Below are 144,179 nucleotides of genomic sequence, written 5' to 3'. Positions count from 1 at the left end.
ATCCATGTTTTAAATCCATTCAACAAAATACCCCTTTTTGTCAAAAAAAATATAGTGGCTTGAAAATGTATACTTAGAAAAATTATGACTCAAAAAAAAAAGTTTCAAGAGAGTAAAAATACTTTGTTTTTTGTATGGGAAAAAGAATTGTTACCTTCTTGGCAACAGAGAATCTAAAAGATTCCCTAAATATCCTTTTTGCTTTATTGAATGTTATATTTAAAATGAAAAAAAACAATAATAAAGTAAATATCAAAAAAAAAAATTATAACTAAACTAAATATCGTTTTCTTACCTATTTAACTTTGGCATTAACTCCTCCTTGATGGGCGTCAGTTTTGGATATGTTTAAAAAAAGTTTCTTTTTAACCAAAGTCAAGTGTCATCATGATGTGATGACGTCACCTTCCAAGTCTTTTTTTTTTGGATGTTGGTTTTGGTTTGAGTGAAGGATTGTATAAAATTTTACTTTTATTTAACCCATCTCCTCCACCAATCACCTTGGAAGGGAGTTTATGTTATGTGGACTTGTTGTCCCACGTACTTGGGCCAGGTCTTCTTGGGGCTGTGTGTTGCAGACCCTCAGTTTGCATAAGGATGTGGGGATTCGCCCAAGCCCTCTTTTGGGTGAGTGGAGTGTAGGGTGGAGTGTAGGGTAGAGTGTAGGTGGTGAGGAGTGGTTAGAAAGTAGGATAGTCCTAGGTTAGTGTAGGATATTTTAGGTTTAGTTTATGTTAGTAATATGTTATGTTTATTAGTGTTAAATTTAACTAAGTTCTTAAAATTGTGTTAGTTTAGGTTAGTTTGTTGTGTTATTTTAAAGTTTTTGTTTTAGAGTTAGTTGTAAATTAAGTTAGTTTAGTATTAAATTATTTTTTTAATGTAATATAGTTTAGATTTTAATTAGTTTGTGTGTGTGTGTGTGTGTGTGTGTGTGTGTGTGTGTGTGTGTGTAGTTTAGTTGCAAATATAGTTTTAATTTAGTGAAAATTGAATTTGATATTTGATTTATGATTTTATTAGAATTATAATAAAAAGTTTAGTTTTGTTATGAATTAAGTATCATGTTAAATTAATATTAATTTATAGGTTCTATCATCATTTAAATTAGTGTAACTTTAGTTCTATACTAATATGATTTTTTTTACTAGTTTAAATGTATTATTGAGTTAATTTTAGTTAGGTTAAATGTTAGATTTATTAATTTTATTAAAGTAATTTTTTAAAAAATGGATTGATTGATTTATTAGTTTAAATGTTACAAATTAATATTAGTGGTAAATTTACGTGAGACCCATAAGAAAGATTAAAATTGTTTTGCTTTAATATTCGAGGGAATTTTTTTTTTTTAATTTATTCAATTAGAAATGTAAACAAAAAATGTATTCATGGATCTAATTAAGACTCGTGATTTGAATAAAGTGGAAAAAGTGATTTAAGTAAAAATCATGTTGTAACTTTCGTCTAAATTAGTTCTTGATTTAATAATTCAATTTAATTAATCACGTATTCATTTAAATGGATATTCAATGGTTCTAATTATCAAGTTGTATAAGAAATGAAATAACAAAACAAAGATCGATATCAAGCTAATAACCATTGAGTTCAAGTGTAGCGATTGATTCCTCCACAAGTTTATGAACTTAAGATGAATGTAGAGAACCTTTACTTTAACTGTGATCACAACCATATCGAACTTAGAGCATTTTTATTATAATTAATTTTTTTTAAAAAAATGTGTGTTTTTGCCCTCGTAGTTTGGGCATGACAGAATCTACTCAAGCTTAACTAAAAATTGAAATCATTAATCACAACAAATAATAATAATTAACCTTGGCTTCAACCTCTTACCGATAGAAAAAGTACATGTCACTATGTGGCACTTATTTATTATCGATGTCCATCCACCTCTCTTTATAATTGTGAGTTGATAATTAGTTTTTTCTCACATTCATTTTTTATTTTTTTGGCTGTCATATATGGTGTCCATGGGGCTTGTTCATGAAAACAAGGAAAAATCTAGAGTTTTCTACCGTTGTAGTCTACACATCATGGAAAACAAGCCATACAATTAAAAGGTTCTCATTCTTCCCTTGCATGGTCAATGTGTCATTACAGGTAAAGTTATTTATGAAGTTTTTAATCATACGTTTAATATGGATTGTGAGGAATGTAACCAACATTAGGTTTGTTATTGGGGATGAGGTTCTTTGGCCATTGATTCGCAAGTTGATTTACCCATATCAACTTCTTTCTATTTTCTTGTCTAATGCTCTTGATTTTCTCCAATTTGAGGATGAGTTGAATGATCTTGTGCACAAAGCAGTTTGAGTGAGGGTTCTTTCTAATAATGACTTATATGTATTCTTGTTTACACTACAATATATGGTCGATGATGGTCTCATTGGGGACATTTTTTCCAAATATTCTATCTTAGAAGGTTCTCCATATGATGTTATTTTTGACACTGTCAAGCATGTACTTCATGTTAGGGATTTTCGTTATGTTACCCATAATCTAAGTCATCACAGAGATGCAGTTGATGTTGGTTTAACCAGGAGGATCTATACTCAAGTTAGTGCTCTTTTCAAATTGATGCAACACTCACACATTGCTCCTTATGCTCCTCCTCCAAAATATTTCTCAGGTCTTCACATGGTCATAGAGGTGGGAATCATCATTCTTGTCATGATTAGCCTTTGGCAAGAAATCCCTTAATATTGCTAGATGCTTAACTTGAATTTATTGTTACTTTTGGATATTTTGGCTCTAGTTTATGATCTTCAAATGCTCATAACCTTTCAGATTTTTTTTTCCTTTGATCTTCAAAATATGTGTATTTCATCTACATAGTATAATCTTCTCTGTCTTAGGTTTTTTTATGGAGGGTTCAGACCTATGAGGCAACCCAGTGAGGCACGAGGCTTGCGAGCTACCAACTAGTGAAGGCCACCACTAAAATGATTTAGGAACCCAGTACGGGCCCACTCGTGCCTAAAACCTCTTCGGCTTAGAGCCAAGAGTCAGTGGGCCCTTGGTCTGCTGGTGAAGTTGAATGGCTCGCAAAGAGCCCACTAGGAATCAAGACTTAGGTTATATTTTAGTTCTATAGGTTATGAGTTCTAGTACATGTTCTATATATGTAGCTTCTCTAGCCTTTCATGCTTTATTCTCCTTTTTCTATTATAAACTCACGTGTTCATGATATATATGTTATATATATATATATATATAGTTGATTATTATAGTACAAGGACATGTGTATATTTTCCTAAGAGTAATATATATGTTATAGTCAATTTAAAGAATTGGAAGCAATAGTTAAATTGTAGATTAAAAAGAAAATAAAATGTTCAAAGATTAATGATGGTAGTAAAGTTTGATCTAACATTTTTGAGAAATTTTCTAAAGATTGTGATTTTCATATACAAAGGATAAGTTTTTATCATCCATAATAGGAAGGATGAATATGATATTGATAAAGAAGGCTAGGGGTATGTTGATTAGTGTTGTTCTAGAAAAAATATTTATTATCAAATTTGTTATCATTGCTTGTTACCTAATTAACAGGTCTCTTACATCAACTCTTGTTGATAAAGCACTTGCAAAGACATGGTCAAGTTGTGAGCATTCATTGAGATATCTCAGAGTTTTTAGTTATGAGGTATATGTGTGTGTGTCAAATGAGAATCAAAGAGAGTTGGAGAACTGATGTATCATAACAGACAGAATTATGGTGTACAAAGATGCAAATTTTGAGACCTATTGAATAGAAGGTGATATGTGGTAGAAGTGTTATTAAAAAAAACTAGCCCTCCTCTCGCTACATTACAAACATCACAATATAAAAAGAAATATGTGATTCAAGTATCTTCTACACTTGAGAATGTTGATTTGAGACCCCTAGACAAATGAGAATTAAAGAAGAGACCATCTAGCATTGGATCTTTGGAGAAGGGGAGAAACCTCTACCTCAATTTTTTCAAAGACATATAAGAAACATAAAATTATCTGAGGAGTATCCACCTTTTGATTGGAGATTTAATGTTTCTTGGAATACTAGTCCAATGAGCCTAGATATGTAGAAGAGGTATTATGTATGAATAATGTAGAACCATGAAAAACTACTATGGATGAATAAATGCTAACTTTGAAAAATAATGATACATGAGATCATGTTCCATTAACTAAAGGAAAAAAGCCCATTGGTCTCAAATAAGTGCTCAAGAAAAAGATATGTTTAGACGAAGGCAATGAGAAGTATAAAGTAAGGTTGGTTCCAAAAGGTTACACTCAGGTTGGTGGTATTGACTACAGTGACATATTTTCACTTCTCATAAAAATAACATTCATTAGACTTTTCTTTATATTCCTACTACTTGTGATTTAAAGGTCAAGCAAATTGATATGAAAATTATTTGCTTATAGTGATACAAAAGAGAATATTACATGATACAACTACAACATTGCATGGTAAAATATGAAAGTAACTTGGTTTCTTTTTGTATGGCCTCAAGAAGAGTCCTAGGATGTGGTACTACAAATTTGATACATATTTGTTGAGTTTGATATTTGAGCATTCTAAATAAGATCATTGTGTTTATTGTAAATTTGATAGTGATCATTCTTGTACATTGCATTATATGTCGATGATATGTTATTTATTGGTAAAGGGAAATGCATGACATAAAAATTGAAGGATTAGTTTGCTTATAAAATTTAAAGGAAAGATCTCGGTGTACATGAGCACATTATTAGGGTGAAAATTAAAAGAGATAGAGTAAACTAGAAGCTTTTGACTAGGCTAGAGTAAGTTTGTCAACTTAGCTTTACAAAGGTTCAACATGCATGATTATAGAAGATTATGTGTTCCTTTTATAATTGGAATAAATTTGTTTATCTTTTATTGTCCTACACCCCCATTAAAGATGAAATAAATGAGTGGATAACCTTTCCAAAGAGCACTTAAAAGTTTAATGTATAGTATGATCTATGCTAGACAAGACATTTCTCAAGAAGTGACGTTTCTTTCCTATTAGATTTCATTGTAATACTATTAAACTATTCTTTAGATATTTGAAGGGTACATCATATTATCCTCTATGCTATCATTGTAATATTGTCGGAAATAAGATTTTTCAATATTCATAGTTATGTGGGTTCAAATTGGGCAAGTGATATCGATGATATTCAATCCACCATTGCTTATATATTTACAATATTTGTTTTGCACAATTAGTTGGATAAGAAAGTGATAGGTTTTGGTTTCTCTATCCAAGTTGCTAAAGTTGAGTACATGGAAACTACTCATGATTGTAAAGACTTCATTTGGCTTAGGAGACTATGTTTAGTTTTTGGAATAAAATAAGGAGAAATGACATTTTATTTTGATAGTAGAGTGTGATCTACTTATCTAAGAACATAAATTTTCACGCGAGGATAAAATGCATTAATGTTCAATCTTGTTTTATGGAAGATATGGTCAAGGATGTTGTTGGTTTCTGATTTAACAAATTTAGCAATATTGTAAAAATAATAAATAAGATGATACCTAGGGGTTAGCTACTTCTCATACTTGGTACATCTTATTTGAGTCTAGACCAACTAATAAAGTAATGAAGTTGTCTACTCTTCTGGTTATGTTAAACCAAGGTGGGTCAACCTAAGGATTTGACAATTCATGAATAATACATTATCTCACAAATCCCCTACAACAGATTTGGTCTTGAAACTCCTTGTAGTTACAATTTAATGACAATTTTATAATAGCCAATAATAAACTAATTTGATAAGTAGCTCAAATTTTGACAACTAGCATCTTCATATTTAAGTACAACCTTTGTTTGTAGTGCAGGTGTATCCCTAGCAAGTTAATGAAAAGGTAAGATACCTTGATATGATTCCTGTCCTTCCTCTATTTTGTCTTTCATTTGTCCTCATCAACTATCCTCTAACTACTTCTTGTGGGTAAAGCCTTGATCTCACCAATCGCTTCCCACACATAAATCTCTCTCTTGGTTGGCATTTTAGTGCCTCTAACTGTTTCCAAATCATTAACAAATTTGCTCCACCTGGCCTTTGATTTTGTAACAAACTTGTTTGTATCAACTTTCACTTTGAATATGGTATTAATCATATCATAAAATGAGTCCTCATCAACATCCCCATAAAAAAGTGTTGTAACTTTCTCTAAAGTCAAAATGTGATCAAAGGATGTCAACCATTCTTGCCAGTCTTTCAACTTATTTACTTCATCAATGACGGAAGGAAAAAATTTATATCAATAACCTCATTCATTATCTTCATCTTCCCTTGGATTATCTATAACTTACTTGTAAATAAACCAATCAATTCTCTCACCATCTCTAAAGCCTCCTTTACTATGAAAATCTTATCAAGCAATTATGGTTTCTTGGCCATCAAAATAACTAACCTATGAAAGAATTGAATGCATGGGCCCCATTGATTAAAAATAGGAGAAAGCCATGTCAGAGCTTCATTGCACACATGTTCTACACTTTATAAGGAAATGAAAACATTGTGGGCTTGTTGGGATATATTTTTTAATACCTCCAATTTGTAAGATGGCATTCCTTTCTGTACATCCACTTTCAGTTGGTTTATTTGACTTTGAGCTTCAATCTCCATCATTAAAATTGTTTGTTCAATCTCAACTAACCTTTCTTCAGGCATAGGTGCAATTAATTCATCAGTCTTTTTAGGTTCCTCAACCCTCACTTCAAATCTATTCTTTTCTTGAGCCTTGAGTTGCTCCTTCAAAGAAACAACCTCATTTTCTAGTTCTTGTATTTTATTTTCTAGTTCCTGCATCCTCTATTCTAACACATAGCTTTTCTTGAGCTCTTCTTCATATAGCTTCATGGTGTCTATGTATTCTCTAAATGTTTGAGCAATTCGGTTCTCAATCTAATCAACCTTGACCTCATTCATAAAAGAGAAATGCTTCAAAGTATTTGAGATCTCGCTACCAGTAGTTGAGTCCAATGTCCATATTATTGCACTGCCCTGAGCTATATCTTGTACATCCATCAATCTGGGCTTATATGATTCAAGAGCAATGCTCCACACGACTAACGTCTTAGTATTAATACTGAAACCAAAGCCTCTTTGTAGACCCTGTACACCAAATGCTTCATATGAAAATGAATTTTCTTGTCTTCTAATTTGGTGTAGCACAAATGTTGTTCCCAAGTACTAGGCATTAGTAGCATCCCACTACTTTGCATGAGGTCTCTTACCTCATTCACTATCATTGTTTCACTATCAAGGTCATATGCCAGTAGTTTTTCAATAAGTTCTTTAGTTTTTTCCTCTGACTCCCTTGGCTTCAATGTCAATGTCAATTCACTTTGCTTAACCTTATACAAGAAACTTTTAAATTCTTATGATTTGATGAATTCATCATCTTCTAATAATTTCTCTGCCTCAATGATCCTATCATCCAATCTTGCAATAGTCAATTGCAAGTCTGTCAAGGAACTTTCAGCTGTCTTAACCCTTTCTTGCAATAAATTTTGCCTCATATTAGCAAAATATTGGCTTTTGCCAGGCATTAGTTGCAATGTCATCTCCTTAATTTTCTCAAGCATACGAACAATCTTGTGTCATTTGTTTCCTTTCCCTACCCAAGTAGATGTCTCAAGTTGATCATCTATCTCTTCCATACCTACATTTGGCTCAACAGAGTCTGGGCTTACTCTATCTTCTTCCCCTATAGGGTCCTGTAGCATATGAGACATTATTTGATAATAGTTCTCTAAGAGTTTCTCTAATATGAAAGGATAGGAAACTTTGAAGGAAAAGCCCTTGAAATCAAGGTCACTCTTCTTCAATTCCTTCTCTAGCCTTTGAACGTCCTCATATTTTCTTAACCTCTCTTCTACATCACTTTCAATCAAATTATTTCTAATTATGTATTCTTGGGGAAACTCTTTGTTGTTTGGGAGAGTATAGTTTCTTATTTCTTTCAAAGCAATCTTGACTACATTCTTAGCGTCGTATATTCTATAAGGAGCAGATGACAAATTATAATGTCTCAAAAATTCATGAATCTCAACAATGACTTCTCTGCCAATTGTGAGGTCTTACTTAGTCTGGGGTTTGAGTCCTTTTGAGGTTTTATCTAGTCTCCTAGTTCGCATCCGAGTCCCAACTGGAAAGCCCATTTTTCAAAAAAATTAGAATTCTCACAAGAAAGTCAAATAACTTTCTTGCAAAATTTAAAAGGTGCACCAACACACCTAATCTAGTGTGCTAGTGCACCAATAATGGGGACAGATCACCTTTGGTGATGTGCAGTTGTGCAGTCATGCAGTTGTGCAGCACTAAAGGTGGGTGAGGTTTATATAAACCCCCACCCCCCTTTTGTGTCCTCACTTTGCTTTCACTTTTCTCTCTAAACTTCTCCCAGCTGCAGCTCCGCATTTCCAAGGTCCACACCACCGTCACCTTCCCCTGCAAAAAAACACACAAGTTAAAAACAATTATGGTACGTAGCAGCGCACCTCCCTGGGTGCACTAATGCACACCATTTCACATCAAGAAATTTGAAAATAAAGCAAGACAAAGTTAAACCTTACCTTAAATTGGGTGCGCATCAGTGCACCTACCTTGGTGTGTTGATGCGCACCCAATTTCAACTTTTAAAACAAGAAAAAACCTTTAAAAAACTTAACAATTAACTAATTAGGATGTGTAGTAGCACACCTAATTAGGTGTGTTGTTGTGCACCCACTAAAACTTAACAAAATATTTTGCAGTGATGAAAAGGTCATTGATGTGCACCCTACCTTTTGAAGTTTTCTATAAAAAATGTGCAGCAAACACACCTCTGAGGTGTGTTGTTGCACCTTTTTATCATTATAAGAGTAAATTTAGGGTTTTAATGATTTTCTAAGTAATTAGGTTTTAGGGGTTTTATGCGAGTCAGCTCTAGGGCATCATTAATTCATTTTTTCTCCAATTCTAGACTAATGGGCATACTTTTGCAAATACAATGGCATCTTCTTCATCCTCCCTCGACGAGAAAATGGCACAAAAACTAGTAGTGTTCAAATTCTAGGGCGTTCCAACAAAATCACACTTTCAAGATGGCAACTCGGAAATTTGAGATACAGATTTGGGTCACATGAATTTGGGAGAGTTCTTAAAGATATGCAACAAACTGATTGAGAGGTCCCAAATGATCTCCGCACTAATGTGATCAGGGCTCGTCAATGCAGCATTACACCTAGTGTCAATGTAGTCTTCAAAGTTGATCGTGACACTTGCATAACATTTTGTTCCTAAAGAGAGGGTTGTCGAGAGCATAACAGGAGAGATCATTCTTGATCCCTGACCCAAGAACATTGAAAAGGTGTTCCATCTCCCACGGGTAGACCAATTCATTAGGCTAACCTATGAGCAAGTAGAAAGCTGGTATCAAGAACATATTGACGAGGCTTCTTAAATAATCTAGTGTTCTTACCTTATAGGGAAGACTCCTCCGGGAAAGAAAACTGGCAAAGTGGACATGAGAAAAGGATACATGAAAGAGGATATTGGATATTCAATTATTCTCTTGAGTAGGTTTATTAGTTTGCCAGTTGCCAAACACTTGAACATTTTCATGGTGCATTTTATTGTAATGATAAAGAGAGCAGAGATGCCGTTGGATTGGGCTTCTACTCTCAGTCAGAATTTAGGTGAATAGTTGGTGGCAGCAAAGAACAATAGGAAATTACACATGACATCATACTTGGTGTACTTATTAGCTACAAGAGCCACATATTATCTAGGGCTCTACAAGAGGGGTAGTATGCAGGATGCCAATGCATGGCCATATATTGTATAACCTCAATTGGTGAAGAAAAGGATTTCAAAGCAAAGCAAAGCAAAGAATATAGAATTGTGAATGATGCTTTCATATTTGCCATAATTTGGTTTATAGAAGGAGATTATGCAAAAAGAATATCAAAGTAGGCATCTACACATATATCCCTAGTCAGAGCATATTATATCCAATTCTCTATATTTACATATCTAAGGGTAGCAAGAACAACTCTCAACCCTAAGAAGCTCCCTATGTATCCCAACGATAGGCTTATTCTCCTGGAGATCTCCCAACAACTCTTGTCTACATATGAAAGAGTTAGAAAACAACATAAAACATGTTGGACCTGGCCTATGGCTATAGGACCTTTCCAAGTAGACCATAGGCAAGATATCCCCTCTTTCGAAGGTAAATGGGATCAATATCCCTTGGAAGAGTATAATTTTTTGCGGCCATATTTTGACAATATTGGGAGAGTGCAGTACTTGGCAAGCAAAACATTTCAACATGAAGAAGCTATTAAAGATCATTGGATGAATGCAACAAATGACTACGATGTCTGTATAAGGGATTATTGTAGGATGACTTTGTATGAGAAGGCCTTGAAGATAAAGATTCTATTGAAGATTGTGCAACAAGACACGGAGGAGTTGCTTGATCCTTTGTTTAATAGGGATAAGATTGGTGAATGACCTATTATGAATGTCGAGGTTGATAGGGAAGAAAACTCAAACATCAACCATAGGGCAAGGCATGTCATCAAATTGATGCAGGATTGGATCAAGAAAGCATTCAAACTTGATCCAATTCCACAGACTATAATCTTCCATGCACAAGCCTGTCCAACCAAAGGGAGAGGGAAAAAGGTCATCATCCCTACATTTATACCTCAGTCACCAGTAAGACCAGAAATGGTGCACCAACTTGATAGGCCAGTTGGTTATTATCGAGCTCAAAAGGGGAAGGGTGAGGGTAATAGAAATAGGAATTCTCTGCAATGAGTTGAATCAGAAGAGGGAGAAATTCTGGAAAACCTCCACAACAAGGAGAAGAAAACATAGAAAGGACGAAAAATGTAGAATTCACACAAGCCCAAGGTGATCCTCAAGTTCTGCCAGTTGCATAAGGCCAAACAAAAACATAAGTACAAGAGGTTTCCTCACCTCGATAAGTAGAAAAAGCCTTCCCCTCAGCACTTAAAAGAAGAAAAATTAAGACTCTAGTGAAGAGGAGACAAAAGGTGATCAAGAAAGTGATTCCTTTTCCATCTTTCCCTGAACCCATTTTGGAAGAGGCGGAAGAAGAGGGTGATGAGGATGAAGAGGATGATGTACCTTTAAGTTAGAGGACTCAGCTAGCCCAAGCTATAGAGTAGGAACGAAGGAGAAGTTCCATGATCACACTGCCATTTATCCCTAATGAACCCATGGAGACCACTACATCAAATGATTAAATGCAACAATGGATAGATGAGGAAGATGTGGAGGGTATTGATGTCTTTCAGATGTTAAATTTTGAACTTTATGCCTGTGGGTACTGAATTGATCGAGGACAAGATTAGAGACACACCAACCAATCAACCTCAATAGGAGGATTGGAATCAGATGCCCCCCGAATCACAAGGACCTAAGATAGTTTTAGAATCCCAGTTGCAAGTCACATTTTTTGTAGATAAGGGATTGGTTACCCCTCTTCCTCTAGGTATAGAAGTTGAACAGGTCCAAGTAGGACATGAACAAGAGCCACAACAAGTATCCACCAATGAAGTGTTAGAAGAGGGACATATAGGTGAACAACCTCAACAAACTTCCTAGGACACAGAGGTGAGAATTGTGGGCTCCACAAATACAGAGAATGCCAACACAAATCTCTCACAAAGGGAGAAGACTAGAGAAAGGAGTGATAAGGGGAAGAGTATAGCTGAGGAAACTTCTTCACCCTCTAACAGTATGTCCCCAGTACAACATGTTCCAAGGTGGCTCAGAAAAATAAGCAATCATGAACAAGAAGCAACCGTTCACCACTAAAGAGGAGTATAGAATGGAATTGATGGAAGTTATAAGGAAACCTAATTCACTGCCAAAGGATGCACATGCATTGCCCATTATTATGAGTGATCACAATCATGACCTTTTTGCTCATGTAGCTCTTCCTCCTCTGCAATCAAATGTTGAAGAATTGACTCCTACGGATTATCAGATTTGGGAAGTTATGCATGGAAAGCCAACCTTGGAAACTACAAAGCTGATGGTTACAACAGGGATGAAGGAAGCTTTTAGGAGCCTAAAACAGGATGGGGTAGAATTGATAACACTTCGAGGTCATAATGAAATCCTAAAGGGATATTTGAGCGAAGTTGTTGGTCCCTTGGATCTTGCTAACCTCGAAGAAACTCTAAATGTCACAATTTAGAGAAGGGATAGGGGAGCAGTTCAATTGGACACATTTTTGAATGCCTGTTAGCAATGGTGGGAAAGTTTTGACAAAAAAGGTGTATTAATCATTGAAGGGAATATAAAGTTGTTACATCTCATGCAAGAGAATGCAAATAAGTAACTGGAAATTTTGAATCAAGATTTTGGTTTAATGGATGAAGTACATACCTAGGGAAAAGACTTATAGGCATTATGGGCAATCAAAGGCCAAAGGTATCGGATGCTCAAGGATGTATATATAGTGGAGGAACTAGATTTAATAGATGATTGGATCGAGAAGATTGCAAATGGCAATAAAGTAATGGAGTCATTACACGCAGAGATTCATAAGCTCAAGGATGAAGCCCAAGAGCAAAATTTGGAAGTTGGGAGACATTGTAGTGATGCATTTCTGGACATTTTTGAGGATGATGTATAGGAAAAGCTAATACCTATAGAGGTAGTGGTTGATAAATTTTGGAAAACTTTTGATGAAGTTTCTAATGATTAGGATATCTAGCAGGCATTCAAAATAGAAGAAGCTTTGTTAGAGCTTGATACAAAACTTGGGGATTTTGCAAAAACCTGTATAGAAGTAGATAACTATAGGCATAAATTAAAGGATAAATATAATGTCTTAGATTTATCGGATGTGGTTCAGGTCACTAAGATAATAGATAAATTCAAGGGAAAATACCCAGACATAGCTCTAGTATAATGGGGAACAAAACCTAGAAGCCAAAATTTTAATTTCGATACTTGGTGAAATTTTGCATTTTTTACCTCTAAGGTGTGCTAGTGTGCTTTTTAAGAAGTGTTTTGGAAGATTTTGGAGAAGTTAGAGATGCATTGAAAGTTAACTGCCAGTTCCAAATTTAGAGCTTTCCATGCATCAAAAACACATTCTGATAGTAGTTTAACTCTGACAAATGCCTAGCAAAGATGAAGCTTCTATTTTTGACACTTCCAGAGACTCCTACATCAACTAAAGGCTTTCTTCTTCTTATTTTCTCATGTTTTCTTTGTTTTATGACATGTAAAGGCTCATGCATCCAATTAATGGATGGAGTCCTACTTAGCACTAGTTAGATAGATAGTTTGTACATAAATAGATTTATTTTATTAGTTTAAAGCATATGATTGTGTAAAGATATCTCTCACTCTCAACACGAATTGAGGAGAAGATTTCTTATAAATACTGGATTGTAATATGTAATCAGTGCTACTATTATCTTGCAATAATATATGTTTTTGGTCCTTGCATTTGGCGTCTACTGATTCTTGTCTGAGTGTGTTATATTTTGTGGATGTATGTTCATGGAATGTAATTGAGCTAAAGGTTTATTGCATTATTTTTGGTTGTGCGATCTTTTAATTTTGGTGTTTGCTATGGTATTTAAAAATTCCATTGATGTATCTAGTTCGAGAAGAGATCACCCATTTTGTTCCTTCATAGCTTTTTGTCTCACATGAGTGCACTTTTCATGGCCTTGTGATTTGATGAAAAGTGAAACATCACACAGTTACTAAATTCCCCATGTATGATTGCATTAGTGGAATTGAGGAAGCACTGCTCCTATTTTCATTGGTTACCCACTGATTTCTTCGAAGGCTTAACTTGAAGATGCATTGTTTTTGTAGCTTATGTCCATTAGGATTTTACTTTCATGTTATTTTTTTAAACTTCTTGTTACCTTATCTTTTTAATTTGCTTTACTAACCCCTTGGTTAAATTAGGCATTCATATAGTTGCATTATCAGACTGCATTCATTGAAAAAACAAAAAAAATAGAAAAACATAGTTCTTTTTTTGTGTGCTTACTATTTTGAAGCGGCAAACAAATTCTACATCTTATTTGAAGTTATTAGAACCTGAAAAGGCCTCCTTGTGAACATTTACATTTATGTTCAACTGAGTGGATTCTAGTAAGATTGCAAGATCACCCGAAACCTTGGAGTTGATCCTCGAATTTACTTTTCAAGAGAGGAGTTCGAAAGGATTCCTGTCATTTAGCATCATGCAACAAGACATAGAGGAGTTGCTTGATCCTTTGTTTAACAGGGATAAGACTAGTGAATGACCTATTATGAATGTCGAGGTTGACAGGGAAGAAAACTCGAACATCAACCATAGGGTGAGGCACATCATCAAATTAACGTAGGATTGGATCAAGAACCCATTCAAACTTGATCCAATTCCTCATACTGTGATCTTCCATGCACAAGCTCGTCTAGCCAAAGGGAGACGAAAAAAGGTCACCATTCCTACATTTATAGTTTAGTCACCAGTGAGGCCAGAAATGGTGCACCAACTTGATAGGCTGGTTGGTTATTATCGAGCTCAAAAGGGGAAGGGTGAGGGCAAGAGAAAGAGGAATTCTTTGCAATGAGCTTAATCAGAAGAGGGAGAAATTCTGGAACCTCCACAACAAGGAGAAGAAAGCATACAAAGGATGGAAAATGTAGAAGCCACACAAGCCTAAGGTGATCCTCAAGTGCTGCCAGTTGCACAAGGCCAAATAGAAATAGAAGTACAAGAGGTTTTCCTACCTCAATAGGTAGAACAAGCCTCCCCCTCAACACCTAAAAGAAGAAAAATTAAGGTTCTGGTGAAGAGGACACAAAAGGTGATCAAGAAAGTGATTTCTTTTCCATCTATCCCCGAACCCATTCTGGAAGAGGTGGAAGAAGAAGGTGATGAGGATGAAGAGGATGATCTACCTTTAAGTTAGAGGACTCGGCTAGCCAGAGCCATAAACCAGGAATGAAGGAGAAGTTCCATGATCACACTTTCATTTATCCTTGATGAACCCATGCAAACCACTAAATCAGAGGATGAAATGCAATAATGGATAGATGAGCACGATGTGGAGTGTACTGATGTCTTTCAGATGTTAGATTTTGACTTTATACCTATGGGTACTGAGTTGGTTGAGGACAAGATTAGAGACACAACAACCAATCAACCTCAACAAGAGGATTGGAATCAGATGCCTCTTGAATCACAAGGACCTAAGATAGTTTCAGAATCCCAGTTACAAGCCACATTTTCTGTAGATAAGGGATCGACTACCCCTCTTCCTCCAAGTATAGAAGTTGAACAGGTCCAAGCAGAACATGAAGAAGAGCCACAACAAGTATCCACCAATGAAGTGTTAGAAGATGGATAGATAGGTGAACAACCTCAACAAACTTCCTAGGACGCATAAGTGAGAACTGTGGGCTCCACAAATACAAAGAATGCTAGTGCAAACCTCTCACAAAGGGAGAAGACTCCAGAAAGGAGTGATAAGGAGAAGAGTATAGCTAAGGAAAGCCCTTCATCCTCTAAAGGTAAGTCCCCAGTACAACATGTTCCAAGGTGGCTCAAAAAAGAAATAATCAGGAACAAGAAGCAACAATTCACCATTGAAGAGGAGGATAGAATGGAATTGATAGAAGTTATGAGGAAGCCTGATTCACTGCCAAAGGATGTGCAAGCATTGGCCATTGTTATGAGTGATCAGAATCAAGACCTTTTTGCTCATGTAGCTCTTCCTCCTTTGCAATCAAATGTTGAAGAATTGACTCGTAGGGATTATCAAATCTGGGAAGTTATGCTCAGAAAGCCAACCTTGGAAACTGCAAAGCTGATGGTTATGACATGGATGAAGGAAGTTTTTAGGAGCCTAAAATAGGATGGGGCAGAGTTGATAACACTTCGACGTCAGAATGAAATCCTAAAGGGATATTTGAGCAAAGTTGTTGGCCCCTTGGATCTCGCTAACCTCGAAGAAACTCTAAATATGGCAATTCCGAGAAGGGATAGGGGAGCAGTTTAGTTGGACCCGTTTTTGAATGCCCGTCAACAATGACAGGTAATTTTTGAGCAAAAAGGTGTATTAATCATTCAAGGGAATTTAAAATTGTTACATGTCATGCAGGAGAATGCCAATAAATTAGTGGCAATTTTGAATCAAGATTTAGGTTTAATGGATGAAGTGCATACTTGGGGAAAAGACTTACAAGCATTATGGGAAATCAAAGGCTAAAGGTATTGGATGCTCATGGATGTATACACAGCGAAGGAACTAGATTTAATAGATGATTGGATTGAGAAGATTGCATATGGCAATAAAGTAATGGAGTCATTACATGCGGAGATTCATAGGCTCAAGGACCAAGCCCAAGAGCGAATTTTGGAAGCTGAGAGACATTATAGTGATGCATGTTTGGACATTTTTGAGGTTGATGCATAGGAAAAGCTAATACCTGTAGAGGTAGTGGTTGAGAAATTTTGGAAATTTTTTTATGAAGTTTCTAATGATGAGGATATCTGGTAGGCATTTAGAATGGAAGAAGCTTTGTTAGAGCTTGATACAAAACATGGGGATTTTGGAAAAACTTGTATAGAAGTAGATAACTACAGGCAGAAAGTAAAGGATAAATATAATGCCTTAGATTTATCAGATGTGGCTTGAGTCACTAAGATAATAGATAAATTCAAGGGCAAATACCCAGACATAGCTCTGGTATAATGAGGAACAAAACCTAGAAGCCAGAATTTCAATTTTGACACTTGGTGAAATTTTGCAGTTTTTACCTTTGAGGTACGCTGGTGCACTTTTTCAAAAGTGTTTTGAAAGATTTTTAAGAAGTTAGAGGTGCGCCAACATTTAACTGCTAGTTCCGAAATTAGAGCTTTCCATGCATCAAAAACACATTCTAATAGTAGTTTAACTCTGACAAACACTTAGTAAAGATGAAGCTTCTATTTTTGACACTTTCCGAGACTCCTACATCAACTAAAGGCTTTCTTCTTCTTATTTTCTCATGTTTTATTTGTTTTATGACATGTAAGGGCTCATGCATCCAATTAATGGATGGAGTCCTACTTAGCACTAGTTAGATAGATAGTTTGTACATAAATAGATTTTTTTTATTAGATTAAAGCATTTGATTGCATAAAGATATCTCTCACTCTCAACACAAACTGAGGAGAAGATTTCTTATAAATACTGGATTGTAATATGTAATCAAGGTTTTTATTATTTTGCAATAAAAGATGCTTTTGGTGCTCGCATTTGGAGTCTAGTGATTCTTGCCTAAGTGTGTTATATTTTGTGCTTGCATGTTCATGGAATTTAATTGAGCTAAAGGTTTATTGCGTTATTTTTTGTTGTGCGATCTTTTAATTATGGTGTTTGCTATGGTATTTACAAATTTTGCTGACATATCCAGTTTGAGAAGAGATCACCCATTTTGTTTCTTCATAGCTTTTTGTCTCACATGAGTGCACTTTCTGTGGCCTTGCAATTTGATGGAAAGTGAAACATTATATAGTTATTTAATTCCCCATCAACGATTTTGCATCAATGGAATTGAGGAAGTGCTACTCCTATTTTCATTGGTTACCCACTGATTTCTTTGAAGGCTTAACTCGCAGATGTGTCATTTCAGTAGCTTATGTTCGTTAGGATTTTACTTTCATGTTTTTTTTAAAACTTCTTGTTACCTTATCTTTGTTATTTTCTTTACTAACCCCTTGGTTAAATTAGGCATTCATACAGTCACATTGTTAGACTGCATTCATTGAAAAAACAAAAAATACAAAAACATAGTTCTTTTTTTGTGTGTTTACTATTTTGAAGTGGCAAACATATTCTACATCTTATCTGAAGTTATTAGAACTAGCAAAAGACTCCTTGTGAACATTCATATTTATCTTCAACTGAGTGGATTCTAGTAAGATTGGAAGATCACCCAGAACCTTAGAGTTGATCATCGGATTAACTTTTTAAGAGATTAGTTGAAAGGATTCCTATCATTTAGCATCGTGCAACAAGACACAGAGCAGTTGCTTGATCCTTTTTTTAACAGGGATAAAATTGGTGAATGACCTATTATGAATTTCGAGGTTGACAGGGAAGAAAACTCAAACATCAACCATAGGGCGAGGCACGTCATCAAATTGATGCAAGATTGGATCAAGAAACCATTCAAACTTGATCCAATTCCTTGGACTATGATCTTCCATGCACAAGCCCGTCCAGCCAAAGGGAGAGAGAAAAAGGTCACCATCCCTATGTTTATAGCTCAGTCACTAGTAAGGCCATAAACAATGCACCAAATTGATAGGTCGGTCGGTTATTATCAAGCTCAAAAGGGGAAGGGTGAGGGCAAGAGAAAGAGGAATTCTCCGAAATGAGCTGAATCAGAAGAGGGAGAAATTTTGGCACCTCCATAACAAGGAGAAGAAAACATACAAAGGATGGAAAATGTAGAAGCCACACAAGCCTAAGGTGATCCTCAAGTGTTGCCAGTTGCACAAGGCCAAACAAAAACAAAAGTACAAGAGGTTTCCCTACCTTGACAGGAAGAACAAGCCTTCCCCTCAGTGCCTAAAAGAAGAAAAATTAAGGCTCTAGTGAAGAGGAGACAAAAGGTGATCAGGAAAGTGATTCTTTTTCCATCTATCCTTGAACCCATTGTAGAAGAGGCAGATGAAGAGGATGATCTACCTTTAAGTTAGAGGACTTGCCTAGCCAGATCCATAGAGCAGGAATGAAGGAGAAGTTCCATGATCACATTGCCATTTATCCCTGATGAACCCATGCAGACCAGTACACCAGAGGATGAAATGCAACAATGGTAGATGAGCAAGATGTGGAGGGTACTAATTTCTTCCAAATGTTAGATTTTAACTTTATGGCCATGAATACTGAGTTGGTCGAGGACAAGATTAGAGACACACCAACCAATCAACCTCAATAGAAGGACTGGAATTAGATGCCCCTCAAATCACAAGGACCTGAGATAGTTTCCAAATTCCAGTTACAAGTCACATTTTATGTAGATAAGGGATCGACTACCCCTCTTCCTCCAGGAACATAAGTTAAATAGGTCTAGGTAGAACATGAAGAAGAGCCACAACAAGTATCCACCAATGAAGTGTCAGAAGAGGGATAGATAGGTGAACAACCTCAACAAACTTCCTAGGACACAAAGGTGAGAACTGTGGGCTCCACAGATATAGAGAATGCCATCACAAACCTCTCACAAAGGGAGAAGACTACAGAAAGGAGTGATAAGGGGAAGAGTATAGCTGAGGAAACTCCTTCATCCTCTAAAGGTAAGTCCCCAATACAACATGTTCCAAGGTGGCTCAGAAAAGAAGTAATCAGGAACAAGAAGCAACAGTTCACCATTGAAGAAGAGGATAGAATGGAATTGATAGAAGTTCTGAGGAAGCTTAATTCACCGCCAGAGGATGCGCAAGCATTGGCCATTGTTATGAGTGCTCAGAATTAGGACCTTTTTGCTCATGTAGCTCTTCCTCCTCCACAATCAAATGTTGAAGAATTGACCCCTAGGGATTATTAGATCCAGGAAGATGATGGTTACAATAGGGATGAAGGAATTTTTTAGGAGCCTAGAACAAGATGGGGCAGAATTGATAACACTTCAGCATTTGAATGAAATCCTAAAGGGATATTTGAGAAAAGTTATTGGCCCCTTGGATCTCACTAACCTCGAAGAAACTCTAAATGTTGTAATTCAGAGAAGGGATAGGGGAGCAGTTCAATTAGACCCATTGATGAATGCTTGTCAGCAATGGCAGGAAAGTTTTGAGAAAAAGGTGTATTAATCATTGAAGGGAATTTAAACTTGTTACATGTCATGCAGGAGAATGCAAATAAGTTAGTGGTAATTTTGAATCAAGATTTTGGTTTGATGGATGAAGTGGATACCTGGGGAAAAGACTTGCAGGCATTATGGGCAATCAAAGGCCAGAGGTATCAGATGCTCGTGGATCTATATACACTGGAGGAACTAGATTTAATAGATGATTGGATTGAGAAGATTGCAAATGGAAATAAAGTAGTGGAGTCATTACATGCAAAGATTCACAGGCTCAAGGACCAAGTCCAAGAGCAAATTTTGGAAGCTAAGAGACATTATAGTGATGCATGTCTGGACTTTTTTGAGGATGATGCATAGGAAAAGCTAATACCTATAGAGGTAGTAGTTGAGAAATTTCAGAATACTTTTGATGATGTTTTTAATGATGAGGATATTTGGTAGCCATTTAGAATGGAAGAAGCTTTGTTGGAGCTTGATAGAAAACTTGGGGATTTTGTTGAAACCTGTATAGAAGTAGATAACTATAGGCAGAAAGTAGAGGATAAATATAATGCCTTAGATTTACCAAATGTAGCTTAGGTCAGTGAGATAATAGAGAAATTCAAGGGAAAATACCCAAACATAGCTCTGGTATAAAGGGGAACAAAACCTAGAAGCCAGAATTTCAATTTTGACACTTGGTGAAATTTTGCATTTTTTACCTCTAAGGTGCATAGGTGCACTAGGTGTGCTAGTGCACTTTTTGAAAAGTGTTTTATAAGATTTAGAATAAGTTAGAGGTGCGTCAACAATTAACTGCAAGTCCCAAAATTAGAGCTTTCCATGCATCAGAAACGCATTCTGACAGTAGTTTAACTCTGACAGACGCCTAGTAAAGATGAAGCTTCTACTTTTGACACTTCCAGAGACTCCTACATCAACGAAAGGGTTTCTTCTTCTTATTTTCTCATGTTTTCTTTGTTTTATGACATGTAAAGGCTCATGCATCCAATTAATGGATGGAGTCCCACTTAGCACTAGTTGGATAGATAGTTTGTACATAAATAGATTTATTTTATTAGTTTAAAGCATATGATTGTGTAAATATATCTCTCACTCTCAACACAAATCGAGGAGAAGATTTCTTATAAATACTGGATTGTAATATGTAATCAGGTCCATTGTTATTTTGCAACAATATATGTTTTTGGTGCTCGCATTTGGCGTCTAGTGATTCTTGCCTAATTGTGTCATATTTTGTGGATGTATGTTCATGGAATGTAATTGAGCTAAAGGTTTATTGTGTTATTTATGGTTGTGTGATCTTTTAATTCTGGTGTTTGCTAAGGTATTTACAAATTCTACTGACATATCTAGTTCGAGAAGAGATCAACCATTTTGTTCCTTCATAGCTTTTTGTCTCGCATTAGTGCACTTTTTGTGGCCTTGCAATTTGATGAAAAGTGAAACATCACAGAGTTACTGAATTCCCCATCGATGATTGCATCAGTGGAATTGAGGAAGTGCTACTCCTATTTTCATTAGTTACCCACCGATTTCTTTGAAGGCTTAACTTGCAGATGTGTTGTTTTTGTAGCTTATGTCTGTTAGGATTTTACTTTCATGTTATTTGTTTAAACTTCTTGTTACCTTGTCTTTGTTATCTGCTTTACTAACCCCTTTGTTAAATTAGGCATTCATATAGTTGCATTGTTAGACTACATTCATTGAAAACACAAAAAAAACAAAAAACAAAAACATAGTTCTTTTTTTGTGTGTTTACTATTTTGAAGTGACAAACAGATTCTACATCTTATCTAAAGTTATCAAAACCAACAAAGGCTTCCTTGCGAACATTAACATTTATGTTCAACTGAGTGGATTCCAGTAAGATTGCAAGATCACCCGGAACCTTGGAGTTGATCCTCGGATTAACTTTTCAAGGGAGGAGTTCAAAAGGATTCATGTCATTTAGCATCATGCAAAATGACAACTCAACAAGGGCCTAAATACTCCCTATCCATCATGATGAGTTGCCACATGTATTTAATTTTCCCTAGCATAGTAGGTATATATCTTAGCAATATGTGTAGGGTTTGAGGACAAGCATACACTCTCATAACTAAATCTTTTGAAACAAAAACACATCTCCCCAGTTATGATCTAACTTGGTGTCATCTCTCAATAGGGAAGGCCTCAACAATCTCTTCTTTTTTTCTGGAATCCTAGCTTGTTGGGCACCAAACATCCTCATAACAATAGAACTGAAATTATTAAAAAATGACACAAAACTAGAATAAGGGTAATGCATATCCCATACCTAGGTCCAAAGTTGAACTGAAAAATCACCATTGAGGTCTGAAGTTTGATCAATGAAAATTGTATTAAAGTAGCCAATGTTCTTGTAAAAAATCAAATGTATCAACAATGAATAATGGTAGAATTTGAAATGTCCAAATTCTCCTCTTTGGGTAGCTTCAATTTGTTCTTGCATTTTTCCAATAATATATTTCACATAATCATACTCAATATTTGTGAATAGGTCTTGAATATTTAAGCCCATGAGGTAAAGTCTTCTATACACCACATCTAAACCATCAGTGCCCAATGCCTTATGCAAGTCATAGATTGTATTCTAAAGATAATTATAGAACTTATTCGCTAGAAGCATCTTATCCACCTTCTTTGGTATATCTCCAACTGATTTGAGCTCATATGGAATATGATGGAGCATCACTTGCCTAGTATAAAACTTGGCATTTCTTTCAAATTTCTCTTGAAAATCCTGGACATCAATCTCTACACTCATCTAGCCTTCAAACGCAAAAGTTTCAATGGAGGCATGGTGTAGTGTACACAGTATGGTTCTATCCTTCTTATGAAATGATTTTGTTACAAGATTGTGAGTTTCTATAGGAGCCTTCAATAAATCTACTTCCACATACACTTTTGGGAATATAAGCTTTGCCAGATTTCTCTACCATGGATTTGAGGCTAGTGGCTTCTTGAATTTATTAATATAAAAGAACATAAAAAATCTCATACCCATTTGTCCCTAAAATCACGGTCATTCCTTGGAATCCCATTGATGATCCTGGTAAGAGTCAAGCCTATTCTTCTAAATATTTGTTTGGCTTCCTTTGTCTAGTTTTGCCCGCCTTTGATGTTTTTGATGACTGGACAACCTTTGTGTCCTTGGATTGACCTTCATCACTTCCAATCTCCCATATTTTTACTAATAATAAACTTCCAACCTTGAAACTCACAAGAAATAATTTAACAATTTGGTATCTTGAACACTTTGTAATTCAATGATTTCTCTAGCCTTGGCAACTAGTATTTTTCCTTATCATAGAGAATGTCTCTATGTATGGGTGTGCCTCATTAACTTACTTTACTCCATTAAATGTCTACATGCACGAGGATTCAAAATTTGCAGTATGAGTATCACTTCAAAATTTCATGATGTTAACAACCAACAAAGCCTTTTTTATTTTATATAAAAAATTATGATTGGATGGAAATATTTTATCTTTTTATCTTTTCCCTTTTTAGTGAAATTATACTTTAAATTTTGTCCTATTAGGGTTTTGATCTTGCATTCCATTGAATTCTAACCTTTTTGTAACCCTGTGAACCTAAAAACCAAAGTCTTTTGATCTTACACCTTGCACTTTGTTGTGTAGTCAAAGACCCTAACTGTTATATCCTCTTCAAAGCCATGAACATACGCTGGTGGTTAATATCATCTCATTGTAGCATCAAAGTTGTTAATGCTTCCTTTGAAAAAATCCTTCTGGTCTTACATTCCTCCTTAATCATAGCATTGAACAACCTTTGTAACACACCCTACGATTCTATGCTTTCCTTTGGATCGTACCATCAGAAGACTTGATGCCCTATGGGAGTTACCATTTATGCATTTATGCTCAAGCCCTAGCCATATCATTGGAGCTCATTTCTAGGCTCGAGGACTAATCAACTCTATGCTCAACCCTTGGAATGTAAAATTGGAAGACATTTTCACCTCTAGAAAGATAAACTTATGATCATGTGCTTGAGGCTTAGGCATAAGGTCAGGACACTTCATTTGTAATGTGTAAAATCTTTTACAACTTTATGCTTAACACTTAGCCGAGAGTTTGGGGAAGAATAAAAAATATTCCAATTATGACTTGCGACTTCCCGCTCATGAATAAGACCAATAAATAAGGTCAAGTGTAGACCATAGTATAAAACATTTTCCACTAGGTAAACAATATGCTAAAAAACTCAACCCAATCTTAAGTTATAAAAGATACTTAGAATTTTAACATAATGTAGGGCACAAGCTAATTAACCTAGGGTTTCACTTTTTTTTTGGTAATAGAATATATGAAACCCTACCTGCACATAACTTCCTAATTTTCACAATATTTTGAAAATTTTGGCATGGTGAAAATACAGGCCATCAGTTGGTAGAGTGAAGTTGGTCAAGGTAGAGACTTTGATGAGTGTTGCAAATTTATTAAGCAATGTTGCAAGCACTCAAAAGTTTAAACGGTGTTTGGAGTTTGTGGTAATTAAACTATGGTGTAGACACTCCTTTGCTCTTGCAAGGTGTTCGACGAGCAAGAGATTTTTTAGAAGATGGTCTCTCAACCTTGCATTTACACAAGCTTACCATTTATAATAATTTTACACTGCAGTATATTTTCTTTAGAAACTTTCTCCAAAGTTTCAAATGGGCTGCATAAGAATGCCAATAAATTTACATTACAAGATCATGTCCAAATTTAACAATATTAAATTTCCAATTTTTTAAAGTTGCCAACGAATTTTTATGAAGTTAATGAAAAATGCCTTAAAGTTTCCTAAATGACTCAAAAGTGCTTGTAACTAGTGTAGCAAGTTATAACTTAAAAGAGCATGTTAGGAGCTTTCCAACACTTCAAATCGTTTGTATTTCAAACACTTGGTCGAAAAGTTATGGTCTCTCAAAATAGGAAATGTGAAAACTTTTTCAACACATAAATGAGTTGTAAAAGGGAGTTACACGTGTTGATCTCTGTTTTGATACATCATAGGCCATCTTAGGTTGGAGATGAGATGGGCACCACCTTTAAGTGGTTTTTGCCTTATACTTTTATAGCATAGTTTGATGGTTTCATGTACTATATGTTGCATATATTAGGTGCATGAGATAGAGGTTTTGTGTAAGAGTTTGATAGCTACCAAGTTACCTCTAGATATACACTTGCTGATTATCTTGTGAGAAGTTTAACTCCATAAGTATATCATAATCTATTGTTAATTTTTGAATAATATATTAGGTGACTTTTAGAATGTGGAAACTTTCTCCAAATGGATGTTCCCTCTAAAAACCATCATGCTATTTATGTTTATTTTTGTTAAGTTTTAGTAAATGTTGTTAAGATTTGAAAACTTGTATAGATAACCCTCTTTTCAAAATTAGTATAGGATTTTGTAATCCCACCTTAATTGATTCTAAGAATATTTCTAAACACATTGACAACATTTTTTTAATTTCAAAAAAAATGCAAAGAAAAAATATAATGCTAAAATAATACGATACAATAATATAATTATATCTTAATAATAATTTAATAATAATATAACATAATAGTATTAATTTTTCTCATACAATATAATAATCATTCCTTTCAAATACTATACACTCATTTCTTTTCATTTTTGTCCTTTCCTTTTCTTTGTTTATATGAATAAATGAAGGTATTTTACCAATGAAAATTTGATTGACATTTTTTTTAAATCATTTTTTAATGAGAAATATTATTGAATTATATATATTTTTGGTTGGAATAGTTTTTATTTATTAAAATAATATTTTTTACATCATCAAGATTAGCCTTTCATTTACGTATACACATTCCTTCAAAAGTCTCTTATCTAAGTTTTCTAGAGCTTTATACATCTATACCCCTAACTCCTTACTTTCAAATACATAGTTTTCTAATTCATCTTTGCTTTACTAAAAAAAAAAAAAAAAAAAATTCCACCATTTATCCATTTGTTCTTTCTTTGTTTCTTCCACTTGCAGCTCACACACATATCCTTCTCTTCCATGAGGCTTCTCTGCATTTCACCAAATCTTCACTTTTTTCTGCCTCTGGAAAAAAAAACTAGCCAAAAAGAGTCACCATGTTTCTTCCTAAACTTTCTCTCCAATAATCTACACAAAATGGTACAATCCTAGAGTTGAGTTTCAAAAAATATTGTTGATTGCTTTCCCTTAATTAGGTTCCTTGTTGTCATTTACGGGTTGGTGAAAACCAAAAACAAACCAGTCAAAATTCAACACCTTTTACTCCCTCTTAACTCATCATTCCTCCACCCTTACTGGAAATTTGGCCTGCACCACCCTCTATTTCCTCCTCCCCCCCACACTCCTCCACTGCTTCAGATGGGCAATAAGGAAGCCTAAAACCTTCCTTCCCTTCTTTTCATTAAATTTACCAATTTCCTCCACCAACTTGGCCTAGGCCATTTTGATGTTGGCTTTATAGGCATCTTTGTCAACCCTTGTTGGCTACCAAAGAAACCCAAACTTTCCTAGTTTCCTACCCTCCTCTATATTTTCATAGCATTCACTATAGTGAAAACCCTTCCTTGGCCATGCCCACTCTAGCAAGAGTTAATTCCTACAATCAAGTCCGCTGGAAACAACCTCTTCATTACCCATTCAACCTCATCCATAGGAAATGCTAGCCCCAAGCCCCACGCCTTTACTATCACCACTATATCAGCATTGATCTTCTAGTGGTCAGAAGAGTTTTGAAATAGCTCCCCCATCATCACCTTCATGACATCTACCACACATGGCGATGGGCACTTAAGTAGCAATTTTAACCTCTTATTTTGCACCAGGCCAAACAAAGCTCTCTATTGCCCTTCGGTTTAAAGGTAAAGGTCACTTCCATTATTCCTATCAATTCAATCACTCTCAGCTCTATATGATTTACTATTCAGACTGTTAGAAATTCCTTTTTTACTCCATTGTATAAAGCCTATCAGTAGTTTCCTATCTTGTAAAACATCCCATCGTCAAAAGTATGTTTTTTTATGCTTTTGCACCCTCTCATGATGAAAACATTTATTACAGGTCTTCCAAATTTGTTCATCTTGCTTTTAGTAATAGTCTTTTATGATGTCAGTCACCTTATGTTCACATCTATGCTAAAAACACAAAAAACTAATAAATGCCTTAATCATATTTGCCAATTCCATTCCAACGGCTACACATTTAGAAAACTAACCTTCCATCCTCCATTAAACCTAGCGCTCATTTTAAAAGGGTATCTGCTTCTCTGTTAGCTTCTCTATAGACATGACATATTTGAAATTCCTCAAAGGCATTTAAATCTTCATTTATAGACACCAACAAATTTCCTAAGTGCCATGTAGAAATTGAGTTGTTTCTTGTTGAGATAATGGGTGTTGCACACATTGCATAATATTTTTATTTTATTATTTTATTTTATTATGTAATGTTGTACCTAGATGGACGCGCAACATGTAAAGATTCCCATGGAATATTCTTGATGAGTTGTATTGTAACATTGTGATAATATTTGATGTAATTATTTAATATTGGGGAAAAGAATTAAATGCCCAATATTAAATGTGGGGTCAGTGGGTTAGGTAGTACATGGTTTATGTAATACCACTTAGTGGTTTTGTGGGACTTGCTACTATATAAGCAGCCACAAGGGTAGTTGTTGTAGAGAGAGAGAGAGAGTGACAAGGAGAAGACAAAAGGCAAGAGTCGAGCGGGACAAGGCTTGCCAGGTTAGCCAAGGGAGCATTTGTGAAGGTTGAAAGCATGGCATGGGATGTGTGGATTCATGCTTGTTCACAAGTTTGCTCGGTTGTGGCTATGGCCATGAAGGCTTCCATGGTTGTATGGCAATGGTATTTTTGTTGAATAATACATGGTGATGGATGCTTTTGGAGGCTGGGTTTTTCCCTCAATGAGGGTTTCCCAGGGTATATCTTGTGTCACAATTTTGTGGGTATGTTGTCTATTCTCTTGCATGTGGATTTTAATTCCGTGTTTATTTTAGATCTATTATGGGTTATGTGGAAACGGTTATATTCTTTGTTGCCAAGTTTCCAACAAGTGGTATCAGAGCTATGGTTTTATTATTGCAACCCTAGATTGAATCCATGGGAATGCATGAGAGGATAAAAGAAAAGGGGCAAGATATATGAATGATTTATTGCAGATCTGAGGGTTTTGGATTTGTTGTTATGATGGGATGGTAAAATATTTGGGCATGTGAAATTGTTGGACAAAAAAGATTTTTTTTTTCGGATGTTTCATTTAAATGAGGGTTTTGGGGGTAGCTTGCAGAAATGACCTCCTGGGTAAATAAAAAGACCTCGCCATTGGATCCGGGTTGACATTTCCATAAATTTTGATAGATAATATGCCCTAGTTTGGCCATGTTCAAAGGAAATGAAAGAGTTTTTTGGTTTCAGCCTGTGATGGCCGTCAAATTTAATCCTGTCGGAATTTTCGTCACTGAAAAAATAAAAATAAAAATAAAATCGCACTGAAAATGGTAAAAAGACTGTCTTAGTAAAATGGCCATAACTTTCTCTCAGAATATCGGATTTCAGAGTTCTTATAGGCGTTGGAAAGCTAATTCAGAGCACTACAAGATGGTGTAGGTTTGGTTCTATGATTTTGAAATTTTGTCAGGTTTTAAGAGCCCTAAAGTCATATGTTATTTATTTTGAGCACGGATTAGGGCATAACTTGGGCATACGGAGTTGGATTTTGGACTTTGAGTAGTCAACGGAAAGCTCTTGGAGAGCTCTACACATTGGTTCAGATTTGGTGCAGGTTTGACATGATTTATTTGTTGATATATTGATCTGAACAGTTTATTGATATATTTTGACTATGGTAACATTGTGAGTTTATGGCATTGGAAATTTATGTTTTGATGTCATTGTATACTCAAGTTTGGTCTCATGATGATATGGTTATCAGTGTTTTGGTTTGGATATGCATGATGACTTGTTGGATTTACAAGTTGTGCAGTGTTGTAAGCGGTCTATACTTACAGGTTGCATTTATAGCTTGGTTATGGGTTGTCTTTGCCCATTGATCTTTCATTATTGATGCATATTCAGATTGGTGGCTTGGATTTGGGTTGTCTATGCCCTAAGTCACATGATTTTATCTTCATGTAGAAGGGATGAGACATTGTTACCAGGTACAGTCATGGTGGAGGATTGTGGTTGACTATGTTGACAGGTTGGACATATTGAGAGCCAGATGCTCGGTTCATGGATGTGATTATGGTGTCATGGATTTTGGCATGACATGATTGGTTATACAGGTACATACTTGATGTTCATTAGCTTGGATTTTTCTGATTTAGTTATGGTGGTATATCTTCTTGGTTGAGGATCATGGTTATTTGGTTTCTTTTGAGGAGCTCATGATGTGCACTTTGAGTTCTTTGATAGTTTGATGCCTTGGTTGATTCTCATGGTTAGAGGATGGATTTTTTTTTTTCATCATGATGTCATGGATAGCTTGGATACACGGTTTAGTGGGAGCTTGTGACAGTGATGGGGTGACAGTGCAGGATTAGTTCCTGGTTTGGTTTATATCTTCTTGGTTTGGAGAGGATGGATTTCATGATGCCATAGGTGACTTGGTACCACGGTTGAGTGGGAGTTTTTTTTGGCATTGATATATTTATTGAGTGTTTGCAGATGTTGGAGGTTTGTCTTAGATCCTGTTGCTGCAGAAGCGTCTTTGACATTTGCATGGTGCACGTGTTATCTTCATGGTGTGTGAAGATGGTTAGATCTTGAGGACTCATGGAGTTCTTGGTTATCTTCATGGTATATGGAGATGGTTCTTCCTGGTATGTGGAGATGGTTTTCTTCATAGTGTGTCGAGATGGTTGCATCTTGAGGACTCACAGGGTTCTTGGCAAAGGTGTGGTTTATGCTTTTATTTGGCATGTTATCCTTGGTATGAGGATGGTTTCATTATTATGTCATGGTATACTCTTGATACACGTTTAGAGTTGTGACATGTTATGGTGTGTTCATGTGGAGCATGTTATCTCTTTAGTTGAGATGGTAAGATCATGTTGTCATGTTTATGTTCCTGAGGCCATGGTTGGAACTTTGACATTGATCTTGGTTTAGTTTCTTGGTATTGAGTACACTGATCATAAGCTGGATACTTCATGATATTGCTATGTTGCATTTGAAGTTGGCATGGATTGATTGGTTACAGGTGCTCATGGAAACTTAGAGACGGTGGTGACGCTGATTTCTCTTGGATTAGAGAAGTATTTGTTGGGACGGTTGATGGTTTTAGCAGGAAGTCTGAGGGGCAGTCACCTGATATAGACTTGAGAGGAGATTGTTCTTAGATGAGTCTTGGTTGGAGACTTGGGTATCTTGATGAGCATTCTCATTCCCCACTCTTGGTCTACTCGGCGGTTTGCTACTTGAGAGGTATAGCCCATTGTTTATCTCAGTTGCATTATATCTATGCTTGTCTTTCATGGATATGGATCTTGAGCTATGGTACATGAGTTAGTTTTAAAGGGTTCATTTGAGAGATGGTTTAGCATTGGTTATCTCCATGTGCATATGTTATTATGATGGTTGAGTTTGGGAGATGGTTTTATATTGGGCATATTCCTTGGATTAGGAATGGTTATTCCTTGGTTTAGGAATGGTTTTATTGAGTTTGATCTTCTTGTGAGAGGCTTACATCCATGATTAGCTATATGGTATGGTTTGGGTGTTGTTGAGGCTTCTTGTTGGGGTTTTATGGAGGAGATCATACTTGCACAGTTTACATCTAGAGGTGTGTGTAGAAGGACATGATACAGGTTATGATTTGCATGGTTTCTCTTGGTCTTGGTTATCTTCCTGGATGTTCAGTTTTGCTTACACTGGATTTGAGATTGGTTGGAGATTGTGATGACTGGTTTGTGTTCATGTATGTCATGTGAGAGATGACATGGTTATTCCTTTATCTCTTTCCTTTGTTGGTTGTGGAGAACTTGGGAGAGCATTGGAGACTTGTTATGAGAATTGTTCTTGCAGGATATCAGTTTATGTATTGTGGATGTCCTTGATACTACATGGATTCACTTCTTTGAGATGTGTTGAGTGGATTGGTTATAGATTTGACATTATCTTTTGCAGCAGGAGCTTCTTGGTATATATGTGGCAGGTATTGCTCTTGAGGCTTGTGATTGCAAGTTATAGATTGGATATGTCGGTGATATAAGATTCACTTGTTATACCTTTGAGGTATGGATAGTTGGATGGGTTTGGCACTTTGTTGTGGGTGCTATTTCAGCTATGGATATTTTGACAACTACAGATAGATGTGATTACCTTTGGATCAGGTTTTTTTGTGCTTGAAATTTTAGTTGGTACAGGATTTTATGATCTTATAATGTGACAGGTTGGGTGGCTTTCTCTTTGGATGGCTTCTACGTATGTCCAGTGGGAGTGGCATAATAGGAGGTGAGATCATTCGTGTTCGAGATGCTGGATACTTTGATTTTGTTGCGGGTACCACGATGGAGCACTTGGTGTATTTTGATCCATGATGGTGGATGTGCTGGGAGGGATTGTTCCCTTGTTCATTTATGTGGCTACAGATTGACCCTATGCAATGTATACAACAAGTGGAAGATTGTTGAGATAATGGGTGTTGCACACATTGCATAATATTTTTATTTTATTATGTAATGTTGTACCTAGATGGACATGCAACATGTAAAGATTCCCGTGGAATATTCTTGATGAGTTGTATTGTAACATTGTGATAATATTTGATGTAATTATTTAATATTGGGGAAAAGAATTAAATGTGGGGTCAGTGGGTTAGGTAGCACATGGTATTAGCACATGGTTTATGTAATACCACTTAGTGGTTTTGTGGGACTTGCTACTATATAAGCAGCCACAAGGGTAGTTGTTGTAGAGAGAGAGAGAGAGAGAGAGAGAGAGAGAGAGAGAGAGAGAGAGAGAGAGAGAGAGAGAGAGAGAGAGAGAGAGAGAGAGAGAGAGAGTGACAAGGAGAAGACAAAAGGCAAGAGTTGAGCGGGACAAGGCTTGACAGGTTAGCTAAGGGAGCATTTGTGAAGGTTGAAAGCATGGCATGGGATGTGTGGATTCATGCTTGTTCACATAGTTTGCTCGGTTGTGGCTATGGCCATGAAGGCTTCCATGGTTGTATGGCAATGGTATTTTTGCTGAATAATACATGGTGATGGATGCTTTTGGAGGCTGGGTTTTTCCCTCAATGAGGGTTTCCTAGGGTATATCTTGTGTCACAATTTTGTGGGTATGTTGTCTATCCTCTTGCATGTGGATTTTAATTCCGTGTTTATTTTAGATCTATTATGGGTTATGTGGAAATGGTTATATTATTTGTTGCCAAGTTTCCAACATTTCTAATAGCTTGCACTACAACCATTAAATCCCCTTCTAAACTCACTTTACCTCCTCCTACCCTTTTTGCACATTTTATTGCCAAGAGTGCAGCCTGAAACTCTGCTTCATTATTTGTTCCATCTGATAATCTTAAAGCACAAAAGGCCAAAGTCACCCCTAAATGATCCATAATGATGCATCCTGCACTTGATTTTTTGGGGTTTCCCTTCGATGCCCCATCAAAATTTACTTTTATCCAACCTTTTGCTGGAGCTTCCCACTTTGCATAATCCCTCTTATTTGCCTTAGAAGTAGATTTCCCCTCCACTCCTACCACCCCAATTCTTATCCCAGGCCACATTTTCTGAATTGCTTTGTGATAACTCAAACACACATTTTGACATATTTTTCTTAAACACTACAGCATTTAAAACTTCTTCAATTGAATGATCTATCCCTTTCAATAGTTGGTCAATTGTCTCTGTCAATTCTTGAAAATCCTTCTATTCTTTTCCTTCCACACTTCCCATATGACAATTGAGGGGCTCACCCACCATATTCATTCAAATAAGTTTCTCCTTCTCATTCTTGGCCATGAAATAAAGAAAGCCTTAAGAGAGGGACTCCAAGGTCCAAACCACCCTAATTTTCTGTTAGTGAACAGATTGTCCTTCGAGAAAATGTATGCAATTCTGACCCTGAACGCCCAAGTGAAAGGACAAACTAACACCAACAGTTGGATAGGTTATTATTAGATTAATAACCCTCCTCTGAATTTTATCGGGTACAGCTCCTTGTGTGAAATGTTCAATGAATTTAAATATCCTGCACTTTTACCTGAAAGTACGAAAGGATCTCTCACAGATTCTTAGATCGTGAGGTATAGATTATTTCTAACAACAAAGAGATGCTTTAACTAATCTACAAAAATGAATAATAACACTAATCTGCAGTAAAGACAGTAACCAGATATCTAGAACTGATAAATCAAGATTCACAAAGTAATACTGACGTAACATGCCTGAACACAAGGTTTCTAAGCCATATTCAAGAAGATACATATATAGACATCAAATCTATGTATGCACAAAGTCATGCAAAAACTAAAACACCCATATCATATCTACCAATTACTGTCATTACAATATCTGCCTATCTAAAACTCTAACCATTCTACCCTCCCCTTTGCAGCAGCATAAAATCTCCTGTAAGGAAAAAGCATAATTCTCAGCCCAAACTCTCTTGTACTGCAGCACCAAAGTCTCCCCTACAGAAAAGAAGTGGAACCCTTATTACTCTGTTGTTCACTTATTTAATCTTTCTCCTTCCCGTGACCTTTCAGTTTCATAACTGATTCTTGGTAAAAAGTTGACCTTTGATATTGCACTCTCCTTTATCTTCCAATCTTCCCATAATCGATAGCCTTCTCCTACAATCATAACATGAGATACATCTATATAGTCTGTCCACATTCCTTAATATTTGGTCACCTTTGATTAATGATACTGCACAAGAAGCATCAAGTAATCTTTGGGAGATGATTGGCACCTGACTCTACACCTGTCAATGATTTTCGGAGAGAAAAAGGGCATGATGCAAATTTAACCTTTCAAATTCATTTACATTCCCCTCCTCTCTCTGTTTCCGTGATCTATTTGATTTCTTAAGATCTGTTCGCTTTTTAGTTATCAAAATTGTTCCTTTGATATGCCCCCAATTATTTAAATAATGTTACATATCCTTTTATTAAGGAAAGGTAATGTATTAAAGACCAATATCATGTCGAATAAAACAATATAGTATAGTTTTCTCCTCACTGTCTATTTCCATTCACGGGTACCTATCTAAATCTTACCAAGTCATTATTCAAATTTGGTCTTTATCATGCTTTAGCATTCCAAAGTAATCACTACCCTCCTCTTGGTGACATAAATAAGAAGTCTTCCAAGTTCTACCATCACATTTTCAGAAATTAGATGTGGGCTTAGCTTACTTCGAAGAACAGATACCCAGTGCTTCGGGATCACAAAGATACACATGCATGTTTTCGTAGCAGTCTTCTTTCTATGCTTGGAGCCTTTATGTATTTGGCTTGCAGGTCTGTTTCCATCAATCAGGAGAGGGCATAGTATGTGAAGGCATATTATATAAAAAAATGAAGAGCTTTTTCCCAACCCGAGCTACATCTTTGGATGGTTATTGTAACATTCCCTTCATGTAATGGCCTTCCAAGAACACTTAGATATGATAGAGGCGCAGAGAAAGATTGTCTTAACACTGCCACGACAACCTCCTGTCACATAAGTGTCTCTCTGTTGAGCTCCACATACTCCTAGACTCGAGAGAGATACATTGCGCTCACTGTTGTATCGACTGATGAACCAAAACCAAAGCTACCGTAGTCTCAATCACCAGCATGGCTTTAGATACTACACATGGATCATGATGACCTTGTGTTTGAAGTTTAGATTCATTCCTATCTCTAGTGACAATCATTCATTCCTCCAACTGAGAGTGAATTTGATGGCGGCATAAATCGGGAGTCTTCTGCCAATACTGGTGTAGCTTGCGGCTTCTTCATAATTAACACATGGCTTTATTACTGAGCCTGCGACATCCTCCATTTCATCTACTTTAGTGCAAGGTGACTTATCTCTTGACCCGATTCTAAGTGCCCTTGCCATGCAATTCACTTCCTAATCATAGGAAGCTTATATCATGGTGCTACGCCTTTGGGCACCAGCAAGTGTTCTAAGTTTTAAGAGACATCGGGTATCCCATCATAGCTACATTTGTGGTTTCCTCGGGCTTGCTATATTTTGTTGTGAAAAAGAGAGACCGCGGGTTCCAATAACACTTCTTGACTAAGCCAATACTTTAGTGCATCCATGTCATGTCTGATACATCCCTTACATCAAGCTCGAGCATAGGCTGCATTTACATACATTTCATCATTTTGGACCATGGAACCTCATTCTTCCTTCTTGGAAATGAATTTGAAACTATTCTCAATCTGCAGGTTCCTTCTCTATCACCTGTACAGATTATATGCCTTTTGAATTCCCAGCATATGAACTCTAGGGTTGAACACTTGAAATTGATATTGTCAGTCAGTAAGCCACGTTGTATCAACTGAATTCAAAATATTGAATGAAGCTGACTATTGCATTTGGAGACCACAGAAGTCATCTATACTATTGAGACTACCAAGCTCCCAAATTGAATTCTGAATCTTTCTGAACTAACCAATATGCATCTTGAACTAAGAGTCTGAACTTTGTTTCTATTGAACCCGCAGGATGGGTTATTTGAACCATTAAACCGTTCTGAACTACTTTGAACTACTTCAAACTTCAGTTCGAAGTGGTTCAAAGAAGTTCAACATCTGAAACTGAATTCTGAAACTATGAAACTTCTTGTGAAGTCCTCTGAACTTGGATTAAATGATCCTTATACCTTTGCTCTGAATCATTGAACTTGACAACCTTAAGCCTGATCTGAGTCTGCATGTTGAACCAACAAACCAACTTGGACCTCTGAACCATCGAACTACTTTGAACTACTTTAAACTTCAATTTGAAGTGGTTCAACAACTCTAAACTTGAAGCTTTGAAATTGTGACCATATCGGGTACTAACATTTTCCCCGAAGAAAACTCCAACATTTAGTTGCAATGTCACAATTCAACAACAAATGATTAGCACTTTCCTTCTCCCTTCCACACATAACACATTTTGTAGGACCCTGGAAGCCAAATTTCCTTCTTCTATCCATTGTTAGGATTCTACCTTATATTGCTAGCCATGAGAAAGTTCCCACTTTTTGAAGTATTTCTTTACTCTAACACAAATCCCCAGCTTCAAAACACTCTTCCTCCTTATTGTCAATCATTTCATAACCAAGTTTTATTGAAAACTTATTGGATGTAGCCACACACCAACTTATCCTATCTTCTCTATTAATGATGCACACCTTTATTCTATTAAAAATCTCCATCAAATATTGTTGTTGTCCTTTTGAGAGACTATCCACTCTCCAATATTTCCACTCTCACCTTTTACCAAAGATTCCCTCTATTTCCACAACATAGTTTCTAACTTTCTTACCTCATAAATCACATAGTTTCTATTTCAGCTCTCAATCCACTCCCTCATCATCTAAAGATTTATTACCATTCCATGAGTCCTCCCAAAACTTTGCATGGTTACCATCCCCTATGACCCATGAAATATGGTATGTTATTACATGCTTGCATGATAGAATAAAGTTCCAGATTACTGAACCTCTAATCAGATTTTGAATTGTTAGAATCCTTATATTCTCATTAGAGTCTAAATATTTGGCCTTGAGGATCCTAATCCACACTTGATCTTCATCATTTGCCATGTGCCATACCAACTTTGCCCCTAAGGCAAAGTTCATAGTGTTCCAATCTCTAATGCTAGCTCCTCCAAACTTTTTTGGTCTACAAATTTTTTCCCACTTAACTAATGGTCATTTTTTCTCCTCCCCCATATCACTCCAAAAGAAATTCCTCATCTGCTTTTTCACTAAATTAATCACCTTCTTCAAGATTTTTAAACACATCATAGAGAAAATAGGCATCGCTGAGACTACCAATTTTAGCATCAAAATTCTTCCTGTAGAAGACAACCATTTACCCTTCCACCCATCCATCTTCCTAAAGCATTTTTCAACTTGACCCTTCTACGCTTCACTTCTATTTCGCCCTTGAAATAAAGTGATCCCCAAATACCTGCTAGGCAAACATCCCTATTTAATATTCAAAATTCTTCCAATTGATATTATTTTATTAAAAGGATTGTTGAAAAAAAAATTCAAGACTCTGCCCAATTTATCTTTTGTCCTAAAACTTTTCCATAGATTTCCAAAGTCTTTTTCATCTGTCTGGTTTCCTGCTCTGAAGCTTTAGTAGTTAAAAATGTGTCATCCACAAACTGCAGATGTGAAATTGGGTCCACTCCCCTTGCCACTTTCACCTCTTCCCATAAACCTCTCACTTTTTTTTTCTCTAATCAACCTTTCTAAAACTTCTACCAGAATAATAAAGAGGAAAGGAGACAAAGGGTCCCCTTACCTAATCCCTTTTTCTAATTCAAAGAAACCTTGGAGATTTCCACTTACCAACACTGAGAATCTTATAGAGCTTAGGCAACCCTTCACTCACCTTATCCATTCCTCATTAAACCCTTTTTTTTTAGAACTTTGAACAACAAAATTCTATTTACCTCATCGTGTGCTCGTTTAAAATCCAATTTTACCATCATTTTGTTGAGTTTGTTTGTTCTTATTGAGTGGATTATTTCATGAGCAATAATCACTCCTTCAAAAATGGATCTCCCTGGAGCAAATCCACTTTGTTCCTCTGATATGACATCATTAAGAACCCTCTTTAGCCTATTGACAATCACCTTCGAAATGATTTTATACAGGATGTTGCACAAAGAAATTGGTCTGAAATCTTTAAAGGTTTTGCACTCATCTCTTTTTGGAACTAACACAATAAAAGTATTATTCAAATCTTTTAGAACAAACCCCCCACACCTAGATTCTTCAACCATCCCACATATCTCCTCTTCTATACAATCCCATATTAGTCTAAAAAAACTGCCTGTAAAGCCATCCGACCCTGGACTTTTGTCCTTACCTAAACCCCATAAAGCTTTTTAAACTTCCTCTCTTGAGACTTCAACATATAACATTAATTTTTGTCTTTCTATAATACACCCTTGAATGCACTCCAAAACCTCCTCTACTAAAGCCTCCTCCCCATCCTCCATTCTTTTTCTTCCTTTGAAAAGGTCTATCGTTTCTTTCTTAATCAACTTTGGATCACTAATCACCACTCCTTTCACATTCTTGATAGAGAAAATCTTGTTATGAGCTCTTCTTATTTTAACTGAATTATGGAAAAACTTTATAGTCCTATCCCCTTCTTTCAGCCAAGTTTCTCTTGATTTTTGTCTCCATAACACTTCTTCTCTCAGAAGGATTTCATCATATTATTTTTTCAACCTCTTTTCTTCTTGGAAATCCTCCTCCTTCATCCCTTGTTGAATTATTCCTTCATTAAAAGTTTTAAGAGCTTCCTCCAATTCACCCTTTCTTTTAAAAATATTTTGGAAAGACTCTCTATTCCAGACTTTCAACTTCCCCTTTATATGTTGTAGCTTCTTGAAAATTTTGAAAGCCTTATTTTCTTCCCATTTTAGGGCCTCAACCCACCATCTCCTTAAACCCATCCGCCCTTAGCCACATAGTTTCAAATTTGAAAGGACATCAGTCAGGAGCACATTCTTCCTAAATTCTTAGGCTAATAGGGAAGTGATCCAAAGCATAAATAGGCAAAATTTTATCTTTAACCGACCAGTCCACTCTCATCCAACCCCCCCTAGAAGGAACCTATCAAGTTTTTCAACATTGTTAACAAAACCTGGCCTCCTATTGTTCCAAGTAAAATTCCCATGTTTAAAGGAAATATTAATGAGATCATTTTCCATTACAAAGGTTGAGAAATCCTCCTATTTAGTCAATCTCCACCCTTTTCCACCCATTTTTTCCCTCAAGGTAGAGGATAGCATTGAAATCTCCCCCTAAAACCATAATTTCATATTGTAGAATTTCCAAAATATCAGTTAAAGTCTTTCATAATTCTTTCTTCTCTCTACTTTGAACTGGGCCATATACATTAAGAACATTAAATTCATATCCTAATTGCTTTGAGGAAACCTTCATCCATTGCCAATTCTTACCCATCTATAATACAATTCTAGTCGCTGTCTCTTGATTCCATAACACACAAATCCCCCGAAGCTCCCTCTGCCGCCACCCACTCACTATTCCATCTACTAAACTTTTTCTTCACACCATCCAAACCTTCTAACTTTATCTTTGTTTCTCGTACTAAAACCACATCCGGTTTTGCTTAATCAAGACCCCTCTTGATCAAGCGCATTTTGTCAGGGGCATTACATCCCTTAACATTCCACGAAAAGATCTTCATCCTTTTCGGGAGGGGTTCTTCTCCCTTCAAGTTCTCAATTTACTCTGGCCCCTTGCACTTCCTGTAATTTGGATCAATGCATTAATGGATCTTCTTCCCCTTTTTTGGCTCTCCCCGATACGGGCTTTATGTTTTTTACTTTCTATTTTTTCAATGATTACTTTTTCTTTAAGGGCCATAGTCTCCTCCACCCCGAAAAAATCTTCTTCCCCTTCAACTTCCTTATCACAATCTTCCTCATTCAAGCTTTCCTCCGAGCTTGACTCCCGTGATCCTCCTTTCAAGTTTCTAATTGGAGAGATTTCAATGTCCTTAAAAAACTCTCTCATCCCTCTTTCTATTTCTCCTTCCAGACTTGTCATAGATCCCTCATTTTCTTCTCACCTTCTTTGTGTTTCCTCCAGTTTTTCAGACATCTCTACCTCCCCGATCTCCTCTTCATGGGACATTTGAGGTCCTTCTTGGTCTTTACATCCCCTTTGTTCGCCCCCACCAAGAGTCTTGCAAATAACCCCATCATCCATAACTGGCCCTTGCCTTTGTTCTACCCTCAATCCGTCACTATCATTAAAAACCCTCCTCTGCTAAGCCACACCCCCATCCTTTTCTTGTTGTAGTGCCTTTTGTGAGACACTACATTTTCCATCCACAAGGGTTTTCTCCTGTGCCATTTTCAAACTCTTAAATAACCCACTCCCTTTTTCTTGACAGTTATTTGCTCTAGTTTTTAACATCATTACATTTTCCACCTCTGCATTATCCCTTTTCAAGAGATTTGCTGCCACCTCTTTCTCCTATTCCCTTATCTGGGCCATCTTTATTGCCTTCTAGAGTAACATTTCCTCTTCTTTACCTTTATGATGTCCTTCTTGCTTACAACTTTTTGAATCATGTTCCTCACATAGACATAACTTGCACACCATCAACCCTTCCTCCAAAGACACTGGCTATCTCCAAACTACCCCTTCAATGAAGATCTCAACCATTTCAGGAATTGGATGGTAGTCATTCCATGTTATGCAAACCCTTGGGAACATTTGAAGAGTTTCTCTATCCACCATTTCAATCGTCTTAATAAATGTTCCTAGCTTATTTCCAATAGCTTTATAATAATGTTCCTGCCAATATTCTCGAGGCAAATTTCTCAACCCCGCCCATAGAGGAAGTTCCTTTATTATTTCTTTTGTAGGATCAAAGTTTAAGACCCATTTTTGCATATAAAACCCAAATTCCTCCAGAAAATATGGCCCACTATTCAAGATCCAATCCCTATCTTGAGCCATTTCCACTGTTACCATACAAAAACTATTTTCTAAAGTTTTAAAATCTTTCACCTTTCCCCATTTCTCATCACACCAAGTTTTTATCTTACTTAGTGCTGGCTTTGGTCCTCCCCACTTCAAGAAAAAGGCGTTTCCCTCCAAAAGATCTTTCTTCTTCTTCATAGAGCCACTATCAAGCACCACCCTCTCTACTGTACATCTAGTCATTTGCTATTCTTCTATCAATAACTACTTTTGGTTTTCCACAATCTATGGTTTTCTCAATCTTTTCACTATATTTTCAAAAACCACTTTCCCTCCAAGATCTGCTGATGTGAATCTTTGCATTAGGTGGCTTCTCAAGCCATTTAAACTCTGTCTCTCTCTTCCATTTTGCCATTTATCACCATTGTGCTGTCCCACTTTTTTCCACCAAAAGCTTTCTTGGTAGTTTCTGCTCCCATCCTGCCATCTCCCATTCCTATTCCGTTAGTAGTTCCTCCCTTCATGTCTTCTGAATGGCTCTATGCCCCTTCCAAACCGACCAAACCTTTCATTTTTTCTGTAATCCTCAGTAAACCTTCTCTGGACTCCATTTCTCCAGCGCTCCGCCATTGCAGCTCTTACCTAGAATTTTGTATATTAAAAAGCCATGGATTGTAGGTTTTCTTGATCCAATAGGAATGCTATTTATGCCAATTATTGAATTATATTAACTACTTAAAGTAAATCTCCATTTAAACCATGATCATTGTTCAATTCTAGATAAAAATGTAACCTTGATGAAAGAGTAATCTTGATTAAATACCAATCCTCATATAATTAACTAATTCTACCCTTAATTGAACTATAGTTCTAACCTTATCTAACTGAACTACTTATCTAACTGAACTATAGTCTTTGACACTAAGTAACTGGTTGCATTAATGCATAATACTCCATTTTTATTCCACATCAAACCTATCACTCCTATCACTTATCGTTCAACTCCACACAAAGACATACAACCACTAGTATTAACTACTTAAAAGTAAATTTCCATTAAAATTATTAAAATCACTTTAAATACGAAGACTTTAGGGTCCAACTCATGAACACGATGCAAGTGAACAGTATTAAAAGAACTTTTTGAAGAACCAAGACTTTACAAAATGACAGCCTTGCTAATGCAGTTCCACGAAAGAAAGGGCAGCCTCAAAAACTCCCATAGACCTTTGGTCTCGTGGACGTTAGTATAAGTCATTTCGTTTCATTCCATACCACAAACGCCCAAGTTCTATGGTTTCGTTTTCCCCAGCCTGGCGTGGTCACGAAGCGACGTTGGTAGAAATATAAATTAAAAAAAGATCCGGTACGCAGGCACAACATACACAGATCTAAGTGGGGACGAGGCGCCTTTCAAATTTTCGCGCGAGCTGACTAAGGAGATTCATTGTCGATTGTAAAACCTCAAAATCATGAGCTCGGCTACGCTCGAATCCACGATGCGCCTCTAATCAATTCTCAAAGGGAAATTCGTCAAGTCCTTTTGTTTTCTTTCGACGAACAAAGGCCTGTGATGAGCAGCGTGCTTTTGGAATCTTCACGATGCCTTCCAAAGACAGAGTCGCTTATTTCTACGATGGTATTGAATTTCATTGATTTATTTAGGGTTTGAATCAGAAGTTTCCATATTTATTTTATATTTTTATATGTTTATCTATCTTGACGCCGTTAAATAATGCGATTTTTTTTAGTAAGGTCGAAAGGAATTTATAGTGCTTTAAAATTTCTCAACTTTTTCGATAAATCGATGCTTGGATATTTATTGTTTATTGCATCATCGGAATTTTCAAGTGCGTGCGCTTTTGGTGCGCCTGAGCTATTTCGTGAATTTTTGGAAGGGTATGTAATTTGAATAGTCTGAGTATGGGGGGCAATTTTTCTCCCATTTTGCTTTTCGGTATTTGTTAAGTTAGTGATACTTTGGGTTGAAACTAGTTGCATTTTTTTTGGATGGGCCTTATTTAGAATGCTCCATTACTTTAACTTGTATTTCAGGCCTGCAACTAGCCTGTGTTATGAAAGTTTCATCACAGTGGCGGGATTTGAACACGGTAATAGTGGCTTAAAAAATATGGCGGCACTATTCGTAGATGAATGAATGAATTCTAATGACGTCCACAAGACTTTGTTGTTTAAGGAAACAAAAGCCACATCATTAACACATATTCATATTTCTCTCTATTTCAGCCATCCTCTTATGGATCTTGATCAAGAAGGCTGCTAACTTGTGAGGCTGTGTCTCCACAAAGGGCTTGTTTAGACTATTGTCCACCTTCAAAGTATCTCCAAATTGTGAGTAGATATCCTCGTCTGTTGCATGCTCTATGATGAGTGCTACTTGACCTCAACTATGTCGTTGATACAAAAGACAGAAGTTCTGTCCCCCTGCCTGCTATTAAAATTTTAGCTTTCTTATGAACCTTGACCAAGAGGTTTGCTACATTGTGAAACCGTGTCTCCTCAAAAAGCACTTATAGACTGCACCTTCAAAGCATCTTCAAACTGCTTATAAAATTTCCTCATATGCTGCACATTATGGTGAAGTGACACTTGGTGTCAACCAAAGTCACAAGGTTCAAATTTGAATTTGAGTTCGAGAGGTGTAAAATTCAGATGAAGTTTGGGAAGGGTAAAATTCAAAAATATATTTGACTCTGAATTTGCTTTATATAAATTTATTCATTTTTAAATATAAGTAATATATTCCCCAAATTTTCAAAATAGTTTGACATTGTTAAATAATTTAGCTGAAATTCACAATATAATTTTAAGATAAAACAATATTTTTTGGATTACAGTAAAAACAAGTTTTGAGGGGACCCGAAACCCCATAATAATACCAAAAAAACTAGATAAACGAGATAAAAGTCCCACCAGGTTTTACAAGGACCTAGGTCCTGGAACCTACAAGTATGACACCAAGCCAAACAAATAGGTTTTACAAGGATCTAGAACCTAAATAGTCAAATACACAATAAAGAAAGCTAGAAAATAAAACTGCAGAACATAGTAAAAAGAGCCAAAACCAGCAACCCCAACCAGCAACCAAAACCTGCACAAAACAATATAATATTAAATGCCAATATTATATTTATAAAAGTTCAGTAAGGGTAAATATGCATTAAAATTTGAAATGGATGAAGTTCGACATATTTTGTGACTTAGGTTTCAACCACGTCTTTGCTACAAAAAATAGAAGTTTTGTCCTCACACTTTTCTTTGGGGATAGTTCATCTACCCATTTCATATCTAAGATGGTGTGAACCATTCATCAATTGCGCTATTAGAATTTCAATCTCCATCTTGAAGCAGTACCAAAAGCACAGGTTGTGTTATGTCTATCTCTTCCAGTCATTAACTCATAACAACCTTCAAGTAGGCCTTTTCATCATACTTCCTTGTAGGGTTGAATTCTTTGACATGATGTACTTTTTCTCTACCAATTTGTTTTGTCCACATTACAATTTGAAACTTTTCTGGCACCATATTTTTTATTTCAATGTTAGTGTTGGGGCATTCATGCCACTTAGCCTCCCACTTGTTCATCAACTTGTTTTGTTTCCTCTTAAGTCTTCTTCTATGATTTTGGGACAGAGGTGTTTACCCATGCATTCAACCTTTTTTAAGTAGCTTAGTAAATGAATTATTTTTGATGCTTCCATTGTGAGCATACAGACTTAACTAAAAGGATTGCATATGATACTGTTGATTTGACTTTGAGATTGCTGGTGAATAAATGTTTTTGAACTCTTTCTAATTGTTTCCACTTATGGTTTGATATGCCACTCTTCCAAACTTTGCAACCATTTGTGACCAAAAACCAAAAAGAGTTTTCTTGGTTTTCTAATCCCATAATTTTGCTTTCCTGCTCCTATTTAAATTCTTGCGCATATTCTAAAGAAGGTGAAAAGATTTCCATCCTCTTGAATAAATTTTGTCCCACATGCTTCCCAGCTGAGCCTATTGTTAAAAAGCATTCCTAGATACTTTTATTCTTCTACTATCCAAAGATCTTCCCTCAAAGATTAGTTTACTTTGTTTCCTTTTCTTTTTCAAGAAACTCCACCCACCCAAGCAACCTGAGCCACCGAGATGAACCTCCGAACAAAAGGGTAAGTTGTTGAATCAACAGAAGCCCTAGGTTGCCTCTGAGAGGTTCTGGAAGAAGAAGGTTGATGCTGAAAATACTCCCTCCTAGGATTCACAAATCTAGAATGATTGGAAGGGGGGCCAAATGGTTGTTTGATACCATGTGCTGAAGGGAGCTTAGTGAAGGAAGTGATAAGCTAAGAATAGTGTGGGTGCATAGTAGACTGACACTAAAAAGTGTCGTCTTGAAGCTTGGTGGCCTATTGGAGATAAAGGGTAAGGCACCTCTAATTTGTGAATCTATAATAGGTGGGAAGATCATTAGTGTTGCTGAAAAGGTAGTAAAATATCCTACGGATCTTGTAATAGATAGGGCAACAAAAAATTAAGTGGTCCTACTTGATCTCTCAATGTTGCATAACTTGTTGATCTTGTCCTTTATGTCAAGTTGGTGATTAGTCTTAGTGTAGAGCTAGTGAGAATCCACCTAAAAGGAATCCAAGGGATAATGAGAGAATGGGACCAATGGTGGAATAAGTAAGAAGAGTGGACAATAAGCCTTTACTTCATTTCAAGGAAGTTGTCTATGTAGAAAGCCATCACGAGGTGAAGGTCCTTATGGTGGTGGACAATGAGCCCAGCCTTCATCTCAAGGAAGTGGTATACATAGAAAGCCATCTTGGTGTGAAGGCCCTTGTGTGTTGACCCAAGTAATGTGGATGTACTGTCGACAAATGTTTGTCTTGCTGCATCTGTACAGGGAGGTGGGGAGGGACGTCCATAGAGTACTAAAAGAGGGGGAACAATCCATCAAAATCCCAATAGATTCAAGAAGGGATGAGGCCTCAATGAATCACCCATGAGCCTGACTAGAGCAGATGGAGCAATCGACTTTGAGGAGCAGTAGGCAAGGTAAGGGTATTTGTGTCTCCCCTCACGAGAGTCAACAAAACCACAAAAGTGACACAAAAACCAAATCAGATCAAATATATCCAATCAAATATGGCCGTAAACTTGAAGGGATGAGCTTCAAACTCCATAAGGATGATACTATGAGGAATGGATTTCTTGCACTTGATGGTGCATCAAAGAAGAAGAGTCTAAATCAGCTTGACAAAGGCCAAATCAAAACAGGGAAGGCATCTAAACAATAGAACCATAGAGAATTGTAGGCTTGATAAGAATGTGCATGAGGGTCAGCTCGGACATAGTCTCCTGGATGTGGCACCGAAAGCACTGTCTCTCAAGAATAACCAAAGAACCATACCCATTGTTTATACACAACTAGAGTTCAGGGCTTATGTTGAACCAATGGCTAGAAAACTTGGCCCCTAGATAAGTGTAGGAATATGTAAAAAACCCCTGATTATGATTGCAGTGCATAGCCTGGCAGTCCCAATAACCCAAATCGTATTGGCCTGGAAATGAATAGATCAACACAGTCCAAAATCGTAGGTCCTTCAAATTGCAATGGCAACTCACCAAACTGATTGCCAACCCCTCCAACAGTGAAGCGTTGGGTCTGATACGAATTGCTGGGCATAGACAATAAATCGTACGCCCAAAAATGTTTAACGTTGGGCTACAAGTAGGATCTCAGACCAAAGAAATGGCGATAGGACTTTCAATCTGCAGCTCACATGTGCTGAGGATATGACGTCCAGCTTCTACAACATCAAATCAAACCACACATTCCCCATGTGGATTGGCAAATGACCACTGGATATTTATTGTAGAAATCGCATTGCAAGGAACAATTTCATAATTGTAATAAAATTCACAATCAATTCCTTCACCAATCTGGAATGCAAACTCCAATATTAACTTCTCTGTAGACACAGGCAAAACAATAGGAGTAAAGTAGCAAATTATTATAAATCAGCAATAATTTGCACAACACTTAGAATTCTTAGAATTAAGAAACCAATCCCCTAGTCATAGAAAAATACAGTAGGGAGATCTATCCAATGAAGTCACTATACATCAGTAGTAACTCCAAACAAACTTCAGAAACTTAGAGTCCCTTATACTTCAGCAAGGGCTAACCATTCAAAACTCAGGAAAAGCCATGAAGGCACAAAAAACAAATATATTTTCAAGCGTCCCTTTCCCAATGAAATGAGCTCTCATTTATAAGCTTTCGTTGGTAAAAGTTTCCATAAAAATCCACTTCAGAAAATGTGGAAGTTTACCAAAAGAACTCAACACTAGAAACTTTCCAACTTGCTTTTTGGAAATATCCCCTTAAAGTTATTATTATACTAATATAAACATTATTATAATAATGCAACTCAATGAGTAATAAATAAATCAGAGCTCATGCAATTATAACCTAATTAATCGCAGGTGATGACCAACTGCCAAGCCACCCACTGCATTGCCAAAAATAGCAACTACTAAAAATAGTAAATCCATAACTGAGACCCCCAAAACGCCTTGTTGGCTCACAAGGGTCGCTATGATGAGCTAACTCTATCAACCGCACAGATCGGCCAAAAATGGGAACATTACAAAATATGAAATCTCCACTTAAGTGCACATGAAGAAGTGGAGATGGGAAGTGTTGAGTTCATGGAAAACCATAGCCTTGGTTTTCCCCAAATTAAATGTAAGATGCCACAATACACAGAAAGAGGCAAGGCTATCTTAGCCATCTTTGAAATTGTTAAAGAGTGAACAAAGAAAACAAATTGATATTGCATTAATAATGAATTCTTAAACAAAGTTTACAAATGCTAATTATAGCTTTAGTCTAAAAGTAGACAACTGAAGAAAATTAGAAATAAAGCCTAAATGACCAATAACTACGGATTAATTGAGGTTCTTAAGAACAGGCTAAATATATTAAGAACTGAAGATTCAAAAAACAATCTAATGCCATCCCTTGATGGTCATTCTATGAGCTACCCGCAAAAGATCAATACATGTCTTGTAGTGACAAAAACGACAAAACATTATACAGTTGTTGAGACCCTCCCTGGATTTGTAGAATGTCAATGATCGAGTGTAGCCAGAAAAAAATGGAGAATGTTCTCTAATTTGAGAGCAAAGCATAATTAATGCTAAGCATAATTATGAGTATATTTAATGTAAGCAGATGTTTGTGAAGGTGATCAAAATGCAGAATATGGAGTAAAATTTAATATTGTTTTAATGAGCAAATTGTTGAAGCAAAGCTAAATGTTCTTCATTCATTGAAGAAGATTTTTTCAGAAAACAAAAGAGGTTAATGCCTCATAATAAAAGATATTGGCGTCTCTTGTTAACTTGCTACTTTGTTGCGGAGATTGGTGTTTCTTGTAGGTTGGTGCCTACAAGCTCAACACATGGTGTTTGGTGTCTCCAACAAGTTGGTGTTTGCAAATGTTAATGATCATTTTGTACTGTTGTGGCTACATTGGACAATAGCTCTAAGTAGTCCTTTTTGTGGTTTTCTTGGAAAGGGTTTCTATGTAAATATTATGTTCTTAATTGTGTGGAAGATTGTGTTTGTTGTTATTGCGGTTGTCAACTTTAAAAAAAGTAAAGGATTGTCTATTTTGATTCACCTCACTTACTGACAGTGTGTACTCCCCACAACAAGGCTTCTATGTAATGCCCCCTTTTTCAGCATGAACTGATTATGGACATTAGCTTATTTTTTTGAGATCAATAAGAAAAGGAAGAAAAATTATAATGGAAAAGGTTCATTCAGACAAAGAAAAGACGTTTAACAAGTTTAATGTTTTAGATGTGATCAATATGTCACTATGTTGCCAAATGCTTTGACATAATTAAGAAACAAGCATCCTATGCTGAAGTTAGAAAAACAAATATAGAAGAAGATTTTGAGAAGTTCCTATTCTATTTAGCACTATCAAATCATGTATCAAATAAATGCAATACTTGGGTGAATGATAGTGGGTCATTTAGACATATCACCAGATTTCGAGAACATCTAGATGCTATGGTGGAAGAGATCGAGGAAGAGGTAACTATTGGAGATGATTCTGCACATCCTGTAAGAGGAATGGGAACCTATAACATCAAATTAGAATCAAGCATCAATATCCAACTTCAAGATCTACTATTTGTACGTGAAATCAAAAGAAATCTAGTATCATTATTTGCCCTAGAAGATAATGGATACAGAGTCACATTCATGGATGGGAAAGTTCTGGCATGGCCAAAGAGCGCTACATTTTAGAAAGCCAAAACTATAGGTGAAAGACAAGGATATGTATACAAACTCTGCATTGAGACTAAACGAGCACTCATTCATGAAACTTATGACTCCAACGAGATCTGACATAGAAGATTACGACATATACTTTTTCATGTCCTAACCTCCATAGAAATAGACTCTTCTATTGAGATACCGAGGGAGTATCCTAAAGAAGTCTCAAATGAAAACTAACTTAATTCTAAGAATCAAAGGGAGCATCAAGAGGAAAATCAAAACATCAACAAATGGAAACAACTACATTGGGATGGAAGTGTGACTAATCGAAAAAGTACCTCAAGATGTTGCTTTAGTTTGGGATTAACCATGAGTTCTTGGTTAAGTAGGAAATAGTCTTCAGTAGCACATAATTATACAGAAGCAAAATACTTTGCAGCCTCTATGGGAGCTAGAGAAGCAGTATGGGATTAACCATGAGTTCTTGGTTAAGTGGGAAATAGTCTTCAGTAGCACATAATTATATAGAAGCAAAATACTTTGCAGCCTCTATGGGAGCTAGAGAAGCAGTATGGCTCAGAAAGTTGATTGTGGGAGCATTTGGTGAACCCTTGAAGCCAACCACTATCTACTGCAACAATCAAGGTTGTATCAAGCTCTTAGTGAATCTTGTGTTCCATAATCGACCCAAGCATATGGAGATTCCTTACCACTATGTGAGGGATATGGTTGAAAGGAATATAATCCAGTTGGAGTATATTAGTACATGTGATCAAACAACTGACATTCTCACCAAACCTCTCTCTAGAGTTAAAGTGGAGCGCTTCAGAAAGAAACTTGGTATGGTTGAAATGTAATTTATTGAGATTAAGTCTCAAAATTGTTTTATTTTTACTAATATATATTTATATTTTTTTAAAAGATGTTTAATTTGTAAACTCTTTTGTCATATGTGTGACCCTATAACTTTATGCTCCCCGTGTACATTACTAAAAGGTGAAAATCTTTTTGATAATGTACACTTGTATTCAACATTATAAGGTGACAACTTTGCAATGTTCACTAACATGACGAATATCATGGTGACTTGATATTCATGGAAAAGTCTTGATAGTTAACATCTCTTGGACTTATTGATAGATATCATGCTGACTTGATATTAGTTGTTTATCAATATGTTCTTTATGAAATTATCACGGTGGATATTATGTGACATGATATCCATGGACATGCCATGATATGTTATGGCAGACATCATGTGACGTGATGTCAGTACCCATACCATAACACGGATAAACAAATTTCATGTGACTTGATGTTATGTATACTCCTTGATATCACGTGTTAGGTGATATCTAAATTAGTTTGCACTTAGTTAGCTTCCCTAGCTAAGAGGGAGTGTTAAGGTATGATAGCGTGGGTCAAAACTACCAGCATGGTAACTGTATGCACATGTGTGTGCATGTATGTATACCAGTTCACCATGTGAACTGATATACATGCATACACACATATGCATAGATATTATTTTTACCTTGCCGAGATCATCCTAGTATTAAACTGGTTTTATCATTATCGAACCAAGTATGAAAATATGAACGATCAGATTATAGTTCTCTTCGATCGAGCATTATGTTCTTGATATAATATCGATCATATATTAGATCGAGCAAATGATCTATTGCCTTGTACAGATCAGAAATCATAAAGGAATCTGTTTAATAAACTAATTACAAACAGTTAAGGATCAGGTCCTTTAGTGATTTGTCAATTATACCATCGTGTCTTTTCATCTATGAATAGACATGTCCACCCATGTCTTGGCTATTGGTATCGATATAAAATATGAACTGATTCAAGAGATCATAATCATCAAAATCAATACATTATATACATCTCTCCAGATTGGGACTGCAGTTCAGTAATAATATTCAGACCTTGCATTCAGTTTTAGAATTGAGTTAATTCATATTCATTATATCTTGATTATCATCTGCAAGCAAAGCATATATAAATTAGCATCCATCAAATCTGCAAATAAGCCATAACCATAACAGTCTGATCATAAGTTTAATTTGCATTTACATGCCTAAAGGGTGTATAAGGAGAAGCAAATTTAATGAGCAAATGAGGGTGATTAATGTGCAAGATTGTTCTCTAATTTGAGAGCAGAGCATAATTAATGCAAAGCATGATTTTGAGTATATTTAATGTAAGCAGATGTCTGTGAAGGAGATCAGAATGCAGAGTATGGAGTAAAATTTAATAATGTTTTAATGAGCAAATTATTGGAGCAAAGCTAAATGTTCTTCATCCACTGAAGAATTTTTTTTCAGAAAACAAAAGAGGTTAATGCCTCGTAATAAAACATTTTGGTGTCTCTTGTTGAGTTGCTACTTACTCGTGGAGAGTGGTGTTTCTTGTAGATTGGTGCCTACAAACTCAAAACATAGTGTTTGGTGTCTCCAATGAGTTGGTGTTTACAAATATTTACGATCATTTTGGTCTCTTGTGGCTACATTTGGACAGTAGCTCTACGTAGTCTTTTTTTGTGGTTTTCCCTTTAAGGATTTCTATGTAAATAGTATGTTCTTAATTGTGTGGATGGTTGTGTTTGTTGTTATTGTGGTTGTCAATTAAAAAAAAAGTAAAAGATTGTCTATTCCGATTCACCTCACTTAGTTTTTGAGCATAAACTGATTATGGACATTAGTGTATTTTTCTGAGTTTTCTCATAGGCTAATTGGTAAGGGAGAACTCCAAAATTCTTGGAGAGCTGCATAGCATAGGTTTGGTTGAGTGTTTATTCATGACATGAGTTCAGTTGGTGGTGAGGAACCACTTTATGCTTTCAGAGTTGGTTTCCAGTTTTTTTGGGCCACTCCAAACCTCTTGGGGGAGTTTGCTAGTTTTAAAAAGTCGTAGTTGCCTTTAATCAATGTTTCAAGTCTTTCATGGTAATATGGTCAGAGTTTTATTTCTCTGTCATTTTGGTTCTTTCCACAACTAGGGTGAATTAAGTTAACTACTAACTTAAGTTGTCTAATGCTGAAATATTATAATAAAAATGATAGTTTTGGGTAATAATTCATAAAAAAGATGTTACAAGTATGCTTGAAGCTGGAGTCTGTGAGTGTGTGTGTATAACAGAAATTGCTATTTTCTCATGATATTTAACCTCAACATAAAAAGACATCGAGAAGTATCATGCCAAGTAGCCAAATATTCCACAGAATGATTCCATCAACCTAAGTATAATATTGCACGTTTATTTTTCTACTGTACCCTTGAATACAGTTATGCATGTAATTGATTTTTAGAAAATGTAAATTGTATCGATGGTTTACTGCTTGCAGCAATGAACAAAAGCTCAGAACCCTCAACTACTATGGAGCATTTTGCATGGCACACAGGCCTTGTCAAACAGACAAGTGTGGCATGACTCTAAACAAATTGAATAAAAAAGAAAGTTAAAATCTTAGCAGTATGATAAAATTGCAGGTCAAAATTAAAATTAGAAAGAACTGTTAGAAATCCTTTAGAACTTGTAATCATGATTTTGGCATTTTTGATTTTTGTTCTGATTCTTTCATGATTATAAGGAATTTTTTTGGAAAACAAATGTTGATTGTGATTAAAAAAAAAAAATCATTAAACCAAGCAATTTAAAAAAAAAAATCATTAAACCAAGCAATTTGTGATTTCTATGATTGATTGTGATGTTTTTTATGATTTTACTTGTATTGTTTTATTATCTTGAGGTAACATTTTTGTAACAGTAGTTACCTTCATCTGTATACCATTTTTTGTTTATTTACTTTCTAATAATTTAATAACTAATAATTTATTTAATGTTGCATATTTTACCAATATATTTTTATGTTAAGTTTCTTTTGTTTATATATATATATATATATATATATATATATATGGCCAAAACCAATCATACTTAACCCGGGCAAAAATTGCATAGTTGAAACCTTTTTTTTTCCGTTGACCCCTAACTGAAGCTTGAACACAAAGGGAAAACATAGAGCTATATCAAAATGGTTTATATGAGTGCATCTACATATGTGAAAACAACGGAGGTCATCACAGTGCTATCATTGAGAGCATCAATGTATTGGATGGTTCTTTGGAAGGACAAGCAGCGCATGTGCTACTTTCAAGATCTGCACCTTGCAAATGACATTGTGGGGCAGGCTCATTACCTTCATCCCCAATCAACGCCAGTGAAAGCTCTTTGTTGGGATTAGTTCATTTTTACAAATCTTATCAAAACATGTCTGGGTTTCAGGCGAATTCTCCCTGGGTTTGTCCGGGGTTCACGCTGGAGCCTCTGAATTTGGCCTGGGTACATTCAGACATGTCTGGGCTGAATGTGGAGGTCAAGGGGCAGGAACGATGGTTCACTAGGTGAACCTTGTTGGGAACTGGACCAGGATCAATACCTGGTCTGAATCAATTCATGGTGGGCCAGGTTTCCTGAGGAAACTTGGTTATGTTGAGTAAAAGACAGAATCATATATTTAAGACTATGTTTAAGTAACTGTCAATGTTTCTATCTACAGGATATGCTATTTAAGATGCCCCAGCTCTTCAAGGATTAAAGTTTTCCATTGTCTGTTTGTCACTGTCTGCCGTATTCAGTGAAAGGAACAGACTGTAGCAGCATGGGTTTTCCAGTTTTCAAAGAAATCACCCTAGCTCAAGTTTTGTCAAAAAGCAAATTTTGATTAAGTTTCATATGCAGACAAGAGAGCCACTGGACAAGATTGTGCCTCCACTATTTGTACTTTGTTAAATAATCAAGAAAGTTTCGAAATGTATAGTTTCTGAGAGTTTAATGATATTGTAGACACAATCATCTATCACTTAAATGATTTGTAGCTTCATGAGATTGAGATTTCAGATTAAACTTGTTATGTTTAGAAGTGCAACATACAATAGATCAGTACATTAAGGCCACCCTATTCATTATTATTTGTGTTTACTTTGGTTAATAACTATATACATGTATGTGTTGACCTTTGATTTCATGTTCTCCAAATGAAAATATGTGGTTTGCTCCTATTTTGATTCAATTTGTCTGTTGGAGGAGTTGTAGAGCTTTATGTGAAAGCATATTTGGATGACTGAATTTTCAATTAGTTAAGAAACAATCATTAAGGTCCTCTATATGGTCCAAACTTGAAATATTTAATACAACTGTTTCGTGGCATATGAAATTTTGACATGTTTATGCAGGGGATGTTGGAAGTGTGTACTTTGGTCCCAATCACCCTATGAAGCCACATCGACTTTGTATGACACATCATCTAGTTCTTTCTTACGAGCTTCACAAGAAGATGGAGATATACGTCTGTCAAAATTTATACCATTGCCTTCCTTTTTCTCAACATTTGTTGCTTTCTATGAATAATATTCATCCTGTCATAATGTGATCTGACATGAATGTTCTATTGCAGCGACCCCACAAAGCATACCCAGTGGAGCTTGCTCAGTTTCATTCAGCAGATTATGTGGAATTTCTGCATCGGATAACCCCTGATTCTCAACACATGTTCACAAAGGAGCTCCTGAAATGTAAGGTCCATGTCTCCTAGAAAACATGAATTGCAACATGATTTCCTTCTCAAATGATGATTCTTTATGTGAGGCATGGTTGGGTTAGTTTGGGAACTTGGGGCAGGTTTGAATCCACAATGCCCCATTATTTGGGTTAATTTCTTTTCAGAAAAATATTGTGTATGTTTGTGCAAAGTATATTTTGTCTTAATTGATAGAAGCTTCTTTCCATTTGTTGATAACCATATGAGTTTTGCAGTAGAGACCAACTTTTTCTAATGCGCGATTATTAGTGATTTTTTAGCTATATTGTAATCTTTGAGAGATGATGCATTATTGTGTTAAAGTTTTTTGTTATGTTTTCAGTTTTTGATGAAAGGATCACATATTGTTAATAGTTTGTTGACCATTTTTTTAGATAATATGGGAGAAGATTGTCCAGTTTTTGAGAACCTATTTGAATTTTGTCAGATCTATGCTGGCGGCACTATAGGTAGTTATATTCTCCCACAGCTTGATTATATTTGTCAAGTTAAGCTTAGTTAGTATTGGCACACTTTCGAAAATTTGACAATTTGATTTGCAAGCAGATGCTGCTCGTAGGCTGAATAATCGGATCTCTGACATTGCAATAAATTGGGCTGGTGGTCTTCATCATGCTAAAAAGTGTGAGGCATCAGGTTTCTGCTATATTAATGACTTAGTGTTGGGAATATTGGAGCTACTTAAATACCATGCTCGAGTTCTTTATATTGACATTGATGTTCATCATGGTGATGGCGTGGAGGAAGCCTTCTATTACACTGACAGGTATTTGATTCATTCTTTTCTAATGTTTACCCAATATGCTAGAATGCTGTCACTAGAATAATGCTTTGACTACCTGTCATGTATTGTGGTATATGTAGTGTATTTAAATCACCTACAAGCTTGCTTCTCATTGCATGATGTTCTGAGAATGGATATTTGTTGGGAAATGGATGTTCATATTTTAGCTAATCATGTTGTATTGCGAGAATGCTTCCCTTTTTAATGTTTACAAATAAACTATCACAATTCCTATTGTTATATTTGGCTATTAAAAATTGTATTGGTTTGTCATAGTCCTTTATACCTGATCTATTAATTGGCAAAATGTCTTAACATGTATATTCAATAAATGTATACTGTTGGAATTTTCAATTTACCAAGTTTCTAATACAGTTCCCACAATATCAGTCAGGTTGTTATATGCATCGTAGCAGAGCTTCAGAAGTGTAATAGATTTTGATAATTATTCAACTGATAAAACTATGTGTGTCATAAGAATTTAATTAAGATAACTATTTTCAAGGATTATATTTTTCCTTTGTAAGATTTGTCCATGGAGATAGCTACCCAAGATCAAGGTGCTTTAGTGAAAGCACAAAGAGAGGCTCAACATGGGAGATTGCGTCTATTTAATTAAAGAATGTAAATATCTATCGTAATTACTAATGAATTTTGATTACAATGAAAAACCCTTGCATATATATCGCAAAGGGTAAAACACAAGGCAGCATAGGATTATGAAATGTGTCTTGATCTTATGGCTTGTGATATACATGCTCTAAGTGGTATTAAAAAGGAACTTAAAAGGAAATCAGTTATGTAAGGTACAAATTCCTTGTTCACATTAACACCCTCTTTAAGTGCAACTTATCAAGAACAGGAAAACATGGAAATATGCAATGACGGGTTCCAGTTACAAGGCCCAAGGAGGTACCCATTTACAAATGTAAATCTCACAAATAAAGAAAAGAGAGAAAATATGAAATATTGTAATGCCCCCTATTGGGACTTTACTCAATCTGCACTGAATTTCTCTAATTAGGGTTTGGATGAGGCTTGGAAACTTGTAATCTCGAAATAGTATGTTAACGTTGAGCTGGCAACCAGGTTAGTATCACAGTATATGAAAACATGAAATTCAACAATGTGCATATAGAGTCACAATTATTTGGTAGATGCCTTTGAGGATCCATCCAAACCATTCATTGCCATTAGGGGGAACCTGTGGAAATATAAAGTGCCTTTGAACCTATTCAACAGGCTCAAGGGAGAGGAAGTACAACAGCCATATTGCCTCCTTATTTTTTCAAATTCCAGGGACATGGAAGGACATCTGTAATTTGACTTCCTGCTTACCCTAAATGGATTTTCAGCTACTTGCCCTCTTTATATGTACCATATCTCCCCTCCACAATGTAGTAGTGACTGGTTAGTTGGAGTCCTAAAGATATTATTGTTTGCCTTCTATATGTTGTATATATTAACAATAACACGTTAATAACATCCATTTTTATATGGATGTCCAAATAGAAAATCAGTAAGATCATGATCCATGCTCTATGAACCAGACCCAAACACTCCTTTAATGAACAGGGACTGTATTTTGAATGTTATTTATTTATTTATTCAGATTTCTACTTGATTGATCTCACTTGATGTTTTTTATGCTTATATAAACCTGATCTACTGATCCAGTTCACACACACACACACACACACACACACACACACATATATTAGTACATGTCAAATATGCTTCCATATGCCTCTGTTGTTAGATCTGTCTTTTATATTTTATTCTCTTTCTTTTTCTGCTGTATATGTTTTTCCTGTTCTGCTGTTCTGTATGTATTAGAAAGAGGAGGAGAAGATGGAGAGGACGAAGAGGAAGAAGAGGAGGAGGAGGAAGAAGAGGGGGAAAACAAGGAAGGGGGAGATGAAGAAGAGGAAGACAAGGAAGAGGAGCAGAAGAACACAGAGGAGGAGGAGGAGAAGGAGAAAGAGAAGTATGATAAAGTATTAGAGAATGAAAAAGTTCTCAAATTGAAAAATGTAGGTCGCCTTTTTCATATGATGCAATATGTCTTGCTAATGGTGTAATCCTTCACTTAGACACAGGGAGGAAAAAGACACAAATGCAAATTCCTATTTGTTGTCTAACTTTCTTTTGGTAAAATAAGATAATACTAAATATATTCTGCTATCAGCTAAACATTACACCTCTTTTAGGTGCAATTGCTAGTTAAACTTAACCAAATTTAGTCATGGTTATGTCACAACCTTTGAGAATTACCATCCTCCAGAAGAGTCATAACCTACCATATGCCCTTTGAGACAGTCACAACCTTTCGTAGTTATCACTCTTTGAAAGGGTCACAACCCTTCAGCATTGTTGTTGTTTGAAAGAGTTAGAATCTTTGATAATTACTACCCATTGGAAGAGTCACAACCCTTCATCATTTCTGCTCATTGAAATGTCTTATTTTCTTCTCATTCCACTTTTCTTTTCTATTAAAGATTCACACCTTACTTTCTTCCTTCCTTCCTCAATCCTTCCCCCTTTCAAATTAAGTTCTTTTCTTCCTTTCTAGACTGGATTTCTGTAGGGTGCTACGGGATTTGAGAGCTAGTGCAGTGGCGGGATTTTTTTGCAGGACAGCGACAGGATTAGATACCAGGCAGCGACGGGAACAACACATTTGCAGGCAGCGATGGGATTTGAAGGACGACAGGTTTAGTAGGACAAGGACAGTGACGGGATTTGCATTGACAAGCAGGGCAGAGAAGACAACAGGCCGGGACCACATAGAGACTGAGCACAGGAAAGGAGACAGGTCAGGTCCACAGGGAGCAGCAAACGACAAACTAGGAGAGACAAAACCCTATTATTATTTTGTCAAGCATCAAGGTTATAGGTTGGACTCTACAAACTATCCTTTGTTCTCTTTTTTTTCCTACTGTATTTGTTTATGAACGGTTTGGAACCCGAAAACTGCATTCACCTTTTCTCTCACAACAAAACAAGCACCACACCTAAACACATAGCAGACACAAACACAGAGAGATTCTACATCTGGGTTAACAATGCAGAATATTGTGAGGCTAAGAATAGGAGGCCCTACATCGAAAATTCAGGATCAGGACAGGCAGCAGTATGGGAACCTAAACTAGTATTTGAACACTCTCAGGATGGCACAGTGGTTGCTCTGCAATCTTCAAATGCAATCACAACCAAGGGCTATTGCAGATCGTCAATGCATCTCGCCAAAAACGCAACAGGAACAACATCATGATGTAAACACCAATTCATTTTCGTCAATGAAAAGCAATACCTAGGGATACTTAAGTGGAGACAGATCCGAAAGAAGAAAAAACAATTGTAGAAGAGGAAACTTATCATGATTTTACCAAGGACAGCTAAAAACGTCCTAATAACCGACACAAAGGAACAAGCAAAAGATGTTTCACCAATACAGGAAGGATCTCAAGAAACTGTGACAGGGATTACTACAATAAATGATGGGGCAGACAAAGGAACTTGCGAGGGGGGCTTTCTACAAGAACCTTATAGCCCCTCCTCCTCTCCTTTGCTTTGGTCCTTGGAAACATATGTGAATGACCTTATGGACATGAAAAGAAGGGAGGACTTGGAGGAGAAAGGACAACAGGATAGAGAAAGGTTGCAGGAGGTCACAATAGCCAGCTGGAAACTTGAAAGAGAAAATAAATGGTTGAAAAAGCAGGTCTTAAATCTTCAAGACGACATCGATAGAGGGCAACAAGAAATAATCACTATCAAACAGGCTTTGAACGAAGGGAAAGTGTCAATAGAAAATAACTCGGAAAAAATAACTAAATCAAATACCACAACAAAAAATGGAGGAAGTTCAAACAACATTAGCAGGCATGGTGCTAAGAGAAAATGAACTAAAAGAGCAAATAAAAGAAGCCAAATCATGGGCACAAGTGGTCAATGGACCATCCATGGAACAAAAGGAAGACATTCAAAAACAAATCAGGAGACAAATTAGAGAGAATGAAATACAAGAAAACGCTGTAAACATCATTATCAAAGGCTTAAAAGACTATGGGGAATGTGAGAAAACAAAGATTTTGACACGACTTCCTTAGGACAAACTAAAATGGACGGGTAATATCCAACAAGCAAACATAATTGGGAGAAGTATGGTAATGGGGAAAAATAGACATGTGAGAGTTACTTTCAGCAACACAGAAAATAAGAGTGCAATCTTGAAAAACAGGGGGCTACTCAAAGACATCCAAATATACTTAGACGAGAATTTAACCATTAACTAGTAAAAGGAAAGGAGGAAGGAGTGGGAGAAAGTAAAATCAGCAAGGGCTGCCGGCAAATGGGCTTGGATGAAAAATGGTAGAGCACAGATTGCCAACAAATCAACGAATTAGAAATAGAAACTTAGGGCCCCATGAGAGTATCTAAGCATGGTGAGTTGGAATTGTAGAGGATATCCATGGAGAAGAGGACTGGGGTTGGGGCCCATAGCCGAGTGAAGACATTATGTGTCTCATAGAAACACATGAACATGAGGGATGTGGGATTCCAGATTTCAAAGGGTACAATAAAATCTCCATGTGGAATGAAGAAACAAAGACAGGTAAAGGGCATGGAGGGATTACTATCTTGATAAAAGATACGTGGAACAAAATCATAAAATTGGAGAAAGAGGACCCAAATAAACAATTTATATGGCTGAAGATTGAGGATGATGAGGAGATCACATGGCTAGCAGTGTGCTATTTCACACCAAAAAGCTCTAAATTCTACAAAAAGAGACATCTAGACAACGAAGATCCATTTGCAGCTTTAAAGAAAGATGTGCTTTCCTTTAATCAAATTGGTAACACAATCCTTTTAGGAGATTTTAATGCTAGTACAACGAGTAATCGGGCTATTCAACTAGGCAACGATTTATCAGAAGACAGTAATCCCTTGTGGCTGAAAGAAGATGATGACAATATCAGCAAACAAACTTCTCAGGATGAAAAAAGGTGGTGTGTCTCACTTTGGGGCTGAACTTGTAAGGCTATGCAACCTCCATGGGTTAGTTGTGTGAAATTGTATGAAGATGTGGCTTAAATCAAACAAATTTACTTGCAAAACGTATAAGGGACAAAGTGTGGTAGGCTATCTTATATGTTCACAATCAATCGTCACCAAAGCTGTTGATTTCAGAATTAAACAACATCCCATAGAGCTAAATTTAGACCATATGCCTCTATATTAAATACAATATGAAGGTCAAAAGACGGAAAAGTGATCAGGTCCTAGATGAAGGCACAAAAGGACATAAAGAGGGCAAGATTCTTATAAACAGTGATAATAAAAAGATATTTTGCACTGCTCTTGAACAACTCCAAATGCATCATGACATCATGAATATCAAGGAAACCAGTGATAAGAAAAGCCACATTAGCAGCAGTTTTCTAATCCCACTAATTAAGGAACAACTAAAGGGTTGCAAGAGAACAAGGATAAAGAAGAGCATCTCAAACACCTTTCTGGCTAACCCATGGTATGACGAAGAATGCAAGGCCGCAAAAAGGAAATTTAAAGGAAGAAAGGAAAACAAAACAATCATAAGAGAATACAAACAACTGATCAAATCCAAGAGAGAAGAATATGTGATTAATTAGAGGAAGCAGCTAATCATGTTAAGAAAGCACAATCTTAAAGATTTTTGGAGGAAGTTACAACAAGCTAGGAAATAGGTTGAAAATAAAATTACGGATTCTCAATGGTTAGAGTATGCAAAGTCTCTTTATGAGAGACCAGAGGACCAGGTTTCACTCCCCACAACCAAAAATTCAGATGAACTATTTTCTGATGAAGACATTACTCTAGGGATAAGGAGATTAGCAAGTGGAAAAGTTCAGGATATTGATGGGTTAGAGGCTGAATTTCTAAAGTGGGGGACAGATTTGTTGACTCCACACATCAGGAACATTTTTAATATGGTCGTGCAACGCTGCTTTCCCACGGAGTGGACCACCAGTGTAGTTATTCCTCTCCATAAGAGTGGGGATGTCAACAACCTTTCTAACTACCGCACTATCATGGTGAACCCCCTATTAAGAAAACCCTACGGGAGTATGGTAGAGTGGAGAATCAGCGGATGGGTAGAAAAAGAAGGTAAAAGAGCTATGGGACAGGTGGGTTTTAGACCAAAACATTCCACCATTGATCACTGCATTACCGTAAGGTTCCTTACAGAAAAAATGTGGGATAAACAAGGGGAAGAGGCTTTTTGTTGCTTTGTTGACTTTAAGAAAGCTTTCGACACTGTCCCTAGGGATAAGTTATGGAATAGGATGGAAGAATTAGAGGTCCCAACAGAGTATAGAGCTGCTGTTTATAAACTTTACGAACAAGTTAAAGAAAAAATCAGAACCAAAGTGGGCATGTCAGAATGCTTTGGTAGTGACACAGGGGTCAAACAGGGATGCTTGTTATCGCCTACCTTGTTTGGCTTCTATATTGACAAGTTAGAGGAATGGCTAAATAAAGCCAATGGAGAGGGAATTCAGTTGGCTGAATATGTGATTAGATTGCTTTTGTACATCGATTACCTCATTCTCATTGCTAAAACAGTACAGGGGCTGAGAGAACATTTGAAGAACTTAGAAACCTTTTGCATGGAAGTAGGGATGGAGGTCAACACTTATAAGACCAAGATCATGGTTTTTTCATTGAAGAAGAGAAAACAACAATGCACTTTCATATTTAATGACAAAGTGCTAGAAATTGTTGAAGAATACAAATATTCGGGGATAGATTTCCATTACCGACTCAATTGGGAAACATGCAGACCAAAAATGATACAGGGGGGATGGAAGGCATCTTATCTTCTTCAAAACAGGTGCAGGACAGTAGAGTTATGGGATTGGAAGACTAAAAAAACCCTCTTTGGATTGTTGGTGATACCAGTTATTTAATATGGCAACAAGGTATGGGGGAGCAATGTATCAAACCATAAATGGCGACAAATTGAAAGAATTCAGAAACACTTCATCACAACTAATCTCAAAATCAAATCCACAGTCCAATACGAGATTATTTTAGTGGAGGTGAGCATGCTCCCAGTGGAGGCTTTGACAATTGTTAGATTGTTGAGCTATCTGAAAAAGGTGAGTAAAATGGATGCACATCGCTGGCCTAGTAGGGTGGTTGACGGAGAACTTGCTTGTCGGAAGAAGACATGGAAGAAAAAAATAATAAATGGTTCAATAAGTGGAACATTGACTACCTAGAATGCTCAGAAAACAATTTTGAAATAAAAAAATGGGTGGCAGGATAAGTTAGCTCTGTTATGTGGGCAAACCAGCTAGGTAGAAAAAAAGCCTATTATGTCAAAGAATTTAATCCCACATGCGAACATGATGACAAATAATATTTAGGAGCCGAGATCAAAGGAAAGACAAAAATCCTAATCGCTCAATTGAGATTTGGTTCCCACCATTTGAGATGTGAAATTGGTAGATGGAAGGTCCCTAAGGAAGAGTGGGAGGACAAAATTTGTAGATTTTGCAACGAAGGTGTGGTGGAAACAGAGTGGTACTATATGAAGGATTGTACAGCATACGAAGACATTCACAGCTAACGCAAAGAAATGTTAAAAGTGAACAACATAAAAGACCTTTTCGAAGGACCAAGACTCCTCAAGGGGGCCATTTTACTTATGCAGATTCACAACAAAAGAGACAGGTTGGAGAAATCACATCAGATTGACTAGGAGTTTTATGTGGGTCCCTTAGGTTTATGGCCTCGTGGACGTCATTAAAAATCTTTCATTCATTCATTTATATCTCATATTTGAGGGAGCCACAACTTTTCATCTCACGCCTTTTGACGATTCATTAAACTTCAACAAAATTTTAGTTATGACAATGTTTGGATTTATTCTTTTATATTTAATAATAATTTAAATTTTATTTTTAAATGCTTTTTAATTTTAGTTTTATTATCAAATCATATTATAAAAGAGGACATTACAAATATGTTCTCTAAAGTAGAAGGATAAACCCATTGTGAGGAAAACGCCCCTCTCATAATAGAGAAGAAAATAGATCACACAGTCATCCCATGATGTGTATTTTTTTTGCAATAGTGGTTCTTGCTTCACAATGAATGTTGAAGATGATCCTATTATGACAAATAAAGGATGCTCACCTTAAGAAGGCACACAATATTTTACCACTCTTTTGAGGAACATGGAGGAAGAAAACTCAAAATGTAGGATGTCTTTGGAAGTGGCTTACATGTGATGACTCCTTTAGAAGTTGTCCAAGGTTCACCAAGCTAATGCCAAATTATGCCAAATAATAGGTGGGGAGAGAACACGAGGGTCTGAATGTTCTCTCATGATATTTGAAAATGATGATGCAACTTCATAGGATCTAACATCAAAGAGGAGATGGATGCCATCTAAATGTTCAAGCAGGGACTTTCAAAATAAACTCATAGTTTTTGTCAAGTACCCATCCCAAATGGTTGTATCTAGAAAAAATGTATATGATCCTACTACACTTAATCATTGGAAGCCTCTTTTGAAGCAACACTAAGCTTTGAAGTAGGGGATGATAGAGATGAGATCTTGGTGCATGTCATCAGACTACATCACTTATCACTAAGTGATGTGTCGACACAAGATGTGTGAACATTATATAAGTCTACCATTTTTGAAATGCTACGAAGCTTGGTTAGTGCATGGAACCCATCAAGTTTAGGTCTAGTTGGAATTGAGTTTGGGTTTGAATGATTCCTCCCCCTTTTCTCTTGTAATTTAATAGAAATCTTTCCTTTTCTCTAGTCACACCTTTTGGAAGAAGGTATGATATTGTTTAATCAATAATAGATTTATATAGATATTATTGTTAATTAATTAATCAACAAATCTATTTATATATTATTTTATTCTATATTTCATATTGTGATTATTTTTATATATTATGTTTGATTTACTAGCTGCGGCCATTTGGAAGTCCGCCATACTTTCCATCCCTTATTGCTCTTCGCTTTCCCTTAGAAGCAAATACCATAACACATGCCCAATGAACCAATGGTTTGCTGCTGACTGCAAATCTTTCCATCGCTCGGTGTGTTTTTCTTTTGAGGCTTATTCCCCTGACTATGCTTGCCTACGTTCTTCTTAACTTCATTTTTTTTGCTGTAAGAAACGGTCCTTTAACGCGTCTTAGTGTAAATCCCTATGCTCCACGCTTATTCGCAATCCTCAACTTTTCTAGCGTACCCTGTTTCCCCGTTGTCCCCCTCCGCCCTCCACCCTCCACCCTTGAATTTCGCTCCCTAACCTCTCACACCATTGCTCTTTATGACATTCCTAGGCAGCCATCTATCCAACCCATTCTGCCTCCCTACTGTCACTTGTTCACCCCCTCCAACATTTATGAGGCCATCAAATCCATGAGATGCAGCATAGCGGTTGATGAGGAGGGGTTCTAGGTCGAACTCTTCAAGTTTGGTGTCCTGGTCCTTGTCTCCTATCTCTCTATACTCTTTAATAGAGTGGTTTGTACTGGTTTCCCTGATTCTTGGTCAAGGCATCTGATTTATCCGATTCACAAGACCGGTCATGTCTTTGACCTCGGTAGCTATAGGACCATTATGATCGGACATACATTTGCCAAACTGTATGCTACAACCCTTAATGCTATGTTATCCAAAGAGCTTGACAAGAGAGGTTGTAGAGTTAGAGGTCAGTCGGGTTTTTGTGCTGACTACCAAACCATGGATCACATCTTCACTTTACGGACTATTATTGAGGAGCCTAGACACAGATCGACGAAAGTATATTGTTGCTTTGTTGATTTTCGCAAGGCTTTTGATTTCATTCCTAGGATGGCTCTATTTCAGAGGCTTCATGTGATTGAGATTTCTAAGAGCTACTAACTACTATTATGAATTTATGAGATTGTATGAAACTATGGTGGGTAGATTCAAGACTCCCGAGGGATTCTTAGTTCTGATCCATAGCACCATTGGGGTTAAACAGGGCTGCCTTCTCTCCCCCACTTTATTTGGTTTGAATATTGATGAGCTTGAGGACTTCCTTTTGAACTCCTCGCTCCTCAGCGATGGATGCTACTTGCATCAGGTCTTGATCTCCATTTTTCTTTTTGCAGATGATGTGATTCTTTTAGCTTCTTCTACAGAAAGTTTACAAAGGCTTCTTGATGGTTTGGCTTCCTTTTGTGACTAGTGACAGCTTGTGATTAACTTGGGTAAGACTTGGGTTAAGGTCTTTAATTGGTTAAAGACCTCTCATCTTCACTTCTTCTTCCAAGGACAGGAGATTGAGATTACTTCTTTATATATGTATCTTGGAGTGAAGTTCTTTGGGCCTCACTTTATTATGAGATCGACTATTCAATTCAGAGTCAGTAAGGGTATGGGATATTTTGCTATGCTTGAGAGACAATGCTTCAGACACCATTTTCAGGATACCTCGTCTAAGCTGTCCCTCTTCAACTCCCTAGTTCGACCAACTATTCTTTATGGCTCAGTGGTTTGGGGGCCTTCTCTCCTTGTCTTAGACTGGGCCTCGATTAAGCGGGTGTAGACATTGCTTCTACGATGTATCATTAGATGTCACAGGTTCACTCATAGTATTATTTTAGCCGAGTTCGATGCTCATCCCTTCAGACTTGTGACCATATTTGACTTGATTTGGTTCCTTCATCGCCTTCGTGGTTTTGTGGATTTGACTGGAGATCGATATAGATACTCCTATCTGGCCTACTGCTCTTCTATGACTGTGAGTTCTAATACTAGCTCTCGACCTCACTACTGGTATGCTCAGGCATCCTCTCTGCTGAGCTTGATTGGGATTGATATTGACTGCCTCCCTCCATACCAGTTCTCGTTGGATGCCCTTGCTCATCTCCTCGCCTCACGTCAAGAGTTAAATAAGCATGTTAGACTTGATATCTACAAACAGTACATTATCACTACCTGAAGTAACCCTCTTGGAGGTTTACGTCCAAGGATGGCCTTCTATGTTGAGCACTTTTTGGAGATCTGTGATGGGATTATTGTTTGTCCTAGCTACTTATCTTGATGTTGGTGTCATGCCCTGCATATCTCTCTAGGCTCCTTCAGAGTTGGTTCTCACCGTCTTCGGGTTCAGATCGACCATCGTATAGTAACAACGAGCGGATTTGTCAGCCGTGTACTTTAGCGGAGGTCGAGACAAAGCTTCACTTTATTTTTCGTTGCCCTATCTTCTATGAGATTAAAGGGAGATTTCATTGTTTGTTTTGTGACTGTTTTTCTCTTTCAGCTTTGTTTAGTTACATTGACCAACGCTGTCTTGCACTTTATATTCAAGAGACCACCCCGCTCCGTGATAGTACTTTACAATCACTACTTCCTTGTTAGCATACCTCTGATCAGCTCATTATTGCCTTTTTCTCACCCTTATCTCCGTCACGGGGTGTGAAAAGGCCATCTAGTGCCACTGGTCACTCCAGGTCTATTAGACCCCGCAACTGTTTCTCCTGACAGTAACACTCCTCCAGGAGCTCACATAGACAGATCATGGCTCATGTTTACCCGCAGTCATATCTTTCTGTGACCGATTTCTTTTTGCTAATGAAGGACTTCTAGTCTTTGCTTTGGCACTTCTCTGCTTCTCTTCTCTTCTTCTTGTTCCTTGTTTTTTGCTTGCTTTTCTCAAACACTGTTTGGTGCTCCTGCTTTTGTCAACTGTCTTGTCGTAAACTCTCAGTCCCATAGACCTTGTATGGTTTTTTGTTGGACATTAATATTATTATCTTATCTCATCTTACGATAATATTTATAAAATATCATATTTATATTTGAAATAACAATAATATTATCATAAATATGGACAAGGTACCAAAGTTTGAGGGGTGGTTCGAACCAATAGGCAGCCAATTCAAACCCGGGCAAATTTGTATTGCCCAGGTCGAATTTCCATTGAGCCCGGTTGAATTTCTTCTAGCGGTATGCGTTAAAGTGACCTTTTAGAATTTTTTTGATAATTTTTGATTTCCACAACCCTTAAAAGTGAAAGTAAACGGCTTATGTTGGCTTATAACACTCATTAGTTGAAACTTGAACTTCTTGTAATGTGTCATGGGTCATGATTGAATTTTAATGTTTTGAATCTTTGATGTTGAACTTGAAACATATGATGGAATGATCTTGATTCATGATGCTATGATTATAACTTACAAGTTTAAAGTTTATGCCTACTGTGTTTTTGTTGTTTAAATGATTAAATCATATGATTTTCTGATACTATGTGCCATTCTAATTTTAACTATGCTTTCAGGCTTCTTAAATATGTATATATATAAATTTCTATAATTTTTACATATTTTTGTACGAACGAACCCAAAACCCTTTCCAAAATTTGCCGTACTAGCAAATCGGTTCTTCAAACCTGTATTTCGAATCGAACTCGAACCAGTAACTAAGACCTTAAGTAAATTTAAATAATTAGTTGCGAAAAGCACCTACGAGAGAAACTACTTCAACAATATATGCTGTTCACACCAACTCTTTGAGCAAATCTATTTGTCACATTAAAGCATAGTTACCAGTTTGAGTTTGGTTCGAAATATGGGTTCAAAGAACCGGTTCACCGGTACAGCAAAATATTGGAAAGGGTTTTGAGTTCGTTCATACAAAAACATGTAAAAATTATACAAAATTATATATATACATATTTATGAAGCCTAAAAGCATAGACTATCATAAAATCATATGATGTAAACTAAGTTAATCATTTAAACTACAAAAACACCATAGGCATTAACTTTAAACACGTAAGTTGTAATCATAGCGTCATGAATAAAGATCATACCATCATATATTTCAATTTTCAATTTTAACATCAAAGATTCAAAACATTAAAACTAAATCACCTATTTGCACACCACAAATGATGCTAGTAGCCAAAAAAAGCTACTTACATTCACTTTTTAGGGCAATTGGAACTCAAAACAAAAAAATTGTTATAAAAGGTGACTTGAAAGTCGCTCATCTGCGTAAATTCGCCCAAATTTGTCCCAAATTCGAATTGGGCAACCAAAATTCGCCCGGGTTCGAATTCTGGACTATGGGTTCGAACCAGCCCAAAGAAAATCAGATTTGGCTCAAACTGGACCAGTATTTCAAATTGGTTCAAACCCAAGCAAGGTTCTTGGTCCAAAACAGTGAACCTGGGTAATTAAGCATCAAAGAAAATTATACCAAAGCAATTACTAGTAATGATCTCTAATTCAATTGTCCATCGAGATTTTAACAGCATTTCTATATGGTGCTAACGAAGAGTTTACACACTCACATGCTGCCTTTGCAATGTATGTATAATTCTCTCACCCAGCATTCTAGATATGAAGCATTGAGTTTCTGCAAGTTCCCTCATTTTGTCATCTTGAGTATCCATGTCATAGTAAACTTCTTTCTTGGACAATATTTTGTAGAAGTATTGGGAACTCGACATCTTTCTAGTTTTGATATAGCACTGGAATGGCAGTATAATTTTCTTTACTTTATGAGCTGATGTAATTATTGTAGCATAATGAAACTTTCCTTGCATGGTGATACTCTAATGAAATGCTATATTTCTCTATAATTTTAAATTGGTCAGATCTAGTTTATTAGAGTTAATTTTGTAATGGATTTCCCACTCTTAATGAAATTGTATTTAGAATTTAGAAGAAATATGCACAAATATGTGCTTGTCAAAATTAGCTGGTTTAAGACTTTAGCACATTAAATTTTCATCTAGAAATATGAATATTAACATAACAGAATAAACACCATCTTTCTAAAGAATATAATTAGATTACCTTCAACTGGTGTATATTTTTGAATATATTTTAATAACAATAGGTTCAAATAGTTATCTTAATCAAGGCTTCAATTGACTACTTGCACTCCAAGTAGAATTTTGTGATTTAGGCCCGCTTAGCTATGGCCTTCACATTTCTTTCCTATATACTTCATTTCCAACTTTGGGTCACCCACTACAAACATGTTGAGATTCTTAGGGTTCTACTTTTCCACCTTCAATACCTCCATGTAGATTGTGAAGAAGTCTTTGATGACTTTTATAGAGGAAAATGAAGATTAGAGGTCATGAACATTAGGCACCTCAGGCTTGGGGATCTTGGTTCCGGATTGGAATGATTCACAAAATCTCTTGGGAACTCAGCGAAATAATTTATGGGATCCGAGACAGCAATGACTAAGAGTGCTGTTGCAGTGTCTATAATAAAGTGCACTGCCAGAAACATTCAAAATAATGGATTCAGCTTGGTTCTCTGTGTTGAGAAATTTAGCCTCATTGTGAATTGAAGCCAATTACATATGTAATATATGTTAATATATATGTGTCTGTTGATGGATTTATGTTGATATCTATAAATATGCCATTCCAAGAATATCACATTGAGATGATATATCTCCATATGCTTGAGAACATAATGTGCCCTATAACAAATCCTCCCTCGCTAAGTGGGAGTGTTAAGATCATAGCTACAGTCAGATTGATTTAATCATAAGATCCAATGATATAATATATCATATATATATAATATTATAATTATACTACATATATATAATATTATAAATATATTATATTATATATATATTGTATAATATATATATAAATATTATACATATACATTATATATAATACATCTGTTATATTGTGATTTATATTGTTAATTTATATTAACTAATAACGATTAATCATAGAGACATGTCTCCTCTAATATTTATAAGAGATTGGGATATGCATTTGGAACGTACCTATAACAATGGCAGTATAATTACATTTGCAGAAACCGATCCATGTTACTCAACATGGTATCGGAGCCTAATTGTAGATGTAAACAGAATGAAGAGTATAATAAAGGGATCAATCTCTACATAATAAGAAGGCACTATTGAAGGAGGACATCCAGTAGATGAGGGAGGATGGAAGACATCCATCGAAAGAGTTTTCTAAGAAACTCGTGGTAAGTATACCACTTGCGTAGAGCAACCAAAATTAACATAGAATCTAAAGATTATGCGGCACATATCAAACGACGAGTATGGACATGCTTTAACAGAGAATGCTTACTGTTAGATTGATTGTCGATAGGTTTGACTTTCATTTAAACCACCTACGCTATCGGCAGTGGCCAGACATAGAGCTCCTCGACGTAGAGTGGATACAGGAAATAAATTTGAACGGTCTTTCATTATTCATCTAAAAATAAATAAATAAAAAAGCTCCAAAGGATTAATGGGTATTGTGGATTAGGAGAGCATGAGCACAACATTGTCAAAATGAACCTGACCAAATACGGGCTTTTCGGGGAAGTAAATTGGATAGCTTTTGAGCTTGACTTAACATCAACTATCATTGATTGGTAACAAGGAAAAGAACGACAAACAAAGTACAGTTAGTGGGCCTTACATATTGTCGAGCATAGAACGTGGAGTTTAAAAGAACATTTTAGTGTGCGCTTACATTTTTGCAAGATAACTACACTAACATTGATAACAATTCTCCTTGCCAATGGATAGAAACAAAGGACGCTTATCGGTCAATGCGTCGTATCAAAGGTGTCGGAAAAAGACATCAATTCACAAAAAATAGAAAAAAAAGACAAAAACGAAACATTAGGTGATCTTTTTTATAGCGTTGCAAGATCTAAGGGAAACAAGCCACGTGGTTGGCAAGGGTCACACACTGCAATTAAGACAAGCCAATTTAGCACTGAGACATATCAGGGAGTTTGTTTCGGATGTTGAGTTCCCATCAATATTATAGTAAATAAAAAGAGGGGCAAAAATACAATATATTTGAAGGAATGTGCATTGAAAGTAAGATCGAACCAAGATCTCTCCATAAATGGTGAACACAAGGAGAAGACATAAAGCAGAGTACAAATCAGACGATTAAGACTTATCCTAGACACTTGCGTAATCAGCTTGGAAAGTATAGCAAACCCTTGCAAATTGAGGAGATGAAAGGTAACTTTCATTCTTAATTAAGTTCATAATAAATAATATTAAGAGGTGTACAATGATTATGATTTAGTAAATAAAGGGAAATGTGAATTTGCTTATAATATTAAGGGAAATATAAACAATAATAGTATGAAGCAGAATATAATGAGGTAATAGAGAATAAATATTAATAATATGAGATAACAATATAATGAAGCGACATTTCAAATTCATTTAGTTTTTTGTTTAATTATTAATTATTAATTGTTTTAAATGAAATGGCACAAAATAAATTGAATACATTGTTAGAAAGGATTAATTGATGTATAGAAATATATATCAAAGTAACGAGACTCGGACCCGGCTTGGACTCAGCAGGGGTAACTCGACTTGTGCCCCGACTCGGACTCGCCAATGACTCAACAAACTGACAAAACCCTTGAAATTTTGAGTTTTTAAGGATTTAAAGAACATTCCATGTACCCATTATTGAATAAAGCTTAAAGACATAATAACATCATTAAATAGAAGGTAATTTGATCACATACATCGATTACGTAAGTACAAAGGTAAATTGCTAAATACTAAATAGTAGCTGAAGGAAATAGAAAACATAGATATATAAAATCCATGAAACCCATCAAAATGTATATCAAATCAATAGTCATCATCAAATGTTCCAATCATATGTTAAGTTAAACAAAAATTTAAAACAAGACTATAGCTATGGCTCCTAGTCCTCATCCTCATCCTCATCCTCCACCTCAACCTCAGCCTCAGTATAATCTATAATATGCCTCTTAGTAAGGCATCTAAGGAAGGTCCTGGATGACTGATTAGCCATAGCCTCAGCTTGTGAGGTGCATCTAGGATCAACTGTAGTCTTTGCCAGTGCTTGTGAGGTGCCACTAGAAACAACTGTAGCTCTCTACTCCTTTTCTGCTATAGCTACGACCTCAGCCTCATTGTTTGCCTCGTCAACCCACTCTAGGTCCTCATCATCAAAGATAGGATCAGTAGCCTTAGTGATCCACTCAGACTTTGGATCAACCTCCTCTAGAGTAATCAAAGAGGTGTCACTATCCAAAATCTCCTTGGTCCTAATGTGCAGGTTGTAATGCACAAAGACTAGCTTATTCATTTTCTCCACAGACAATCTGTTACGCCTCTTCGAGTGGATGTGCTTGAACATGCTCCACTTGTGCTCACATCCAGAAGTGCTACTTGGCTGGCTCAAAATGTGGATGGCGATTTGTTGAAGGTTTTTGGTTGAAGGCCCAAACATTTGCCACCATCTATCTGAATTTTGAAAAAAAGGAAAAGAAAAAATCAAGGTTGAATGGGTACTCGTACCCACACCCCTGGCACTCGTACCCACTTACCCAAGTACCGAATACATGTATCCTAAGTATCAGGTACTTAGTGGAGAGCATCGTAGCTAAGGACCTTGATTAAGATTTCTTAAAAAAAATTTAGTTTTTTGTTTGCGTATCAGCTATTTGTTTATCAAGCTTAATTCAATACCTAATCAGTTTAAAACTTTGATACAATATTGATTAACAATAAACTTTATCACTCTTCAAGTCAGAATTTTGTTCATGTTTAAAGTTTGCCTTCTCTATTATGCATCTAATCATTTATCATATATTATTATTACAAACATATAGCAATTCTGAAACTGAAAACACTAGATTACATTTGCAATCTTTATCATAGTTCTTGTTTTGAAAAACCATTGTCATGAGTCATGACTCATAATTTCAGATTTTCTATAAATATAAAAGTATAATTAAAAATAAAGTTTGACATACACAAGTACCCTTGTCCCCTATTATGAAAAATAGTCGTACTCGTACCCATACTTGTACCCTAAGTACCCCAAGTATCCCCGCCGCCGTGCAACCTTGGAAAAAAAAATTAGTCTCATTTCAAAATTTAAACTTTAAAGCTAGAAAGTTAGAAACTAGATAGTATATACGTGCATCACTGCATATTGTATAAGGCTTAAGCTGCAATTTTTGCCTGGCTGCAATTTTGTACAACATTCTTTGCCAATTTGACCTAAAAAAATGGGCCCCGTTGCATTATTATAGGCATCCATCTCAAGCAATATATCTGTGGCATTAGTGGCCATCTTTGATATCACAGTTTATAGGCCACTAAGAACCTCCTCATCTGCCTTGAAATCATTACAGAAACGGTATGCCGGATTAAGGTAATAGGCTGCTGTGTGGATGGGTCCATGAAGCTGATTTTGCTATCTCTTATCAATGATGTCCCAAATAGGGCCATACTTGTCCTCAACTCCTACATATTTGGCTCTAATAGCCTCCTTGGCCCTATCTATGTCCTCATATATGTAGCCCATATCGGGCTTCTCCCCATCAACAACTCGTAGGAGGGCTACAAGGGGCTCAATGATCTACAAAACAAATAAAGAAAAAAACAATTTAGTGAATGATGAAACTTTGCAAAGTTGCACAATGAAAATAAAACAAAAATATGTATAAGATAAATTAATTTATAAATTTTAAGACTAAGTTTATAAAATTTAAATTACCTCCACAATCTCCTTACATGGCTTTCAAAAACTTTCTTGATCATAAATGCATTTTGTTGCATCTATCCCTATAGGGGTGGTGGCAAAGGATGAGGAAGTCCATTGTGGACTAACAAACATGCACCTCAAAGGTAACCTTGAACTCAGCAAGGATTTTAGTGTGATAAAGTTAGAGGCAAATCTTGTGATAGCGGGATGAGTGAACTCATTTCCCTCCGTGTATTCCCTCATAATACTGATGACCAAGGCATGATTATAGATGAACTTGCAAAGATTTTTGGCCTTAGCAACACATGATTTCACCCATTCAATCTTGCCAATATCCTCTAACATGAGGTCGAGGTAATGAGCCGCACATGGAGCCCAAAAGATTCTTGGGTGTCTCTGCATCAAAAGTTTTCCTGTAACAATTTTAAATTAGTAAACAATTAAAAATGTAGATGTGTTGCAAAACTTTTAATTTTCAAAATTTAATGAAAAACTAAAATAAAAAATTTAAAAACTTAGAAGTTAAAATTTTACTTGCAGCAACATAATTAGTTGCATTATTAGTCACCACCTGGACAACATTCTCTTCTCCCACCTCCCTTATGACCTCCTCAATAGCCTCACATAAGCATTTTGCATTTTTGACATGTGAGGAAGCATCTATAGACTTCAAAAACATGGTGGATCCTAAAAGTGAAAATAAAACAAAATAATTATCATTGAATAATCAATAAAACAAAATTTTAGTTATTCAATAATACATTAAATTTTAGACTTTGAGAAATAGAGGATGATGAATTACCTTTGCTAGAAACACAAAAATTTAGGAGTCGTATTTCTCCTATCTGTCCATCCATCCGTCATAATGGTACACCCCTTTTGGCTCCAAATCTTTCTATGGTCCTTCAACTTAAGTTTCATCTCCTCAATCATTTCTAGTAAGAGGGGACCACTCAATTCGTCTTCAGTAGGGGCTTTAAACCCCGCACCACAGATGGAAATGACATCAATCATCCTCTACCAATAATTAGTCCTATTACATTTATAAAAACATTTAAATTAGCAAATTCCATTTTCAACATTAAGTTAAAATTATAAAATTTTATTTTCAAAATTAAAAGTAAAATTTAAAACTTAAAACAATCAAATTAAAATGAAGTTGAAGTACCTGGCTGCTATAAATGGAATGTTGCAGAAATACCAAAACTTGCAAATTGCTCTTCTTCAAGCTTCATGGATCTCCTTATTCCAGCCCAAGCTCTCTAGTGAGGGTTGTGCACTAGGAGTGGAACGTGGTACAAAAAATTGGACGAAAGTTAATGCCAATACTACTATCAGGGGCAGCGCTACTAGCAGTGCAAGGAATAGATGTAGAAGCAGTTACACTAGCATAAGCACTAGGAGGATAGGGGGAAGGGAAGAACCTTCTCCAACACAACCTATTGAACCTAGGGGTGTAAAAATAGATACAAAAGCAGTTCTAGATGAGTCTGGATGGGAAGGGGAACCAATTTGAGCTAACTCTGCTAATTTTTTTTTTGTCTTAATTCATTTTCTTGTTCATATTTTTCTAAGGCAACATGAGAAAAATGTCGAGCTTCAGTAGTTGCAACTTTACAAGGCTCAACATTATGACCACGTATGCTAGCAATATGGTATTTCAATCTATTTATCCCCCCAGTATTAATGACCTTCCAAAATAAACATTTTGTTTGAGTTCTACCTCTACCCGGAAAGTCTATGGTGTACTTCCAACACTCATATTTTTTATTGCCTTTAGAGAGCTTGGGTTTTCTAGTTGGAGGAGCCATTATGAGTGAGGAAAAATGTCAAGGTTGCTGCAATAAGACATTTTAGACCAAAATTTACCATTCAAGCATTGTATTTTATGAAGATCTAAAGTAAAACAAAACCCATAAACATACAGAAAAATTCATCCAAAAAATCCATAAGCATAGAGAGAAAAATCATCTAAATCCAAAAAATCAACTCTTACCTTTTTGAATTGAGTTGACATGTGTTGAGAAGAGCTCCTATAAACTCCTTGATGATCTAAATCCAAATATATAGTTGCTCTAGTGTCACAAATGCAAGCTTTTCTCCTCTTCTTTTCAACTGATTGCAAAACAATGGCACTCTATTTCCCTTTCTTCCTCTCTCTTTCTTTCTTTTTCACACAATAGAGTGTTATGAAAGCCCGTTTAGGGTTATAAGCAAAAGAAAGAAAGAAAAAAGTTATAAAAAAAGTAAGCATTTTTTCATTTTTTAACCAAGTCAAATTGCTCCAGCCATGGCTGGGTCACGGGGGTCGTGACCCGCAAGTCACGACTTGACGAATGAGTCAGGTGAGTTGCCTGGCTTGACTTGCCGAGCTCGAGTCACGGGTCATTTTGTCCCGGCGAGCCTTGCTCGACTCGCTGACTCGGGAGATTGGTCCGATTCGCGGCGAGTCTCGTTACTCTGATATATATAGATATATATTTGCATATATGTATTTATATATATACATTCATTCAAAAATGATATTTAAAAATTTGACAAATATAAAGAGATACATTATGAGAGTACAAAAGGTAAGATGCATTATGTTATCGTATTTCCATAAATGAAAATATAAAAATATCCTTTAATTTTTTTACATTATTAAATATAAGAGGATTAGTTGATGTGCAACAAGATAGTTATATAATTTCTTATGAATATTAGTGAATATAGATATAAGTATATTTTTAAATTAGATATTTATCTATATTCAATTGGACTGATCTTATATTATTATATTGAATTATTTATTATCCTTGATTATTTTATTTAATCAATGAAGTCTATCTTATTTGTATTTTGTATATACTATGAAAGCTATGTGCCTTGATGTTTTCCCTCAAAAAAGTTATTGCAGGAAGAAAGAGAAAAATTGAAATTCAGAGGGAGGTTGACATGTGAAGCAACCTTAAAAGAGAGGGAGCATATAGAGGATATGATTCGGTCAACTTTTGGTGATCTTGATCATATTAATTCAGAGGGAGTAAACCACGTTGTGATAGAGTCACTAATGATATGAATTTGGGATACACAAATTGCAAGATGTGCATTATATAGGTTTAATCAAAAGATCAAACAAATACCTTTGAATGAACAAAGGAAATTTGAGTTGTTGTGAGACGCTAATGAAGTTTTTAAGAATTCGTTTGAACCATCTACGAGTCTCTCTTTGATGAATGAAACTTGATGTATGAGTTGTAGATTCATTCATGTGGCACAATCATACTCAATCAAGATATTGGCATATTGTGGACAAGTTTGAGAAAATGGAAGGACGTGTTCGCTTCTGCTGTTAAGCTAAATGAATGTTTGGATCTTCAATGGATGAAAAGAGCAAGTTGGAACTTAGAAAGGAGTTGTTATATTTGATACAAAATTGTTCAGCAATATAAGAATGAGTGGAAATTTTACATTGTGGGGGGAATAATAGTCAATGTTCCATTCCCACTTGAACCTTATTTAGAGGGGAGATGTTCCATTCTCAAATAATCTAAGAAGACAATTTCTGAATCTATAGATAATTATTCTTATCTTTTACATTTATCTACTCATTGTAGTCTCTCTTATTTGCATTTCTTTACATACTATAAGGGTTATTTACCTTGATCTTTTCCTTTATGTTTGAGGATGTTCTTACAGGAAAAGAAGGTTAGTACTTTACACATGCTACCAAATATTGTGCAGACTCAATCTAATGATAGTTCCAAAGACCCTGATGATCAAGATGGATAAAGTGAGGCTCTTGAAACAAACATCTTTGATGATTGAGATTATGAGTATTCTTCTACATTAAGAGGGAGTATGACATCTCTTCGAAGGCAATGCAGGAGCTTAGAAGATTGATACCCAAAGGGAGTCTAGAAATACATGTGTGTGACTGTATGTTTTTGATGGGCCTACTCTTGAGGGCATCATGAAGAAGTATTGACTTATCACTAGAGAATTGGAAGATAAATATCAGATTCAGAGTAAGTTTGACAAGAATCCTTGGTGGAAGAGAGACTCTAACGGAGTAACTAGAGGACTTGACTTCCCAAGATGATTGTTCAGAGGGAGATTTTTGAGGTGCAATCCTTTGTAAATAATATCTTCTCTATGACGAGAAGTTCTAAGTGAAATTCCTTGTAATGCATTCTTCTCTGTCAGAGGGAATTGAGGTGAAATTTTTTGTACCACCATCTGATTGGGTTCATGGTAGTTACTGTTTTACATATGATATGTAATGAAAGGTGACTATCTTTCATTGACATATATAAATAGAAGGTAACCATTGTAAAGTGACGATCTTATAAATGGTAGACCTGTTATCGTGACATACTTCATTAAGTTGTTGTCCCAGAGTGCTGGAAGTCATGATAACGAATGTATCAACCAAAAGGTAACCATTGTAAAGTGACGACTTTATCAATAGTTGATCTATCTCCTAACACCTAAATGTGTTGGAGCAAGTGTTATCATGGTTCTTTGGGCTTAATTTTGTTGGATGCCTTGATAACCAACTCATCATGGTTCTTCGGGCCAGATTTTGCCGGTAACTATGAAAATCAATTTGTTATGGTTCTTCAGGCCGGATCTTGCTGGACACAACTTTAATCCATCACAGACCACACCTAAGGCGGTTTTCAAATCTTGTATTATAATTGCTTTAGTTCTCTTTGCTAAAGAGGGAGTGTTGAGAAATTTAGCCTCATAGTGAATTGAAACCAATTACGTATGTAATATATGTTAATATATATATGTGTGTGTTGATGGATTTATTTTGATATCCATAAATATGCCATTCCAAGAATATCACATTGAGATGATACATCTCCGTATGTTTGAGAGCATAATGTGTCCCATAACAAATCCTCCCTAGCTAAGAGGGAGTGTTAAGATTATAGCTACAGTTGGATTGATTTAATCATAAGATACCATGTTGATATAATATATCATATATATATAATTTTATAATTATACTATATATATAATATTATAAATATATTATATTATATTATATTGTATATTATATATATAATATATTATACATATACATTATATATAATACACATGTTATATTGTGATTTATATTGTTAATTTATATTAACTAATAATGATTAATTATAGAGACATGTCTCTTCATGAGACATGTCTCCTACTCTTATATTTATAAGAGATTGGGATCTGCATTTGGAACGTTCTTATAAAAATGGTAGTATAATTACATTTGCAGAAACCGATCCATGTTACTTAACACTCTGGAGCCTTGGAAACATCATCTGCATTGTAATTTGTTGAATACACTACTTTGTCATTACTGGGGACCTGGCATGTTTCTTCATGTTCTTGAAATGTGTCTTCGAGTTGTTTCCATGAGCCATGCTCTTTTGTCTGAGCAATATTCACTTAATCATTGTCCACATTTACATTGTTTATCCATATCATCATGAATATTTTAACTGTTTATACAGCTTGGTTGATTGAGGGTGATCTAAGTAGTCCTTAATTCTGCCATTTGGCTTCCAGGATCTGAAGTCCATCAGAGGAAACTGATATGCAATAATTTCTGGGGACTTAGCTTGCACTGCAAGAAACTTGTGAAATTCACGACTGCCCAAAATATACCCCAAAAAGTTTTGTTCACAAAAACCTTTTTATCTTGTGTACATTTTGACAATAAGTTTGTAGCATATTTAAGCTTTCAGGTATAAAAAATGCAAGTGAATGTTGGCTTAGAAAAGACCCATTCAATATGAATAGAGTAAAAGATTTCATGGAACCCAGTGATATCCCCTTTCATGGTTTTAAGCATTTGACGCAGTTTGGTCTAGTGAAGTGCTTTGTAGACCAATGAAAGAAAGTGATTACAAATCCATTTTTTATTCTTTTGATATTTAGGACTATACAAAAATTTACCCAAGACTACATGCACAGGTTTATTTAATATTTACTATCAGTGACTATCACGTTCATCAATGGTACCCATGCAATTCTGACACAGTGTTTGAAGCACCATACAGACAATATGGTAAAATCATCACATTTTAATAGCAGTAACAAATGACCTGACAAAATAGAGGAACTCATTACTTCTCTTAAACTACAAAGGATTCTGATTAATCTCAGAAAACTTAATACAGATCTCTGTCACTGTTTTGCCAATCTCTCGCCCATTGATCAATGCTATTTTGGTCATTTTAAAGTCAGGGTTGGGCAGCTTTAATGTGCTCCCAAATACAAACCCTATGACATTGGATGTGTCTTCTGCATAAGCAGGATAAAAGATGCCACACCTCTAAACATCTTCTTTGCAGATGTCTCTGATAGTATTGGAATAGGAAAATGCCTCATGTTTTGTGGTAGCTCGATACACTAGGAAGCTCTGACATTCCAGGATTAACTGGCAGCTTGCAAGACTTTTTGCAGTGCATCACTTAGGACTGGCGCTGCACTTTTGAGAGGATCTAGAGCAATAAAAGCATCTGATGTTGTGTTTGACTTGTCAGAAATTCAAGTAAATAATATGAATAGATCAGTACGAAGTGAAGCATCTTAGAGTGGATAGTTGATTGATTAACGTACTAGGGTAAAAATGGTCACTAGGCAATTTGTGGTCCATGTCCCATGTTTTTGGATAAAAAACTTTTATGTTGATAGTTGATCTCTAAGTGCACCACCTGTTTTAGGAAGATGCTTGTCTGGGATTGGTCGGCCAATTTTGGAATGAAAAAACAGACCATAATTATATTGTCTTTGATTATGAAGAAGATATGGTGTATATCTGATTAAATCTTGATTCTTAAATAGGTTCTTATGAAGATGATTTTATTTTTCTTTACAATGCTTAGCCTGGTATTCTTATAAAAATATTGTATTTTTTAATTTATAATGGTTAGTTAAGTCTTTTGAGTTGTCTAGTTAGTTTAGTTAGCAACTTTCTTATTTTTTTTGGTGTCAGTTTAGTATCTTTCTTTTTTTCTGCTTTTAGTTTTCAGTTGCTTCTTTCAGAAACATCATCTTTGTAATTTGTTATTTAAGGAATTTGTCTTCTTTGTAATACTTCGTTGTCAATCAATGAATTATTATGTCATAGTGTTAAAGCCCATAGGATAGCTTGGGAAAATTTTTCATATTCGTGCTTTAATACTGGAATTAAGTTTTAGATTTTTTTAACAATTTTTGATGAAAAGTATTGGAGAAGCCTAAAAATATTTTAAAATGTTTTTAGGAATTTTTTTGGACATTGTAAAGATAAGATAAATGTATCAATGTCCAACAAGAGACCATGAAAAGGGTCTAAGGGATAGAAAGCGTACAATCAAGGAGGCTAACAGCAAGAGGATCACCAAACGGTGTCCGAATAGAGCAGAGCAAAGTAAAGCAATAACATGAAAGAGAAGAGAAAGAATAAGAAAATGAACACAAACATCATCTAGGCAAGGACAAGGGATCCTTCCTTGGTATAAAGAAGTCCATAACAAAAGGGTAAGACCCAGGACAACCAAGAATCCTAGTGCGTTTTTTAGCACTCCTGAAGTGGTGACACTGTTGTGTAAGACTATTGCAAGGTCTCACGAATCTAGAATGATTGATGGTATTATTGTCAATGGTACACTTTGCACCTTGAGCAGAAGGCAGGGGCGAGAAGAAGTTAGTGATAAGCTGGTCTGAAGCTTGGCTTTGGGGAAAAAGAAGTTGAAGAGTATGGTCATGGAGCAACATAGTCTCTCAAAGGTAAAGCGCAAGACATATCTGGTTCGTATAATTGAAGTTGGAGAGAGACCGACAATCTCCGAATAAACAATAATATCTCCCTCTAATCTCATAGTAGGTGGGGCATTGGAAAATGAATCTTAGCTTTCGCCAAGGGACATAGCTAACAAATCCGACCCTTGCTATCAATGTGGTGATCAATTTGGGTCCGAAGTCTATGAGAACCAACCCGAAAGGAACCCAGGGAGATATTCAGAGGGTGGCTCCATCGCCATGATAAATAACTTGGGCATGTAATAATTCCATCTTGAATATTCAAAAATTGCTCAATGTAGAAGGCCATCTGCAGATGTAATCCCCTTGGGGAATCGCTTGAAGTCGTGGCAATGTACCATCTATAGATGTCAAGTTTGACATGCTCATTACACTCCTGCTGTGAAGAAAGGAGGTGAGTGGGAGCATCCAATGAAAATTGGAAGGGGGGGAGCTTATCAATCTCAATCCCAATTGAGCCCAACAAAGTAGTGGCTTGAGCATACCAAAAACGAGAAGTCGTGGCAATGTACCGCCTATAGATGTCAAGTTTGACATGCCCATTACACTCTTGCTGTGAAGGAAGGAGGTGAGTGGGAGCATCCAATGAAAATTGGAAGGGAGGGAGCCTATCAATCTCAATCCCAATCGGGCCCAACAAAGTAGTGGCTTGAGCGTACCAAAAACGAGCCTTGGTGGCAAAGTTGGTGTCGGCTTTGGCGACAAAAGAGCAATAAGCCAGATAAGAATAGCAGTGTCGATTACTTTGGAGTTTGCAAAGCCACGAAGACGATGAAGAAACTAAACCAAATCAAAGATAACCCCTAGCCTAAAGGGGTGGTCCCCAAACTCAACAAGAATAATGATGTGCAAAATGGACCGATGGCATCTGATAATTTGTTGGAGAAAATGAGTCTGAACTCTCTCAATCAAGGGCCAATCTGAACTGAGGAGGGAAGGGCTCCACACCTTGGAGCCATAGAGAATAGTTGGCTTGACTAAGGAGTCTAGAAAGGACAACTTAGACCTAGTGTCCTGAAATGATGTCCGAAGCAGCATCTCTCTAGCACGATAAGAGATCCCATCCCTTTATCGATTCTAGGCTGAATGGTTGCTCTCAAGCTGAAGCAAGGTTTGGAGAACTTAACCTTGAGATAAGTATAAGAGGAAGCAATCTCAACCTCCTAACCTTGAAAGTAAAAATGTAGATGTGAAGTCTTCAAGCAGTTGAAAACCATGACCAAAGTCTTGCTTAGATTCACAAGTAGTTGGCGTAAGTCGTAGAAGGATGCAAGACCATCCAGAAGCCTGTGAAGGCCTTGTGGAGAGGAGACCATAAGAATCACATCGTCAACGAAAAGAAGGATAGAGATCATGACTTGATGTAAGTAGCACCCATCACCAGGGAGCGAAGACTCCTTGAGAAAAACCTCAAGCTCATCAATATAGATGCCAAATAAGGTGGGCGACAGAGGGCAACCTTGCTTCACACCAATGGTGCTTTGAATCGGATCGGAGAAACCCTTTGGAGACCCGAATCTACCCTTAACAGTCTCATAGAGCCTCATAATAGCTGTCAATAACATCTTAGAAATCCCAATATCTTTCTCTGGAAGAGGGCTAACCGTGTCCACAAAACAATAGTAGACTTTCGCCGAATTGTGTCGAGCATCCTCAGTAATAGCATGCAGGGTCAAAATATGGTCCATGGTCTAATAATTTGCGGAAAAACCCCGCCTGGCCCTTGGCTCGACAAAGTCTTCTGTCAAGCACTCTAGATAAGATGGAGTTCAAAATTGTGGCATAAAGTTTGGCAAAGGTGTGTACGATTATGATGGTCCTGTAGTTGCCAGGGTCAGAAGTCACTCCAGACTTATGTATCAGATAGTTCACGTGCCTCGACTAAGACTTAGGGAAACTAGTGCACACTTCTCTATTAAAGAGCGTGGAAAGGAAAGAGCTCAATACTGAGATGCCTTAGCTTGAAGAGATCTGCTTCGAACCCTTCCTCTTCCGTTGCCTTACTGCATCTCATGGATCTAACGACCTCGCAAATGATGGAGGTGGTGAAAATGTGGCAATGGGAAAGGGGGTGAGGTGAATAGAGGGTTGGCTAGGACTATTGTAGAGTGTGAAGGTATGGGAGGTGAGGGAGTGGAGGTCAAGGGTGGAGGTTTGAAGGGGATGGAAAGGGAACAAAGCGTGCCAGAAAAGCTTGGGGTTGCAGATAAGCATGTCGCGAAAGGATCTACAGTGGGAAGCAATGAACAACTACTTCTTATGGTGAAGAAAGTGGTAGTAAGAGAGATGAAGACAAGTGTAGGAGGGGAGCAAGCAATAAAGGCCGAGCGCAAAGAACGGTGAAAGTTTTTGCAGTCATCATCATACCACTGATTCATAGAGAAGGTACTATAACGTTTGGGGTTGAGGGAGGAAGGAGTGGTGCAATCCGAGATGGAGAGGAGAGCCGACTCCTAGATTGCCATGATCAATAAGGTGAGCATGAAAGAAACATGGCTAGAGTTCGTGAAGCAGGTAGCGGGAGGAGACATTTGAGATGGAGGGTGAAGAGGTCCTGGTCACTCTCTAGGAAGAGGGTGCAGGGGTGGGTCACAGCAGGTGGTGGATGGGCAAGAGGGAATGGAGAGTGGGGGGGAATGAATCTCAAGGTTGAGGAGGGCATGATCGGTGAGCGAGAGGTGGGTAGTAAAATTATGGATAGAAGGAATTAAGTAAACATGGGTAATATCGTGTAGTGCACCACGCTAGCACCAATACAGTGAGGCCAGTAGGTAAAGAACTCAGAGCCAAGGGAGTGCGAGAGGCCATTTAGAATCACAAGCTTAAGAGACTCACAAAGTTGAAGTAGGTAGTGGTCGTAATTGGAGAGAGGCCCTCAACAATCCTCTGAGGTACGTTGCAGACCCATACTAGCAGGATTAGTCTTTGAAACGTAGGTAAGGTCAAATCTACGATCATGAAGAGGACTTTGAAGGCCCCTAGTATGCACATTAAAGTCCCCAAGATAATGATATCTGCCATAGTTGCAAACGTGGAGATTCACTCGTGCATGTTCGTAAAGGGGTCCTCGTCATCGATGTTGTGAATGGCATACGACGAAGAGATTGATGGAAAGTAACAAACAACCACATAGATATCACTGTGATAGCATCTCGTTTGACCAATCCATAGGAATCTAGCATAGATGTCAGAGGTAACAATCGAGATAGAGTTGACAAGATCATCTGTGGCTAAGCAAGCAATGCCACCAAAATTGCAAACTCCCCCAGAAGTGTGGACATCATCCCTACAAATAGACAACCATTGGTAACCAACATTGCCAGGAAGAGGATGGGCAGGGCTCTCACGAGTCTCTGTAAATACTAGAATGTCTGTAGACCCCACCGCATGCCGAAGAAGGCCAAAAAGGGACCAAAAAGAGTCGTTGCCATTCCAATAGTTAACAAGAAGAGAGTGAGAGGAGGGCTCACTCTTGTGTAACTGTTGGCGAGACCGTCATTTGGCCATGGGGGCCAACCTCGGTTCCCAACCACTAGGGGTAGTCACGAATCGCCACCTTGAGGTTCTGAATCACTGTCCACGCGCCGTTGTGCCTAGTCTCTGCAAGTAGGCCCCTATCAACATTTATCCAACGTAACATTGGGGATACCAAGTTGGTCAGTAAGAAAGGATTGACTGGCTGAAGTGGGGTCCACCGAGGAGGTGGGAAGGCCCATGACCTGCGTTCATGAGCATGGTCCACCCGTTCATCATTAATCTTCCCTTGAACCAACTTCTCAACACCCGAGAGGTGTAGCCCTAGTATTGTTGCATAAAGAGGCCCAAGTTTCAACTTTTTGCTCAGTTTCGGTCAACAAGGAGGAATGCTGAGCCACAATTTCAGTTTGCTTACCCTTCATGGTGTCTAATTCTCCTAGTTGCTTGATGACCGAGCTTAAGCTTGATAAGTCAGGGAAGGAGAAGGCTGAGAAAGGGGAACCTCAGCAGACATTGACATGCTGGGTGAAGCAGAGGTTCCAGCACAGATCTGAAAAAAGAGTATGCAGGAAGCAGCTGCAGGGAGAAATCAAAGCCGTTCAACAACTGCAGGGAGAAACTAATGTCGTTCAGCAACTGTTTGGAGCAAACAATGTGGTTCAGCCACTGCAAATCACAAACACACACCCATCCTTCTGAGGAACATGCTCAGGAATAACCGAACAGCTAAGACAAAAGCCTGCCCGCAAGAAAGAACCAACACACAGGGAGACTGGAGGAGGGAAAAACGATCGTCAAGTGCGCAGGAAGGAGAAGTCAAATGTCTGTCTGTTCGAAACCCCAATGGCAGCCAGAGATGGCGAAAGTCACATCCAAATCGCGTGCAGGAAAATCACACAGAAGTCTAAGGAAAATTGTGTGCAGGAGAATCCCATGCAGGGAAAACCTAAGACAAATCCATAACCGTGTGCTTGAAAAATGGTGTGCGTGAAAACATCTTGCAGGGAAATCCGTTGTGGGAGATAAATCAACCCAGGAGAAGATCCAACACATGAGCAGAGAAAGCTTTCAAAGTGGGAGCAGAAAAAATATTCATGAGAAGTTTTTATAGAATTTTTCATGGGTATTTGGAAAAATTATTATTCAGAAGTTTTTGAAAGTGTTTAATCAATGATCCTATAGATCTTGTAAAGGAATCACATTTTCTTTTCCAAGGGTACTGTTATTTCAAAGCTGCAAAATTGGGTTTTTTTCTCTGACAGTTCCCTTATTTAATTACATACACATCATTTTTTGACATGATCTGGGTCGTATTTTGTGAATTTTTAACCACCGACGAGTTTTCTCTGCATTCTTGGCAGATCTGTGTTTCTTTTCTACACTGTTTGTTTCTCTGTGGTTCACAAGCTTGTGCGTGTGCAGTTTTCCTTTAACTACTATATTTTTGCAACATCTTTTCTGTGCCTGTGAAAAGTCGCACTACCAGAGCTTGGCTCTTGTTTTTGCAATGAGATTATATGTTTCTCAGACTATAACATGTGCCAAGGAATTTGTGTAGTCGCGAGTCTACACAAAGACAACTACAAGTTTGATGAACATAATAGTGAAACGATCATGTTGCTCGAGTTATAAGTCATTGATGACATGCTTCCTGTTCCTATGAGCACTTCATTGAAACTCTCAACATTATATCCACAAATGTTGACCTGAAGTTTGACATGTTGTGCAATAAGCTACTGCAGCAAGCTAGGTGTCACAACAGTTTGGTAGTAGTAGTGACTTGATTGGTGTCGAATAGATGTTCACAGTCGAGGACAAAGGGAAAGGCGAGGCTACTCAGCAGAAATGACTTGACAAAATGTCATGTCCCCTCTTTAGTGATGTCATTTTTTAGTGGATTTGCCTATCATGGACTCTCGTAGGCAGATGGTTTTGGTGAGAGAGTCATTTTGATGATTATTTGGGGATTGGATGGTCTTATTTGCTCTTGGAGAGATGATATTTATTATATTTTTATTATTATGTGTTATGCGGGGCCAAATGTTATAATTTTGAGTTGAGTTGCACTATTTATTTTATAAAGTTACTTTTTATATAAAAATACATTATAAAGGGATTTCATAAGAATATTTTATGGATATTTCTAGAGGTTCTAGTGGCTTCTTAGAGAAGTGAATAAATAGAGTACTTGGCCTCTCATTTGGACATCTCATAACTTGAGTTTACACTACTTTTCTCTTTGAGCATTTGTGGCGCCATCTTGGTCTGCAGATTATCATTTCTTCTTTAGGAATGGAGTCTCCTAAGGATTTTGCATAACTGAGGAGGTGAAATATCCTTTGAAGGGTTGCACATTTGGAGGTGATACTACAGTCACTTCAGCTAGGGCATCATTGGGCTTAAGGCCATTTTCATTTCTAGAGGCATTTTTAGTAGGGTTGAAATTATTGGAGGCCGTTTTTAGCAGGTCCGAAATTATAGGAAGCCATTTTTAGCAGATCCAAAATTTTAGGAGGCTTCTTTCAGCAGACCCGAAATTATAGAAGGAGGGCTTTTTCTGAGGACTATTATTTTTAGTCATGGAGTGATTGCAGGACATCTTTAGAAGGCTTAAATGTGGTGGAGGATAGATTTATAACTGCTGGTTTGTTTTTGCTACAAGTCTGATCCAATTTTCAGAATTCGAGGATAGGGCTTTGGAACCACATTTTTTTTCATATCTTCCTCATTACTCAGCATATCATTCTGGGCATTTTTGCATCGGATTTCTATCGTCGAGGAGATAAAGATAGGTGCATTTTAGAGTTGCAAAATGCCATGATTTATTTTTAAGGAATTTTTCAAAACTCTTAGACATTTTCGAAAATTTGCGAGGAAGTACATTTTCAGATTTGGGGTGACTTTGGCTTGGGAGTTGGCATCTTCAGCACTGGTTAAAATTATTACAGCCATCTACAATCAGGTTCTTCACTTCTCATTTGGCATTTGGCATATTTTCTGAGAATTGTATGTTTTCAGCTGAGTACAAAATATAGCTTCAGCATTTTACTATTTTACATTGTACTTGTCTTTGTTTGCCATTTGGCATTATTGGAACCAAAGGAAGGCTAGGATTTTGCAAGTGAAAGAGTATTGTAATTTTTAGATTATCTATATTGCCAACCTAGGGTTTGATGATCATATTATTGGTTGAAATATGTATGACATTGTTGCAAATTGTTGATATACGAATGGCATATGGTTTTGAACAATTTCCTATGTTCAGCATTTACTTTCAGTAGTAGTCTTCAGTTGCATGCCAAGTGTTTGACAAAATTTCTCAGTTCAGCATTAGAGGTTTTTAGTGGCCTATTGGTAGGGGTCATTACACAAATCTGACGAGAATTTCAAGAAGAATATTACATGTCACTTTTGTGGTCAATCAGGGAGGGTCTTAGAAGTAGGCTCATATTGTAGAACATTTTAAAGAGTAGTCAACCTTCTAGGCATTCATGACCAAATGACGTGCAGATTCTGTTAAGTCTTTTGCGGCGTAGTTAATAAAATGACCATTAAGAGGGTATTATAATAATATTGTATTATTAAACTTACAATGGTATTAGTTTAGTAACTTTCTTTTCTCTCCTTTCAGTTTACGATTGTTTCTTTTAGAAACATCATCTTTGTAATTCCTTGTTTAACTGGCCTTCATCTCCTTTGTAAGTACTTCATTTTCAATCAATCAGTTATCATTTTAGCTCTTATAAATTACAATTACAAAGTGCATCTTAGGTAGTAGCCCAGATTTGGTGATTAGCTCTAAACTGGGAAACATTCCAATTACTAAGCTATTGGTCTTAGAAATTTTAAAATGAGGTAAGGTGCTTTATAAGCTAACAATTGAGACATCACTCTGTTGCATGAGACTCTCGTTGCAGAAGCCCATAAGGTGGTGGTTTTTCTATTGACCTTCTATATCATCCAAATTTTATTGTTTCAGATTTTCCCTTTTGATATTTCAACAAAGCTTCTGATTTATGTTACAGTATTTCTCAAGACTACTTACAGGATTATATTACTGGTCTGCCTTTGAAGGGCTGATATCGTTAATCTGTGAAAATATTCATCATCTGGATTCATGTATTTGGTTACATATCTATATCTAGTCTAATATCATATTATTTATGTTTCCATTAACAGTGTTACAGATGAATTCCACAGTCCTAGTGTGATTAGCATAGATCAAACCAGGATTACTGTTTTCAAAATAGACTAAATCTGGATTTACGTGTCTACTACCGATCTATGTTACCCTGCATTTTGGGGATGGGATAGAATGGGGACAACAGGATTTGTTTCAGGGATGGGGTAGTGAGGGAGCCTATTTCTCAGGGGTGGCATGGGATGGATATTAAATACAATAGGAAAAATTAAAATATAGAAAGTCACCAAAGCGATGCAGTTAAATGTAGAGGTGGTTGAGAGCAAGAAAATAAAAGGCACCAAAGGTAAATGCAGTTACATGATATGACAAATATCTTGGTAGGTTAGAACAAGTAAATAAAAGGGAGTTTGAATAGGTGTGTAGATTCTTATAACTAAAACTTGCATCCAAGAAATTGTGCTGTCTATAGAAACTCTGACTATGCTACCAATTTCTTTGCTTACAGTGTAATGTGATAGCAGTTCAAAAACCCTCAAAATCTTGATTGTACTATTGCCAATACAAATCCATATGTTGACAAATGCAGTCAACAAAATTGGGAATTTCACATTGTAATACATCAAGACAGTGCATAAGTGATAAAAGGATATATATACCTTGATTTGGTACGGGCTCAACATGAAAGTGCCACCTGTCAGCAGGTACATTAATATAAGGAAACATAAATAAAAGAGAAAAGATCAGAATCTAAGATCCCACCCTCTGTAAAAAGTACAACTTTTAACAGTTCTTGTACAATTGCAATATCAAGCAAATTTAGAAAGTTATTCCTGTTACTTGTAAGATAGGAAAAGTTAAACCAGAAATGATACACATTCTCAATTTGGATGGCACCACAAAGTCTACAATGCAATGTTATGAACTGTGATTTCTTGCTGCTAAGCATCATTAAGATTTCATGCTTTACTGCTTAGAATATTTATTGTCATTTTTTCCCTTAAACGTGTATAAATAATACCTGGTTTAGTCTTGTGTACTTCCTGAGATCCAGGTTTACATTGATGTTTGTGATGCTCAAGATGTATTTCAAGCTAAAAGTTCGCATTTGTCGGACATCTCTATTCATAAATTTCAGTGAAATATCCTGATCTGATGCATGCCAGTTTAAGAAAAGGGTTCTAGATATTGCACTTTCTTGTTATCTATTAGAAGTTTAGATCTGCTAATCTTTCTTTCTCTTTGGTGATTGATTTTTAGTTTAAATTTTCAAGTATGATTATAATGCTTTAGTTTGTGTTAACAATAGTGGTTTTGTGGCAACCTCAACGTGTGGAAACATTATAAGCTTAAATAATTTATATGCAGGGTGATGACAGTGAGCTTTCACAAATATGGAGATATGTTTTTCCCTGGAACAGGTGATCTTAAGGTATGTTATTTTATTTTAACAAAAAGACCTAAGAAAATGTTTTAAAAGAAATATTATTGATAATTTATTAATTTGATTACAGGATGGTCTTTAGTGCATGGTTAGAATTGAATAATTCACAAGCCAACATACATGTCTGAAGCATAAGTATCTTAGTTATGGATATCTCTATATCAAGATTAAATTTAAGGTTTTGTTTGGATATTATTCGAAGGCTTCACTTGGACCAAGAAAACATAGCTAGGATTCTATTTGATCTGGTTTGGTTTGGTTGGGATACTATTTGAAGGCTTTACTTGGATGAAAAATATGGTATGCATTCTTATTCAAACATAGAACTTGACATAAGGAATAGAGCTGCACTGTCCTTGTTATCCCAGTTGACAGGTGTAGATTTAGTTCAAGGGAGTCAAGTAATTCATCTTCTTTGATAATGTCACAGCTGTAGTTCATTTCAAAGGAATTACAACTTATTATAACTTTTAATGTGTTTATTAACTATGCAAGGAATTATGATATGACTATAGAAGTAGGTTTCTTGTTACCTACTGTACCTTTGGGAGTGTGGCCTTGGTCAAAGCAGAATCTCGTACCTTCTGTTGGTTAATTGTAATGCCTATAATTTAAAAGTTCACACCAGGGGAAATATAGATTTATTTTTGTATAATCTGTAATTGAAATACAGGATAAATTGAATAACAGAAATCTTGACACAAATTAAATATTTTATGCAATAATGCACCATCTTGTGGGGTAACCTCATAAATGCTTAATTATTTTATCTTTTATAGTATGTCATATATTTAGTCCATTTCAAAGTTGTAATAGCATATTATGACTTAATGTTTTTTTTTTTTTCAAAGAGGGGTAAATGCTTTGACCTGGAGTTATGAACCAGTGAGGCCACAAACGGGGGACCTCATCCCCATGAGATTTGAACCTTGATGGCAAGGATAACAACACAACAACTTAACCATCACAACATGCCACTATTGGCCATGACTTAATGTTTTTATTAAGCTACAAGGATTTGTTATACAACTATAGAAGTTAGGTTTTTTGTTATGTGATGGACCTTTGGGATAATGGCCTTGGTCAAAGCAGAATCTTATGCTCCCCTGTTGGTTAATTACAATTCTATAATTCTAATGTTCATGCTAGAGGAAATATACTTGTCTTTTTTTCATGTAAATAATGCAACTATAGAAATTATAGGTCGAATATCAGAAGTCTTAGTACAAATCAAACCTTTTATGCAAGAATGCTTGACCTTGTAGGGTATCCTAACAAACAATTGCTATATAGTATATACTTTCAAACTATAACTGAATACTGACAATAACATAGTAACAATCTTTATATTCAGTCAGATCTTGTACATATACACTATACCTCAGAAAACACACCCATATAGTATGCTTATTTTTCTTATTTGTCATACTAATAATAACAATTGTGAATGCATTTCCGATTATCTGCTGTGTGCAATATTGGATAAATGTGAACTATACGGTTCTCTAAAATAGATTACATTATACAAAACAAAATGAAAATTTTAAGGTAACAGAGCGTGTTTTAGTAACTTTTTCTCTGAAGGTCTTAAGTAGTGGGTGGAGAACCACTGCCATCGACATCTTCAATTTAATTACAAGGAATGTTTAGAAATTACAGAAAGAAAGGGAGCCATCAATTATGTATGAACACATCTCCTAAGAATTTCCAACATACCATACAAAGTGGGAAATATTTTATTTTTATCAATTGTCTCCAAGTTGTTGGTATCCCTGATAAAAAAATCATTATTATTACTATCAGTCTATGGATGATGATTGGAGTTGTTGGACCATGACACGGCTTGTGCTGGTGGACATGTTAACCATCAAAATTCTCCTTTATCTTTTGAATGTCTTAGTGAAAAACTCCAGCTTGGATCAAGCTTTGATTTAAAAGAGCTATCATGTGTTTCTTGTAGCTGCAATAACCCGAATCAATAGAATATTAAAAGGCATATTCTTTACACATATGCTTTCTTATATCTTAGATTTGTAACAAGAGAGAATTGAATAGTTGTAGGATTATCTCCTATCAATAAGTACTGAACCAGATCACGCCACTTGGTCATTCAATTGGGATCATGGATTCTAGGAATTTTGAGGAATCTTAGAACAGAGACATTTGAGATCTGGCAATGATAATGGAATGTTGATAAATATTTCCACAAAATTTTATTGGCAGCATATTTCATGGTGTTTTTATCCTCACATTGCAAACAAATGGATCCTAAATGACTATCCTCTGTCGGTTTAGTTGATACAAAAATAAATAAAATTCCTTTTATCTAATGCTAGAGAGATCTCTAGATTCTAGGAAGCAGGGTAACCATGTAAAAAAATTGATCACCAAGAGCAAACAACATTTGAGCAATTGTCATTGTACTCAATGTCAAGATGCTAATGTAGTTTCTCCTGATAACCTTAAGGGGCACACTCAAACAAGCCAGACTGTACACTGCAGTGAAAGAATTATTGTGATTTCTATGATGCTTATTTTCCTTGCATTGTATGGGAAAATGTACAGGTTTTCATATTATTGATGTATTGCTTGATTCTCAGCGTTAGCTGGAGTTGATTGTCAAGATGTATATGACAGCCTGTGCATAGTTCAACTTTTGTAAGGAATAAAACATGAGACTGCCTGGAGTAGATTCTCAGCTTTAGTTACTGGGCCATTTATCCTGTAGAGTAGTATCCACTCTGATTATTGAATCTCTACACTCTTTTTATTGAATCTTTGACCTATATATGCTGTATGTTACATAAAATAAATAGGTTCTATGTGCAACTTTCCTCCAGCATTTTATAATAATTATTATGGTGCCATATCTAATCTTAGTGTGTTAGATAATTCATTAATAAATGATAAGTTGATTGTGTAAAATTTATTGACAATTTTCACTATTTTTCCTTCATCTTTGTACAAACACACATCATGCATTGAAGGCCTAACCTTAACTGCTTATTGATTGTTCTTTTCATTTATGCATGGAAAATATTCTTTAACAAACCAGCTAAGGATTCTTCATGCATTCATGCAAAAGAGTTCCACAATAAATCAACAAAAGAACTTCCATGCATTCAAATATGGAAATCTCTCTTGTAAGTTAGTTAAGACCTCAAGTCATCAATGCATGGCGATCATCCAACAACTATATATATTGTATGGCTCAGTTTTAGGAGCATTAAGACAAGTTAGGAATTGTTTGAGGAGCTCATTTGATATCACTATGATACTACAATAATCATTTTGATTTATTCATAACATCCGTGTGATTAGCTAGGAGAACATCTTTGCTTGACTAAAACAAAGGAAAACAAGATCTTTTAGAAATTTAAACTAATTTAAGACGCAGACTAGATTCACGTTTAATGGTCAGCCTGTTTAATTCATAATAGTCAAAACTCCGGTTCCAAGAAACATTTATCATTCCAATTTCAAGTATCTGTTGAATAGTGTGGTCTATCTGACCCTTTTTCTCATAGGCTTAGCAGTACTACAGGAAATTGGATGGTTATGTATTTGGACCAATAAAATGGTATAATTGTGCTCCCAATTGAAGGGAAACCCTTGGAAATATCATGAAAATGGCCGAACTCTATGTGATGGTGTCAATAAGAGCAATTTTAGCACAAAAGTTTGGATGTCATTTCTTCAATCTTTTGTGATGGTTACGTCTTTGAGATTTGTTGGACATTGACGTTTGCTATCTCAAGAGTTACCAGCTCCTTCAATCTTATGATATCTCTTTCAATCATTGTCATTCTTTCAGATCCTTCTAAATGCCCTTCCTCTCTTATCTCTAAGGAGGTCATCAACCATGCCATTAGAAAGGAATATATATTTATGCCATAGGCATTCCTTATATGGGATTCAAGAGCTGGAATCTCAATCCAATGGCTCAAAACTTAGAAGAGGCCTTGACGACCATAGAAGTTATTATGACCATCGGATTTCTATCCTGCCAAATGGGGCTGATTTTCACAATCAACGGCTCAAGATCTTTAAAAGATAGATCCTATCTGTTCATTTCATTGTCTGTTTTAACTTTTTGCCGATATCACTCATTTTCACTTTTTGTTGTACGTGTTTCTTATTTGAGTTCATGAGCGGATTTCGCAAATCAACCGCCTATAATGATTTTCGATCTTTACATAACCATTGATATAATGGTCTCCGTCTATCCTTTTGCTGGCTGCATTTTTCCTTTTAATTATTAGTTTTTGTTAATTAAAAAAAAAGACCCGGTAAATGATTTCTCAGTACTACGGACAAAAGTCACTTGGAAGTTGGCCTGAGAAGTACGGTTTATAACATGCCAAAAAAGGGCAAGGCAATGAATTTAGCCACTGTCTCTTTGTTATCTCACTTTTATATGTAGAAACTTCTCAATACAAGTGTGCAGTTTGAAGTTCGCGAGTTCCCTAGCTGGTCAATTTATTCCGTCTATACTACCTCCTTAGTTAGGAGAAGAAGACCATATTTAAAACTTAGGATCTCAATCGCTTGGCTTCAAATGTGGATGAGTACTTAGCTAGAGAAAACAAGTGTGTAAATCTGAAAAATATGGCAGCCACCCACTCGTGTGAGCCTCCTTTTTGCAATCCCTTGCAAAAATTAATTTACAAAGATGAATGCGAAACACACGCTTTAATAATGTTTATTACTTTCAATATATAATAATTATACTATTATTGATAACTTTTTTTTGGATATTAGATATTCGGTTTTTTTCTTTTCAAGTAAAAATATAAATTTTATATTATTATGAGAGAATAAGTATTTTACTTTTAATCATTTCTGTTTTAAATATGGAAATTAGTTAGCCATCTAAGTTATATATAATAAGTTCTCAAATGAAATTAAATATAAAATTTCTACTTTACAAAAAAAATTGTGATATCGAGATTCAAATATGGAGTATTTTTAGTCAAACTCATAGACCCATGTTTCATCAGTAGTGGTTTACAAAAATCCATCTCTCATGAGAATGAGTAGAGCACTTAACAGTTATCCCATCTTGATGCTCATAGAGGTACAAGGACTTGAGCAAGGTCAAAACTTGATTTACCATATATTATTTCATTTTAAGATTCATATGATAGATTCATGGATTGTAGATTCAATATTTTACTATGCCCATTCTGAGCAAGATTTTTTACCGATCTTTCGTACTTCATCTCATGTCGTCTTCCTCAACACTACACAAAAGTTGTTGTCTTGATTATGGAAAGGAGGCGTTCTCCTTCCCCTCAATGTGCCAGCCCTAAGCTCACTGGTTCAGAATGATTATTCTTGCATCTCCAATCTCTTTCGCTATTGTGAGGTCGCGGGCTTGACTCTAAAGAGGTCTCTCCTCACTTTGATGACATCAGATAGAAAGAGGAAGGTGAGTCTGTTTGACATTGTAATTGAGGATGCCCTCTTTCTGAGCAAGAAAAAACCTAATGGACTACAAGGTATTAATCTATGGAACAGAGGACCACACTCTCAAGAAATATTATGAAATATTAGAGAAGAAGGAAACCGTTCCCCTCTGGTAGAAAAAGTATTCAACTTTCTTGACATGCTAGATGACTCTTAGACCATGACTTTGAAGTTGATTATAAGGATTACATGGTTTTTCAATGCTGTATTATTTTATATTTCGTCAATTTATTTAAATAAAAAAAATTGGTTAAATATTTCAGATGTAATATATAAAATAACTATAATATCAATTATTAAATAAGGATACAATGATTAAAATATTTAAGGAAGTATTGTTATTTAAGAGAAATTGTACTTTTATAATATTATTTCTACTATAAATACATATGTAAAATAAAAAAATCACTATATGTTTTCAATATTGTTTTACATATTTTTATGTATATATATGATCATATGTTGAGTTATAAGAGATTTGAGTATCTCTTCCCTTCGAAGTCTCCTCTCTTCCTGTCTTTTGTGGCATTGCGTTGGCTTTCAAAGTCTCTCTCAACACCAACACCAAGCACAACACTTATACATATTCAATTTACTACCCTCTTATAGTGTTCCTTTTTATAAAATAATTTATCGTGCAACAAAACAGTTGCTTACATTCAAGTCTTTATTCGTTGTCTTTAAAAGGACATAGGAAAGAGATGGACAACCATAGCTTCTAAAGCATCCATTCCTCAATAGAAGTTCACCATTTCAACAACCTTGCAATTTTCATTGTATCTGTATCACCAAAGAATGAAAACATCAGCTTGCATTTTTTACTATATGTATATCCCTCTAATAATTCAAATATCAGTGTTAATAAATTCATGACCTATTGATGGGAGCTCCTATGGTGAGTAACAAAGATGACTCATCTACAGATTAGAATTACATTTAATAAGTATGAAGAATAACCCATCTTTGGAAGAGTAATGGCCCATTTATCAAATACATGCCTTTTAGGAGTGCTAAAGATTCTAATGATATAATCCCAATGGTACTCAAACTAGAGATTGCATGAAATAACTAAACGGATAAGATTTATCATAGAATTGTATGTTGTAAAATTGTATAGTCTTAAACACGGAGATTTCATTAGTACCAGGAGAAAAAGCCCTAATTTTGAAAATAGTAGAAGCCCAACAATCTATTTTTGAGATTTTAGGTCCCACCTTCGCAAACAGGATAAGTCCAAAATCTCTCTAACTTAAGGAATAACTAATAGCTAGAGAAATCACCACAGGCTTACCAAGATAAAGCTTAATTTTTTTTTTAATCTTTGAGGCATAACAATATGTAAACCTTTAAAGACTAAAAGATATCTTTTACTACAAGCTTGCCACTTATGTATGAAGGAATCACCCCTGCCTTGCGAATTTGTAGGATTTAATGTATTTTTGGGTATCCAAAAGCGGAGTTGATCAAGTCAACTCTACAACCTATGCAACTGGAATTGGTGTCATCCATATATCTATTTCCTACATGAAATTCTTAGATTCCCAATGCTTCTTGGATGGGCTATCCCATATGTGTAAATCAAATGATGTAATTACACCCTTACCAAAATAGATTAAATATTTGGTTATTATTTAGGAGAATGATTTAAAAAAAAAACTCTTGTTAAAAAAGAATGTTACAAGTGAAATCTCAAGTTGTTTATTTTTATTCTTAATTTTTTAACTCCACATAGTTTCAATGCTAAGTACGTCTTTAGAAGAAACATTTTCAGGCAGTTCATCCATACTACTTGTGTTAACCCCCACATGAACCTTCACCCTTAGATGGTGTTTTATGCTGAGCACTTCTTGGAGTTGCAAGATGGATTCATATCTCACTGTTGGTAACATACCTTATGAATCCTCGATTCTTTCAAAGTGAGCTCTCATCGGCTTCCATTGAGATTGATCATCAACTAGACAGAGTGTACATGATTTGTCAATTATGCTGTATAGGAGGTTGAGACAAAAGAGCACTCATCTTTTAGTGTCCTGTATACTATGAGATCAAATGTAGATTTTGCTGCCTCTTCAGAGAGGTTCAACCTCTCTCCACTTTTTTCAAGTTCAAAGATCAAAGATGACTTGCCCTCTTTTTTACCAATTTTGGGGACGACTATGGTATGACTATATAACAATATGGAAATATGAAAAATTAAAATATATAGAGAAATTCGAAATATTCATATGAAAGCATGGATAAAGCACACAATTATACATAATAGAACCTTAAAATATAAGAGTTAGTAGAATTCATATGCCAAATTTGTGTTACTTTGAGAGTCAAAGTCAGATCTGTTCTAGAAGTCAAAGTCAAAGTCCCCTAGGTGTCCCCAAGTCCTCGAGACATTTTCGGGATGGGGAAGGATGAAAATATACCGGGGGCGCGTCCCTAAGTAACACTACTTGCTTTTCCTTTAGTGTCCTGCTGGCACACAACCTTGCGAAATTATTGCCTACTTTTTCTCCAGGCTTAAATCAGTGTGTGGTACCGAGTGTCAACTTGGCTCCCTTCCTTGGATTCATTGCAGATTCGCAATGTTGATTTTTTATGACAAAAAATGAGACAAATCAGAAAAACAAAATAATGTACCATAAAACACAACAAATACAATAAAGGACATAATGAATTATCTTGGGAAAACCCTCCAACTTTAGGGAGAAAAACCCAGCCGCAAAAGTATCACTTATCTTTATTAAAGGAACTAGCTTCTTTGTACTTACTTGATGCCACTCACTGTGTTTCACTAAGATGTAGTATGTACTTTATTCCAATTCAGATGAAAAAGGACTAGCAACCTATTGAAGTAAAGAGAGCTCTTGTTAGAGTTTGAATTAATAAATTGTAAAGCAAACTTCAAATTTGAAGATATTGATTTTGAAAATGAGAAAAGGTCAACTTTTAGAGAGTTGAGTGAAAACCTTTGTGTGATAGAATGTTGATTTTAAGAACTAAGAGGTGTGGCAATTTATAGTCACTAAGGTATCACTGAGTGTGAGAATCCTTCCTATACTTCTCATGGAGTGTGAATAGTTTAATTGGTGCAGGTTGCAAAAAAATAACAAAATCACTTGTAGCTTCATCATTTTAATATCATGACTAGGAATGAGTCAAATAAGTGGTTTCCTAAACATTTCATTGACTTTTGTGTTAGAATAGGTGGTGCCCTTATTGGGATATCAAGGATCTTTTTTCCTGTAATATTTGGGACTCAATTTGAAGGCAAGAAGATGGAGTGGGGTGGCTATTTGGTTCCACCACTCAACACAAATTGCATACACCGCTTTGAAGAAAATTTCTTTAGAACCTTAGTCTTTTGCACTCATGATGAATTTCATCTTCTCAATCATTGAGTTGATATTGTTAACCTCTCCAATGCATGGCTTATCCATGTCAATCATATTGATGATGAGCTTGATAAAAATAAAAATTATTCTATGCAATCCCACCAAGTGTCATGTAGAATCATTTGTCAATTTCTTGTTATTGGTTTGCCTCTGTATGGGCCAAGTCTCTCTTGCACCTTCATAAGTTGTCTTAAGATGACTGTTAGATGCAAATCTGGCATGGACAACCTCGTTGAAAAAAAATGATTGTAAACAAGAGTGCACATTTAAATTTTTTAAATTAAATCACTAAAACATAAAACAAAAAATGCATTTTTTGAATTACTTTCAAGAGCTCTAATCATGATAACTATCCAAAAATGGCTTGCGACATGTGTACAAACTTGTTTGTTCCATTGTATTTTCCTACCCAACATTTGTAGCACGAGGTTGAGCAAGTGGACAACAAAAGGTGTCCAAAATATTTGTGAGAATTGGCTCAACCAACATACCAACTGCTCTGCAATTCTTTGCATTGTTTGTCATGACATGGACAATATTTTTAGTTGTTTTTAAGGGCATTGTATGAGAATCCCAATGATGAATTGTGCATCCTTTAGTCGCACTTAACAATCCCCAGTTGCCAAAACCATTGCCCCCCTAGGTGATATTGCAATCACGTTGACTAATGACCTAGTTCTTGCATCCTTTCATTTGCTAGAAATGGACTCCCTTTTTACTTTCCACGAAAAATAAGTGCTACGAATGAGAGAGAAAGAACAAGAACTCACCTTGAGGGCTAGTAGGGAGTTGCACTTTTAGATCTACAAATACCTTGACAGATCGTTTCATAATCAAGTATCGGCTGAGATCCAAAATCCCGAGATCTGTAACTTCCGACCATGAAACCTGAGTGTGGTAGGCATAGGTTGACTTGGTGGAACATGTACAAGTATATGTTTGACTTGGGTATACCCATACTTTTGAGAGCTGAATTTAGAGGTCTCAGATCTGACAAAAACTGCTTTTTTGGATTTGAATCTCTACAAATTTGGACCTATATACAAGAGAAGAGGAAAATTGTTTGTGGAAGGGGCTTGCTTTGGTCAAGCCCCCGTTTAGGAATTAACCTTGAAATGAAATAAGTATACCTTGCCTGTCAAACCCTCGTGGATGGATACAAATCCGCTATATCGACAAGGATGTCTGCTTGCTTGTATATTAAAATGTAGAATGTAGGATGTCTCCAATTCATGCAATAGATCAACACTTGTACAAATCATGAACCACAGATGTATGAATGAAGAAGGAAGAATAATGAATGATGTAGATCTCCTCCCTTGATGGCCATCTTCTTTGCTTCTTATAGAGAAAGGAACTAGATCCATAGAAGGAAATGCTTCAATGCTCAATGGATGGAATGTTAGCTTGCTTGAACTCCTTGAATGCATGATATTGTGCTTGGCAATGAATGCATGGGATTTTGTGGTTGTGTAATAGATCATGGATGTGATGTGGTGTGAAAATGTGAGGAGGCTACTTCCTTTTATAGTGATTGTGACTGTTAATTTTTAGGAAGCCAACTACAAAGCTAGAAAAGGAAAATACTTTTCATTGGGCCTCAAAACCCTTTGAAATTTGAACCTCAGGGTATAGCTCTCCCCTAGGTGACTTATACCTAGGAGTGTTAACTCTGAGGGAAAAGGTGTGGGGCCCAAGAAGTATTTTATGATCTTGATGAAGGATGAACAAACAAGTGGGAAAATCACACGTAAATGTTAAAATGGGGCTAAGAGGGGAGGTGAATAGGTCAAATGTATGGATACATTGGAATATTATGCATAGGAGTTAGAGCCAAAGATAGAGTTTCAAGTAAGATTGAGGGAGAAGAGATGATCTTAAATTAAATAATTCATGCAATTAAGTACAATGCAAGATCCCAATATAAGAGGCCATACTAAGGATGGCTAAAATGGTCTCAAAATGGACATAAAGCAAGTGCTTATTTTTAAAGACTATGCACCAACCTTAGTAGAAATTGAAGAAGTCAATAGGGATAGAAGGTTGGTAGAAAAGCTTCATATGACAGTACTAGATAAAATTAGTGAAGGTTGTGATATTGCTATTAGGATTCAATTGTGTAGTTTTTGTGTCAAACTCATTGAGCCATGTTTCATTAGCATTAATCCATGTTTCATTAGTAGTGGTTCACAAGAACCACAAGAACCCATCTCTCATGAGAATAAATGGATTACTTGGTACTAATTACATCTAGGTGATGCTCACAAAGGTGAAGTAGGTTACTTCCTAGGAGGTCACCCATCCCAGTACTACTTGAACTCAAGCAAAGTTTCCTCCATGGTTAAGTCCTCTTTGCTTGCAACGCCATTGCAAAACCTTCAATAAGTGTTGTTCCTTATGAACCATTCATAGAAAGCCCCTTAAGCTCATCAATTGATAAGTAGGAGATATTTCCCATGACGAGTCAATTTGTGATATTGCTATCAAGATTCAGTTATATACTGTTTGAGTCAAACTCATTGAATCTTGATAGCATTATCACAATTTGACTTGTTGTGGAAACTATCATCTACTTGTCAATTGATGAGCTTAAGGGGCTTTATAATGAATGGTTCATGAGGCACAACACTTACTGAAGGTTTTGCAATCAGGGTTGCAAGCGAAGTGGGCTTTAATCTTGTAGGAAACTCTGTAGTTAAGCGAACATGAGTTAAAGTATTACTGGGATGGGTGACCTCCCAAGAAGTCTCGGTGCTTCACCTTTGTGAGCATCACCTAGATGCAATGAGTGCGAAATGCTCGATTTGTTCTAATGAGAGATGGGTTATTGTGAACTACCACTCATGAAACATGGGTCAATGAGTTTGACTAAAAAACTACATAGTTGAATCTTAATGGAAATATCGCATTTTGACTTGATGTGGAAAATTTCTCATACTTGACATTCGGTGAAGGTTCCCAAGGGTTACTAATGGAGGTGGAAGCTTTGTCTCTCATCCTTTTAGATGGCTGGTTGCAACTCAGTCATGAAGGCTTTTTTGGGGTGTAGCAGTGTTGTGTTTAGTTTTTGTTGTCTTTGGGCCTAGTCTGTTGGTTCCCACTGGGATTCTTGTATGTCAGTATTTGTGTGAAGGAGCACACGATTATTACCAATTTAAACTTCATCTATCACAATAGTATCAATTACTGAGATTGACAACTATGCACATGAGATTATGATACGTTGCTTTTCTAGGAGAGGTGTTGTAACCTCAACTCTTTGTCATCAGAATAAATATGATTTACTGGGGGTTACCTTTTAAAATTATTCTTCTCCTGTTGTTTTTTGTGTAAACATGTGATCCAATAGTTAAGTTGCTTGAAAACTAACTTGCAGTTTTATTAATCTTGTAAAGGAGGTTGGAGAAAAAGAAGGAAAGTATTATGCTATCAATGTCCCACTTAAAGATGGAATTGATGATGCTAGTTTTACACGGCTCTTCAAAACTGTGAGTATAGAATTTTTATACAGCATAGTATAAATTATTGAATATTGATGATGATGATGGCACATTTAGCAAAAAAAACCATTTTTTTCATGTAAATTATATTGTGATGTTGCAGATAATTTCCAAGGTAGTAGAAACATATCAGCCAGGGGCTATAGTTCTTCAATGTGGAGCTGATTCACTTGCCGGCGATCGTCTTGGCTGCTTCAACCTTTCTATTGATGGTGCTTAATCTCCCTGTAATTGAGATTTCCATCTTTAACCTGCCAGTGTGTAGAGGAGAAATGTCTAGAAGTTTTAGATTCATCACTCATGGCTAGAAGTTTAAGGAGATTCACTAGGCATTTTAGATATGTATCACAGGTTCGTCATGCATGGCTAGAAGTTTAAGGACATTCACTAGGTATATTTATATGGAAGGTCTATCATCTTTGTTACTTTGATTCACTATACATGGATAGAAGTATAAAAGCGTTCCCTAAGTGTCTTTATATGACAAGTGACCTTTGTTGTAAATTGTTTTGATCAATATTGGCAGGACATGCACAATGTGTGAGGATAGTAAAGAAATTCAATTTGCCACTATTGGTAAGCTGTTGCCTTATGTAATGAAATGAATTCTGAGTTTATAATCTCAATCTTGTGACTACAAGGCTTGACAAGAAAAAGGATATTACCCAGGTTACAGGGGGAGGAGGTTACACAAAAGAGAATGTTGCTCGTTGTTGGGCAGTAGAAACTGGGGTACTTCTTGATACAGAGCTTCCTAATGGTGAGATAAACATCATTATTTAAATATTCAATGATCAATTCTTTTTTCATTGCCATGTTTAACTATGGCATCATTTAACGACTTTGCATGCTTCAAATTGTATGTGTGCAAGATATATACAAATGTTTATTGTTTATAAATGTTTTAAGATTGATTTCCTTACAAACTCTAAAGAAGAGCTCATGGAATGGTGTTTTACATTGTTTGTTTTCTTGCAGAATTGATTTATGATGGGATGGCTAACATGTTTATATTGGTTTGAAGGTTTTCATGCTATGCTCCAAAGTTTCAGGGATGTGGATGTGATTCTGGTATGGGTACAGTTTAGGGCCATTTTTTAGGGATGGTAGGGGACAACTATAAAAGTAATATTCGAATTTTTATATGGAGAGCGAGGTTTCAAATATGAACAACGATAAACCATTGACCACGGTCATTTTAGAAGCTCAATACATAGCAAGTTATCAAAATTCTAATGCTTTCATTGTCAAGATATTGCATACATATAGAAGAGATACCCAAAGGCTTCAAGTTTCCTGCATGAAATGACATAATGTAAACAAGACATATTATTGCGAGTCTACAACTGAAATACTAAATAGTAAACACAGAAGTCCAACTCCATAAGAAGCTGTCCGTAATAATCATAATCAATAATGTAACTGCAAATATATGGTTGTTCATAAACAACACATGGTAGGTCAGAATCGACATCTTAATGTAAGGTTGGTGTCTGACAATACTCAATACTTTGGCAATCCCATAGCTGCAATGCATTGTGAACACCCACTAAATTCTCTAATCATCTAGAGGTAAGGTGGTTCCTCTTGATTGATTGGATGAAGTTATATGTGGACCAATGCCTCTTTGTAGTAGAGGAACTGACAACATGTGAAAGAAGATGAACAAAAAGTATTCTCAGCTTAGGTGCATCCCTACCATGTCATGCCCACCATCCAATACAAACGGTTTGAGCTAAAGTAGCTCTATCTATCATCGCCTCTGGTCTACAAAAGATTGGTCCAAGAATATTGACAAATGCTAGCCATTAGTTGCCAGAGTTTAGTAGCATCATCTTTGTTGTACATTTTTGCAATGGCCTTAAAGAAACCCTCCTTGAACATAAAAAACACATTATATAATGAACAAATAATCATAAGAGATCTACTTTTTTGTTTGAAATTTAAACAAAAAACTTGAGATTTCAGATTTGAGAATCACCTCTCATCACTAGATGGAGCCACTCTCCAAGGTCTTGATGCATACCATTTAGGATTGAGAGCATAGGCTGCCATATGAATAGTTTGCTTGGTCTGCACAAGTATGCTATCAAAGGTCTCATAAATCTCTCCAAGGTTAGGAGAGTCAGTATCATCATATCTAATGACGTGCACAATAGGTTCAATGAAGGAACAAATGTATTTGCAAGTACAAGAAAATTATAAGTTAGAAACATCTTAAATTTCAAAATTCTTAACTATTAAATAATCTAATCAGCAAATGCCAAAATCAAAAATATTTTTATTAAATTGGCAATACAAATTTTCTTACCTCATTGTGGACCACCAGGTTGTTAATTTTAATTGTAGCTATGGTAGAGTCCTTGCCAAGTCTAGATGTCGAGTCTGAATCTAGCTTGTTGAGTCTAAGGCAGCAGACTGAATCCAACTTGTCAAGTTTGAGGTGAGCCTGAATCTTGAAACTATGGTATGTGTACCACATCCCTTTGCATTGTGAGAATTCAAAGTGACATTTCTCACAATTGTTGTCGATTCATAGCACTACTCGTTGAGTGTTTGGGACATAGACTTTTGTTTTGGTATGTATCATTATATTCTTCCATAGTATGTGCAATAATTATTCTCGAAAATACAGATTGTTTCAATTGTTATCATAGTTGGAAAACTCGCCAAAGGCAAAAACTCGCCAAGCCCCCCAAAAGTTTAATCGGGAAAAACTCGAAGATTTAAAAAAAAAAACTCGGGAACTTAAAAAACTGCTGAAATTTAATTAAAAATACATTTATTTTGCAAAATTTAATGAGAAGATGCATCTAATAAGTTAATTAAAGACAATACAAAAGAAATAAGTAGAGTTTAGATATATATAAATGCATAGTGCGTACAAAATTGCATTCTCATGCGGAATGTTCATGGTAGGAAGCAAAATAGTAAATAGTTTCAATCTATCAAACTAGAAGTAAATACTAAAAGTCTAAATACATCAATACAATCGCATCTTCCTCTTTCCACTTGCACTAGTAGGAAAGCGAGGGGGTCTAGTCTTAGAAGAAGTGCCCCGCACTAGGATAGGGCGTGAGCTGCGTGACTGTGAACTCTGTGGCTGTGCCTCCTCACTTGACATCCCTACTGACTGGTTCAGCGTCCTGGAAGAGTATGCATCTCCTCCTATATGTGGCACTGGTAATGCCTCATCCTCTGAGCCTGAATCATCATCGTCCTCGTTCTCATCCTCAATGTCATCCATCGTGAATTGAAAATCAGTTTCAGCATCCCCCTCCATGGCTTGCCTCTCCAAATCAGCGATCTCATCTGGTGCAAACAATGGACCTGGCTCCTGTGCTGTCCAATCAAAATAAGGATCTATCTCATCTAGATCTAGTGGACTAGGTAGTTCTGAACTCTGTGCCTTTTTTATGCGCAACTTAAGATTATAGTGCACATAAACAAGGTCATTAAGCCGTTTTTTAGTCCTTCTATTTCTTTTCTTTGTGTGGATGGACTCAAATAAGCTCCAATTGTGCTCGCAATGAGATGAGCTACAGGGTTGTGATAGGACTTTGAGAGCAAATTTATTTAAATTGGGGGTATTGCCACCCCAACTTGCCCACCAAGAATCTGCAAAACAAAATATAAAAAGTTATAAAGCAATAAAAAAAGATAATCAGAAACACAACTTATCAATTAGCAAAAGTTTTAAAGTTTGATGCTTCACCTGGTGCTTGAGTAGATCTTGCTCTCTTTGCTAGCATAGAAGAGAACAAAGGACCCCTTGATTCCACAAAGACTTATTGTTCGGTCACAATAATGTCTCTATCCGCTTCATTGGATATCATTCTCTTAGTGCATTTAGAGAGACCTTCCATGACCTCTCCATTAGGATTTGTGTAGGAATCATCAGCCCTAAAACAAATAGAAAATGATATCAAGTCTTACTACACAACCTTAAAAAGTAAAGCAAAATAAAGTCTTAGTAAAATCCCAACTTCAAGGACAATCATAGTACCTGAATTTGGGGTTGAGGAAGTAGCTTGCTGCATGAATGGGTTGGTGGAGCATATTGTTTCACCTCCTATCAGTTATTTCCCAAATGGGGTCAAATCTGAGACTGTCCCCATGATAGTAACTTCTAACAGCCTCTTTGGCCCTATCCATGGCCTCATAAAGTCCTCCCATTGGGGATTGCTGGTCATCACATATGCGCAAGACTAGAACTAGGGACAGAGACATCTACATTTGAAATTTGAAAAATACAAATTAGTTAATAACATAGTAAGTTATGAATTAATAATGAAACTTGAATAAACTAAAAATATAATGTTTTGATTCTTGAAGTTACCTCCACAATCTCCTTAGCCTTTGCAAAAAACTTTCATCAAAGACTATTCGTGCCACAGCCTCTCCTTCGGGCTTCTTTGAGTAAGATGAAGCAACCCAATCAGCACACACAAACATTTGTTTCAGAGTCAATATGTGGTCAAGAATACTTTGCAACGTCAAGAAGACCGTTGCAAACCTTGTCATAGTAGGTCTCATCAAATCTTTGCCTTTAGTGGCTTTTCTCATCAAATTGAGAACCCATGGGTGATTATAGATATATTTGGTGACTCGCCTAGCATCTTTCACAACTGGACTCACCCAATTAAGTTTTCCTCTGTCCTCCAAAAGAAGGATAAGGACATGTGCTGCACAAGGTGACCAAAAAAGTGTGGGAGGCCTCTCTTGGAGGATTCTACCTAAAAGATTAGCAAAAAATCAATAATTAGTTACAAACTTTCCATATTTAGTATTTACAAATTACGTCAAATCTAAATTGAATAATACCATAGCATTATATTCATGATTCATATTGATTCGAACATAAAAAATTAAATTTACCTGCTGCCACATATGCTGTTGCATTATCTGTGATTATTTGCACCACATTCTCTACTCCCACCTCCATGACAACATTCTCCAACATTAAAGCCAATGTGGTTGCGTTTTTCACTTTGTTGGAGGTGTCAACAGATTTCCAAAACACCACATCGTCTTTGCAAGCAACCAAGAAATTAATAATGGTTCTACTTCTTCCCTCTGTCCACCCATCAGATAAAATGGTGCAGCCATACTTCTTCCACTCTTTCTTTTGGTCTTCTATCAATACTCTTGCCCTACCAACCGCTTTGTCAAGCAACCTACAAAATTTAGGTATAATATTAAATAAAGTGTTAGTAAAAAATAAGAAATAAGTTATAACAATTAAAATTTAAAATATAACAATGAACTAAAGTGAATCACAATTATTTACAATTATTAAATAGTAAAATACTAACCTTCCACTCATATCCTTGCGATTAGGCGGCTTGTACCCTTTGCCTGATATTGAAATTGCATTCACCATATTGACCCAATAGGGACTATCAGCCGCATTCATTGAGATATTGTTGAAAAACAAAAAATCAGATGCTGCAATATCAGTTTGCTCATGCACCTCCTTGAACCATGCAGTGCCCTCTAATGATGGCTGTGCTCCAGGTGTGTTCCTGGGCACAAAATAACTCCCTATCCTTGATGTGGATGGTGATGAAGAAGTAGGAGATGTAGAAGAAGTGGAACCAGTAAAAGAGGTATTTTGTTTGCGGATCTGTGGGCCACGAGAGATCCTGGTATATTCTCAAGTGCTTCTTCTTCTTGCATATCAAAAGGAGCTCTTTTAGATTCAGCTATGGCTGTCCTCATAGCTAATTTCGCCTTCTCCCTATTCAATTTTTTCTCTTCAGTAGCTGCAAGTAGGGCATTGATGAATCTTTTTTCTTCTTCAGTTACCTTGAGACAAGGATTTGAATCATGTTTATTTATGCCTGCAAGGTGGTATTTGAGGCGGTTTATGCCTCCAGAAATAATTCTCTCACATGGAATGCATATCACCTTCCTAACATCATTTGGAGCTTCATAGGCATACCGCCATGTCTTATCTCTTGCATTTTTAGGCCGAGTGCTTGTATATCCAGATGGGCATGGTGTTTGTGGCTACTCTTCTTGTGGATTTGTCATTTTTTTAAATTCTTGACCGCTGCCCTACACATAAATGTATAGAAAAATGAATAAACAAAGTTAGAACTTAGAAGTTAGGGTTTCAAATGATTCAAAGTTCAAAGTTCAAACATAGAGTTAAAATGATTTTAAATGATTTGAAAACATTTACAAATAACAACAAAAATAAAAGAACATTTGTTATAAAACTATAAAAAGTTTTCAAACTATGATAAAATGAACATACCTGGAAAGAAATTTGTCTTCTAAAACCAGTTAGAATCCTCTAAAATTCACTCAAATTTTCCTTGAATCACTTGCAATCAGCTAAGAATGCCTTCAAACCATAGTAACAAGAATCGGAATCGTATCGGAATCGGCATGACCGAATCGAATCGTGAATCGAGGGTGAATCACGGGTGAATCAGCGATGAATCGGCAAATTTGAAAAAACCCTTTAAATGTAGAGATTTAAACAATTTAAGACTTATTTCATGCACCCTTTATTGGATATAACTTAAACACACTATAACATCATCAAATAGAAGTTGAAACTTAACATATATAAACATGGAAGTTTGTGTTTACCGCATGGGGTAAAGAGTTTTTATAAGACAGCTTCACATCCAACACCTACTCCAAGTGCTTCAAAGCATATCACCCATCTCGAAAGGCTTGCTCTGTTGTTCTCTCCACCACAGACACTCCATGCCTGCAACAGCTTCAGGTCTCATCAACTGGTCAGACTTCCCACGACTGATAACCGCAGCGACTGGGGGTCTAGGGGGCAACGCCCCCAGCGGGGTCGAGGGGCAGCACCCCCACGGGGTCCTACATGAAATTAGCACTTTGAAACCCACACAAAACTACATGGAACAAAGTGTTTTTGTGATTTTCTTCTGATCCCACACTCTTTCTGGGAACCGCTGATGTTTTACTACCTAATTATGTCTTTCCCTTCCCTTGGGCATTGTCCGTTATGCATTCTAAACATTTTTTATTTGTCGTTGTTTTTTTTTTTTTTTATAACCTATGGTTCTTCTTTTCTCTTCTCCTCTCTTCTAGTCATGCTTAACAATTAGAAGGCCCTTTAGGGTTATAACAAAGAGAAAAGGTAAAAAAGAAAGCAAAAAAATAAGTGATTTTTTTATTATTTCCAACTAAACATGCTTGTTGCTGCCAACCGATTTTTGGCGATTTCTGATGGCGATTCAGGTAATTTTTTGAGTGAATCGCCGATACATGTGATTCAAGCAATTCACCTGATGAAATCACCGATCACGATTTCCGACACCAAAAAAATCGGCATGCATGAATCTAATCACTGAATCGGCAATTCACGCGATTTCAGCGCGATTCTCGTTACTATGCTCCAAACCTTCTTCTCTCCACACCTCAAGGCTCTAGACAATTCAAATACAACAAAGAATGAGAAAAAAAAGCACTTTCTACCCTTTTTAGCCTTTACAGGCCACGTGCCAGTAAATCAAGAGTTTTAACAAAAAACTGGCCGAGTTTTTGCCGACTAATCAGCAAGTAAATGGGGAGTCAACTGGTCAAAAACTCGTCGAGCTGGAAAACTCGGCGAGTGTTTGAAACTTGCCGAGTACTCGGCGAGTTTTCCATCTATGATTGTGATATTATCATGGGACAACAAGAGCCAATATAGAGTTTGTGTCTTGCATTATGACTTTTGCCTTTTTTGGCATCATCGTATGTTGATAAAACATCGTATGGTGTAAGTAGAAATAAGAGCAATCTTGGTATGAGCAGAATGCCATGTGTTCTTTGTGTGTAGAGAATACAATTTATTACATTTACTCATGTTAGTATGGAATCAAACAAGTACACTTGTGTATGGGAATATGCTCTTGCAAACAATGTTGTGATCATTGAACAAATAATCATGTGCCTGTGACGAGGAGACCTATTAGGACCGATTCAACTCTAAAGCATTCCGTAGTAGAATTGCTTGTCTAAACTGTATAGTTCACAAGAGGAATCAAGAGAGAATGCTCAACTTTGGACACAATTTGGAACATGATGGACTAAAACCTTAGTCCAGTACTTTGACTGAGTTTGTAAGGTGAATTGAAAAGAGATCTGTAATAAGGTCAAGAAAGAAAGTCCTTATATCTCAACAACAACTGTGAAGTAGGCTGATTCACCCATTATTGGAGTCATTGGACACAATTCAAACCCAATTGCACTCTTGGAGCGAAATATCTTCCATAAGTGGGCACCATATGAGAAGGGTATGCTTCCATGTTAGAGGGAGCAACTAGAGGATCTACTTCTGTTCACATTCGAGGATCATGATCATATCATATCTAAGGTAGTGGATCATGTTGAGATGGCTTCTCAAGTGATCAATTATACTTCCATTTGGAACATGACTTTTCCAATTCTATGACGAGATAGAAGTTGCATCAGTGAGTGATGACCAATTTCATCTCTGGAAAACTGTAGCAGTTAGAGGATTATGATTCATGGGATGGACTCTTATGTATGTAGGCTAGAAGACATATATGCTAACGCTTAGGTTGTGATATTTTTGGATAGATAGATACTTGGTGAGCTTGTGATTCACTAAGAGTGATGCAAACTCCAACCTTGTATTTCATTATAGGTCAAAGCACGTGGAGATCAAATATAAATATATTGGAGATATGGTGCAAAGGAATGCTTTTCAGTTGTGGTACATTAGCACTGATGATCTCATGACTAATATTCTCACCAAGCCCCTTGCTAGCATAAAAGTTTGTGCATTTTTGAGACAAGCTTGTCCTGAGAGGGAGTCTTAGCATCAGTGGTTTGTTTATTTTTGAGACAAGCTTGCCCTTGCTGAGAGGGAGTCTTAACATTAGTGGTTCCTTGAGATGCCCTTTAGTGCATTCTTCTCTGTGATGGAGAAGTTTGAGGTGCAACCCTTGTTAATGCATTCTTATCTGTGAGGGAGAATTTTGGGGTGCAAGCCATTGTTAATGCATTCTTCTCTGTGAGTGAGAAGTTAGAGGTGATAGCCCTTGTTCCAACCTCTTGGAGTAGCCATGGTGGGTGTCACGTGAGAGATTCCAGGACTTAGTACTTGTGTGTATTCACCCTTTGGGAGTAGCCATGGTGAATGCCATGATGAGATGACAACAACATATTGAGAAATTCTGCAATAAGCACTTGAGTTAATTTTCATTTTCATTGATGGGAGTAGCCATAATGGACCCACCCTTGGGAGTAGCCATAGTGGATATCTCTACATAACTCATATATCGAGAAGGATTCCTCCTTGGCTAAGGAGTGTTAATTTTAATTGTAGCTATGGTCAGATTTCTTTAGGTCAACATAAATAACATAATTATATGTTAATATAATTATATGGGACATTTATATAATTAATGGGGCCAACTTTTAAGAGTGGCGACCCTTGGTGAAGGGGTAACACTGATAGCTATAAAGGAAAAACCTTTCTTATCACTGATGGGTATAAAGGAAGAGCCATTCTTATAATCTAATATACATACAACTTACAACAAATCAAATAGTAATCTGTAGAGAAGTGCTTGGGGGAGGCGATAATAGTTTATCTTCTATTGTTGGGAGGTTAAGATATTGCCCATGGTTAGATGAGCAAAGTAACACATCATTAAAGATTCTTTGCTTCACACTTCTTTTCTTTGGTGTGTTGGACTCATGCCATCTACTTCACTCTGCATTCAACATCATGAATTGTAGGCTCTCGTGTACCTCAAGCATCCTCGTGGGAAAATAAAGTAACTAGCATATCTTGTCTCCATGGGTTTGAGGAATTACTTGTTAGAAAATTTCCTAAAGAATGCAAAATATATGTTCTGGTTGCAAATAAACATTTTCACATCTCTAGCCTTAGATTTGATTGCCTTTCTCCAATCAATTTCCCCCATCTCCTTCAAGGTGTTGTTCAATGCATATGCTACACATGGGGTCTAAAAATGTGCTTATAAGAACACTCCACCATCGTCTAGCTAACTTACACACTTAGGCTGAATGAGTGATTACTTTCACAATATTAGTGGGTCCAACCTCTTCTATAACATCTCTCGAATTCTGAAATTGAAAGTCTGTATCCTTCCTTTTCCTTGAACAATCTATAGCCTTAAGAAAATAAGAGCCCACTGTGCTAATGACAATAAGATTGATGAGTGACCGATGTTTGATATTGGCCCACCGATGTTTGATATTGGCCCACCTATTCATGATGATGTAGCATGCATACCATAATCATGATTGTCTCTTATACTCCATCATAATGCTCACTTTTGGAGTACTCTCTATCTATTAATAAGGTTGGTGTGTGGTTTTGTTTCTTGAGGTTGTACAAATTAGGGACCAACAACATAGATATCTTCGCACATTTGTTTAAAATATGACGAACTTGACACATGGAATGGTATAGAATGAACAAAAAAAGGTTAGCAATAGATGATTCAGCTACCACTATTGCTTGCAAATTAACAAATAAGCAACATTGGTAACTCTCTTACTCTTCTTTCCCTTTCCTTTGGTAAGAAGTGGGAGTGGGCATGACACTTCTTTATGAGAAGAACGAGTCGAAGGCATACTAGCTTGCACACTCTTTATCGAAGTCCTTGATTTAATGCCTCCCCCTCAATGTGCAAGCTAGTTGCCTCAAGTTTTTGTTGTGTTATTGTTTTTCAACCTTAACCCCATGACAACCCATCTACAAAAGATGACAATAAACTCTAGTATAGCTGCCAAAATAATGTTTTTGGCACAAATGGCAATCCCATTCCCTAGTACCTGCAGATTTTTTTTCCTTTATCTTTGTCTGCTCTTGTTTTAACAAATTGCAGGAAAGATTTCTTGGGGTTGAATGTGTTAGGAATAGGGGTATGGTTGACACTTGGATATGTTGTTTATGTGTTGTATTGATGATAATATATGTTAATGTGATCATGATAGATTAGAGATTATGTATGCTGTAGGGAGATTATTGACACAACGAAGTTGGCATATAACATGTTAAGCTATGCAAACTTAGGATTATGTTCACGGATGAGTATAGATATCATATCTATGTTCGCTGGAGCTTATGTTGAGTATTGGTTGAGTCACAATTTATTTGGTAAAGAATAGTAGTAGACCAGTGTATAGGAAATAATGACACACACAATGGGTAGCAAATTGGCTATATCTTATCAGTGAGGTTGAATTAATGCCAGCAACCTTGGGTTGTGGTAGAAGACATGCTTGTGATAGCAAGGTTTCAGAAAGGTCGCTGTAGTGAAATGTGTGATATATTTTACTGGCAGTTGATTGGGTTGAGGAAACATGCTGATCTTCATTGTAGAATGTATTAATTGTATGGTAATGTGTGGGAACCTTAATGTAAAGTGGCAAACTTGACGTAAAGTGGGAACCTTAATGTAAACATTGTAATAATACTTTAGAAGTTGTGTATGCCTTAGTATGATCCTATGTAATTAAATCTACATTGGGGAAGCTTTAATAGGCCGACCTAATTAGTTATTTGGAAGGGGTATGAAGGAAAGATGTTTTCCTTCGATGTAAGGTACCATGTATCGTGTATGTAATGTATTTGCTTAGTTGATGCGAGCTTGAATGTTGGATGATCAGAGCAAAGCAGAGATGAGTTTGATCGATGATATTAGGCTTCAAAGGAACTATTTTGGCAAGTAAGTTGCAGATCAATCAACTCATTATTTTTGGATAGGCTATCCTAAAGTTTGATCTTCACAGTTGTTGGAGCAGTTAAGATAGTGGGTCTATTTGTTTCCCTGTTAACCTTTAATAGGGTTAGAACTTTCTAATAAGGGTTCAAGGTCACCTAACATGAGTCTTTCCTCTAACAAGATCTGTTGTATAGAATGCATTGTAATTGGCTCCTAGTAGGTTATGTCTTTTTACAAGGAACTTATATATTAATACACTATCTTATGGGTGCCATCCCCACCAAGATTTTCCCTCTGATCAAGGGTTTCCCTAGTCAACAAATTATTTTGTTAGGTCTATGGTTTTCTCTTGTTGTGCATCATTGTTTTAATTGTCGGAGTTGGAATTAATAAGTTTGGATTTAAGTTTAATTGCTCACAACTAATTTAACCCACCCCCCTCGCAAGTTGTGTGTGGACTTAACAATTGGTATTAGAGCATCAACTCCTCTTTGAGAAGAAAGCCTTACAACTTGAGATCCATGGCGTACAGGAAGGAAAGTCCAAAGTTTGATGAAGAGAACTATGACAGTTGGAGGGATAAGATGCAAACACATTTGATTTGTATGGGGATAGACTACTAGTTGATTGCAAAGATAGAAGTTAAGGTTAAGAAAGAGAGTGATCTTGGTTCATGTACAAATGAGGAAAATAAGATCTTCTAATGTAATATGATTGCAAGTGAATCTTTTATCAGTGCACTTTCAGAAGTTGAATTCGTTGAGGTAAAATCTCTTGATCTTGCTTATGATATTTGCACTAGATTAGAAATATTATATCAAGGTAATGAACATACAAAGAAAGTGAAGTTGCAGAATTGGAAATCTAGGTTTGAGAGTGTTAGGATGCAAGAAGATGAATCTGTTAGGTCATATTTGCTGAGAATTACTGATTTTGCCTCAAGTCTAAATTGCTCTAGGTATAAGATGAAGTCTGCTATAAGATTCTAAGATCTTTGACTCCTGCTTATGACAATAAGGCAAATGCTCTTGAAGAAGTTATTCCTCTTAGAAAAGATTTTAACATAAACTTTGATTGGGAAATTGCTAGCTTTTGAGACTAGTAGATTAAGAGGCGCTTTGTCTAGAGTTGAGACTTCTTTCAAATCTAGTTTGCATAATGATAAAAGAGTACTCACAAAGAGTGCAAGCACTAGTAGAGGCTATGCTTGTTTCAGGAAGAAGATAAGAAGATTGTTTCAGTGATTGCAAAAAGGGAACCTAAATGTAAGAAACCTGCTTTTGCTTGTTGGCATTGCAAAGAGATTGGTTATTTTTCTTTCATATGTCCTAAGAGAGAGCCAAAGGTTAAATCTAGAAGACCTTACGAGTCAAAGATTCCTAAGGAATGTTTGTATGCGAATGATGGTAAAATTCAATTTAAAGAGATTAATTTTCTAGATAGTAATGATGAAGATGAAATTGGATTTTCCGCTATAAAGGAAGAAAGTCCTGTTAAGAAAGAAAAAGCACTTGTTTCACATGTTGAGCAAAATAAATCTGATTGGATAATAGACATCGGATGTTCACATCAGATCACATGTGACAAAGATAAATTTCATAGTTACACCACCTTGGGGGACGGGGGGACAAGTTTCTGGGACAAGGGGATGGAGTGGCCTTAATTCTGGGACGACAAGTGGATGGCAACAAAACGGTGGCAGGGGGACTGTGTAATGCCCCCATTAGTTGCCAGTATCAGTATTTCAGGGATTAGCCTAATATTGGATCCTCGTAGGCTAATGAGGATGGTTAGAGGGTCTTCTGAGGATTGGTTCATCTCCAACATTCAGGGATTTATGGATTTGGCCTTCGTTCGATGTCATTTGGACTCCATTTGTCATACTTACTATGTATAGTAAGTCAGGGGTAATCGAGATGGACCCTTTCTATTTTTAGAAAGTGTATTTGGTCACATGGGGAATTATGAGGAGAGATTTTTATTCTAGACGGCATGGCAATCAGACAAGTATTTCAAGAGATATTAAAATTTAAGTGACTTAAGTGATTTATTTAAATATTTTAATGTTACAAAGTTATAAAGTCACTTAAGTGACTAAAAGACGAAATTAGCTTTTAATCCCACATTGCCTAGTTGTTTGTGCCCTCCCTCATATCGAGGTTATATAAGTGTGGAGCTACATTGGGATTGAAACAACGAATATATGTTACTTTATAAATCCTAATGGTTGCTTTGATGTGACTGGATTTTTCTTAAGGACAGAAACCCTTGAGGAAATAAACAGTGATGCTAGATGCAAACGTGGCATTCACCATTTTTTATCAGTATTGGAGTTAAATTGAATATCATGGTAGTTGGTAGTAAGTGGAGGTTCTCTAGACGGCAAGGGACACATAGGTCAATATTTGAAAAGTGCAAGCAATAAACACCATTGATTTGTTTATTCCTTGGACGGAGAGCAGAATAGCTGAACGTTTTCCATACAGTAGAAAGTCTGCCTCGGTGTTAGTAGCCCTACGAGGGTTAGAACTGTTGAATCTTTCAGCACCTTTCCCAATATCAAATTTGTAATAGTGGAATCCGTGTATAAGGGAATGAATGGGCAGCATTCAAAAAATCACCTCACAGGAAAATATGTGAATGAACACCTCCAGTGGTGATGAGTATGCAAGTGTTTGCTGGAACAGTATTCGGGTAGTAGTGCTGGTTGCTAAGTCGCCTAAGACTTCAAAGAACATAGCACAGATAAGTCTTGAACTTCCGCAAGATCAACTGAAATAGACGGAACTCTCAAAACTGGCATATCGGGTCTGCAATTGGAGATTTTCTGAGCACAAGGAATCCATCATTAGCAACAAGAGGATACAAATCTGGGTGGTTGGAAGTAGTACTATCTGCTGTTCAACAGCAAGGGAAGGTGGTTCCAGATTAGCATTTAAACATTGTGAATACAGGCTGCAGTAGCTCGCCTGCAACAAATCACGAAGGCAGATCAGTTCCAACGACTAACTCCAGGTTCTTCATTTTCTCGTTTTGTATTAGTGAGACTCTATTCACCTTTTCAAACATAGAGATTGAAACCAGTTTACTAACTCTGTCATTTTTCTCAAATAGATTTGCGAACAGAATGCCTATATACTCTTGTTGTTCTAAATTTTGATTTGTATTTGAGTTCCATTTCATTCAACTGTCTCCAACCTTGGTATGCATATATGATAAGTGGTATATTTAAATGGCTCACTAGTTAATGCAAAAAAATGTTCACCAATTGTTTGATAAAAATACAATCATCACTAGTGCTAATTTTCTGATCCGATTTAAGAAGAATTAATACAGACCGAGGGGTTGTATATATTATACATATGGTACTTAAAATGCTAGTTATGAAAAGATTTATTGCAATATAAGATACAAATATGTAAAAGAGTAAATACTTGAATATTTCATTGAATTGGAACATCAAACATTGAACATAAATGTCAAATCGGCAAATAGTTAACATCGGGACATCCCCCCATCCTCGGCAGAGGTGGTGGAATCTAGTGGCACCGTTGGGGATGGGGGAATGGAGTCCCCAAGTCCCCAGTATGTCCAAGTCCTTAGTGCATGGGGCAAAAAGGGGGGATATGTGTCCCTGTGTTGCTATGATAAATTTGTTGAGTTTAATAGTTATGATGGTGGTGTAGTCAAAGTTGGCAACAATGCACCTTGTGTTATTAAGGGAAAAGAATCCATTACTCTTGATAGTTTGAAACATAACTTGGTGAATGTTGGACAGCTTGTTGATAAGGGATATCATTTGCAATTCACTGAGAAGACATGCACAATCAAAGACAAGCATGGTAAACTGATTGGCACAAGTACAAGAACAAGAGGTAATGTATTTCAATTAAATTCTACTGAGATCAATTGTTTGGATGCAAAAGTGGACGACAGTTGGTTATGGCATAGAAGATTTTGTCACATAACTTTTGATAATATAGTGAAGGTAACTCACTCTAATACCGTAAGAGATCTACCAAAGATTGTGAAACCTTCTAACATGATATGCAAGGAGTGTGTGATGGCTAAGCATAAGAAGAGTACTTTTCCTAGTAAGACATTTACTACTTTCAAAAAGTTGGAAATTATTATTACTGATTTGTGCGTGTCATCGGTAGATAAATGATTTGCTTCTTACAATGCCTCAGCTCCGATCCGCTCTCACGAATATTGCGCCAGCTCTGAAGATACCGGGAGAACAAGGTAAAGGGAAGGAAATTACTGCAGGTGGAGAAGACCAAATGTTACTGGCCCTTACATCCGGACGGCATCCCGCAGTCGTCGAGATGGGGATCCTCAGACATGTTCTCAGGACACAATAGTTGATGGAGGGTCCGGCGTAACTGTTTTGCCCGAAGAGACCTGGAAGAAGCTTGGACAACCGACATTGTGGCCTCCTAAATTTCAGTTGCTAACAGCAGATCAACATGGTATTAAACCTCTGGGCATCCTCATGGCACAACCGGTAACAATTGGCACTCAGTCGTTCCTGTTGGATTTCGTGGTGATTCTGTTGAAATGAAAAGGATACGACGCCATCCTGGGCCGCAAATGGCTTATCGAAGCGAGAGCTCAACACAACTGGAAAAAGAACACCTTATCACTGGAAAATAGAGGCCGGCGATTTGTCATTGATCTACTCAAATGGTCGGCGAAGAAGCCCTGTCGTCGGATTTCGAAGGCGAAGGTGAAGGTGAAGGTGAAGGGGATGACGAAGGGAAGAAAAGAATGGAACTTGATGAAGAGGGCGTATTGAGACTGGAAGGAGGTTTGAGTGATGACGATCTAGATTCGTTGAATGGCCTTTTTCATTAGCAGATAGAGGATTATGAGCTATTTCCGCGCTGTAATATGTTAAGGGTCGATGAAGGTAAGAAAGAAAAAGGAAATGAATGTCCGACGAAACACAGAGAAGCCGAAGGAGGAAATGAATGTTCGAAAGTACACAGAGAAGCCGAAGAAGGAAATGAATGTTCAAAGCAACCCAGACAAGCCGAAGAAGGAAAGGCGGGTATGACTGAAGCTGAAGGAAAGAACATATAGTACGAACCCAAAAGGAGGAAAGATTCCACTATACGACCACATAGGAAGAAAGTATTACGTCGAACCACTGATATAGCAGAAAGGTGCCGACAGCAAGGAAGACACACGATACAACCTGCACAGGAAACAAAGAGGAAGGGTTCAATAAAAGTTGCAGTAGCACAGAGTGCAGGTGTTATTGATGGTCAAAAGGGGCAATTGATGGAGTCCATGGTACGGAGCTTCGGGAACAAATGGGGCGATATGGAAAACCTGAGGGAGAGATCGTGTAACTTAAATAAGCCTCGACAATTGCAGGCACAATGGGCCACGGAGGTAACGTGGAACAGGCGCAAGGCGTGGCATGATAAGCACTTGAAACTGAACAGGTTCCAACCAGGTCAGTGGGTGTTGGAATATGACGGAAGGAACGAATTTAAACCAGGCAAATTCAAAGTCAGATGGGTTGGGCCGTACCAGATTCAGGAGGTAGGTGACAATGGAGCAATAAAATTGTGGACTGTGGATGGACAAGAAGTGCTGCAGGTAGTGAACGGGTCGAGGCTAAAGATGTACCATGCTAGGAAGACTCTGTCGTCGCAGAATGAATTCCGAACGATTCCTTCGTCGTTGCAGAATGGCGAAGTTGGGATGGAAAATTGAGTCTGCTGTTCTGAATTTGAAAAAAAGAGAAAAAAAATTGAAAAAAAAGGGAAAAAAAAAAGTGTGAGAAAGTCACTGTACGGCTTTTAAAGCTGCACTGTACGGCCTCTAAGTTACCTGAGCATGCACCGTACAATCTACCGTATGGCGTACGGATATTGGAGAATATTATTGGCAACTTACAAATCACTGTACGGATTTTGGGGAGTTCTCTCCACCGTATGGATTTTGCAGGGAGGAATGTCTTTGCTGTACGGATTTCGAAGTTATCTAGAAGATGCAGCCTGGCATCGTATGGCAAATTGGGGTCTCCTGAAGGACACCGTACGGATGTGAAGGATAGATTCATATAGTTGGTCGTACGGATTTTGAAGGAGACATTGAATCCCAGTTTTGGCGTACGGATTTAAAGAATAGCGCTTGGCTTACGGATTTGAACAATATGGTACCTGATCACCACCGTACAGATTTAAAAAGTTAAGTGTCCCATTGTACGAACTTTCAAGTAGGGCTAAGATATTTCAATTCTCATAATGATGTGTCCGTATGGTGATATATCTGAGGTGTCCATACGACAAGTTTTTGGAAGGATATTTGATGCGTTTGTATAGCGATCTTATCAAATGAGCACCGTACGGCTTCTTCTAAAAGTCTGATGTCCATACAGACCTTGCAGTTAAGAGCAGCAAAAATGTATATCTTTGAATGCAACCGTACGGCTAGTAGTAGTATTTGATTTTGACTAGCGTACGACCATGGGAGTGTAGCATACAAGCAGAAAGAAGTAGTCAGAAAGGAAGGGCAGAAGAAAGCAGTCAGAAGGGAAAGGAGCTAAAAAAAAAAAAAAAAAGGTCGGCAAATCAAGAATGCTCAGAATGAGTATTAGATGATGCCATAGGGAAGGGGAAGCATTAGCGATTGCCAGAAAGAGTGTAGAATCGGCAGAAAATGACATAAATAGTGTGTTCCGTACATTTTTCTGTGGGTTTTGGAGTGCTAATTTGGTCTGGACCCCCAGTCGTTGCGGATATTAGTTGTGGGAGTCTGACTAGTTGAGAAGACTTGGAGCTGCTGCAGGCATGGAGTGTCTGTGTACCAGAGGCACTGAGAGTAGGTGTTGGCAGTGAGGCTGTCTTGGTGGATGCGTAGAGAGCTCAGGAGGATCTGATCATCCAGTTGGAGGCAGTGAAGCAACACTTGGCTCAGGGTACCGAGGAGTTGGAAGCAGAGAAAGCAGCACAGGTGGCTATCAAGGTCAGCTTTAGCAGTCAGTATTGTGTTAGCAAAGGCTATAGATGCAACAGGATGAATGTGAAAGTGATGTGGCAGATCAATATTGTTGTATTAGTTGTTTGAGTTTTGTTCTGTAGTCGTTAGGAGATGACTTTTCTTTTTGGGGGGGATGATGTCGTCGATAGAAATTGTGTATCAACTGACGGGTCCCTTCGGAAAGGTTCGTGTATGTAGCCGATGGGTCCCTTCGGAAAGATTCTTGTTATGTAGCCGACGGACCCCTTCGGGAAGGTTCTTCGGATAGTATTTATATGTCGTCTGGGATCATTGTAATTCATCTTCAATCATTCATCTTATGAAGCATAATGTATGTCTAGCATATGCGAATATAATTCTGCTATTCTGTTCCATTGTCTGTATGCGTTGATTTCTTTACCAGTACGGTAAACAGTGCGGTCCTATAAAGACTAAAACCTTCTATGGTGAGAAGTATTTCATTCTTTTCGATGATGATTACACAAGAATGATGTGGGCTGCATTGTTAAGGGAGAAATCTAAGGCAAGTAACAAGTCTTCTGATGAAATGAAAAATGAATTTGAGATGTCCATGATTGGTGAGATAAAATATTTTGTAGGATTGCAAGTAACACAAACTAAAGAAGGCATTTTTATATCTCAAATTATATCTTAAAGAGTTATTGGTGAGATTTGGTATGGAGAATTGTAAACCTATTGGAACACCTATGGTGACTGGATGCAAATTGTCTACCAAAGATTGTTCAAAGGTGTTGTATGTGTTGAGGATATTCATAAAATTAACCATCAGTCAAAAAGGGAATTTATTGTTTTTCATCATATGTTGCCATCAATGCCAAAGGGGGAGATTGTTAGGAATAGGGGTTTGGTTGACACTTGGATATGCTCTTTATGTGTTGTATTGATGACAGGTTTTGTCATTGATGACACTATGTTTATGTGATCATGACAAACAAAGATTTTGTACATTGCAGGGAGATTATTGGCACACAAAAGTTGGCATATAACAGTTTAAGCTATGCAAGCTTAAGATTATACTCATGGATGAGTATAGATATCATATATGGTCACTAGAGTTTATGTTGAGTATTGGTGTGTTACAGGGCATTTGGTAAAGACTGGTAGCAAATTAGTGTAATGGAAATAATAATAGAAAAAGTTGGTAGAAAATTGGCTATATCTTATCAACGAGGTTGAATTAATGTTAGCAAGCGTGGATAGTGGTAGAAGACATGTTCATGATAGAAAGGCTTAGAGATCATTCTGGAGAGCTTGTTGTACTGAAATGTGCGATATGTTTTATTGGTAGTTGATTGGGTTTAGGAAATGTGTTGATCGTTGTTGTACAATGTATTAATTGTATTGTAACTTGTGGGAACCTTAATGTAAACATCATAATAATTCTTTAGAACACGTGTATGCTTTAGTGTGGTCTTATGTAATTAAATGTACATTGGGGAAGCTTTAACATGCCAACCTAATTATTTATTTGGAAAGGGTACAAAGGAAAGATGTTTTCCTTGGATGCAAGGTACCATGTATCGTGTATTTAATGCATGTGGCCAGTTGATGCAAGCTTGCATGCTGGATGATCGGAGTAGAGTAGAGATTGGTTTGATTGATGATATTGGGCTTTAAAGGAACTGTTTTTGTTTTGGCAAGTAAGTTGCAGATCAGTCAGTTCACTATTTTTGGATATGCTATCTTGAAGTTTGATCTTCACAATTGTTGGAGCAATTTAGATAGTGGGTCTAGTTGTTTTCCTAATAAACTTTAATAATGTTAGAATCTTCTAACAAGGGTTCAAGGTCTCCCAACAAGGATTTGTCCTCTAACAAGGACTGTTATTGAATGCATTGTAATTGGCTCCTAACAAGGTCAACATCCTTTCACAATGAACTTATGTATTAGTACACTATCTTGTGGGTGCCATTCCCACCAGGTATTTCCCTCTGATTAAGGGTTTTCTTGGTCAACAAATCATTGTGTGCTTTATGGTTTTCTCTTGTTCTGCATTATTGTTTTAATTGTTGGAGTTGTAATTAATAAGCTTGGATTTAAGTTTAGTTGCTCACAACTGATTCATCCCCCCTCCAGTTGTGTGTGGACTTTACTTCTTAATAGAAAGAGCTTTTTGCAAACTTTGTGAAGGGTTGCCAACTCATTAAAAAGGGTCAAAGGTTGCTGCCCCTGCTACATCCACATTAGTTGAAGATCCCCCCATGGCGGTTTCTAGTGCTAGGTCTTTTTCTTTGACATGTTTGAGTTTCTTGCATTACAATATCCATGCTGCAAGTTAAAAATAATGTATTTCACTCAAATTCTCTCCTTGTGTTGAAAAAAAATGGGAAATGAAATAAAATGGCCGCAAAGTTGAAATAAACAAATGGAGAATCTAAAACATACATAGAATGACGAAGATTTGGTGGCAAAAGCTCCTCTTGTTAAGTTTTCGGACTTCAATAGCATAATTAAATAATTGATGAAGTAAGTAGCATAGACACACTAAAGATACCTTGGGAGAACCCTCCTCAAGGGAAAAACCCAACCGCACCAAAAGATGATCCTTTATTGAATGCTTAAAAAAATACAATGTTCTCATGCTCATGATTGTTCATTCTTAACAATCAAGCAATACAAAGTTTGATTTCTTTGTGATGCAAATGCAAAAAATGTCCTACAAACTTAAATTTGTCATTCACTAATTGAACACGGAATGATTCTCATGCATATGTCACACATATTACAGAAGATGTAACGTTAATCTTTAGACACAAGTCATTAGATGTTGCATATGTAGGGATCTAACATAACTCTTGTTATTTTGAACTTTTACTAGATGTGCACACGCACGAGCCTCTCTTAAACGATATATTATTAATGTCCTTGTCAAAGATGGGAGAAAAGTCATGACCTAAAGAACCAAGAGCTTGACAGTTACTATAGGTGCCGAGAAAACCGATGTTACAAATGGTCACACCCCTTACTCAAGCAGTGAGTCTACTTGCCTTAATAGTCTCAACATGAACTGATAGTAGTAATAACAAAGTGTCGTTACACAGTCTTTCGATGCAACTTATCTTTAATCACTGTGACAGACATAATCAAACCAACTAAATGGATAGATGGTGATCGGAAAACATGAACGGTCGACAAAGGCTTCACTAGTCACAATGGAATCGCACCATGATGTGGGCCTCAAATTTTATTACCCTCTCCATTTAGAAATGCTTCGTGACAGTTATAACTGCTCCAGGAATGATTGTGGTTGTTAGAAAAGTGAGACATGATACATGGAGATCATTATATATAGTGAGACATGATACACAAGCAATCTTGGATATAATGATCTCCGTGTATCATGTCTCACTTTTTTGACAACCACAATCATTCCTGGAGCAGTTACAACTGTCATGAAGCGTTTCTAAATTGAGAGGGTAATAAAATTTGAGGCCCACATCATGGTGCGATTCCATCGTGACGAGTGAAGCCTTTGTCGTGAATATGATTCCAGTGAAACAACTGCGACTATAATTTTTGTTGCTTTCCTCATGTTCGGTGTTAGAGGAGATTGAAGTCTCATCGACAATTTTGGTCAAGTCGTGAGAAGATATTAACACTATGCGGAGGGCATAAGGTTGAGAATTAGAGAGTTTTGACGGCATGAAATTTTTATCGAGCTATGTTGAAGTTGGGCGATACAAGTGTTATCTGTTAGTAATTTATATTATTGGGTCTATGTCTGTGTGGAGACCTAGTGCAATTGTGCGATTGTGGTGACCATGTGTTTTGTCATTGTTGTGAGATGCTTCTGATCTGAAGTGGCAAAGATTGAAACCATTTTCATTAGAGACAGTGTATTTTTTCTTCTTTCAAAGCCATTGTGATAACCCAATTCTCAGAAGAAATTATAATTGTTGATAACTAATGGTGTCCTCTAGTATATGGTTCGTCATTGCCATAGATATTGGAAGACGGATGGAATGTTGGCAAAGTTGATATTGAAGAAGATGACAATACAAGTTCAGTTACAATTCGTAGCAAGAAAGAGTGCTGACGTGTATGGAATAATGGTTACCAAAGCATATAATTTTGCATGTTGAGTCTTCATTTAAATTGGGAACAAACAGGGATAGCTTCCGTTACTAAAGTCGCATAGGAAGTTTAATCATGTGGGCCATTTAATATTCGCCAAAGGCTCATTCACCATATCATGAGGAAGAATGCATATGAAGTCTTCATGAAATATCGCAGTTAGCCATGAATTTGCACTTCTCGTGGTATCATATCAAATTGCCTTTGCACCCACCATTACTTCTGTTGGCTATCCTTACAAACTATTAAAGTGGTAGAAATCTATCTGAACAAAACTCTCGATTACCATTCCATCGCTCAAGTCTTTGTTCAAGGAAAATCATTGATACTATCTGTCAAGTCTTTTCTTTGTTCCTGCAATACTTAAGCTTTCAGCCGCTTTCAATAGTTATATATGATGTATGTGCCGCATGTGATTTCAATTATCTTGGAAAAACTTGCCTTCGACATCTGGAGTGGGTTTGGCGAGGAGAAACTTATACGGCAAAAAGAAGTGAATACTATCATTTAAAAAATCAAAGAGTCTAAGCAGGTTGCCACTAGAGAAGGTCAATTATAAACGGGTCATAGATAAGCCTATTACTGAATGACGGGTTGCTAGGATATGTATGCGTGAGAATCCTTTCTATGTCGACATTGTGTGCAACTTCCGAGACAGAAGATACGAGTATAAAGGCCACAAGACACTGGGTTTTTCATTACTGTCATTGTCGTATGAAATCAAATATGACCATTGGCTTACCCCATGCCGTGAGCAATCTCTCGGAAGAAGGCTGCCAATTCTTCACTATGCAGAAGTTTGAGTTGTATCACTGAATTAATAGACTATACAGATTCATTAATGAGTCTTTGACATCGTGGTTGTTTTGGGCGTTTGGTGCGAATTGTTGGTACCAAACATTGCCAACGCACCTTGAGAAATAGTTGTGGGTATCTGGCATTTCCCTTGATGGTTGTTTCAATGGTTTGAAATCGTTCTAGAAATCAAGAGCGTTCAGTTGAACAACCAACTTAGATACTTGAGATGGTAAATATCTATTTGTGGAAAAGGAACACAAGCGTTGTACCTGAGAATATTGAAATGAAGATCTGAAGGGCGTGGAATAAATCCTTCGAAGGAGATTTGCGATCAATTTTAATATTTGGGTGTATATGCACATTTCAGAAACTAGGGACAAACATTTGCGAGAATTGATAAGAGTCAAAATAAGGGATCTTGCAGGAAAATCAGCTTAGGAATATGGGTTAACCATTATTCAAGGCAGCAAGCAAACTTAGTTTAGACAGGTTATTAGAGTAACAATCTATAGGGGAAGAGTGTATTAGATTTGGAAACAACACCATGGAAGATCTGAAAAACATTGTCTTTTCAGAGGAATTTAACAACACATTCAATGACCCTCAGCTAAGAGACTTGCAGAAGGAGAAAGATTTTGGTTGGCTATACATACTTGGGTTGCAATTAGAACAAATGGAATCTTCAAATGAGATTCTCCCCAAATTGGAAGAGATAGAAACTTATTTGACCAATGTAGAGCAAGCAGATTGTAAACTCTTAAATTGGGCTTTACAACCTTCAATGGTGACCTTGGTCCAGCCCAGGTTTATAGAGTATACAGATAAACAGGTTAGCCTTGTGGTTGCTTCTTGTCTCAATGAGATTATCCGAATAACATCTCTCATAACAGCCTACAATGATGTGGTTTTGAAGAAAGTTTTGCAGCTGATAGTGAAGAGCTTGAAAGGTTTACAAGTTATAGGAATTCCTATGAGGCAGGAACAAATTTTCTTGACATGTGAGTACACTAGTACACCCGATCCTATTTGTGAGTCATAATAACAAAGAGGGGGCAAAAGAAATTCAGACCAGCACAAGGAAAAATGTAGATACGATGATTTCAGCTGTGGATAAGGAACATAGAAGTTTCTACGTTGGTGATTTGGAGGTTAGTCTTGACAAATATGTTGATGAGGCTGGTTGTACTCGAAGTAACAACATGTTGGAGTCATTGTATGATGAACCGTATGTTTCTTACACGCATGATATTAACTTCAATAAAAAGTCCAAGATCACACCACAAGATGATGAGTTGTATCGACATGATTATAATGACATGCATGCATTAAAGAACCAGCTGAAGGTTAGTGAAGACATGGTTGTGGCATCTTTGGTGCGTTATGACATCATTCACAAGATGGTTGAGGATCTCTACAGGAAGGCTCAAAGGGAAGTGGAAGGAGATTGACTTGTTGCTGATTTGCATATAGTCAAAATAACTCTTGAAACTATGAAATCAGATTATTTATGTTAGCTTTCTGACAAAGATTATATTCTTAAGGTTGCTGAATTATATGTTGATCAGTCGAATAAAGGAAGGAATGAGATTATGAAACTGAATAGGGAGCTTAAGTATACCCATGAGGCATTGGATGATACTCAGATTTCTATTCAGGAAGTAGAAAATCAGGTTAGGATCACAAATCATTTTCGGGAGCATGAGGGCAAAGAGAGGCAAGAGTTTTCCCAAGAAGTAATTGATGAACTTGATAGCATTCAGTAGACTTATGACTTGGACAACTGTACCAAAAGACCAAGTATCAAATTTTCAGATCACATTCAACTTAAAGACAACCCCATGTTTGAAGTGGATGCTGATTGGACTTCCGATAATCCCCTTTTTTAGATAAACGAGGGCACTCTTTTTGATTGTCATGAAGAGGATGATTTGGACTTAAGAATATTGAATCCAGTTATAGTTCCTAGCAGTGAATCTTGGTCATAGGATTGGTTACAGAAGGAAACACCGCAACTGTTGTGTAGATAGTGCGGTCTGGGAGACCATGAGGATTCAAAATGCCCTAAGCAAGGGGTGAACTTGTTAAGCATCGAAACATGTGATGAGGAGATACTAGCCATCACTCGTGAACAAGCAAAGAAGGCAATGTACCCAAAAGCAGAGAAAGAGAAGGTGGCAGTAGAGGAAGAGAATGTAGTAGCAGAGACGGAGAGGGAGCTTGGAGAGATTGCTGAAATGATGTAGTCAGCTTTGGAACTTCAGATGGAGGTTGAAGCAAATTTGAAAGTACGGACAGAACAAGTGTATCAGCTTTGAGTAGAACTAGATGAGCTGAAGGCACGAACGTCTACTACACCAGGGGCGCTTCCCTCTTCTTAGTTGTTTAAGTCTTGATGTAATTAATTGTTTTGGTTTTTGTTGTAAGAGTTCTCTATTTTATTTTGTCCTCTGGAGACAACTTTACTTTTTGGGGGGGATGATGTTGTCGGTAAATTCTATATTGTAGCTGACGGTAGAATTGTATCCGAAAGGGCACATGACAGTTGAGTCACCCTTTTGGGAAAGTATATGTACACCGTCTGGAAGGGACTATTGAGACATCATAATCATTATCATTGTAAGCATTGAACTTGGAGTGCATATCGTGTATATGAATAAAGTATCTGTTCTGTGTTATATCTTAATGTACTACATGCGATAAGTATCCATTTACCCTTTATGGTAAACAAGTTGAAGAGTCACAGCTTTGTGGATTAAAAGGAGAGAGACTCATTCATTCAGTTATGCTTGGTTTATGATTCAGATTTCTGTTTCTCTCTTGCAAGAGTTATTCAGAAAGCTTCAGCTTCCCGCTAGCGTGAGGACATAGCCCCTCGTGTTGGTAGACAGTGGATGCAAACCCATTGTCTGTGGAGACGTCACATTAGGTGTCTCGCATGTGCTTATAGGTTCTTTTTTTAGTGTTCCAAATCTGATTGTAAAACTATGTTTAAGATTGGACCATTTGAATGCTGGTTATTGTATTGCTGATGTATAATGCAATAAGCTTAATTCAAGGTATTTTATGAGAATCTATGGTTTATATTATTGGTTTTATAATGCAACTTCATATGTTCATGTTTTGAATATTATTTTGAGAGAGAACTAGGTAAATATCTACTGAGGATATTTCAGAAGAACTCATTAACACAAAATATCATTTGAATATCGAGACTCCCTCTCAACAGGGACAACATACTCAAGCTTAGATTATCACAATAAACGAGTTGATATTAAGTTTGACCAAACAAGGAGCTTCAACAGTCACACTGCTACATAAGCTTGTTGATCCTCTACAAAGGTCTTGGCATTCTACATCTGCCACTCGATCTCCCTCTGAATCTGATTTTTGTAGCTGAACAGTCTCCCTCTAATATCATTTCTTACTCTTCGAAAAAACTAATCGCAATGATAGTCTGTGGGTTCTTCCTGTCTAATGAAGTTATGTGCCACCAATTCAGTTTCATGAGTACAAGCGTCCTCGTGTTCATTTCTACATCTTGCATAACTTTGTATATAATCTCTCATCATATTGCTTCTTGATCCGTCTTAGAAGCATTTTTACAGAAATTAGCTATAGCTCATAAATCAGACTATTCATAAGAGAAATATACAGCTAAAAGCATACAGTAATCACTATTCCCAATATTATAGCATGAATTAACTAGATAAAATTCACGGTCAATATTCAAATACTCATCTTTTTATCAATGCCCTTTTTCAGGTTTGGATCTTTATATCGCTTACAGTTCAGTGGACCTGACTCCAATGGTAAACACCTACAGTCGAGCAACCAGCAGATATTGCTCAGACTGCTACTCAAGCATTTCCAAAAATACAAGTTTTATGACTACATCTCTCATAGAATTTTCTTCAGGCACCAATGCATGACAGCAAATTCCTTCCCATACGTAATAAATTTGGTTGTGGATCTTTCCTATAGTCCTGCTCTGATACCATGTTAAATTTTCGAACCAAAATAGCATAAATAAATAACAGATAAAGCAAGAAACACAATGAAACCAGAGATACCCTTGGGAAGCCCTCCTACTTGAGGAAAAAAACACAGCCACACCAAAAGATAATCCTTTATTGAATGCTTAAAGAAAATACAATGATCTCATGCTCATGATTGTTAACTCTTAACAATCAAGCAGTACACAGTTCGATCTCTTTGTGATGCAAATGCAGAAAATGTCTTACAAACATAAATCAATCATTCGCTGATTGAACACCAAATGATTCTCAAGCATATGTCACACATATTACAGAAGATGTAACCTTAATCTCTAGACAAAAGTCACTGAATGCTGCATATGCAGAGATCTAACAGAGCTCTTGTTATTCTGAATTTTAAAATGTGCACACGCATGAGCCTCTCTTGAACAATATATAATTAATGTCCTCCTCAAGGATGTGACAAAAGTCGTGACTTAGAGAACCGAAAGCTGGTTGTTAGTATAGATTCTGTGAAAACCAATGCTACAGCTGGTCACACCCCTTACTTGGGTGGTGACTCTACATGCCTGCACAGTCTGAACATGAACTGATGGCTGTTATTTTATTGCCTTTTCTAACCTATGTGGGGCTGACCAAATGGAGCAAGAAATTTAAAAAATGTGTTTTTCTTGCATGTCCGACGATCACTTTAATTGGCTGGGCCATCAGGGATGCAAATCTGTCACAGGGACGGTCAAGGGATTGCTTTGGCCATCCTCCGTTTCTTGCAGCATTGGAAATCTGTTTCGGAGGTAGTACCTGATCTGCTCAAAATGAAATGCCTTAGGGGATGTCAAAAATCCATCATCACGTCCCCGTACCGCACAAAAGACAGGAGTGGGTCTGAAATTGTAGGGGATGTGTCCTGTAGAGCATAGTTTTCATGAGCTGCATTACTAGCTTTGTTTATTATGATTGTTTGTTACCATAAAAGTTTTCTGGATTCGACAATCCAATCCAGAAAATGTTTATGGTAATTAAAATGGATTTTGGAAATCTCATGTCTTTGATGATTGTTTGTGTTCGTCTGGATTAATTGACATACAATAATCGTGCTGGGTATCTAGTCTTAATTTTCTTTTATGCTTTTTGCAATCATTTACCAGTAAGCAGCAACCTTTATTAGAGAGGAAACTTTTGAGATGCTTAGAGGATGCCTTAGCTTAAAAGAATGTCACGGCAGTGGAATGACATTCTAACTGGCATGTTCTTTTGTAGAAATTCCCGATAATGATTACATCAAGTACTTCTCGCCAGATTTTTCTTTAAAGATCAACACTGGGATTATGGTATGTTTTTCCTTTATTGAAATGGAATCCCTTGAATTTTTGTTATGCTGTATGTAAAGAAGTTCTAATAATGGAAGTTCCTGATGGGTGCATTGTTTCTTTTTTAGATTGTGTAAGAGAGGTGGATTTCACTGTTTTATTCTTGGAAACTAAATAATCTTAAATTTGTAATTTTGTAGGAGAACATGAATAGCAAGACATACTTGAGCACAATTAAAATGCAGGTTCTTGAGAGTTTGAGGGCTATTCAACATGCTCCGAGTGTACAGATGCATGAAGTACGAATCTGTCTTATACTATACAACATAATAATTCATAACACTATTCAAGTGCTGCAAACTTTTAAAGACCAGTTGGTTAATTGCAGTAGACTTGATTGATATAGTTTGTTCTTGACTTGAAACTCAGGTGCCACCAGACATGTATATTCCTGATATTGATGAAGATGAACTGAATCCCGATGAGCGCATGGACCGTAAGTCATAATTTTACCTATTGTTACCATAGGAAATATAAATAATCTGTAGAATAGAATTAACTTCAAGTATAGGTTTATATGGTCTTGCAAAGTGTCTCGGATCACAACTGTATGAAAGGATTTAAGTTTAACATTTTTAAAATTTCCTTTTTCAGGGTGTAAGAAAGTGACAAGGTGATGGTTTATCCATGTTTATCAAAATGGGTGCTAAATCTCACATTTTCCTTTGAACTTTGCAGAACATACACAAGACAAACAAATTCAGCGAGATGAAGAATACTATGATGGAGACAATGATAATGATCATGAGATGGAAGAAGCAGGCTAGAAGCAGTGAATGAGGATCTACTTTTTGTATCCATTCATGAAAAGATTTTTTCAATGCAATCAAGTTGCCCTGTATAAGAATTTTCTTGTAAAATCCAAATCTTAGAGCTGCTTGCCACCTTAACCGTTTATGGATACCCCCAAAGCTACGGGCCGTTCAGTTTTGTTAAAAATGTTGCTCATCATAATCAACATTGGCTAATGCATGTTACGGATTATGAAGTAACATTTGGGGATTTGAAAACATATTCTTATAAATTAGTGTATTTAATTAAACTCTTCGATTCAAAATTATGTTTCCTCAAGACTATATTATCTTTTTGCTTATTTAAGCATTACGGGCTGTTCATTTTTGTTAAAAATGTTGTTCATCATAATCGACATTGGCTAATGCATGTTACGGATTATGAAGTAATATTTGGGGATTTGAAAACATTTTGTCATAAATTACTGTATTTGAACTCTTCATTCAAAATTATGTTTCCTTAAGACTAGAGTTTCTTTTTGCTTATTTAAGCTATTGGCTGATTCATTCTGGATCCGTGACTATTAAAGATGTTTTGTTATGCACATGTTTAAGCAAGACTATAGTGATCAGAGCAGCGTTTATAACAATTTTTTTTCCTTCCATAGTTAATAACTCTAATTGTTTTGATTTTATAATATCCATCGATGTAAGTGAAACAAAATAGCATGTTTCCTATCTTTTGTTCAAACATGAACTCATGCTCAGACTTTTTTGAGTAATATACTAGCACTTATATTTTCTGCCCCCTTAACAAGTTTTCAGCTCACAAATGGCATTCCAAATTTTCTGACAGATCAGCTGTGAGATAGTTACACAAGCTTATTATGTCAAAAAATTTTGTCTTATTTAAAAAGAAAATGTTTTCATATGTACATGTGTAATATTTATGTTCACCTTTTAGGTATATATTGAAATGATATAATTCTCAATGAACATTGTAATATCTTCTGCTACCTGAGTTTGTACTCGTAATTTTGAAGAATATATGTTTTACGAAGGTGATTATGTGATTTTTTTGTCAATATTCCATGCCATTTCAGCTAGGAGGCTTACATGTCTGAAATATTATTTGATATATCAATTAACTTTACTATGTCAACCTAAAATGTTTTCCTCTCTAGCTAAGAGGGAGTGGTGAAGATATCGTCAGAAGGACAAACTATAACTTATCAAGAAGGCTTCCTCCCTATTTAAGAGCGAGTGTTGATATCATTGTAGCTATGGTTAGATTCCTTTAGGTGGACATAGATAACATAAAGATTGTGACAATATATTTATTGTATTGACAATATTTATATTATATTAATAATTTTTTAAATTATATTAATAGTTTCTATATTATATAATATTATAATTATTATATATTAATAATAATTATATTATATTGTAGGCATTGGTAAAACATCGGGGAGGTCTTCGGTTCAAATCTATTTGCAATTAACACATAATAATAATAATAAATCTTACCAATAATAATAAATAATCTAGTAAAATACAATTATTATATTATATTGTAAAGCAATAGCACAACTCGCTTTTGAGATTTTTATATATATTAATAATAATGTTGGTGTAAATAAGTATTTACTATTTACACTTACTTAAGTTTACACTTAGTTTAATGCATATATTTTATTATTTATTTATTGCTCACCTAGGAGTATGCGTACTCTTGTGAGTTGTCACATTGACAACACAAGAGTTTGCACTCTAATTATGCACATGTCGTCTACACTTAAGAGTTAGCACATTATTTGAGCACATGGTGTCTACAACATTTTAGACACTTTATCGTGCTTATCCTCTTATTGTGGAGGATATGTGCTTAGTTGTCATGCTTATCTCTTAGTTCTTTCTAGACACATTCTAGATGCATCTTAGAGGTCTTTATATACGGGCTCTTTTAGTGTGTATGCACATGCTTTTGATAATAGAAAGTATTTTCATATTGATCATACTCTTTGGTCTATTGTGTGCTTGTGCTTGTGCTCTTTGATTTTGGGTGAATTCTGGCTTAAGCCAAATTCTTACATGGTACTAGAGCTTGGGGAGATTCTCGTCATTAGCTGTTCGAGACCATTGTTGCTTTAGCACCTTCGATCCAAAGATTCAGAGAATTCGCAGAAATTGGGAGCGTCTAGAGCCAAAGCGGATCTCACCACTGCGTCCGGTGCGTCGATTTGGTGGATTGATTATAAATTTGCTTATGTTGGGCAATAGTCAAAATTGAGGCAAATTTTTTTTTTGCAAACCGGCAACTTGAAGGCCCGATTTGCAAAATTGGTATGATCATTTCAGATTTGTACATTTAATTTTTAGATCTGCATTTTTTTTTCCATCTGCCTTTGCAATTTTTTTCAAATTTGCATTATTTTTTTCGAAAAATTGGCCATCAGGCCTGTAGGAGAGATATTTTGTAGGTGAAGATTAAAGCTTGCTGGTGCAAATTAGATATTTGCATCATATTCAGAAGGTTAAAAAATATTTTGTTTCATCCAAATTGGACATCTGAGGTAAAATCTAGAGCCATTTGATTTTTGGAGGCGCGACAACGATTCAGGAAAAATAATGACGACGATTTTCAAATAGCGATATCTTCCTCATATAGACTCCTTTTTGCGAGCAATTTTTTTTTTATTTTGGGGTAGAATTTCATGATCTACACATTGGTGCATTTGGTTTGAGATCTCTATTCTTGAAATTTTCTGCAAGTCGCAAATCCCAATTTTTGCCATTCAAATGCTTGGTACGAGCTCATTTGGACTCCAAAACAGGTTATGTTTTTTTTTTGAAAGTGTATTTTTTTGGTCTATTTTCTAGATTTGCAATTAGATTATAAGTTTTGTGGACATAAATACTGCTCTCAAAAATAGGTTCTAAATTGGCATATGGCTATTGCATTAAGTGCCAAATCATACATTAGGGGGGGTTGGTTGATTATTTTTGTATTTTCGGGGGTGCATACATATATTGATCTCATGGAGTCTTGTTACATATGTCAGTCTGGTATAAGATCAAAGTTGACACTGAGCAACTCTAAAAAATAGAGTGCTTTGATGCTTGATCATCTAAGAGAACATTAGGAAGTGATTCCTTCTCTTTGCTCGAAGATACCACCTTCATTCAAACATCTTTCTAATCTTCTTCGCTTTATGTATAACAGTATGAGTAAGGAATCCTTTGCTCCTCTTCTTATGGCAAGTTTTCCTCATGATGTTTGGATGACTCTTTGGGAAGCATATGGAGATCCATGTGTTCCTCCATTTCTAGAGGACATTCTACATCTAGTCACTCCATATGAGATCTCACCTCCTAATTCTCTTGTTGATTCTACTGATCTAGTTCCAGCCACAAATGCTTCTGATTCAGTGCAACAGGAAACATCATGTTTTCCTACTTTAGCTTTGTGGGACAACTTCCTCCCAGACATTGTAATGTTGTTCGTAAAGTCTCACATTGAAGATGTAGGAGACGTCATTGATCACATTTGTCTTCTCTTTGTTGAGGAGACTACTTCATGCATTGTGGAAATTGATAGTGACACCAACGATAGTACTTCAACAAATTTAGACACGTGGGGTTCTATCAACAATTGCAGTGAGAGGTCACTACATCAACACATTCCATATGCACATTTTTCCACATTGATAGATCCAGCACAACAGGGTACTTCTAGCTCCAGCATTAGTGGACAACTTCTTGGCAGACATTGCAAATTTGTTCATGGAGTCGCACACAATAGACTTGGAAGACTTCTTTGATGATATTCAGTTTCTCTTTGATGATGACAATCCTTCTATAGTTGTTGCGAGGGCTCCATCCAACCCTCTTGTTCATTCTCTACATGATCGATCCTCACAGGTTGAAGTGATTGTGGATACTTATGATCAACAGTTGCAGAGGGGCTCTTCATCAGCTGAGGAGACATACAATTTTTTGAGACAGGTTCTTCAGCCAGTTGAGCAAGTTTCAGAGACATCACTTACCCATGGGATTCTTTCCACACACAGCGGAAGCATCTCATTTGTACCCATGGCATTGTTTCTTCCTGAGGGGAGGAAAACCATTTTGCAGTCTTGGATCAACTTCTTCATCAGAGCAATCATTGGCAGACATTCTTCTTTTGGAGGGGGGGGGAGCCTATCCTGTCTCTCTTATTTTCTTTTATTGTATATACTTGATGTATGTCGTAATGGGGGGGGGGGGTGGGGGGGTCTTGATTACTCCATCCATCCATACATCATGTGTGTTTTTTCATCTCTCTTTTTGGGAGAGGGTTTTTCCCATGAGGTTTTCCCTCTTTCTCCGCTTTATGAGAGATTGCATTTCATTATGTACATGGGTACCTAACATGACCTAGTAGCAGGGACCCATCATGCATTTCATCCTATATCATGTAAGCTTAAGGGCATTCCCCTAAGTTGCACTTAAGGTAGGGGAGGGGAGGGGAGGGGAGGAGGCGGGAGGGGGTGTTTGTGTAAATAAATATTTACTATTTACACTTAAGTTTATTTAGGTTAATGCATATATTTTATTATTTATTTATTACTCACCTAGGAATATGCATACTCTTGTGAGTTGTCATGTTGACAACACAAGAGTTTGCACTCTAATTATGCACATGTTGTCTACACTTAAGAGATAGCACATTATTTGAGCACATGGTGTCTACAACATTCTAGACACCTCATCGTGCTTATCTTCTTCTTGTGGAGGATATGTGCTTAGTTGTCATGCTTATTTCCTAGTTCTTTCTAGACACATTCTAGATGCATCTTAGAGGCTTTTATATATACGCTCTCCTAGTGTATATGCACATGCTTCTGATAATAGAAAGCATTTTCATATTGATCATACTCTTTGGTCTACTATGTGCTTTTGCTTGTGCTCTTTGATCTTGGGTGAATTTTGGCTTAAGCCAAATTCTTACAAATAATTATATTATTAATTATTATATTAAAGCAATAGCCAACACAACCGTAAATACAACTTAGAATATAAGATAATTGTGAGCTTCTCAAGTAGTAGGACTTGGATTCAAGTAAATTCAAGCTTAATAAATAGCAATAATTAATTTCAAGTTAGTTACAGAGCACCACTTACATATATGTACAAAGAATGAATAATGCATACATTTCTTACAAGAAAGAAATAGGAGCTATACATATATGAGAAAGGAGGAGCTATATATGAAAGCCCTTGGCTAAATAGCCGAAAAAATGTACCTAATGTGATAGGTTTTTTAATTCATTAATTATTTTTAAAATCATAGAACTACAATCCTCTGATTGTTAAATTAATTAATAAATTAAAAAATCTATCATGTCAGGTACATTATTCCGCTGCATAGATGTCGCCTATATGAAAGGGTAATGCATATCAAGAAAGAAACATGATATATATATATATATGAGAAAGGATGAGCTATATATGAAAGGATAATGCCTTGGCGCGAATAGACTACTATTCTGATCACTAAAGCCCTTTAATGAATTGGAGTGCTAGTTCTTCGCAGGGTGGTCTAGAAGTGTATTTCATGTTCAAATTGATCTTGTGCATAAAGATTGCGATTGAATGTAATGTAGCATCATTGCTATTAAGTATTGCACATATCTTTTTTAACATTACAAGAATTATAAGTTTGGTTGCTTAGAGGCTTTGATTTGCAAATATATCAAAGCCTATTATTGTGAATGCGAACTTTACTGGAGATTTGCATTAGTTTGAAGACTAGCGATGTGGGTCTGATTCATTATTGGCCAAGGTGGTGTTGAAATCTTTTTATTGCCATGAATATCATTCCTCTCGATGGTTTTTCCATGAAAGAGCATGAGAGCCAATATCTTCATGGAAGAGCCTTTTCTGACAACATGGAATCATGATCCCTACTAGTAATGATAAGTGCTAATATTTATTTTCCTGTGTAACTGCTAGATAAAGTATTCATTGTCCAAGATTGATTATGACATGGGAAGACTTTGGTTATATTAGAGAGATGTAAGACCTCTACAATCAATCATATTAATTTAGTACACTGTTTGAGAAAAGACTACATGGATGTAGTAGAAACATTGACAAAATCGTCGGTTGGTCAATTGTCAGAGTACCGAGCACTTGTATGACAAACTGTTGTCTTACACACAGTCACTTTTATGTTCAAGTCTGATATTCATACCAATAAGAATTTGATGGAGAGCCAAACCCTTGAGGAGAAGCAAGAATGGGTTGATAATAGTCGGCAATGTCTATACAGCCACGAAAATGCACTTCCTTACGAAGGAGAGGACTTAGAATTTTTTTTTGAAAAGTTACAAAAAGCAATGTAAAGGAAGTGCATTTTTGTGGCTGTATAGCCACGGGCATAATAGTCATCTTAAAGTTGTTTTGTAGCTTGTTGATCGAACATGGTGTCTGAGTGAGCATGGAGAAATGTGCCACCTTCCGTCAAAGGGCTACTCATATTATTTTGAAGATAAAGTTGCACATAAAGTGCCAGTGGACAGTTGCACAAAATCAGGCCAGCTCAAAGATAACTCTTCAGTTCATGACATCAATTCTAATTCTAGTTATTAAGAGTTACTATGGTGAAGGCAATAAAAACAACTAATTCTTTGTGATTGTCTCTTATTGGACTTCTACTAGTGGTGAAAAAAATAATCGTGATACATCTCTAGAGCGGGCTTCCCTAACTCTTAGTTATTCCACTATCTTCTCGGGGTTACTCCTCTAAAGATTCTTCTTGGACATGACATCCTCTATCTAAGGTCAAACCCATATACATATGTTATCATCATCAGATTATTGTGGCACTTGAAGATTATCTATTAATCCTAGTCGCAATAGACAGAAACTCTAACGCCTCTCATTCCCATGATATGGATCCCTTTAATTTCCATGGTGTTAACCCCATAGACTAACTCAATATTATCCAAGATCCAATATTCGTCGTATAAGAAATTATATTGATTATCACAAACAAGATAAGATGAAAAATAAAATTCATTTATATCTATATTCAAAGTAATAAAATATCAATTGAATGAATTTCATATCCATGATAGCCTATAGACATAAACAGATCGACGATAGCCTTTAAATACTAATACATAAACATAATACATTACCTCATTATTTGGATAGTCTTTTGTTTTTTATCCGATGCCAACTTTACTATTGCTTTTCATTATTTGATTGGTTCGTAGTCTTAATGGTTATGATGCTTGGTGGGTCTTCCCCTTGACACGATCTCTTAGGATATTGTCATTTATGACTTATGTATTGTAACTCAATAAAGTTATTATTACTTATGTGAATAAAGAATTGTATTGAATATTATTTTCTCAATTGATTTAATCATTATTTATGTAACATATTATAATCAATTACCATCATTACTATAAGAACAATTTTTTGTATCAATTAATATTAATTAACATAAATTATAATAATATTTAATATCATTATATATTCATCAATTGGTTTATATGCATTACATTCTTATCTTAATTAAGGCTCATTGTAGTCCGTCCGTCCCAAATTTACTTCTCAAGAAAATTTAAAATTTCTTCCATTTCCCATTGTTTATTCCTCTCACATATTCAATATAAAAAATTTAAGCTTGAATCTTGCTCATCCATTTCTATTGCCTGCCATTAAGATCTTTTAGATTTAAAAACAACTGCAAGATATTATGATTTGTCTATACAATAAATCTTTCGTAGACTAGGTATTTCTAGAATCTGGCCAAAGCATGCAATATAGCTAACATTTCCTTATCATTTGTAGAATACAACTTTTCTGAGTTAGTGAGCTTATGACGTTTGAAGCCTATTGGTCATTTCTCTTGCATGAGAACCACTTCGATCATTAGACTAATCTACATTGATTGGGCAAATGGATGAGAAGAGTGCTTAAGTACTTAGTAGGTATGATTTGTTGTCATTGATTATCAACTGATTAACAAGAAGTAATGAAGTGTTGCAAGTGTGACCACCAATAGACTGGCATACCAATCACGACAAGAGAATGAAGGAAGACATGGAAGTGTTATTGTTATGACCCAGTCACTATTGATGTGGCGATACAAAAGAGGATATGATAGTGAGGTGACATGCACAAAGATAAGTGGTGGGATGCGGTTGAAGCGCACAAGATCTCAAGTCTAGATGTAGACTTTCAAATGGACAAGCTCATATATGGGCATATGAATCAACAAATAGGTAGTCATGGGTGTCTTGTGACTATGCTCACTATGTGATTCAAATTTCAAATGTGCAACTTGAGCAGGATGATTTTTAGGGCTTCCATTTTTGAATAATAAACATGATTTAAAGATCATTTAGACTTCATTGAGTAGTGTGTTGGCAAGAAGAGAGAAGACTATTTTCAAGAGAGAAAGTCAATTTTTTCGTTGTTGCTAAAACCATATGAATCAGAGATCTGTAAAGGAAAACATGGATAGTTGTGAAAAGAGTGCAAAAGTTGACAGGTGCGAAGAGGACGAGAAGGAGGAAGAAGTAGTGAATAGAGGAAGTTCACCAAGCCAGAATTGAGAAAGAAGATCAAAGAATCTTCAAGGCATTTTCACAGAGGATCTACCAAGCAAGGTGTACCAAATATTTAGGTCTAAGCTTTATTTTGTTTTCTAACCATCACAACTATTGTAAGCCTTTAATAGGGCATACTTGTAATGAGTCTTTGAAATCCTCTATCAAGGCATCTCTTAGAAAGAAATTACAATCCTCTAACAAGGTAGCCTTAATAGGTTGTTTTAATCCTAATAGGTTATAGACATTCCTAATAGGATGCATTCTCAGATGGAACATATGTAAGCCTTTAACAAGGAACCCTTTTACTTGCGAGGAAATGCTAGTGGGTATATTACCCCTACCAGGGTTTTCACCCTCACACCAGGTGTTTCCACACAAAAATACATGTCTCATTAATGTATGCATCAATGTGTGATATTGTATGGTTTTATTGCATAACTTTTATCATTTTCTTAATAGTTAAGGTAATAGTGACAATGTGTGTGTTAAAGGCTAGCTGTATTAACTGACGAATTTCATAAAAGTGAGTGTATTGATTCACCCCTCTTAGTACCAGTTTGGACCATAAATGATTTCTTCTCCCAACATATCACATTTTAATTCAAAGGGCTTGGTAAAATTTGGGATGACTAAGACTGGACAAGAACTCATGATTTCTTTAAGTTTCTCAAAAGCTTGTTGGGATTCCTCGTTCCATTTGAAGGCTCCTTTCTTTGTCAAATCTGTAAGGGGGGCCGCAAGTTTGAAGAACCCTTTTACAAATTGTCTGTAGTAACTACATAAGCCTAAAAATCCTCTAAGCTGGGTTAGGGATTTGGGTCTTGGCCAATCTTTAATAACATGGATATTTTCTTTATCTACACTTACACCCTTAATATTGATTTTGTGCTTCGGATATACAATTTCCTCTAACCTGCATTCACGCTTTGAAATTTTTGCATATGGTGATTCTTCTTCCAAAATTCTCAGAACTTCCTCTATATGGTGGGGTGTTCTCCCCATGTTTTAGTATAAATGAGTATGTCATAAAATAATATGAGTAGGAGTTTCCTTAATTATTGTCTAAAGATGTAGCTCATACATAATTGGAAGGTTGCTAGTGCATTAGGGAGACCAAAGGAAGGACAAGGAATTCAAAATGTCCATATTGGCATCGCAATGTTGTCTTGGGTACATCCACTTTCCTCATTCTTATTTGATGGTAACCGAAATGAAGATCAACTTTTGAAAAGTAACATGCACCATGCAATTCATCCATTAACTCATCAATTTTGGGAATAGAATATTTGTTTCTAATTATTTTATTATCTAAGGCTTGACAATCAGTGGAAATTCTCATAGTTCCATCTTTCTTTTTTACTTGTACTAGTGAGGATGCAAAGGGGCTATTGTTTGATTGGATATGCCCCATATTTGATAGTTCTTTAATTATTTTTTCCATCTCTTCTTTGTATTTTTGAGGGTGTTTATAAGGAGTGGTTATTATAGGTTTTTCTTCCTCTTTTGATTCTATATAATGTTCAAAGCCTCTTTTTGGGGAAGCCCTTGAGGAATCTCTTCAAAAACCCTTTGATGTTTATTTAATATGGGTTGAATATCTGCATGGATAGTTTTCCCTTGTGAAACTGATTTATCTAGTATCATGCATTGTGAAATCCATTCTCCTTGGTCATGACTGAGCATTCTTTCCACTTTCTTGCAAGTTAAAATTTTTAGGGAGTCATTGGAAAATGGTTTTAGTGTAATTTCTTGTCCTTCATGATTAAATAGATTTCTAAGTTAGGACCATCCATATTTTCCACATAAAAGTTTCTTTTAATTGTGTGTCCTCTGAGAGTGACCTCTAATTGGGGTACGATCTTGGTACATTGATCTATGGGTCCATTCCCAAATGCTGCTTCAAAAATCCTTGAATTATGATGTTTGCAATTTTCTTCTTACTACAATGTGTTTGCTAATAAAATCATGCGAGGCTCCTATATCAACCAAGGCAATTATTCTTCTCTCTAATTACCTTTCATTCAAATGGTTCTATTCTCACCCCCTCCAAAACAATAACTATAACTCCATTTGTCCCCTTTTATAATGATGGCTGCGTTCCTAGGGTTCTTTACATTTAAAGCAAAGATTTTTCTGGATCAATTCCTCTTTTTTTTGACAATGATGTTCTTTACTCTAGGGTTTACAAAAAATAAAGCATAGTTTTTCTTTGTAATACTTCTTCGGTCCATTATTTTGATAATGTAACTTTGATGTGTAATTTTTGGGTCATTCCTTTGGTGCATTAGACTCAACCTTTTTAGCCTTTCAAATAGCTTCTTTAAGATTTTGGGGTTCAAGGGGTTTTAGTAGGGCTTTAATGGGTTCTTTAGGTCCTTCCATGAATATGTACATGAGTTGTCCTTGGGATAGATTAAGGACCATTATGGCTAGATGTTGAAATTGATTGGAAAATTCTTCTACTAACCCTAATTGTTTGAGATGAGTTAGCTCTTGGAAGTACCATTCAGGGTTGCTTTGATCAAATCTACTAAGATTTTGAGTGAATTCACTATAGGTGGTATTTTTTTGTGCCCTGGGGAATTTGTGGGCTGACCCCCTTAAATGAAGTATGTAAAACTTAATAGTACCTTCTTCCATCAAAATACTATATGATATATATGTATCTAACTTTTAGACCCATAATCGAGCAGTTTCCTCTCTCAAACCATCCAAACATGGTAGTTTTACTTTATTTACTCTCTCTTGAAGGTCTTCATCTACATGATTTTTCTTTCTATTTTCCATGATTTTAGTTTCATAGTATTCGTTAAAGAGAATAAGTTGTCGAA

At 36.4% G+C, this 144,179-nt stretch overlaps 2 protein-coding genes across 2 annotated transcripts; both read left to right on the top strand.

Moving 5' to 3' along the window:
- The first annotated feature begins 41,853 nt into the window (after nucleotides 1-41,853).
- HDA9 (histone deacetylase 9) lies at nucleotides 41,854-133,076 on the top strand. The gene is made up of 14 exons (XM_089799637.1): nucleotides 41,854-42,214; nucleotides 54,131-54,243; nucleotides 54,352-54,469; nucleotides 54,870-54,944; nucleotides 55,042-55,261; nucleotides 90,619-90,682; nucleotides 102,945-103,037; nucleotides 103,153-103,261; nucleotides 103,576-103,625; nucleotides 103,719-103,809; nucleotides 131,896-131,966; nucleotides 132,146-132,244; nucleotides 132,375-132,441; nucleotides 132,684-133,076. Exons 1-14 carry the CDS (start codon nucleotides 42,178-42,180, stop codon nucleotides 132,770-132,772), a joined length of 1,296 nt encoding a protein of 431 aa, XP_089655763.1. The 5' UTR covers nucleotides 41,854-42,177; the 3' UTR covers nucleotides 132,773-133,076.
- LOC149538271 (uncharacterized) lies at nucleotides 56,161-58,892 on the top strand. The gene is made up of 3 exons (XM_089800194.1): nucleotides 56,161-56,191; nucleotides 57,116-57,312; nucleotides 57,915-58,892. Exons 1-3 carry the CDS (start codon nucleotides 56,161-56,163, stop codon nucleotides 57,996-57,998), a joined length of 312 nt encoding a protein of 103 aa, XP_089656320.1. The 3' UTR covers nucleotides 57,999-58,892.
- Nucleotides 133,077-144,179: the final 11,103 nt, after the last annotated feature.

Source organism: Cupressus sempervirens, chromosome 9 (genome assembly GCF_028749045.1).
Source record: "Cupressus sempervirens isolate cs-2001-9-10 chromosome 9, ASM2874904v1, whole genome shotgun sequence".
Classification (NCBI taxonomy): domain Eukaryota; kingdom Viridiplantae; phylum Streptophyta; class Pinopsida; order Cupressales; family Cupressaceae; genus Cupressus; species Cupressus sempervirens.
This window is presented reverse-complemented; position numbering and strand designations above follow the sequence as displayed.

What these genes read in the sequence shown, in the direction of transcription:
- HDA9 (XM_089799637.1), top strand. Translation starts at nt 42,178, where the DNA reads ATGCCTTCCAAAGACAGAGTCGCTTATTTCTACGATG. An exon ending in AGATCAACACTGGGATTATG is followed by an intron (nt 131,967 to 132,145) that starts GTATGTTTTTCC and finishes GTAATTTTGTAG; the next exon opens with GAGAACATGAATAGCAAGAC. An exon ending in CGAGTGTACAGATGCATGAA is followed by an intron (nt 132,245 to 132,374) that starts GTACGAATCTGT and finishes CTTGAAACTCAG; the next exon opens with GTGCCACCAGACATGTATAT.
- LOC149538271 (XM_089800194.1), top strand. Translation starts at nt 56,161, where the DNA reads ATGACGGGTTCCAGTTACAAGGCCCAAGGAG. An exon ending in CAGTTACAAGGCCCAAGGAG is followed by an intron (nt 56,192 to 57,115) that starts GTACCCATTTAC and finishes TGTATGTATTAG; the next exon opens with AAAGAGGAGGAGAAGATGGA. An exon ending in AAGTTCTCAAATTGAAAAAT is followed by an intron (nt 57,313 to 57,914) that starts GTAGGTCGCCTT and finishes ATTTTTTTGCAG; the next exon opens with GACAGCGACAGGATTAGATA.